We start from the raw sequence: 144,179 nt of genomic DNA on the forward strand, positions 1-144,179 counted from the left end.
GTACCTCCCATTGGATAAAGATACCAGCTAGATAAATGCACTGGTACAATTGTTGTGTTTAAAGTTATTTCAATGTAAACATATTTTACAACATAACATTGTCAATTTAGGTTTTTTACAGCTTTTTATTGGCAACTGAAGTTGTCAGGTAATTACTGTAAATTAAAAAGATTCCATAAAACTGCTGCAAACTCAATCACAAGTGATAGATAGATAGATAGATAGATAGATAGATAGATAGATAGATAGATAGATAGATAGATAGATAGATAGATAGATAGATAGATAGATAGATAGATAGATAGATAGATAGATAGATAGATAGAGTCACATGAAAACGCTTGGGAACCCCTCTTAGTTCTTTGGATTTCTGTTTATCATTGGCTGAGCTTTCAAAGTAGCAACTTCCTTTTAATATATGACATGCCTTATAGAAACAGTAGTATTTCAGCAGTGACATTAAGTTTAGTGGATTAACAGAAAATATGCAATATGCATCATAACAAAATTAGACAGGTGCAAAAAATTGGGCACCCCAACAGAGATATTATATCAATACTTTTGCAAATCTAACACCCTCTAGACACCTCCTATAGCCTTTGATGAGTGTCTGGATTCTGGATGGAGGTATTTTTGACCATTCTTCCATACAAAATCTCTCCAGCTCAGTTCAGTTTGATGGCTGCCGAGCACGGACAGCCTGCTTCAAATCATTCCATAGATTTTCGATGATATTCAAGGCAGGGGACTGTGATGGCCATTCCAGAAAATTGTACTTCTCCCTCCGCATGAATGCCTTTGTAGATTTTGAACTGTGTTTTGGGTCAATGTCTTGTTGGAATATCCAACCCATGCGTAAGTTCAACTTTGTGACTGATGCTTGAACATTATCCTGAAGAATTTGTTGATATTGGGTTGAATTCATCGGACCCTCGACTTTAACAAGGGCCCCAGTCCCTGAACTAGCCACACAGCCCAACAGCATGATGGAACCTCCGCCAAATTTGACAGTAGGTAGCAAGTGTTTTTCTTGGAATTTTTGTCTCATCAGTCCAAAGCACTTTGTTCCAAAATGAATCTGGTTTGTCTAAATGAGCATTTGCATACAACAAGTGAGTCTGTTTGTGGCGTGAGTGCAGAAAGGGCTTCTTTCTCATCATCCTGCCATACAGATGTTCTTTGTGCAAATTGCACTGAATTGTAGAACGATGTACAGATACACCATCTGCAGCAAGATGTTCTTGCAGGTCTTTGGAGGTGATCTGTGGGTTGTCTGTAACCATTTTCACAATCCTGCCCATATGCCGCTCCTGTATTTGTCTTGGCCTGCCAGACCTGCTGGGTTTAACAGCAACTGTGCCTGTGGCCTTCCATTTCCTGATTACATTCCTTACAGTTGAAACTGACAGTTTAAACCTCTAAGATAACTTTTTGTAACCTTCCCCTAAACCAGGAGACTGAACAATCTTTGTTTTCAGATCTTTTGAGAGTTGCTTTGAGGATCCCATGCTGTCACTCTTTAGAGGAGAGTCAAAGGGAAGCACAACTTGACCACCTTAAATACCTTTATATCTCATGATTGGACACACCTGTCTATGAAGTTCAAGGCTTGACGAGCTCATCCAACCAATTTGGTGTTACAAGAATCAGCATTGAGCAGTGACAGGCATTCAAATCAGCAAAATTACAAGGGGACCCACATTTTTGCACAGCCAGTTTTTCACATTTGATTTAATTTCATACAACTAAATACTGCCTCACTAAAAATCTATGTTCGGAAAACACCCCAGGACTCAGATGTTCCTAGGAAATGAAAGACATTCCACTGTTATCTTTTTTGTTGAAAGTAGAATCAATTATTATGCAGGCTGAAAGGAATTATATATATATAGACACACACCCCAAAATATGGTTTCAACACACCTGATCAATTGTGGTGGGCTGGCGCCCTGTCCGGGGTTTGTTTCCTGCCTTGTGCCCTGTGTTGGCTGGGATTGGGTCCAGCAGACCCCCGTGACCCTGTAGTTAGGATATAGCGGGTTGGATAATGGATGGATGGATGGATGGACACCTGATCAATGACTAAAAAGTAATTCAATATAAAAAGAAAGAAAACTTCTGATTTAGAAGTTGCAGTTCCAGTCAGGTGCCATACAGACCTATTGCTGTTTGTATAAAGGAGCCACCTTACTGTTTCTTGACACACCTCTGCTGAATAATTTGCTGGCTGAAATTCCTCAGTGTTGTGTGTGTCGGAGATCAGATGTGTAGCATTAGTTATACTGGAACTAATTTCTTTTAATTCTATGCTTTGCTACCACCACTGAGAGGTCCAGATTGTGTCCCATAACTGAGCCTGCCATTTAAATTACCTTGTTCATGCGGCGGGCCTCTCTTGAAGTGATGTTACCAACCCAGCACACCACAGTATAGTAAATCACACTGGCTATCACAAAATTGAAGAAAATGTGAAGGATGTCACTTCCCAATTTAAAGGAACTCAGTCTTCTAAGGTTCTAAGGAAAAAGAGCCTGTTCTGCTTTTTCTTAAATAGTAATTAATGTCTACCCCCAAGTACGTGTAGGAGTGGACCACCTCTACATCCACTTCTTGAATAGTGACTGGACATAGAGGCTTTGTGGTGCAGTGAAAGTCAATAACCAGTTGCTTGGTTTTGCAGATGTTAAGATGCAGACAATTCTCTTTGCACCAAGAAACAAAGTTGCTCTCCTCTGTCTCATCCCCGTTATCAATACACCCCATAAGTGCAGAATCATCTGAGAATTTCTGCAAGTGACGTGAACCGGTCTTATATTTATAGTCTGCTGTAAACACAGTGAAGAGAAAAAGAGACAGGGCTGTCCCTTGTGGTGCTCCAGAGACCCTATCAGAAGCACAATATTTTCTACAGCAAATTAACAATTTCATAGGATCTTACTGGCAACTTTTTGCAAATTCCTTACTGTGCATTCTAAAGTAAACTCTTTACACTACACAACATTTTTGATATAGTCTTCATCGGGTCTATGAAAAAGTCTATAAAACAGAAATGTTATGCCTTTTCGATTTTTTCATTTTGAGATTAACATTTATTTACATTTTTTCAACCTGCAAATGCACCAGTAATACAATGGTGAGTGGGAGAAGATGAAGAGTGGAAAACAACAGCTCTGTTCGCCAGTATTCCTGGAGAGCATAAACCTCAAAGTCAAATAAAGTCAGACATGATGATAGTTATGGAGACCCAAGCCAACTGGACATTCTAAAAGTAGAATTATACAAGTGTTCAGATAGCAGTGGCCCTGTGTACAACAGCAGGAGACTGACAAGAGAAAGTTTATAATTCTGCCATGCTTATATTTTAGTGCAAATGACTAAGAACAGAAATGCTTTAAGAATAACTAATCACCTCGTCTGTCCTGAGGTGGGTTGGCACCCTGCCCGGGATTAGTTCCTGCCTTGTGCCCTGTGTTGGCTGGGATTGGCTCCAGCAGACCCCCGTGACCCTGTGTTCGGATTCAGCGGGTTGGATAATGGATGGATGGATAATCACCTCCTCTGTGTTTGATAGACTGAAGCAGTGAGTCATTGGTCTGAAGTAAATAGCTGAGAGACCATAGTGTCATCTTTTACACAAGCAGGCAGATGATTTCACAGCTTTTATTTTTAAATATACAGTATATATTTACATAGAGTGCTTTTCTAGCCTACTCAGAGCACTTTACATAGACAGTGGAGAACTATTTCAACCACCATTAATGTGTAGAATCCACCTAGAAAATGTGATGGCAGGCATTTTTGCACCAGTACATTCATCGCACAGCCTTGTAGCTAAAAGCTCAAACCACCACTGTTTTATTAACCTTTGGACTGTTTAATGGAAAAGTATCATGAAATCATAATACACATACTTTTTTTTTTGTATGTGATAAGTTTAGGAAAGTAAAGATAAAAGTTTTTTGTTTTTTTTTGCTTGTGCGTTTTTCACCTCAGAGCCTCCGTATAAATTTAACTGGAAGCCAGACTGAGGACTTAAGAACAGAAGGTCAGTGGTTGTAGTTACTATTTGTAGTTACGATTCTGTCATGTTTAAGCAGGGTTCCTCTCCTTGCTTATATTTAAATTTATTTTTTATTTCTTTTATTGTTCATTTTTATTCATTAATTATGATCTCTTATTTGGTTTCTATGTGTGCAATTGTGTTCTATCATGTTTCTTGGGGGTTTTGTGAGTGGATCCCAAGGAGGCAAGGCCTCCATTACCTAACAGCAAAAGAACCATGAGCAGCCTGTAAAGGCAGGCTGGGAAAGTGAGTATTTTTGGTTCAATCAAATGTGCTTTGGTGGAATTGAGAGCTATCTTTGTTAATATCACCCTGCTATTACTTATCTTCACTTTTCCCTCTGTATTCAGATTTCAATTATTGGGACTTGGTCACTGTAGATTGTCTTTTAGGCAAATCCTTTTGTTACTTTTAAAATATGTGGTTATTTTATTCACAATTTCTAGTTAATGAATCCCTTTTTTATAAAGATTCACTTGGTAGCCTGTTTTTGCACAAGCCAGGGGTTGACAGCTGTCCACTCCCATGTAGGACATTTTAATTATTTTTGGGACCTTGCTAATAACATTTGAAGTAAAGCCCCAGTTGTCCCAGTGTAGGCTGAAGCCAACCTATAAAGCAGGAACTGAAGCTGGGCTGGCCTTGGACTGTTCCTCATCAAGACAACCTAGTAGGATAATGGCCTGATTTGTGACTTAATTCATGGTGCTTTACATCCATGCAATTTACTGCTGAATCACAACAGATTCTTGTAGAACTAGTTTGAATTTACAAAAAACTACAAACAGAAGATTTGAACGCCAAGAGATGTCAGACCAGGGAAAAGAAAACTCTCAGCGATACCAGCCATCCCAACAATGACCTCTTCTCTGTGCTGACGTCAGGTAAACGCTGGCGGCTACCTGAAGACCAATTCAGAGAGACTTCTGTCCACAGTCCATCTGCAACCTAAACGAGGAGAGTGCCTAGGGCTACATGAAGTTAATTCTCTTAAATTAAGTTATTCATTTATTTATTATTTATTTATTTATTACATATCTTTATAATATTAATATAACGCATACTATTTCGTTATTTAACATAATGATTTTTTAATGATGTTGTGTATTATTGTTTACAGTCCTTGTATATTCTTCTTTAATGCACAGCATTGAAGTTTAGCAACTAAGCATTTCACTTCATATTGTACTGTGTATGTTATTGTATGTGAGAAATAAAAATTGATTTGATTTTAGATGTGTGAATTGATTTCTCAAAATCCAACATATTTAGAAATATCTTAATTTTATGATATTTTTAAGACTGAAAAAGCAGGTTTCAGATATTCTGCATCTCACACAAAATTGTCACACAAGCATGACAGTGACATACATACATAGACACGGGCACATCTGAGTGCCACTCCATCCCAGTGACCAGATTGCCAAGGCAGTGTATAAATCAACATAAAGGTAATGTTTTTAAGTGAAACAGACATGAGAAAAAATGATAAAAAGTACATAAATGATCAGAGAAAAAGAAAAGAGAGCACAGCCCTACTGCTGCACTAGGTCTAAGGGCTCATTTATACTTCACGCTCAGAATGCGTACGCGCCCGTATCATGGCCGCCACACGTTCATTTGATGCGTCTTCTGAGCAGGTCCTCAGAAATTAACGTGACGCATACGCGAGTTGCAGTACCAGCAAAAAGTCGGGGGGCGCAGTGTGCTAAAAGTTGGAATGTGACGTCAGACTCTCTGTTTACTATCTACATGTGACAGAAAGCCGCTTTGTGGATCCTACGAGATTGGTGTGCGCGCTTCGATATTTGATAAATGGTTCGATGTGGTGAAGCAAAATGCCGACATACAGATGTATTCATGGTGCTTTTATATTCAAGCGTCATATATTCCCGATCGTAATGACACGATACGTTTTAAAATTCTCACATACCGTCTTCTGTGCCATCTTTTTTTCTAGGGCTTCCTTTGCTCCTGACAGCAGCGAATCGCCAGCAATAGATCGCCACACTGAGCACATTAAATGTATGATATTCCAACTCTCTGTACATTTAGAATCCTCAGATTTATACTTGATATCACTTTCATGATGAAAAGCATTAAAGTATGTATATTACATTTTACAGATAACTCAGTAATTTCGTTTAAATAATGAATACTGTTAATAATTACACACATGGGGTGACACAGTGGCGGAGCGTTAGCGCTGCTGTCTTGCAGGGAGTCACGTCGCTGATATTCCCTGCCTGGAGTTTACACGTTTTCCTGCTGGGTTTCCTCAGTGTGCTCTAGTTTCCTTGCAAAGATATGCAGATTTGGGGATTTGGTGCCGCTAAAATGATGCTAGTGTATGTGTGTGTTTGTATTCACCTTGCGATGAGCCGAGGCATCGTCCAGGGATTGCTTCTCACTTGTGCCCAATGCTAGCTGGAATGGACACATCCCTGGATTTAATCAATAAAATCCTTTTCAGAGATATTGCGGTAAGGTATCATCGGAATTTAATGGGTGTTCTAGGCAATTCACAACACAGAGAAGCCGAACATGTCGTCACCGTGATAATATCTCGCACTGCCACCTGGTGGATTCCTCCAGATTTACGTAAAGTACGCGCGCAAGTATAAACACTTCAACGCTTGCGTAGCAGCAGCATCCACTGCAGCATGCGTCGCGTCGCGTGAAGTATAACTCCGGCCTAACTGTGTAGGATTTGGTTCTGTAGAAGAAGAATGTTCTCCTCAGCACCATGTATTTTGTTTGTTTAGTAAATTAGAATTTTTATAACAACTAATTTATAACTTGCCAGTGAGAGACGCTTTGGCTTATGAACTAACAAAAATATGTTATTCCAGGGTTCAGGAGAAATAGTGTCGACATGAATAAAATCTAAGCTGTTTCTTGTTTTCTCCTCTCTCAGAGTGAATGTTTCAGGGACAAGGTCACAAGGCTGCAGAAAGTACATGTAGTTTATGCAAAGGCGTCTCTCCTGTGCTTAGCTTTGAGAACACAGATAATGCTTAGCTCAACAGACATATTGTTTAACTTTACTGTTTTGATAAGGATGTTCTTTCTGTCTTATTAATCATGAAATGCTGAATTATAAAAACCCCTCCTAATTTTTTCTAGGTGTTCAATTGAGCTTTGCGGCAATAAGTTATGCTCTTTTGAATCTCTACTTACTGTGACTCCGAATGAATAAAAAAGAGAATTGAGAAATATTATCTGCCTGCTTTCAGTGTGCCTTTTTCGTCCACAGTTCCTATCTATGATCTACTTGTTTACTGTCAAAAATCACCCAAATATGCCCCCACTGGCATTTCGCTCTCCCGTTTCTTCACTCTCCACTCTACCACCCTACCTCTTTACCACAGTGGACCACTGAATGATTTCTCCTAAGGCACTAACGCCCCAATCCTCTCAGCTATTTGCTAGTGTTGGCACGTAAATGGCTTCTTAATTCACTAGTGTAGGCTTCTTTTTAAAATATACAGAGGTCCTGCTAGAATTTCACTTATTTTGTACCAGCACAATGCATGTTAAGCTTCCAATAACTCCTCTGCATGTAATTTGTTATTATAGCAAAGTGTATTAATTAGTGGAAATGTACCTTGCAATAATAAATTGGGAAAAAACTACATGATTAAAGAAAATGTTGGTTGAATAACTTACTTTTATACAATTATTCACAAGGGGTCTCATTTACTAGACTTTGAATTGATTTAAGTATGAAAATATATATAATATACTGTATATACCCTAAGAAACAAAAAAAATCAGTTTTATAAAACCCGGTGTAAGTACATTTGAATTTAATTTAATGTTATAAATCAAAATCATTGAGTAAATGTGTGCACATGAACGTGCCTCGAACTCTGCCCAGACGCCATCCTGAAACAAACATTCATGGACTATGCTAATTAACCTCATGCATATGCAATTTTAATGTTGCAGCACTTCATTGGCTGGTAGAGTAGCCTCCCTCCTGATACATCAAGTACTATGCTGTGCTCCATAACTGAGTATGTAAGGACATGTGCAGCATTGTAGTGCCCCTCCTTTGCATTCTGGGGGACAGGGAAAGGCATAAGGTGCCAGCATTTGAGGGGGTACCACATATAAAGACATGACAGCTGTTACAATGAATAGTACAGGGCATATGAAAAACTGAGAGTTCCATCAGTTACTTTACCAACAACCCAGCCACCACATAAAATACCATCACGCCTGCCAAAGCTGTTTTGCAGCAAAATAAATGAATCACGAAGCTGACCCAGGCCACGACTTTTCTCATCTTTCCATCACAGATGATTTGCATGTTGATGGAATGTCACTGCTCACAATTAACAAAAGCTACTTCTTTCTCACTAGGTGCTCTTATTGGAATATGAATGCAATAAAGTGCTCTGAGTACATTAAGAAAACCAGACATTGCTGCAAATTGCCTTTTTTTGTAGGCAGAAATGTGTTATGCTTTATGTATGTACTCACACACCATATGAAAACTGGATGTAGTGCCTCGTTGCTCAGGTAATGACTTCCAGCACAGCGGGCATGATGGAGTGAAGCTTGGCTGAGATATTCTTGACCTGTCAGTCAGTTCCCTAAGAAGTGACAAAAGGTAACTGATATAAATTGACAAAAGAACTAAACAGTTCTTCAGTGTAAATACGCATTATTGGCCCTCTTAAAAGGGAACTAAAACACAGTCTGAGCATCATATTCGTCGTTTATCAGGTGTAATATGGTGTATTTGCCATATCAACATACTTTATGATAGTAGCTCTATGATATGAATTACTATACACACAAGTCATCATTTAGCTGGTTTGACTGCATTTCCCCATTTGATCATGGGTGTTGTCACTTGTTGCATACAGATAAGTCAGAGTTACCATAAATATACACAAGTCCTCCCATCAAGTTTCCTTTCATAAATTCTGAATTTTGTGTGGAAAGTTACATAGGCACATTTTGGGGCCCTTTTTTTTCAAACACAAATTTTATAAATCTGACCCCAGTCTCTTATTTAAATGTGTAATATACTTATAACAAAGTATAAAGGATATCATATTACACATAATTACATACGCTTCATATCGAGGCAGTCTGACTTAAAAAGGAGGTGTAAACAATCAACAAATACATTTTCCTTTTTTTGTAGATGAAATGAATATGTCTAAGTCAACAACATTTGTTTCTATAGCACATTTTCATACAAAGAATGTACCTGAAAGTGCTTTACATGACAGCAAAGAGAAAGTTTCAAGAAAAGAAAAAAAACAAATAAGATTAGATAAGAATAATAATGAATAAGTAGCAAAGGAAAAATGAATACATAAATAAACCATATGATCTTAAAAAGGATAAATATGTAATTAAGTACTACAACAGGTTACAGAATTGTAGTAGCTCCACATAAAGAATAATAATAATGTTAATTTTTCACTTTTATTTAGCACTTTCTCACTATTCAAAGTATTAATGTGCAGCAGCCACCTGGATGATGTGACAGCAGCCATTTTGTGCCAGTGCTCTCACCACACCGTAGCTGTTAGGTGGTGAAGGGGTTAGAGATGATTAGCTGATTACAGGCAGGGGGTGATTAGGGGGCCAGATTGATTAGGCTGTGGTGGGCCATTTAGACAGAACATTGGGATACACCTTACTCTTTACAAAGGATGCCCATGGATCTTTTTTGACCACAGAGTCAGGACCTTGGTTTGTCCATTTTCACAGCACAGTGTCTTCTTCAATGCACTAGTGCATTGGGATCCACATTCAGACCACATGGTAAGCTCCCCCTGCTCTTCCAGATTTTAATGGTTGGTATTTTATTATTAGGCAGCACAAGGCAGAATGATTGCAGTCTTCAACTTCTCCTGATAAGAAATAATAAATAGGAGAAAGGTGTGTTTTTGCAATCAGTTTGACTGAATAGGCTTTTTGTTCTTAGGTTGACTGATCATACTTTGAGCATGATGAATTATTAATGGATGGATAGGTTATTGATTTCTTTATTGACTGCCGGTGTGCTTGGCCTGATTTTTTGACTTATTATTTGATGAGATTTCTATGCATTTTATGTCCCAGGTAGCTGTGACAATTTTAACAAATTGTCAATGGAAACATATCCATCCATTACTGATCCTACGTAGTCCACTTCAGGGTTGTGGTTGGGTCAGAGCCTATCCCAGCAACATTGTTTGCAAGGCAGGCACCAACCACAGAGCACTCACTATACCATAGACTTCTACACACATCCACTTTAACACATACGGGGTTGATTTACATTTACACAACTCAGTGGGGTGTGGGAGAAACAGCACACTTACAAAAACAGAAAAACCCACCCAAATATGAAGAGAACATGCAAACTCCATACAGTCAGTGGATGGTCCCAGGAACTCTGAGGTAAGGGCCCTATGACTTACTGAAACTTTCAAGAAAAGAAGTGAATCCTGATCAAAGTCACAAAAACGTTTCCAGTAGTCTTAATATAGTTTGTGCAAAAAGTAAATTTAATAATTAGTATGTCACTGTGATAATGCTTTAATTGGTTTGCTGTATTTCCTTGTTTTACATACAGATTTAATGTAGTTGCATTTACAAAAATATCTAAATTTATTCAGCTCGTACTAGGAATGTGAGACACTAATATGAGTTTCAGAACAGGATTTTTAAAATGTACGCAACCAGAAACTAGAAAACAAAATTACAGCTCATGGCATAAAAATATTCTGGGCACTTTCCGAAGCAGCGGGACAAGGGGTGTATACAGAGTTATGTAACACTTATTGTATCATTAATTGAGCAAAATGTTGCAGATAATATTTGAATACACTGATCCCCCGCTGTATTGCGATTCAGCTATCGCGCCCCCACTATATCGTGGAAAAATCCAATAAGTCCATCCTACCTGTAGTGTACTTTGCCGCCAATTCACAACAAAGCATGCGGTTTTCAGCACTCACTATGGTAGACAAAGAGTTTCGCGTTACAGTACCCAGATGATTTCTTACAAGGCCCGTTATTGGCTGAAAGACGAGACTCATCCAATAAGAGCGGGATTTTCATTCTCTTAGGCTCTGATTGGCTGCTGCTAACGTGGTGTAATCTCACAAGAACAGCGAGTGTGAGTCCCAACGCATCTCAGTTCTCTGTGTATCGCGTACCTTGGTCTGATTTTTGTGAGCAAACTTTTTGTGAACTTTTCGTTTTGTTTTAAGCCCTACAATGGCTCCCGAGTGTCCTGCATCTTCTAAGAAGGGAAGGAAACCGTTATGCGGACGTCGCTCGCCATTACGGCTTGAATGAATCGACGGTACGCTACATTATTATTATTATTATTATTATTATTATTATTATTATTATTATTATTATGTTACTCATATCCATAGCCCGACATCCACATATCATATGTGTTTACAAAGTGTGTTTTAATAAGTTTACGTGTGTTTAACGCATGTGGGAGGGGTATTTTAAGGCTTAAACTATAAAAAAAATGTTTATTTATATGGTCTTTCTATATCGCGGATTTTCATCTATCGCTGATGGATCTGGAACATAACTTCTGCAATAGGCGGGGGATCACTGTACATTGAATAAGGACATCCTATCTATTGTATTTCTTCATAAGTTTAATCCTACAGGTTTCTGTGATGGAAATTTGCACCATTTTCATTGAATTACGTCACCTGAACACAACTGAAGAAACAACAAAACTCAGAGACTAAAAGGAAAATGTCCCGTATTGCTGTTGTACCAGAGACTTTTGTTCTGAGGATAGTGATAATGAAGTGCTTTTTGTTTGTACTGTGGCTTGTATTTTATTAGTTAAACAAGCATTACAAGCTAAGTGCTTATTTTTCATCGATTGCTTATGTATTTAGTTCTCAGATGTGTCTAGAACCAGGCTCAAGATTAAAGAACCCCCCCCATCTAAAATACATTTCTTTTTTAATCACTGAGCTACCTGTAATGGTGCATTATATCATGTAATTACCCAATAGAGCAGTGTACACCTTTGCTTTACTTTACCATTTTAATGGATTTAATTTTAGAGGACTGAGACTTTCAGAAACCATGTTATTTTTATGAAATTACACTAAATAGTTTAACAATCAAAGACACCCACATAACAGGCTTCCCGAACTCAGTTGGATCACTGATCCTGGTAACAATCCCTAGAGTTAGATCCATGTGAGTGACTGTGTAGTCCAACAAAGCAGTGAACAGCTACCAGGTGGGCTCTACCCAGCAAGAAAAAAGTCCAAATATGATGTGGTTTTGATTGGGTGACAAGTACAATATGTGCAACCTAGATATACTAGATCCTGAAAGAAGAATATTGTTCGTGATGTGGAAACTCACTTAACCTCAATTAACTTCAAAAAATTGCCAGCTAGATATTATTTTACTCACCTCTGTGCACAGTATTTGCTTTATGACTCAGACTTGTTGATTTGGCTGGACCCTTCTCAGTAGAAGAGCTGCCATCTTGAAAGATTATAGGCAGTTGTCAAGATGTTAAAAATCCTTTTAACTGATTGCAATACAGTTGGAGTTTTTAAAAAGTGAATTATAGGGTCAGTGCAATACAACATCTGATTTGTAGAGAAAACAGCAAGTATGACCTGTGTTTGCATTTATGGATTTTTCTCTTATTATAGAGTTATGTGAAAAAGCAGTTTAAACTTATTTAGAAGTTTAATAGCAGTTGAAATGAAAGAGTATTTGAACCAGTTGCTTTTTATCCTTGGAACCTTGAACTTCTGACCTGTTGGCAATAATCTGAAATATTAAATGGAGTGAGTAAAGAATACTTGCTTATTAAACAGGTCTGTCAGATTTGACTGTTGCAATCTCATTATTTTACTCCTCCATTTTATAATTAGATTCATTGTTTTTGTTGCTGACATTAAGGATTCCAAACCAGGCTAACAGAACATAAGTAAAGACAGGCTCAATACTAGATTTATAAAAGAGTGACAAAATGAAAGGACTTACATTAAAAAGACTCCGCTTGCTAAATAGTAGAGGTGTTGCTGTCTATTTTTATGGAGGGCTTCTGTATTTTCTCTAAAAGCCAGATTTGAGTCTGTGATTCTCCCCAGATATTCAGAACTGTCAACAGTCTTCCATGCTTAGTCTTTGATGATTGTTTCGTGTGGGTGAATGGTATTTCTTCTGAACTCTGTTATAAATTCCATAGTTTTTATAATGTTTAGGTGTAGAAAAGACTCATCATGCCAGTTAACAAAATCACCTACCACTGGTCCATGACTCTCATTTGGTAGGCTTACAATCACTGGGTTATCTGTAAGATGAACCTGTTTATTGTGACAATCATTAGTGTAGAGGAATTTCCAATGAACACATCTCTGAGGGGGCATGTCAGACAGACAACCACTGACTTTCACAGTTTGTGTCCTGTCTGCTAAAAGGGCAATCTGCCACCTTAAGGAACATTAAGGAAAGTGATCCAAATGCAATGGACAAAGGCAACATCCTAAAATAACACAGGCGTCATACAACAGACATCCAAAAATGATCTTTAAAATACAAAAAAAAAAAAAACAACAACAACATAAGCAAGTAGAGGAGTTCAGTGAACAATGGCTGTTTGAGAAGCACCCAAGTGCCATCTTTCTATTTCCCCTGCTCTTCCCATCTGCACACATCTGCTTAATTACAGTAGCTTTATAAGAAACATATGTCAGAGATCCTAAGGATGCATATTAATAATAAAAAAAAGCAAACAGAATATCAGTGCAATCCAGATTGATTCCAATGATATCATCTACTGTTAAATTCTGCTCCGTACTTCTAATTTTTTTATTTTTATACTGTATTGAGGATTTATTCTGTTCTATGTATTGTATTGTATTCTATTGTATTGACCCCCTTCTTTTGACACCCACTGCACGCCCAGCCTACCTGGAAAGGGGTCTCTCTTTGAACTGCCTTTCCCAAGGTTTCTCCCATTTTTCACTACTAGGTTTTTTTTGGGAGTTTTCCCTTGTCTTCTTAGAGAGTCAAGGCTGGGGGGCTGTCAAGAGACAGGGCCTGTTAAAGCCCATTACGGCACTTCTTGTGTGATTTTGGGCTATACAAAAATAAATTGTATTGAATTGTATTGTATTGTATTGTATTGTAATGAGTAAGTCATTTATCAACAACTAGCTAAAAACAATCGACTAAAGCTGTGCTAATATAATATGCACCTTGGCACTCTGGGTAAATTCGTGTCTGTCCTACAAAGGAACATCGACATACAGTAAATGTCACTATTCTACATTTTTTTCAATATGGTAGTAAGGTGTCAGTAATTTTAATAATGCCATACCATAAATGTTATAACAATTATAAACCTAAACAGCAGAAGTGTGTTGTGATGACATTGCTATTTGTTGTATTGTGAAGCTTCTTCTCACTTCTGCTCAGTCTTTAGTGAGTACCCACACTTTGTGGGTTGCTAATTTTCTAACCTGATTATTCCCTTCTTATATTTTTATTTTTTATGCAATTGAATTGTTTGAATACACCTTACAAATTTGAGAGATGGTGTACCTATTTCTGATTTTACCTGAGCATGAAGAGAGGAAAGTACATTTCTGACACAAACCATACAACCTCTTCATCTACTGTAAGTAACCAGGTGTTTTTTGATAACCACTTCAAGTGGTTGTCTAGTATACTAGCATACTTTTGGGTTAGATTTTATTTAGTAAGAGCTTTAAAGTTATATTCACAATCCCATAACATCTTATTCTTTATTGCAGTGCAGAGCACTCCTAGATTCCAATCTGATTTGTTTAATTTTCACTGCTCGTATTTCTTAAGGTGTTCATGTAATAAGCAAATGCAGTATTAAATGGATGAATAATTGATTTTTGTCTTAATTAGAGATAATGCAGAGTTTTGTTAAGCTGATTTGTCCTGATTGATAATTCAGGAAATGTGAATGGCTTTTTACCAAGAAAAATATTCACTCAAATAGTTCTGCTTGTTTTAGTATGTTACACATGCAATTCTGGACAATTTCACTGCCTCCTGACTCAAGGCAGATGGGTCTCATTGTCAATGTCAATTTGAGTTTTAGCCAGACTCTAGTATTATCTGCAATCTATTTATATAAAATTCTAAGATCTGTCCATCTGTCACACAATTACTAATGGGACTAGAACCTTGATATTGGTCTTAATGCAAAGTTTCTGATCTGTTTATGCTATGCTTTGAATATTCAAAAAATATGAGGTAGTCGCAACCTAATATCGACAAAGTGCCCTGTGGTCAAATGTCTACAGCAAAGTAGTAAAAAATCAAGCGAGAGCAGCAACAATAGCTGAGTGTCAAGCAAATCGTAGAAGGTGATTAAGCAACAAAGAACAAAAAAGAATGAGAAAAGAGGATGCTGAAGCATATAGACCACCAAGAAGTAACCCTGAATATACAGTGGTGTGAAAAACTATTTGCCCCCTTCCTGATTTCTTATTCTTTTGCATGTTTGTCACACAAAATGTTTCTGATCATCAAACACATTTAACCATTAGTCAAATATAACATAAGTAAACACAAAATGCAGTTTTTAAATGATGGTGTTTATTATTTAGGGAGAAAAAAAATCCAAACCTACATGGCCCTGTGTGAAAAAGTAATTGCCCCCTTGTTAAAAAATAACCTAACTGTGGTGTATCACACCCGAGTTCAATTTCCGTAGCCACCCCCAGGCCTGATTACTGCCACACCTGTTTCAATCAAGAAATCACTTAAATAGGAGCTGCCTGACACAGAGAAGTAGACCAAAAGCACCTCAAAAGCTAGACATCATGCCAAGATCCAAAGAAATTCAGGAACAAATGAGAACAGAAGTAATTGAGATCTATCAGTCTGGTAAAGGTTATAAAGCCATTTCTAAAGCTTTGGGACTCCAGCGAACCGCAGTGAGAGCCATTATCCACAAATGGCAAAAACATGGAACAGTGGTGAACCTTCCCAGGAGTGGCCGGCCGACCAAAATTACCCCAAGAGCGCAGAGACGACTCATCCGAGAGGTCACAAAAGACCCCAGGACAACGTCTAAAGAACTGCAGGCCTCACTTGCCTCAATTAAGGTCAGTGTTCACGGCTCCACCATAAGAAAGAGACTGGGCAAAAACGGCCTGCATGGCAGATTTCCAAGACGCAAACCACTGTTAAGCAAAAAGAACATTAGGGCTCTTCTCAATTTTGCTAAGAAACATCTCAATGATTGCCAAGACTTTTGGGAAAATACCTTGTGGACTGATGAGTCAAAAGTTGAACTTTTTGGAAGGCAAATGTCCCGTTACATCTGGCGTAAAAGGAACACAGCATTTCAGAAAAAGAACATCATACCAACAGTAAAATATGGTGGTGGTAGTGTGATGGTCTGGGGTTGTTTTGCTGCTTCAGGACCTGGAAGGCTTGCTGTGATAGATGGAACCATGAATTCTACTGTCTACCAAAAAATCCTGAAGGAGAATGTCCGGCCATCTGTTCGTCAACTCAAGCTGAAGCGATCTTGGGTGCTGCAACAGGACAATGACCCAAAACACACCAGCAAATCCACCTCTGAATGGCTGAAGAAAAACAAAATGAAGACTTTGGAGTGGCCTAGTCAAAGTCCTGACCTGAATCCAATTGAGATGCTATGGCATGACCTTAAAAAGGCGGTTCATGCTAGAAAACCCTCAAATAAAGCCGAATTACAACAATTTTGCAAAGATGAGTGGGCCAAAATTCCTCCAGAGCGCTGTAATAGACTCATTGCAAGTTATCGCAAACGCTTGATTGCAGTTATTGCTGCTAAGGGTGGCCCAACCAGTTATTAGGTTCAGGGGGCAATTACTTTTTCACACAGGGCCATGTAGGTTTGAATTTTTTTTTCTCCCTAAATAATAAAAACCACCATTTACAAACTGCATTTTGTGTTTACTTGTGTTATATTTGACTAATGGTTAAATGTGTTTGATGATCAGAAACATTTTGTGTGACAAACATGCAAAAGAATAAGAAATCAGGAAGGGGGCAAATAGTTTTTCACACCACTGTAATAGAAGTTCAAAACATTGACTGGTGGCCAGAAATGTTTATTGTAATAAAAGCACGGTCCACCCAAGTCTATCTTTTGAAAATCATCCAGGACATGGAACAATTTTCAAAATTCAAAATCAAGTGTATTCACTTTTTTAGTGAACATATAATTTAATTAAACATAAATAAAGCATGGCAGAGTAAGCTGTGGTCATGTACAGTATTTATGGCAAAGTGATTGAAAAACCGAATAAGAGTGGTGACGCCTGCTGAGCATCAAGCAGATTACAGAAGGTGATTAAGTAATGAAGAAAGAGAAAGAATAAGAAGACAAGAGACTGAAGCACATAGACAAACAAGTAATCCTGAATGTAGAGCAACTGAGCAGCAGACATACATGATGGCTCATGGGTATACAAGGCAAAGCTCACGATGCAGAATGTAAGAACACCACAGAAATGCATGGTGATGATCCAGAAGACTGTCACATAATTGAAACTTCTGATCATATGAAATCATTGCATTTACATCGTTACATTGATATTTCTTTAAAGACTATCTACTTTCCCAAGTCACATTAGTAATGTGATCAATTTAGAAGCTGTATTTATTAATGTTGAAAACAAAGAATGTGTTGATAAAATAGAAAATATATATATGAGCCATCAGAAATAAGATACATTATAACTTCTATAAGAACTGAAAGAAGCAACTATTTAGAAAGCATGAGAAGTATCGACAGCCTTATATTTAACTTTTAATTTGCATTTTGTATTAAACCAAATCAAATCAAAATTTATTTATAAAGCACAATCTAAAAAACACTGTATGTGTAAACCAATGTGCTGTACAATAAAATAAAAAAAATATCAATGGCAAATGGATAAACAAACAAAAATCAAAAATTTCATAAATACTAAAACAAATACATTAAAGGAATAATTAACAGATAAACAATTAACAGAAAAACAATGAATATGAAAAATTAATAAATTGATACCAGAGTTACTCATATGCAGTTAAAGGCTGTTTTCAAATGTTTTAAGTCTTGATTTAAACATTTGGGTTGATGATGCTGACCTCATTTCAATTGACAGAGCATTCCATAACTTTGTTGCTAGAACTACAAAGGTACGGTCACCCGTAGTCTTCATCTTAGACTTTGGCACAACCAACAATTGCTGTTGAGAGGAACGTAGGGCGCGGACTGGTGTATACGGGACCAGCAACTCGGCCAGATCGTATGGGGAAGCACCATTCAGTGATTAGGACCACAGGTCTGTGAGTTTCACTAGTAAACAAATCTCTTTATTATAAAAAAAAATCTTGCTACGATACAGACTTTTTTCCTGCGACGAGATGTGATCTTTTGAAGAGAGTCAGAGAGACACTTTCACGTCCCGCGAGATGGACAAGTCACGTCATACTTACAACCTTTGGAGGCAAGTCCCGTGATACACATCCAGAGCAGGTTAGAGATAATGGAAGAAGGAAAATTTGAAAGTCTCAAATAACAAGAGTAAAGATAGCATTAGCGCAAACAAATGGAAAATATTACTCAGTGAAATAACGGAACAGCAAAAAATGAGATCAAATAGTGTTTGAGGATGTCTGGGGGAGAAGAGAGAAAAGGCAGTGAGACAAAAGGACAGCTGCTATACAGACTTTTAAACGTTCAAAGTGCCGCACGATATGCAGATCACATGGCAGGGCAGCAGCAGCAAGCCAGCAGCTGATCGAACAAAGAGGAGGTAAAAAAATAAATAACTGTTACTTGTTTTCCATGGTATCACAGTTTAAGAGGGAGTTATGGAGGAGCGACTGTGTGTGTCCTTGGGGTGCGTTCAGCACCCGTCCTCACAATGGTGTGTAGCGCTGGTGGTGGGGGGGTGCTAGATAAGCGAGCGAAATGTAGATAACGTGGCATGGCACAGGACACAAAGAGGTGGTAAAAAAAACAACTGTTACTTGTTTTCCATTGTATCACAGTTTAAGAGGGAGTTATGGAGGACCAACTGTGTGTCCTTGGGGTGCGTTCAGCCCCCGCCTTCACAATGGTGTGTAGCACTGGGGGAGGTAAAAAAACAACTGTATTTGTTTCCCATTCTATCACTGTTTAAGAGGAGTTTCTGGGAGCGGCCACATCTCCTTGGGGTACGTTCAGCCCCCTTTTTCATAACGGCGCATAGTGTTGACGGAGGGGGGGTGTGGGGGAAATGGGCTTGGAGAGCGAAGCAAGCAGGGGGCAAAGCAAAAAATAAAAAAACACACTTTTTACAAAATCAAAGAGCAATTGGTCACATTTTTATATTTATGGTTATGCAGGTCTTACTGCATGCTGACTGCACTAACTCACAGTGTGCTTTACTATCACAGTAGTAGCAGTAAGCATAACTCTAGTGCAGTGGGAACAAGTGAATGTACAGAAGATTTGCTATTCAGCTGCAGTTGTTCCCTAAATTGAACCCTGAGTGACCTCTACAGGTTGCTATTCACTACACAGATAATAATCTTTTAGTATAACCTGGCAGTTTGTAAAGTCCTGAGGAGACTGGCCCAAGCACCATTCCCCTGCCCTGTAGTAGATATTTGCCCCAGAGTTATTGCATCAGCCAACTTCGGAAAAACGACCAAATCGTGGCATTGACTGTTAAGTTTTCTACAATTCATCATTACGAGAAACTTCTAGAACAAATTCTCATCTGCCGCAGAATTCATTATATCATATTTATTCCATTTCCAAAATGTCTTATCAGTGTGCATCCATAAGAAATTTGTATTATGTCCCTATAATATGGCATCATTGTCGTGTATTGTAACATCTGTGCATATATATTGTAATGGGTAAGCAATCAGTTTTACTGGATGCTATTTCATATTCATTTATTGTTTCTTGTTCAGATAATTGTTGTTTTAAATGGATTGTTATTTGTAGCCGGTAGTGCTTATGCTCAGGTTTGTAGCGCAGAATTCTGGGCCCAATAAATAAGCAGTCTCTGTGGGGTCCCTCCCTCTCAAAAACTAACTTTTCATTCCAAGCTTTGAGGCCAGGGTGTGCCCCAGGTAGTCTTACCTCCCTCCTCCCACTACAACATCCATGTTTAGGCTTAAATATTGCACTTGAATACATTCAAGCTTGTTAAATGACAGTGCCATGTGCATACATTTTTAAGTACCAGGTTGGGAGCATGCACTGATTTCAGCACGTTGCCGCACCCACCAAAATGTGAACCACCTGAATTGATATCCAAGTGCAGCCATTAAGTACCATTTAGCATTTTATTCATTATTACCCTTTACAGTATCAAAGTGTTCATTGGATTAAAGGCCAGAAGTCCACATGACCGTCATCATTAAGTTCTTCCATGTAAACCCTGAATACAATGAGGACTGAATGAGGTCACTGCTGTTAGGTAGAATGCTTAGAGGGGGCTGGGTGGTCTCGTGGCCTCAGAACCCCTGCAGATTTTATTTTTTTCTCCAGCCGTCTGAAGTTCATTTTTGTTTTTTCTGTCCTCCCTGGCCATCGGACCTTACTTTTATTCTATGTTAATTAGTGTTCCCTAATTCTATTTTCTTATTTATTTTGTCTTTTTTCATTTTCTTCATCATGTGAAGCACTTTTGAGCTACATCATTTGTATGAAAATGTGCTATTTAAATAACTTTTGTTGTTGTTGAAGTTTGTTCTCTATATTATTATCATACAGTATTTAGTTCAGTCGCGTTCTTGGTTATTATTTACATTTATTATAGAAATATTACTTATTTTTCTCTGTTCTAAGGAAACCACACACACAAACACACTCATATCATTTATATAATCGTCAACATCTAGCCTTGGAATAATTAACTTGTTGAAAGCTTGAGTCTCAAGGGTTTGTATTTTAATAAATAATTATTTGGACATCTCCTCTTTCTTATTGTTCTTGCTGGACAACCCATGGTGATTGCATTTGTTCTAAAAAAATTCATCTAAAGAATCAGTGAGGTCAAAGTTAAGTTTAATTATTCAACACCTCCGTAACAGTGAATGACCAGAAACAGTCAACGGTGAACTCTGTGCTTGTGGAATATCACCATGAATCACTTCATATTGTGCAACAGCATATTTCAAATTCAGAAGTTTTAACTGCCATGTTTCTGGTTAAAGGCGGATTAGGTGTGGCAAAGACATTTGACTTAGTAAAAAAATTCTCTTAGCTGAAGGCACAGCCTAGAACAATAGCTGAAATGTGTTTCTTTAGCACAGATGGACTAAAGGAGATAGTGTTGGAAAAGCAAAATGTCTTGGTGAAGGCTGTGCTGACTCTGTTTTCAGGGATGGGAGAGATTGGATTTTTAAGCTAGATCTCTCCTCTATTTAAATACAGTACTGACTGCAGCTCTAACATTAATTCCTGTGCCTCAAATACACATGACTCAGGCGCCGCCGCGAGAGGCAGCCTTTCCAGCAGCTCTGTGTACGACTTTATCTTTCTACCTTTTTCTTTATTTCACTGATCACTCCTACCACTTTCTTTGATGTGGACTCGATCCCTGGACACTTTTTACTACTTTTTGCTACTTGTGAACTTCCCCTTGGGATTAATAAAGTATCTATCTATCTATCTATCTATCTATCTATCTATCTATCTATCTATCTATCTATCTATCTATCTATCTATCTATCTATCTATCTATCTATCTATCTATCTATCTATCTATCTATCTATCTATCTATCTATCTATCTATCATTATACAAAGATATTGTCTGTCTGTCTACCTGCATTGTTATCACTCTTTAATTTAATATTTTCTTTATCAGTATGCTGCTGCTGGTGTATGTGAATTTCCCCTTGGGATTAATAAAATATCTAACTTGGTCCCTTAGGACACCCATTGGAATGCATACCTCTAAGTTCAATTTAACATAAATTCAAGACCGTGTCATACTGTCGAAAAATAAACTGAAAAATATATAATATACTGAAAAATAAAACAGGCACTTGCTGGTGTTTTGATTTTTAGGCCACTCGTTACTTTTGTGCTTTGTGTGAATATCTACAGAAAAGTCAAGCAGACAATGTCCTCCATTACTGTTACTGCTGTTTTACTACAACAATTGACGGATTGTGTTGATTTTCATATTATTTGGGCTTTAACAATGAGAAAATAAAGCAAAACATAGCTGACTTCATTTATAAGTTTATTTTTTTTTTTAATCTACAAAGTCACAAATCAGGCGGAGTGGTAGCTCTGAGGCTAGAGATCAATCAGAAGGTTGCTGGTTCAAACTGTGTAAATGTCAGAAGTGATATCATTCTGTTGGGCCCTTGAACCAGGCCCTTAACTTCCAATTGCTCCGTTCTGGTATGACGTTAACCTGCTAGCATATCCTCCAACTTGGAGTGAAAACTCGGGGACTGGTGGTGGGATTGGCACTCCAGCCATTGCAAGAAAAACCTCACACTGTTCCACTCCTTTTGACGTAGTGTGGTGCTGAGGTGCCACCCATCACGAGGTGGCTGCACTCTGGTCCTAATTTCGGATCCTGGGGTGGTTTGTTGTGTGGTGGGTGCGACAATGTACTGCATCAGTGTCTGCTCCTAACCACTCTCTTTCAGACTTACGAATTGAAGTAGCGCTATTTGATTTGGTTAATTTGTATTTATGTTTAATATTTGTCTATTTCTCCTTCCTTTTAGATATAGAATATCTGTCCAGTGCAGTTTGGTTCTGTTGATTACCCATCACCGAACATCTCAATTTTACTTAGCATAAACATGTTTATTTTCTTGCCTTTATTCGGTTCCTTTAAATTCTGTTACTTTATTACTTATTTTTTCACTATTTTTTTCTTAATGTTTCTTTCTGGTAACTCATGATGGTTTTTTGCCAAAAATATTTGTCCTTTTCATTACCATCTTTCCTGTAAATCCCATAAGTTCCTTACTCCCACCATATCACATTTTTATTTAGTGTTGCAGAACATTATTTGACTCTGAGCTATTAAGAGGTTTTTACAGTCTGTTTTTGCATCCTTTAGTTTCGAGTTGAACAAATATTTCCTCATATCAAAATAACTACTTCATTATTCCCTGCTTTATATATATATCTGTGACCGGAAATCTTAATGTTTACTCATTCAAACTTATTTTTTCCCATTTTGTTTTTTAAAATAATTTTTATGTTGCTAGCTGCTTTTCCTTTTAAAAATGAATGTGCTCATTCTAAGATAACACAACATTCTCAGATCATCTCAGTTCAGTACAGGGCTGTGAGGGGCCAGAGGCTTATCCAGTAGTACTGGGCACAAGGCAGGAAACCATTTTGGACAGAGTGGCGGTCCTATGCAGACCTGGTTGACACATTTAATCAAACCCACCCACATATCTTTCAGGAAGCTGGAAGAAAACCTGAATGCCCAAAGAAAAACCTCCCATAGACACAGGAAGAGCTTGCTCACTTCACAATGGCCCTGAACGGGCACACACTTCAGACTCGGAGTCTGTGAGGCACCACTGTGCCATCGTGTTGCTCTGTGCTTCTTCTATCTTGTTTTATTTTTTTCAGTTGATAAGAAAATTGCTATGCATTTTATGATAGGAACTGTTATTGCCTTGAGCGACAATCTTGTACCATTTATATTCAACTCATGTTTTTCTATGAATCTGATTTTATTTTTTCTTCCTCTCATGATGCTTTACCCATCTTGCTTTTTCTGCCATTTAATCTCCTCTTCATGTACTTGTTTTGCTAGTTAATAATGTGTAAAGTATATCTGAAAGAATTATGAAAAGACCTTTTAGAGAAAATGTGTACACTCACTTACACTAGTGTTTGGGATAGGTTGAGGTGTACGACCGGGGTCCTTGCCTAGCTGGGACGCCTCTATGCTGGAAGGACCGGGGGAGAAAGCCTATCCAGAGCATTACCTCCCCTGGAATGCTAGGTGGCAGCCCCCCTGGGTTGCAGTGGTGACTTGGACTCTCGCAGGGCTCTATGGGAGCTGGAGTTTGGTGAAGCCCTGTTGGGTTCCATGGGTGCCACCAGGGGGTGTTGCAGCTGCTGCTGTGCCCTTGATTGCAGTACTTCCGCAACACCCGTAAGTGATGCTGGAAGTAGACCAACGAGCAGCTGGAGCACTTCTGGGTTCCTTATGAAAAGAGCCAGCAGCCACTACTCCAGGATCCAGGGTCGGGTGGGAGAAGACGAAGCTTGCCAGGAGGAGTGGAGGCAAAGAGAGAGAAAGAAGAGAAGGAAAATAAAGAAGGGAAATGTGCTTTTGACTTGTGCTATAACTGTTCTGTACACGTGGGAACTGGGGGAAAGCGAAAAAGAATAAAAAATAAAAACATGTACCCTGAAGTCGGGTTTGGGTGGCAGAACACCCTCTGGTGGGCCACAAGCTCTAAATAGTAATTTGTGTCTAGTGTGTAAAATATTTAAAATTAAATGTATTTGATGCAGCAAACATTTTATGAGCCATCAGATGTGATTAATTTTTAACAGTTAGGTAAAATGTGAACAAGGATAAATAGAATTAAGTTTAGGGTTAGTCTACCCTTCTGTTTTTATTTTTCTTTTGTATGCTGATAATGTGTTCTGGAAGAGTTGTAAATGCATGGGGTGAACAAAATAACAGAACTTTCTTACAATATATTAAAATCAAGGACCGAGGAAGGAGTAAGGCTGCCTTTTACTTTACTTCATCTTGTAATGCTGTTATGCAAGTCCTGAACTGTGTACAGTTGGGCATCACAGAATGTAATCTGGACAACTGTAAATAGGTGAATAGCATAGAACAATTTCTTCTTCTTCTTCTTCTTTCGGCTGCTCCCATTACGGGTTGCCACAGCGGATCATCTTCTTCCATATCTTTCTGTCCTCCGCATCTTGCTCTGTTACCCCCATCACCTGCATGTCCTCTCTCACCACATCCATAAACCTTCACTTAGGCCTTTCTCTTTTCCTCTTCCCTGGCAGTTCTATCCTTAGCATCCTTCTCCCAATATACCCAGCATCTCTCCTCTGCACATGTCCAAACCAATGCAATCTCGCTTCTCTGACTTTATCTTCCAACCGTCCAACATGGGCTGACCCTCTAATGTACTCATTTCTAATCCTACTAGGGGGCTCCACCCCCTGCTCGCTTCGCTCGCCAACCCCTGGCGTTGGGGCATGACAAAGAGTGAGATGTATGAATTAGATATAGAATAGTGTGCAGGTTTGGATGATGCCTATATAAATAAAAAATAGAGTGTTTGGCATAGAGTAATGTTTTATTGGAATATTTCTTTGTATACAACATTAGTAGTAAAGATGGTGTCTTGTCTTTGAATGAGTCTTCCTTGGCATGGATCATTTTTAACTTTAACTTTAACGTCAGATGAACATCGAACACGTGAGAAGGCAACATAAAGTTGTCCATGTCCAAAAACGGGTTCAGAGAGGTAGATGCCAACCTTGTCCATGGTTTGTCCTTGTGATTTGTTGATGGTCATGGCAAATGCAGGTTTAATGGGGAACTGTCGGTGTTTCAATGTAAAAGGTAATTCTAGGTCAGAACTCGTAAGGTCAATTCTAGGAATGAGAACAGTATTGTTAGCATGTGAATCTGAAAGAACTGTTGCTTGAATAACATTGTGTGTCATGGTGTTGACGACTAACCGTGTGCCATTGCATAAACCCTGTTTAGTGTTAAGGTTTCTTAATAGCATGATTATTGTTCCGTTTTTAAGGGTAAGGTTGTGTTGTGGTCATCCGTCCGGGTTAATAGTGTTCAAATATTCTAAGGGGAAATTCAGATGTTCATTGTCGTCATCAGAGTCAACTTTGTCAGAGCTTAGAAAGAGCCGTGTCTCTCCAGGAAGTAATGAAATGACCTGGTTATTAATGTGATTAACATTAATATTTTTGGACATAATATAGTGCATTGTGTTAACCACATATGCGAAAGCAGTATGGGCCATTGCCTTTTGGTGGCCTGATATGTACTCCGGTAGATGCAAAAGCAAATGAACTATTGTAGGATCTAATGCAGTTCATAAAGTTTTTACTTTCAGGCACATCGTTAGTTAGAAGCTTCTGTAGATATTCAGGATATGAATGTAAAGGAGGCAGTCTAATCTGACCCTTTTGACAACAACGTGTAAATTCATTATTTGTATTGCCAGTTGTTTCTTCTGGGAGGTTAAATGAATGACAATGATTGCAAATGACATTCATTAATCCCAATGAATTTTCCTCAATAGTGGACTCATTATTGAAGGCGTTGTCAGCCAACTGGCGTAAGCGTTTAGCAGACGTCTGGCGTTGATGTCTGCGACGGGCAGGTTTTGCTTGTGGTGTTTGAGTGCCGCGTTGTTGCATGTCCATTATTTGTGACGCGCTGTTTTTGATTTTTAATTGATTCGCCTCCGCTTTCCGCAAAGTCCGTTTCACTCTACGTCGTGCATTGTTTGTATCGTGCCTTGTCCGTTTTTGTATGTCGGTCAGTTGAGCTTTCTCCTTTTGGAGTCTTGCTTGCTTGTTTTCTGGCCGGTCATATGCGCGTTGTACTCTTCTGCATTCATTTATTCTGTCTCTTCGCTCCCTTTTTTGTATGTCTGAGACGCGAGCTCTTTCTTTTGAAATCGTGCTTGTTTCGATGCAGCACTTTGAGACGCGCGCTGTATGTGTCTACGTTCAATGTGTCTGTCCATTTGGGCACGTCTCTGTAACGGGGTTACTTGAGTTTTGCGTTTTTTGATCCGAGACATTTTTTCTCACGGAGTTTCCGAAGCGCGTTGTATGCGCCGCCGTGTATTTTTTTGTTTCATTCGTGTTCGTGTGTTTTGTCCCGTTATCCGATCCGAATCGTTTTGTACCCGTGACCGTGTATTCATGACTTGTTTGTTCCTCAGCGTGCGAAATATGGATAAGTAATAAGGAGGATCGCACTCACTGTTAATATGGAGCCTTTTCTCCAGTTGAACGGTTAATAGTGCTTTATTTTAAGGAGATCCACCTATGCTGCCTAGTGTGAAGGTGTTGAGATGACGTATGTTTAATATGGACGTTTCCTTTAGATATGTGGCTTTGGGTGTCACTTCTTATTGATGGGGAGGGTGGGGTGGGTGAGGATTGTTGTTGCGCGAGCGTCTTCTTTCGTTTTGTGTTCCAGGGGCTTGTTGAATCCCCCTCTTTGTGTGTGTTCCGTCCGTTACTTGTTGGGTGTGTGGGGTGGTTTTGTGTTCTTTTTTTTTGTGTTCCAGGGGCTTGTTAAATCCCCCTCTTGGTGTGTGTCCCGTCCGGTGCCTGTAGGGGGGGGGGGGGGCCTTGCTGTTGTGCGCGAGCGTCTTCTTTTTTTTTTGTGTGCTAGTTTCGTGTGCAATGGGTTTCGTGCGGCGCCTGCCTTTGACTACTTTTTTCTTTGCCTTTTCCTTTTTTCTGTGCTTGCGGCGTCTCATTTCTTTGTCTTCTTTTTTCTTTGCTCACTCCTTTTTTCTGTGGTCTTGTCCGCCTCTCGCGGCCCCTCATCCGCCTCTCGCGGCCCCTCATTTCTTGCGCCTGCGCAGTACGTCTTTTTGCGGCTACGGCCCATGGCCGGATGTCCCTGCGTCCATCCGGTTTAGCATTCTCGGTTAGTAATATGGATCCATCCTCGTCACACCCAATGCAAATCTTAGCATCTTTAACTCTGCTACCTCCAGCTCTGTCTCCTGTTTTTTGGTTAGTGCCAACGTCTCCAACCCATATAGAATAGCTGGTCTCACTACCGTCCTGTAGACCTCCCCTTTCACTCTTGCTGATACCCGACTGTAACAAATTACTCCTGTCACTCTTCTCCACCCATTCCACCCTGCCTGCACTTTCTTTTTCACCTCTCTTCCACAATCCCCATTACTCTGTACTGTTGATCCCAAGTATTTAAACTCATCCACCTTCGCCAACTCTACTCCTTGCATCCTCACCATTCCACTGACCTCCCTATCATTCACACACATGTATTCTGTCTTATTCCTACTGACCTTTATTCCTCTCCTCTCTAGAGCATATCTCCACCTCTCCAGGGTCTCCTCAACCTGCTCCCTATTATCACTACAGATCACAATGTCATCAGCAAAAAGTCCACGGGGACTCCTGTCTAATCTAGTCTGTCAACCTGTCCATCACCATTGCAAACAAGAAAGGGCTCAAATGACAAACCTAGATATTTGCAAGGAAAGTCGTACACAATTGATAAGAGAAGTCTATTGTAACATGGACTGACAGAATACAGCACAGGACACTATTCATTTTTATAAACATCTTTATATGTACAAAAATTTTTAAAAAGTAGCCATGATGCACACACCATATTTCTCAGATATGAATACATTAATTTTTTGCTGGCTTTTTGCTATTATTATATACTTAAATTAGAAACATTTTATTTTATATTGTATATTATTTTAAGATTTAAAAAAGTAAATGTGCAGAAAAATGGACAAGTATCCAAGGCAAATACTGTATTTCATCCAGAGATCTACAACATGAAAACAGTGGTGCTAGCAACATTCAAAATAAATAAATATTCATTCTTTGTTTAAAAGGGTGCTCATTCAGACCATAAAGTTTGAGGGATGTTCAAAAAGTTTTCGCACTTTTGTATTTTTGTTGGAAATGGTGAAGGCAGGAGGAGTAGTAATTGGGCATTAAAAAGTTGGTATGACGCTTGGAAAATTGCATCGCAAACGAAGATAACTATGTAGAAAAGTGATGTCATTTGTTATTGAAGTTACTAATAAACAGAGTTTAAAAAAGTGCAGAAACTTTTTGAACGTCCCTCGTAAATTGTTCACATTATTACCTATTACTCTTCATGCATCATAAATTATACTTAGATTGTTTTGCGTAAATCAAAGACTGACAGATTAATAAATCTCCACCTGAACTAACTTTGCATTTTTTTTATTCTATGAAAAGATCACAAGCATCTCTCTTTTTTTCCTCCATATTATCAATGCTGCTCTGGGAATTTAAACCAAAATTGTGTTGCAAATTTTGATCACAAGTTATTTTACATGCCTACAATGTAAATTCATTTATATGTGACAACATTCCAACCCAGTAGGCCTGAAGATCTTTGTCTTTCCTGTCAGAGTTCATCTTTCCTGTGGGAATAGACTAATAGGTACCCACTTCTAGGAGGTCTGAGAGATTTACTGTAAGTAAATTATCATTTATTAAATCAGCAATTAAATCTGTCATACTTACAATCACTCTGCTCATTAATATAAAAAGCATTGATGCGTGTACTCTGAAGCACTATTCATTAAAGGCACAATGCAATTTAGGAAACAAGTTTCAAAAATGAAAGAATAACCTCAGCTTTCCTACACATATAATTTTTTAAAATACATTTCATTTTATTCTGCGGTGGGCTGGCACCCTGCCCAGGGTTTGTTTCCTGCCTTGCGCCCTGTGTTGGCTGGGATTGGCTCCAGCAGACCCCCGTGACCATGTAGTTAGAATATAGCGGGTTGGATAATGGATGGATGGATTTCATTTTATTAGTGAGTAAAGTAAGGGCAAAGTTAGGATTAGCCAATAATGTTTTGTTTTGCCAGTGATGGCACTGTCCCATAGCGGCTATCAAAGCTGCTTCACAGATCCAGTGTCCGAACTGTGTAGACATTTTCTGCGATCTGTATGGATTTTCCACACTGAACTCTTTCTTCAGGTTTCTTTCCCAAATTCCAAAGGATATGCAAGTAAAGTCAATGGTTGATTCCCAATTTGCCCCTGTATGAGTACAAGTGTTGGCCTATCGGTGAGTATTCCCTACAATGGACTGGCGCCCTGTCCTGGACTCTTTCCTGCATTACACCAGATGCATCTACAGTAGGATAGACTTAAGGCCATGCCACAACCCTAAATGAGATTTTGGCAGTACAGCATTCTAAGACCTTCTTATATAAAACTGCAGTATTTATGGTTCTAGTCTGTAAATGTTTACTGGCATATTGTAATAATTACATTTCTGACAATGAACCTACAAGTATACTGGCTGTTTTAGGTACCCACTCACCCATTCATCTAGGAATGACAATAATTCAACATTCATTCATTCATTGAAGAAAAAAAAAACAAATTGGTTGAACCTACACATCCATTAATGTTATATGCTCATTGTAGGAATTATCCAGTCTGAATGCCCCTGAATTTCAAAAACTACACTATATGTTCTCCATGACTCACACCAAGCTGTATCTTAACATCAGATTAGCTCTTTAACTGAGCAACCAGTTTACATGGGCACAGTACGATTACGCACTCGTTTCCTCTTGGATCAATCCATTCTATATATAACCTCCAGAAGTGTTAATATTGTTATATAAATATATCAATGACTGTTGGAAAGGAATCATTAATTTTAACTGATGTATTTATGCTATTAAATTAAATATTATACTATTTATAAAACTATACTTCACTCTAGATGGAGAACTAGTCCATTGTGTGTTTGTGGAGAGAATGGGTATATGATGATTTTGTAAGCTGTGACAAAAAAAATTGACTTTATTTATACAAATGTTTTATAGTTTCTCTTTTAGTCCACCTGAAACAGCTTGGAATATGAAGTTTCAGACATTATGTCCATAAATCCAAATCTACATATGTGCCTTTGTGTCCATTTATGGCTCAGGTAGAGTAGTTCAAATTTCTTTATGGCTCAAACCAAGTAACAGAATCTATCTGCCTCTGACATTTTTTACACACTCTCTATACTCAACTTGACGTTATTTTGCACTCATCTTGATGTTATTTTGGAGAAATTCTGTTGATAGGATTAGTGAGTGTTGTTGGGCTTAATGGTCTGTCTGTATTCGAGTTTTCCTAATGTTTTAATTTCCTGAATGGTCCTTCATGTTTATCCTCTCTTTGTGATTCAGATTCACTTTCAACCCTTCTTAAGATTCCAACTTGACATACTCTATATATGCTCAATGGGTACAAAGGGGGCTTTTAAAGAAAGCTGTTGCTTGAAACTCTTCTAAAATCACAGAAGCAAGCACTGAATGAGAGGGAAATCATTAGCGCTGATAGACATCTTTCACTTTTCGCCATTATCTTGTGTAGCGAAATGAAGGCAATGGTTCATAAAAATCATCTCACTGAAAGGAAACTGAGCCCACAGCACGTGTGGCAGTGGGTTAAGCAGAAGGCAGAGTGGAACTTGTATCCATGGCTAACAGCAACTTGATTTTTTGGGCATTACTTCCACCACATTGGTATTTTCTTTCATCATATCTTCTTTCTCCTTCAGTGCCCTGGGGGAAAAAATATCTACAGTCAGGATGGCAAAATTTACATTAGACACATGGGCTAAACACTGATAGCAAACAGAGAATCTGAGCATCTGTAAGCAATATGTTTCAGGGTTGAGGGTAAAAAATTTTAGATGGACATGATTATGGAGTATGACTTACCTAGCCAAGCTCGCCATTGACTCATTGACGTTGTACCCAGAGGCAGCACTGCACTCCATGAACTGAAAGCCGTACTCCTTTAAAACAGAAAGAGAGAAACTGGTCAGATGATCTGTTCAAAAGCTTGCAAAGGCTACAGTATATCAAGGTAAATAGCATTTTATTATTTATACATTCATTTTATAAATCTACATTTTCCAGTTCATGCCCACCAGAGCCTACCTCAGGAAGCAACCCTGTGTGGATCTCCGGTCAGTGCGGGATTTACGTATAAGCTACACAAGCTATAGCTTAGGGCCCCCGCCTTCTTGGGGGCCCCCAAAACAAATTGTCCGAGTGAGTAATTGTCATATATACTTAAATATACTACAGCATTATTTGTCCCAATCAGGCCCGGCCTTAGGCATAAGCGAAGTAGGCGACCACCTAGGGCCCCGGCGTCCGGGGGGCCCCGGATCGACTCCTTGGTCTCAAAATGACAGTCATCTGAACACTGGGCCTATATGTAAACTCTACATCCACGGACTGAACTAGAATCAAAATGGTGTGAAGCAACAATGCAATATACACCGTGCTCTCATAATACTTACTTATCATCCACCCCTTTTAAACCCACTTAATACAGTCCAGGTTCAGGAGCGCTTCAGCTGATCCAGCAACACAAATTGTCATGCACGATCATTCCAGTGTTTCCCATTACACACTCAGTCACACCAGGCTAAGAGTCACCAAACAAAGCAGCCAAGCCATTTTATTTTTTATAGTACCTTTCTTTAGTGAACACTATCCCAACAGTTATAGACACAAGTTTATTTACATATTGTAATGAGGATGAGATCGAAGTTTTTTCAGTTTATTAAATAAGACATGCAATATTTAACTTATGTGTTAGATTTTAGGATAACTTAGATAAGTTGTAGCTTTTAAGGGAAAACTAGCACTGCTTTTGTAAAAAGGACCCAGCAAGAAAGCAGTGACATCATGCTGCCAGTAGAAATGGAGCAGAAGTTGCAGAGTCAGACTTCTGACATGAGACAGAAAAGATGGGCTTACAAAGGTCTAGAAGTAAACGTTTTAGAAGGCATTGTGGGCCAAGTTTCAGACAACTTTAGAAAAGGGGTCCGTTACATCTGTTCCGCTTCTGAACCATCAGATAAAATAAAGTGACAGGATAACAATGAGTTTGAACAGAGTGTTGAATTCTGGGATGCAAATGAGGCATGAATTAGATAGATAGATAGATAGATAGATAGATAGATAGATAGATAGATAGATAGATAGATAGATAGATAGATAGATAGATAGATAGATAGATACTTTATTAATTCCAAGGGGAAATTCACATACTCCAGCAGCAGCATACTGATACAAAAAACAATATTAAATTAAAGAGTAATAAAAATGCTCATATGGGAAGGATATGTATAAATGTATAGGAAAAAGTGTTATTATTTATTGGTATGATTATGTTTAAGCTGTGCTAATCTAACCAGTGTGTCTATGCTTGTGTGACAATGTGAAATAGGAGATTTTGGGGATTTTATTGTTTAACTTGTATGTCATAACTTGCTTAAAATAATCAGGTCGACAGGTAGCAACAACCAAGGGTAAATTCTCAGGCGTCCACTTTTGACAGATATAACTTCTTAAAAACAGCCACAAGCCACATATCAAAGAAAGCCCCTCTATTGGTGTGAGGCTGACGCTACGCAGTGTTTAGGAGAGGCAGATGATTTTGAGAAGTGGGGTTTCACAGCAGCTAAGGTGGAAGGGCTTGTGGACTTTGGGAAATGAGAAATAGAGCTTTAATGGGAACTGAGTTAAAATCCAAAATATACAGTATGTGTGTAGTATGGATGTTAGGGCCAATGTTTAGGAGGGATTATGGTCTTTGGTTAATTAATGAAAATGGAAAATGACTGTTCTTTAACATGACTGTTCCTTATGTGACAGATGGCTTGGGTCTTGCCTGGTCGGGACTCCCTTCTGATGGAAGTACCGGGGCAGAGGATATGGCCATAATAATACTTCCCCTGGGATACGAGAGGGCAAACCCCCTGGGGGTACCTGGTCAGTTCTGGGGCCCCGGACTGTAGCACTTCCACCACACTAGGATCATCAGAGAGCACCTGGAGTGCTTCCAGGCACAGTATAAAGGAGGCCGCCTCGTCCCATTCAGAGAGCCGGAGTCGGGAGGTGGAGGACAGAGCTTGCAGGAGAGGAATGGAGGTTGCAGAAGAATAGACAAAGAGAAGAAAAGAAAGAAAGAGAAAGAAGGGACAGAGCAATAGTGTTGATGTCTACTGATTTGTGCTTTGTGCTGAAGGGGCAACAAAAAGAGAAATAAAAGCGTGTGCTTTAGGACTTGTGTGTCTGTCTGTATCGGGGCTATATTCCACACTTAACAAAACTGTTTTACTTGAATAGGGTGATGGAATAGTTGTGAATTGTATTTTGTAATGTCTAAATTAAAGTAACTTTTACAAAAAAAAAAATAGAAAGATTGAGCTGCCATGCAGCCCAAGGTTAAATGCCACCTAAAATGTGCCCCAATGAAGGAGAAGAAGGCCGTGCCATGGTGTTGCATGCATTTAAAGAACACTTTAGTTGGATTAAGAAGAACAGACTCTTTAAATTACACAGCCATCTCTTTCTTGATTATACTGAAGTAACGCCTCCTTTTATGAACAAGGATTTTAATGGTTCAGGTTGTATGTTTTCTTCTAGTTTTGACTTCTAGTATGAATTATTTCTCTGCAAATAAACATAAATAATGATTAAATTCGAATTTGAATATCAATTTGCTGAAACCTGCCTTGTTTATTGATACCGTCTGCGCCTGTGTGGTTGTATGAGTGATTTGTTATTTGTTTAGTTCTTTTAAAAGTAGAGACCACGGAAATTAAAGGTTTAAGGTAACCTGGCAGGAGAATCTCCTGGCCTCGTTGGAGTATGTCTTACATGTCACTTCAGGCGCAAGCTGTGTTTGTTCTGTTAGAATTATGCAGCCCTTTCCGGGGTAACAATGAGGTAGCCAGCTTCTGGCCTCTGCTGAAATATTGATGCTGACATAGCCAGCCTTTACCTTATTGTTAATATGATAAATTTGTAATCTGGGAAGTCCCAGCAGGAGATCAGCTCTTGGCCTTTGCTAAGGTAGTTTGAAAATGTAGCCCTTTCAAGGGTAGCAATTCAGTCATTGGTATTGACACTGAGGTATCCATCCTCAGCCTTTGCCATCTGTGATGAGAATGAGTGATAAGTGAATGTTAAACAGGTAAGTACCTCGGGGTGTACATGCAAATCAAGGCTAATGATTTAGGCATTCTCAGGATTAATTTGTCTACTGATCTAAAAAGAACCTTAAAGGTTAAAGCACCTTTCATGAACAGTTTGACACAATTAAAAACATATTATATCTGTTTACATCTACACTGGTCGGTTATTTGACGTCCACAGGTCATACAGAGGTGGATATTGAGCTACCATCGTTGTGCTTTACAGCCCAGCTTCTTATCCACTACGCCATAACAATGAGCCTAACCTTTACATATTTTGGCATGTATAATTGTTAAATCATTTTTTTTCTTAATTCAGACATGTGGCTTTGTCATGCCATATCTTTAAATCAACTGCAAACAAAGCACGCCTTACAAGACCCAAAGAAAAGGACTTATTGTAGAAAATGAACACTTAACAGTTGTGATAAGGATACCCTCTCAGTTCCTGTCTTAAGATGTTTGTTAACAGAAACTTAATATAAAAATACTTAGCACTGCCTAGTGAACATAAAGCTGCACCTGTCTAGTGAATGTTATATTCCACCATTGTAAAGGAATATGCTTAAATCATTTGTAAAACTGTGGCATTTTACGTACATGCAAAATTAAACTTTTACAGAACATTTAGTACTCCATATGCTTGTGTTTGAGCAGAAGTGCTGCACAACAGCGTTGGTATCTCAGGCCGAACTCTGGGTTTAGAAGCCTTGTGTATGGAGTTTATGTTCTCATTTTGTTTAAATTATTTTTTTCTGAGGACTGCAGTTCTGTCCCAAGGCTTGTTCTCAGGGCCGTTGGCATCATTAAATGTTGAGTGAGCATGCCAGTTTGGCTCTGGATATGTGCGTCTTTGTGATGTTTTTGTGTCTTATACAAGAGAGGCTTTGATTCATCTCTGGCTGTCCTTGACCCACACAGTGGTTTGAGTGGGTGGATGGATATTAACTATTAAGTGTGCTTTTAGAATTTTCCATTCATCCGTTTAGCACTTCCTGAATGTTGGAAATTTTGCTTGAAGGGACTGCAGGAGCATCACAGATATGCTTTATTAATGCATGCTTTGATTTTCTTATCAAACATAAAACATTGCTTGATTTTTACTTTTTTAATGTAAACTAAAGCTGACCTGAAAAAACTTCTAAATATTGAATAACATTTTTTAATCAACTATCTCATAGCTTAAAAACATTTAATGCACATTGTCTGAAGCTAAAACTATTACATATAGCGACCCATTTTTTCAAAACTGCTTTTTTTAAGGTCATTGTCAGAAGAAGCTAGAATAATGAACACAAAGCATTGTTGACAGTAGCTCTTGATGTAACACCACTAGTGCAGATGAAATCATTTAAAATCGACCAGACAACATGCTATTAGAATGTGAGAAAACACACACCCACATAAAAACTGAAAATGTGCAAATTTCATAGAAAAATTGTGAAAGGAGTCACAGCTTAAGTGCTACAAAGCATTTGTAAAGGCAGCTCCGCTACCCGCTCTAGCACTGAGCTGACCATCAAAAGTGACCAATGAGTCAAAATAGTGAACTTATTCTCATGAGTTACTTGACTAAATTAGCGGTATGATTGATCACACAGAGCTTTTCTAGAAAGGTCGTCAAAGCAAACATTGGTTTGTTCTAAATGAAATGATAAACTCTTCTGCTGTGTGATGTCATTTTTAGAATGATTCCTTCATCTGGCCTGTGATTGTCCAGCAGAAAAATAAAAATCTGATCTTTGCTCTTTAAGCACTTGTTCTTCATTTTGGCTTTCTCGTATACAAAGTATAGGGAAAGTAATCGTCCAAAAATTCGATGTCGAGATTTTGATGAATCTCGATGTTTTGGAATTATGTCTGTGTGTCTGTGTGTGTTTGTGTGTGTGTGTGTGTGTATGTAAACACGATTGAGTATGCTTTCATTTAGGTCAACCAAATTTTGTATACAAGTACAGGGTGAAGCAGAAAGGACAGACATCTTTGAAATGGCTAGAACTCACCTATAGGTGGAGTGAGATGTGCGGTAGGTGGCGTTAGGTTCGCGAAGTCTTAGCATTTTTTTATTTTCTTTTTAGTTGAAAACCATGGAGCCGTGGACGATAGAACACCGCGTTTTTGTGTACGACTGTTTTCTCAAGAACAACCAATCTATTACCGCAGTTCAGCGTGAGTTTCGTTGCCATTTCAATATCCACAGAAATAAAGCTGTTCCCGCTTGTAACACTATCCTACATTGGGTTAAAGCACTTCGTACACGAGGTACACTAATGAACAAAAGACCGCCAGGGGCTACATGAACGGCACGTACCCCTGAAAAATGTGGAAAGCGTACGACTAGCCCTGCTGTGCAGTCCAAGTCGATCTGCTTGGAAGCATTCTTCTGAACTTGGCCTCAGTAATCATTCAGAGCGCTATATCGAGATGATAAACAACTTCTTTTTGCCTGAATTATGACGAAAACATATTCCCATCCGGCGTGTGTGGTTTCAACAGCATGGGGCGACAGCCCACACAGTTAGAGCATCAATGGATGTTATTCGCCCTCTCTTCCCTGCTCACCTCATTTCCAGGTTTGGTGACATTCATTGGTCTCCTTGGTCCTCTGACTTATCCATGTGCGATTATTTCTTGTGGCGTCACCTCAAGGCACATGCATACGAGCATAAGCCCCGTACATTGGAGGAACTGAAGGAAGCCATTCGCGTGCAAGTCGCCCAAATCGACAGAGCGATGTTGAAAAGAGTGGAGGCCAACTTCCATGAACGCCTTCAGAAATGCATCAGTGGTAATGGACACCACATGGGAGATGTTTTTTTCCACACTTGATTTTGTCAAATGCTATTTCAAATCTTTCAATAAATTTCTTTGTTAGAAAAAATTAACAATTTTGTGATTTTGTTAAAAAAGTCCATCTTTTCTGCCTCACCCTGTATTAGGTACAAAATGTAAATTTCTATCAACTTTTTGGTTATTTCCGCTCACCGGAAGTGGTACTTTACCTTTTATTCATGCAGCTGCAGATGCTGATTTATTCAACTTTACTTTTATAGTAATTGTTCAATATATTATAAATTTGATTGATCTGTTGTTGATGGTTCTTTAATGTACATAATATAAAAATGTAATCATTGTCTTCTGGTTTACTTCTCAAATATCCATCTCCATATCTGAGTATACGAGGAAGTCTAGGGGAGACCACTCCCGATTTTTGTCTTCTGAGCATGCTTGAAATGTTTCAATTGAAAATTTAAAAGGCTTTCCCAGCCATTTTATTATTTACTGTTTTACTGGGGCTACCTCTGCTGGTCAAGCTTCTGATTTATCTGACTGCAGAGGAAAAAACTTTTGTTTTACCAAAAAGTTTAAGAAGCGATTTAAAAATATTTGTATCGAATGGTTTATTGCATTGTTTTCTATTCATGGCTAATCTAAAAATAATCTTTCCTGTTTTGTAAGCTGAGATGCTATGAGGCCATGTGCATGTGCATGTGCAAACATGAGGGGCTTGCTGTGTGACATCATGGAAGACAGAGATGCAAAAGGACACTTGAATTTTCTAAAAAGAAAGTAACATTGCACATGATCAACTCATTCTATATTCTTTTTATTGAATATTCTAACATTGACCAATATTGTTTTTTTAACTTCACATTTTGCTTGTCTACACGATTTCGTTTGTTGATCTCATATGCTTAGTGTCTTAACTGTTCTCTCAGTTTGCTCTTTAAATCTCTGACACTCTGTTTCTCCTCTCCATCTCAAAATATTTAAGTAAGATGGAGAAAGTCAATACATTATGTACATAACGCTTCAGAATTATTCTGCCACAGTAAGGAGGCCAATCTTTACACCCAAACACTCAAACTCTTGTTCTGATGGGTCTACCTCTGTAGGTCATGTTCTAGATTTACTCAACAGACCCCACACCTAACTCATGATAAGCTACTTCTGTAGGCTTCTCTTCTGACTTCCAAAAAGACACCACCATCCATTACCAGTAAAGTTCTACAAAGTACAATAGTTCAGTAACAAACAGTCACGCTCCTATCATGAAAGCTCCTGGGCCAGTTCTTTCTATTATGAATCCTGCCTTATCTGCACTCCACAGTAACAATATTAAAGTGCTTACCTTTGCAAGAGAACCGCCTTCTTGAACCTGAACTTCACGCTTTTCGCTGATGTCTGTTTTGTTCCCTAACAGCAACACTGGAAGGTCTCCATTTGTTCCCTCCTGAAATCATGTTTTAACCAGTCGTTCAATCAGCATTTTATAGAATATTGAGAACATGTCATCTATAGATATGTATGTCAAATATAAAGCCAATGCTAACCTCAATGCAGGAGAGCCAGTATCGAACAGCCACATAAGTGCAAGATGATGTGACATCGTACATAAGCACAATTCCATCTGCCTTCCTGAATATCTGCTTTGTGATGCTGTGGTATCTGAAAAAAAAAGTTGTAATTAGGCATGAGTGGCTCTGTCTGCCATAAAAGTTGTATCTAATAGTGTTCTAGGAAGACAATCTCAACATGGCATCTTATATCTTATATTACCTTGACCTCCTTAGCAACAAGGTCAGCTACGCACCTTTCCTGGCCAGCTGTATCCCAGAGCTGAAGGACAAATTGTTCACCTCCCACTGTTAATGACCGAAGACAGCTGTCTATACCTGCATCAGAATAATGGAGACACAGCAGAACATGCTAAGTGCAGTTTATTAAAAGCCACATCCACCAGTCCATTTCCGGTGGCTGCTCATAGTAAAGTGGAAATCATTTACTAATAGTCTTGTAGGGTCAGATACGATTCTCAAACGAGAATACACATCTGGGGAGAACCCGTTAAAAAGTATGTAGTGAATACTGGCAAAATCCTACATTGCAAAGGCTACACTCACTTTTTTCTAAAACACCCTCCCCGATTTTCTCTAGTCTGTGCATTTTAAACCCCTAATGGGGTTTTGGGGAGACAGCAAAAGATACTGAACTAAAGACTTGATGCTGAGAGAAAATAAAAAACTAATATTACTGTTATCCATTCAGGAGCTCAGTAGCACAAGGTGACTGAATCTTAATAATTAATTTGCATGTTGTAATCAGCACTGCAACAGAAGAGACAGACAGACAGACATACATACACATAGACAACCACAAGTATTGGGCCCCACCACATTTGAGAAGCGCCTCTGTTTAGTATGGTATATTTCTGTCATTTTAACTATTGCAGCACTATATGACATAACAGTAGTACTAAGATGTTGTACCATGTTAGCCATTATGGATGTAATGAGAGGTCAAGCAAAATGACGTCTTTTATTGGCTAATGAAAAAGATTACAATATGCAAGCTTTCGAGTCAACTCAGGCCCCTTCTTCAGGCAAGATGTAATTATAACAGCAAATAGAGTTTGGATAAGCATTGCTGTCTATTGATGCATAGAGTTCTAAAATGATTTGCATTTCTATTTAAACAAGTTAGTTAGAAGCCAAGCAAAATGACACCTTTTATTGGCTAACTAAAAAGATTACAATATGCAAGCTTTCGAGGCAACTCAGGCCCCTTCTTCAGGCAAGATGTAATCATAATTAAAAAGATTACAATACGCAAGCTTTCGAAGCAACTCAGGCCCCGTCTTCAGGCAAGATGTAATCTTGCCTGAAGATGTAAAATGTAAAGATGATTACATCTTGCCTGAAGAAGGGGCCTGAGTTGCCTCGAAAGCTTGCATATTGTAATCTTTTTAGTTAGCCAATAAAAGGTGTCATTTTGCTTGGCTTTTCTCTACATTCATAATGGCTAACACGGTACAACACCCTAGTACAGGGGTAGGCAACGTCAGTCCTGGAGAGCCGCAGTGGTTGCAGGTTTTTGTTCCAACCCAGTTTCTTAATGAGCAGCTAGATGGAGAACTTCTGGCTGCTTTGTCTTTTACATCTTATTACTAAATAAGGAGCCATTAACACACTGAATGCAGCTGTTTAAGATTGAAATAAGCAATTAAGTGCGGGGAGACTTAACAAGTGAGACCACTAAAATGAAGCATCAAACTATCACTTAAGCAATAAGTGTTTCAGCAGCAATAATTGATTGCTCATTAAGAAACTGGGTTGGAACAAAAACTTGCAACCACTGCGGCTCTCCAGGACTGACGTTGCCTACCCCTGCCCTAGTACTACAAACAAGTTAGTTAGTTATTTGTTTAGACATGCGGTCAGATGGTGGATGTTGTGTAGTCTTGTCTGTACTTTCCTGGTGTCATTTCACAGATTTTGAGCACTGAAATCTGCCTCTCCTGTGGTACTTCGTTATCAGTTCTCTTAACTGCGGTCCTATTGATGGAGCGTGGCACACCCTTTACTTCAAATACATATTTTGCTGTTCATATTTTCATGAGCGTGGCTACCAATTCTTTCACCCTTACATCAGCCTCTACACTATTGTCGTAACGCTGAACAACAGCACCTGTGACAGCATATCATTCATGTTTACCATTCATTCATTGATGCAGTTCGAATGCCAACATAAAATCTGACACTGCAGGAAGGTTTATTTTTAAAACATGCAATGTGCTCTCTGCACACATGACACACATTTATACTGTATGGCTAATTCATTTTTTAGGAGACCTTTCAACAGTAGACAGTTCCTCATAATAAGATGCTTGCTCTCTGATGGACCAACAAGAGCACCTCTAATCTTTGCAGTTCAAAATCACCGCCCCTACTTTGAGTGCTGCCTTCACAAGGCTCTGGATTGGTTTAGAAATGTGACAATCAGTGAGCCATCTAATTGTTCCCACTCACTTTTAAGAAAATTTCACCCATGGTTGTTTCCAGGCATACATATTACACATCTGGCTTCAGCGAGACTAATTTACTGTAAGATCAGTTTTGACCTTTTTGAGAGAACAAGAGTTTGTAAGTAGAATACTTTTTCAGTATCTCAACGTCCAATACAGTTTGTTCTTGTGTGATGCTTACGTCACAGTACTCCATCCATCCATCCATTTTCCAACCCGCTGAATCCAAACAAAGGGTCACGGGGGTCTGCTGGAGCCAATCCCAGCCAACACAGGGCAGGAACCAATCCCGGGCAGGGTGCCAACCCACCGCAGGACACACACAAACACCAAGCACACACTAGGGCCAATTTAGAATCGCCAATCCACCTAACCTGCATGTCTTTGGACTGTGGGAGGAAACCGGAGCGCCCGGAGGAAACCCATGCAGACAAGGGGAGAACGTGCAAACTCCACGCAGGGAGGACCTGGGAAGCGAACCCAGGTCCCCAGGTCTCCCAACTGCGAGGCAGCAGTGCTACCCACTGCGCCACCGTGCCGCCCCTCAGAGTACTCCATGTATTTCCAAAAAAATTACTTAATTAATTAATTGCAAAATACCAGGCAACGTGCAGAATGTTTCACAGTTTTTTGTGTTACAGAATGGAACCATGATGTATTAAAGTGAGATTTTGTGCCACTTATCAACACAAAGTACCTTTTAATGTCAAAGTGGGAAAATAAATCAAAAGTATTTCTACGTAATTTAAAAATGAAAAATAGAAAATAGTTCATGACATAAGAATTTACCCCCTCCAGAGGAGCATTTTGGCAGCAATTCCAGCTGCAAGTCTTTCTAGGTAAGTCTTTATCAGCTCAGCACATCCTGAATAATAGACTTTTCTCTTAATAAAGGTGCTGAAGCCCCATCAAGTCGGTTGGGGACCATTTATGAACAGTAATCATTAAGTCATTCCATAGACTTCCATTGGACTGACATCTGGGCTTTGATTTGGACTCTCCAGGACATTAATGTTTTTGCTGCTCCAGTTGGGCATTTGCCCTGTCTTGTGGGTCATTGTCCTTCTGGTAGATAAATTCTCTTGACAGCTAAAGTTTTTTTTCCCCAGATTATGTTTTGTGATTAACTCCATCCATTTTTTGATTCTCTCATTATGAGTATTTCAGTCCTTGCCACAAAGAAGAATCCATAAATGATGATGTTTCTCTGTAAGGATGGTATTCTCAGTGTGATAATGCTGTGTTAGGTTTGTGTCAATCATACTGCTGTATTGAGAACCAAAAGATCAATGCTGGGTCGAGCAGACCATAGAATCTTCTCCCGTCCCTTTGGGCAAACTCCAGCCAAGATGGGATGAGTGTTTCAATTAAAGTTTCTTTGCTGACATCTTCAGATACAAGCTAGAATTATGAAGTGGACACGCTTTCATTGTTCTATGCACATTTTGGAGGGGTGTCATTGCTTTGGAGTTGCTGTTGCTGTTATCCCTTACTAAGGCTCTTCTTACCCTAACACTCTGTTTGAGAGCTGCTCCATATGTTCTCATCTTTTCTATGAATGACTTCACTGTGTTTCAAAGTGTACACAATGTGTTGGCATTTTTCGTATATCTTATCCTGATTGGTACCTGGTTTTGAAACTGTTTTGAATATCCCCTGGTCTTCCATGAAAACGCACTAACTGACTAAGCTACTTCACAAAGGTGGAGATATTCTGAAAACATATATATTCAAATGCATATATGTGGACTCCAGTTGAGGTTTTATGTGTCTTGACGAAGAGAGCTGGTTACTTCAGATGTAATTTCGGTGTGTCAAAGCAAGGGAATGAATCTTTATGTCATCGACTACTTTCTGTTTTTTTATTTCTATTAACTAAAGTCCTATTCGGACAGGATTAGTTTTACCACTTGGATAAAGTAATTATTATTGGAAGACTTTTCTAAAGTTAGTCCCATCTGAATCGCTCATGTCAGTAACTTTTAACAGACTGTGTGTTTGTGTCTCAGTAAAAATGATGACTTTACCTTATACAGAAAAATCCGTAAAAAAACAACTTCAAGTTAAACTAGTATCATGCGAATCGACGTCATTAAAATTCCACTCCTTCAACAATTCAAATGAGACTAACATTAGAGAGGTCCTGTGGTCGTAATGCCTTTACCCAATTGGACAAAAAAGAACTGTCTGTTTACTCTTTGTTTTGCAGACTGAATCATGGGAGGTGGGGGTGTAGTGAGGATAGAGGGGTGTTATATCCACTCTATGTTCCAAAGAAGCTCTGATATACCAAATTTAGCTATAACAGTGGGTGGGTGCAGTCTCTCCCCCTTGGAGGACCAAACTGATATATAGTCAGTCAGTCATTTTCCAACCCGCTATATCCTAACACAGGGTCACGGGGGTCTGCTGGAGCCAATCCCAGCCAGCACAGGGCGTAAGGCAGGAACAAATCTCTGGCAGGGCGCTAGCCCATCGCAGGACACACACACACAAACACACGCACACACACACACACACACACACCCACCAAGCACACACACGCACGCACACCCACACACCCACACACCAAGCACACACTAGGGATAATTTAAGATCGCCAAAGCACCTAACCTGCATGTCTTTGGACTGTGGGAGGAAACCGGAGCGCCCGGAGGAAACCCACACAGACATGGGGAGAACATGCAAACTCCACGCAGGGAGGACCCGGGAAGCGGGTGTAATATGATATCCTTTATATTTTGTTACCCTATATTAATAAACATTTAAATAAGAGGCTGGGGTCAGATTTATAAAATTTGTGTTTGAAAAAAAGGGTCCCAAAATGTGCCTATGTAACTTTCCACACAAAATTCAGAATTTATGACAGGAAACTTGATGGGAGGACTTGTGTATATTTATGGTAACTCTGACTCATCAGTATGCAACAAGTGACAACACCCATGATCAAATGGGGAAATGCAGTCAAACCAGCTAAATGATGACTTGTGTGTATAGTAATTCATATCATAGAGCCACTATCATAAAGTATGTTGATATGACAAATACACCATATTACACCTGAAAAACGATGAATATGATGCTCAGACTGTGTTTTAGTTCCCTTTTAATAGGGCCAATAATGTGTATTTACTGTACACTGAAGAACATTTTTAGTTCTTTTGTCAATTTATATCAGTTACCTATTGTCACTTCTTAGGGAACTGACTGACAGGTCAAGAATATCTCAGCCAAGCTTCACTCCATCATGCCCGCTGTGCTGGAAGTCATTAACTGAGCAACGAGGCACTACATCTAGTTTTCATATGGTGTGTGAGTACATACATAAAACATAACACATTTCTGCTTACAAAAAAAGGCAATTTGCAGCAATGTCTGGTTTTCTTAATGTACTCAGAGCACTTTATTGCATTCATATTCCAATAAGAGCACCTTGTGAGAAAGAAGTAGCTTTTGTTAATTGTGAGCAGTGACATTCCATCAACATGCAAGTCATCTGTGATGGCAAGATGAGAAAAGTCGTGGCCTGGTTCAACTTCGTGATTCATTTATTTTGCTGCAAAACAGCTTTGGCAGGCATGATGGTATTTTATGTGGTGGCCGGGTTGTTGGTAAAGTAACTGATGGAACTCTCAGTTTTTCATATGCCCTGTACTATTCATTGTAACAGCTGTCATGTCTTTATATGAGGTACCCCTCAAATGCTGGCACCTTATGCACAATCCAACTGATATATATCCTCTTTAATAAAATCCCTGTGTGTGTCCAGGTGTCCGTGTGTGTGTCTTCTGGTGAAGTGCGCATGCATGGGGCACGGTGTGATGCACGATATTACTGTCAGAGAAAATTACAGGCATTTTATGGAAATGCAAACCAGTATTACTGTGAGAGGAAATTAAAGGTACACAATACAGTGACTCATATTACAGCCAAATACAAGCCAGTATTACTGTCAGACGAGATTAAAGGCATATTACCGACGTGCACGCCTGTATTACCGCCAGAGAAAATTAAAGGTATATTACGGACATACAAGCCAGCGGACATACAAGACAGTATTACTGTCACAGAAAATTAAAGACACACAATACACAGCGGCAGCCCACGAAGAACGGTCAGCTCAGCAAGTAAACATCAACAAAAGAAAGGCTGAAAGAAAGAAAAATACAACCATCAAAAAGAATGAGGTCAAAGTTCCTTGCCATTTAATATAGACTGTTCCTACTAATTTTTATGCACTACTGTTCTAGCGCCCGTTATTGTAACGGGCTAAATGACTAGTTTTTATATAAATAAATAAAGGTTTAATGTTGTCCGAACTGACAGTACACATACATTAAATATGGGGACTGGAGAAATGCCAGTACAGAATACTGGTGTGTACCAGCGCACTTCAAGCACTGACTTTACCCCAACTCTAACCATGATGTATTTTGCCACCTGAGTGGTACAATGCATTATGGTTCCATGCCATTATATGAGATGAAGATATGATGCGAAAAAGTGAGGGAGAAAGCATTTAACTGTTCATATGTCACACATATTTCTGTGTATAGAAATGTTAGAGTAATAAATTTAAAGTTTAATTTTTTTTTGTTAATATGCTCCTAATAGCAATTACATAATTTAAACTAAAGATACACAGCAAATCCGTTTCATTCTGTTGTCAGCACAGACTCTGCTGTAGAATGCTCAGACATGGCTGGCCAGCTAGGTGGTCAATGTCTGCAGGATTGTGACCTTGTCTGGCTTGGACTTTCTCTGATATACAGTAACTGACCGTGGACCCCCCCCCAGAGGTTTATTTTCTCCAAAGATGCTGGTGACTACAGTTTTTTTCTTTCCACTTCTCTGTTGTCAACTGAGTCCGTAGTCCATAGATCCACAATTACTTAATGGATAGATATTGTTGGGTTCCATTTATGTTAATCAGTTTCAAACTGCTTTGTTTTCCTATTTTTAAAAAAAATCTTAATCTAATTTGTGTAGTAGTAGGTTTGAAGTGTGCCACTGTGATCTGTGAGGTTTACTTCAAACACATTAGTCAAATATATTATTGTAAAGGTCAAAGCACACAAATACGGTGACAGAGAGAACCTGACAGAGAAATGAGATGGCAGCCCCTATCTGCCATTTCCAGCTTTCTCTGTGAACGAATTCCATGGGGGGGATGTTGGTTAATTAAAGCAGGTCTGTCCCATTACTTTCAGGTACAGACCATGAGTGATCAGAACAAGTGTAAAAAGGTCTGGTTTGAGAAGAGCACAGCCCATTTGGCAGTTGAGCATATCTGGCAAGACTTAAAACTTGAGTATATAAAATGAGGAGAAACCACAGAGAAGCCAGAAGTCATCTCCATGCCATGAACACCCTGCTTGTATAGCTGTCAGCATTCCCCATTGAAGAAACTAAATGACGACTGTACATTCCATTGGCTTCTCTACAGCCTGGGATAAATAATTATGCATTGTATTCTGGGGGTGGTAGCTACATTTTGAAGCAAGTTAAATACATTTTTCTATTTTGGTACCATAATGCTCTGAATTATTTCCGCCATGGTTACTAAAGGGATGTGTATGAATCAGCTCTGTTCTGCATCAATAAAGAACACAATCCTAGGGAGTAAACTCCCCCTGCTGGATACAATTAGTAACTTTTACCTGAGAACTTGCCACAGAGCTCTGCACCTGCCCTCAGTGAAGAGCGCTGTAAGAAACAACCTGCCTTAAATCTTTATGAGTTAAAGAAAGAGAGATTCAATAACACTTACCAACTGTGGCACAGAGGTCCAAGCGGAACACGCCGTTACAGAATTTCTTAATAAAGGAGGTCTTGCCAACGCTGCTCTCCCCAATGAACACCACATTGTAAAGCTTATCTAAGGTAAAGTGAGGAAAGACAGTTATTATGACTCAGTATGTTTGTAAACTGTCATTGCAGAGCATAGCCTATCTCTTCAAAATCAACTAATTTACTTGAAACACACCCTTCCCAGTGGACTCTACTTGTCCAGCAAATGGTTGCTGGATGCATGATTATATTTGGAGATCTACCTACTTTAAGCCATGAAGAATAAATACTTAGCTGCTTACTAAATAAAGTCCTAAATAAATAAATCCAACCTTTTGAATCCCAGGTGCCCAACTGGACACTCTTGATTGAGTGTTTTGGACTGAGACCTGTCCTTAATAAATACACCCTGATAAACACTAACTGAGTACTAACTAATTAAGACTTTGATGCTTCACTGATCCTACCACTGCCCACATTTCTGTGACCCTGACTTCTTTCCATTTGTGGCCTTTGGTCACCTTGCTTCTGAGACAATCCACTGTTTGCCATGAGTTCTTCTACGTCATCCCTGTTAAGTTTCACTGGCTGACTCATGTCTTCTTCCTCCCTCGGTGCTTTCTGTCCTGTAGAGAGCTGTCTCTCTTCATCTTCTAGGCTTCTCTTCATCTTTTTGGTGCTCCTTTCACTTTCAGGATATTTCACTCTTCTTGGGACCTCAGCATTTGGAGAACTTGCAATAGCTGTCTTCTCATTCTGGCATACCTCTTTAAACTCTTTAGGGTCTGTGATACGCTCTGAGCTGTTTTCTTCTGTGGCCCTATCTGGCTGCCCACCCTTCTCATCTGTCAATAATACAATTTCATCTGTTCTTCTTGTGTGAAGCAACACTGCTTCCACAACCTCTTTCCTTAAATTGAAAGTGGCACCCTGCTCTTCCTCACTTCTCTGTTGTTTCTTGAGGTCAGCTCTCCTGTCCCACTCTGCGGTTGCACATGGAAGCTCATGGATATTCTTCTGTTCACTCTTGTTATATTCTACCTTGCTGGAAGCTGATGGCTGGTCTACTGTTCTACTCTTCTGTAATTTTCCCTCAACATCTTGTTTCTCTTGTTCTAGCCTTTCCTCCTGAGTTTTTGTATTTTTATATGTTAGTATTTTGCATTTGTATATTTCTTCTCCATCTCTCTCTCCCTGTACTGTCTCCTCCTGGTTGTTACATTTCTCTTTTTGTTTCTGAGGGTTTTCAGCTTCCAGTAACTCCTCCCAACTCCTATTCTTGATGTCTTCCCACCATTTGAAATCCTCATTTTGGGTTTTGGTCTCTTCCCACTCAAGTGTCTGGTCTCTCTCTCCCACACTATCCTTCATTGTTCCAGGGTTATGCTCCCCATCATTTTTCAAATCTTCATTAAGTGGAATCCTACTATTTTCTAATGCATCATCCACCTTCATCAAGCCTTCTTTGCTTGTATCATTTATGTCCCCATACTTTAAATTACTATTTTCCAACAGGTTTTCTATGTGTGGTACCATTTTTTCCCCAGTATTATTTTCTGGCCCTGTATGCTTTAATATTTCATCTATGGTATCTTCCTTTGACCCACTGTAATATTCATCTCGATTTTTGTTTTGCACTTCTCCAAACTCCACAGTTTCTTTTTGATTTTTTCCCATCTTTTTTTCACATGCCTCCATTAATTCATGAGTGATTTCCATTTTCCACCCAAATCCCTGAACATCTCCTTCTACCATTTCATTGCTTCCCGTGTGATGCTCTCTAGTGGCTACCATTGTTTCCTGACAGTCTTCTGGTATCCCAAATCTTTTGATTGCTGTGGGTTCATTATTCTCTTTATGTACTATTTCATCTTGTGGTAATAACCGATCTTGTAGTTTTTGTGTTTTATGAAATATTCCTTCCTCTTTCCTTACTTCATTAAATATTTCTCCATCATGTACTTCATGTAGCACTCCATTTTCATCCTCCAGTACACTTGATTTTCCAGTTGTCACTCCTTCATTTCCTTGAAGTTTTACTTTTACCTGCATGTTTTCTTTATCGTCTTCTGGCTCTTTTGCATTAAAACCTATTTTTTTGCCTTCATCATCATGAACCACTTTTTCATGCACTGACTCCTCTCTGCCTCTCTCGTGTTTCTCGCTTTTATGATCGTCTTTAAGTGAAGCTTCAAACCCTGTACTTCTACATAGTTTGGTTAGTTCAGATTCCTCTTGCATTTGCTTTCTTCTTGTGTACATTATGGTTTCTTTTTGTTTTTCTTTTCCTGTTTCTTCACTTTTTCCAACTTCCTTCACTTCAGCTATTACTGGTGCCATGTCTAGTTTGATCGGTAATAATTCTTCCACCTCCTCTTCTTTTTCAAATTTTACTTTACTGCCAGCTCCTGCTTGTAGAGAAGGTTCATACTTCAGTTCTTGTTCATGTTTACTGCCTTCTTCTTTCTGATCTGATAATATTTCAATCACATACAGATCTTCTCCTAGCTTTGCTTTATTACCTTCTCCTCCTTGGAAAGAAGATTCACCATTGTTTGGTTCATTTTCTTCTCCGGTTTTTCCTTCCTGTTCAGCTTCACTCTTTACTAGTTCAATGTTCACACAGATTTGTAGTCGTTCTTCCATATTTATGCCTTTATCTGTATTTTGATCAGTACCTATTCCATTTTGGAGAAAAGGTCCGCTTTCCATATCTCTTTCATTGCTTTTTCTTTCTTCTTTGTGTTCCACCTCATCCTCTTTGACTTCACTTCCTGTCAGCACTGTTTTTGCTATGGCTGTTGATGTTTCATCTACATGTATTTCTGTTCCCAGCACAATTTCTTCACAATCGCCTTCTTGTAAATGAGATTCATAATTCATTTCTACATCTTCTTTTCTTCTCCCTTCTTCTTGTTCCTCCTGATTCACCTTATTCATTTCCAGTTCTATGTCCACATTCACAGTTTCTCCCTCTAATGTTTGCTCTTTGCTTTTCCCTCCATGCGGTTGTTCATTATGTTTCCCTTCACTCCATTCATCCACCCCTTTCTTTTCTTCATTTTCACATATTTCCTCTGCTATGTTCAGGTTAGCTGGTAATGTTTTTTCTACAGACTTTTCTTTTAGTAGGCTTGTTTGCAGAGAAGATCCATGTCTTAGCTCTCTATCATCAGTTTCTCCTTCTTGTCTCTGTTTGATCTCCTTTCCATACAAATCACACATTTCCAGTGTCATTTCCCACTTGGCTGGTAATGTTTCAACCACATGTATGTCTTTGACTTTTGCTTTATTGCTGTCTCCTTCTTGCAGCGGACATTTGCCTTTCTTTGGTTCTTTTACCTTTTTTCTCCCTTCTGTCTGCTCCATCTCTGCATGTTTCACTTCACTCATTCCAAAGTCAGTGTCCAATTTAACATGTAATGGTTTTTCCCCATGTATCCCTTCATCAATATTTAGATAATTGCTTGTTTCTCCTTGGGTAGAAAATCCAAAGTTCATGTCTTCTTCCTCCTTTTCTGTTCCTTCTCTATATTCTCCCCTTTCTTCTTCTTCTTTACATATTATAAGTGTCTTTTTGCGTTTGGCTGGTAATGCTTCATCCACATTTATCTCTTTCCCACGTTTTGTCCCGTTAGTCTCTTCTCCTTGTATGGAGGTGTCATAGTGTAGTTTATGATCATGTGTTCCTTTTGCTTCACTATGTTCTGCCTTCTCTTTTCTTGCTTTTCCCAAACTCACTTTCTCTGAATCTAATGTCATTTCCAAATCTCCTTTATGAACTTGCTTATCATTATTTGAACTTGAATCTTGATCCAGGTTTTCATTATTACTTATTCCTATTTCACTTGCTTCTCTTCCTTGTAGCTTCTCCACCTTCACTTTTTTCACTTCATTCATTTCATGTTTAATGTCTACTTTGATGTGTAACATTTGTTCTACTTGTATGCCTTCATCAATACTTAGATCATTTCTATTTTGTCCTTGGAGAGAAAACACAGCATTCATATCTCGTTCATCTTTTCCTCCTTCTTCTCTATGTTCCAACCTTTCTTCTCTCCCTTTATCTGTGGTGAACTTGGTTGGTTCAGTTGGTAACATTTCATCCACATTTATCTCTGTACATAGATTGATTCCATCACTCTCTCCTCCTTGCTTAGAAAACCCATAGCCCAGATTCTGATCATGCTTTCCTTTTGTTTCTCTCTGTTCTGCCTCTTCTTTTTTCTCTTCATTCATACTATGTCCAGTATCCAGTTTAACTTGTAACATTTTTTCAATGAGATCTCCTTTTTCTAGTTTTGGTTTGTTACCTCCTGCTCTAAGTAGAGAAGAGTCACTGTTTATTGTGTGATCATCTTCTCCTCTTCCTTCTCTTTGATCCTCCTTTTCCTTCACCTCATCTCTAAATTCACATATTCTCTGTGTCATTCCAAGTTTGTCAGGTAATGTGTCATCCACTTGTATTAGGATCGGGCTATATTTTAATGTCAAAACATCTAACTCCTTTTTCTCATGTCTAGGTTCATCACTTTCTACCAAACCAACTATCTTTGCCTGGAATATTTCTTGTATCTCCTCTTCTTCTTGGGGTAACATTTTATTGAAGTTTTCCTTGTTTTGCCCTCTGCCTTCAGTTTCTTCATAGTTAGCCATGCTGTTAACATCTGAATAGCCTTCCTCTTTTTCCTGAAGCTCCAAGTCAAAATTCCCAATCTGACTTAACTGTACTTCACCTTCTACTATGCCTGAATTATTACCTTGATTACTGTAAATGCTACTACTACTTTTTCCCAGTTTCTCACTTATTACACCAACTTCCTGCTCCTTAGAATCCCATATTTGTTCCTTTATATCATTTATAGGTTCACTAACTATTGTATCTTTGTTTCTGGCTCCATCTGGTACACATATAGTTTCTGGCAGCATTTGTGTCTCTTCTGGCATATCCCCCAATTGCATCCTTCCCAAACACACTGTATTTGAATCTGTAGTGTTTTCCAAATCATCTGTATGCCCTTCCTTCTCTGTGTTTGAACTTGGATCTTGATCCTGGTCTTCATTGTAAATTTTCTCGTCAGATATTATTCCTTTTTCACTTTTCAAGATGCATACTGGTAGGATATTAACCTCAGTTTTATCACTTTTCAAGAAGTGTAGTGGTAGGATATTAACTTCAGTTTTATTTTCCTCTTCCTGGAACTCACCCTTGTTCATTACTCCATTGTAACCTTTCTCAATATTTGAAACAACCCTTTCCAATTGATTGACTTCATCCTGATGGCCTTTCACTTGGGTGATGCTGTAATCCACAACACTCCCTCCTTTCTCCTCGTCAGTATATGTGGGTGTGTCAGTCAGTGCACATGCCAGTTCTGCTAAATCACCCTTGTGTTTAGTTAGTTTAATTTCAGTGCTTTGATCCAGCAATATTACAGCATCGCCTGGCTGCTTTGAAAATCCATTTTCCATTTGTATGGATTCATTTTTCTCATTCTCAGGCCTATTTGCTTCTGCTTCCTTGTAGTCATCTTCTCTCCAGAAAGTCTCTTCACCTTGCTCATCTGTTGTTATTTTCACTGTAATGTGTTCATCTAATGTATCTTCTGTCATTCCAGGTATTTCCATGCATACAACAACTTTCTCTGCTTCTTCCTGTTGAATTTCCAATTCTTCAGTGGCTATATCATCTCTTCCCATTGTCACTTGGAAGATTTCTTTATTTTCGTCATGACCACTTAGCACTTTTATTTCTTGTTTTGAGTAAACCTTAAATCCTTGCGTATCATCCCACTCTGTTTGATCCCAAAGATGAGATGATGGGTCTGTCCCACCTTTTTCAGGTGTGTCATAGGTCAGGATGTGTGTGTTGTATTTAACCAATTTATCTGACTCTAATTCAACCCATTTCAAATCTATGTCAGATTCCATTCTGCTTTCTTCTCTAGTCACTTCATTATCTTCAAAGTTAGTTTTATCTGTTTCATTTGACATCAGCATCTCAGAATTTACATTGTTCAATTTATCCTCACATTCTGTAGAGTTATGATCCTCATTATAGGAGATATTTGTTTGTCCAATTCTAAACGTGCTCCCTTCCCATTCCCGTTCTTGTTTCAGAAGTCCATTAATGTTCTCACTGCTATATTCACAAAAGCCATCTTGTTCATTAGTCTCCTCATGTTCTTTCTGATTTTCACTTTTCTTGATTGTTTGAATTTCCTTTCCCCATTCATCTTTGAGTCCACGTGTGGCTACCTCATTAATTTCTTCACTTTCTTCTTCTCTGGTGTCTGTCTCACTGTTAATCTTCTCAGTGCTATATCCACAAATGCCATCTTGTTCATTAGACTCCTCATGTTCTTTATGATTGTAAATTTTCTTGATTATTGGAATTTCCTCCTTACATTCCACATTTAATCCATGTGTTTCTTCTTCATTTATCTCTTTTTCTTCTTTGGTGTTTATCTCAACGTGCTTATGTGTACCTTCTTCCAATTTCTCTAACAGCCTACTCTCCTGTATCATATTACTCTCTACCATGCCTTCCATAATCCATTTTTCCACTTCCTGATCTGTTTTGTTTATGGTGTCTATCTCTTTATCCATATATGCTTCCTGTTTCTCATTTTTACATTGGCTTCTCTTTATTCCATTGCTATCTTCTCCATTATTGATGTCCTCATTAGTCTCCTTAATTTTTTTATAATCCTTATTATCTGCAATATTTGTGATTACTTTACCGAGTTTTCTTTCTTGCTGTTCCTCATCAAGTCCCAATGCTGCCTCACTACTATTCACCCCATCCTTGATTTCTTCATCAGGCTTGGTTTCTGTTGGGTACACAGTACTGTGGTGGATTGCCTCTTCATCTAGAATTGGCTTTCCTTCCCATTCATCCTGTAGGTCCATTATCTTCTTACACATATCACCCTCTTGTAAAAGTCCATCATTCCTGTCCTCACCATTTTCCACAGCGTTTCCCTGACCATCTCTAAATGTGTCTTCTTCCCGTTCCTCTTGGAGCTCTGTCTTTTTATCATCTTTATCTCTTCCAAATCTAACATCATGCATTTTGGCTTCGTTTTTACATTCATCATAGTCTTGGATATCTTTAACTCCATATACATCATTAGATATCTCTTCCATTTCTTTTAGAAACCCACTGCCATCTTCCCCATGTATAGTTCTCTTATTTTGCTCATTGCCTTCTTTTAGATTCTCTATGGTAATGTTTGTCTCTACATCCTTAAATGGGTCACCTTTCCATTCCTTGTCTCCTTTCTGTAAACTGTCCTCATTAGTTTCAACACCATCTTTCTGTTCTCTGTCACTCAGTATCTTCATCTCACAATCTTCATTCTGTGCAAAATGTGCTGTAGGTATATTCAGTTCTAATTGTCTGTTATGGCCTTGCTCTCCAGAATTATTGGTAAGATTATAAAAAGCTTCTTGTTTACTTAAATTGTTCTTTGCGTTCCACTCCTCCCATACCTGTATGGTGCTACTTTGCAGTCCCATCAGTCCCACTTGGTCAGCCTGTTGTGTGTTGTCCATGACACTGACATCTACAGTAGGAATGCTGTTATTAAGTTTGCAGAGTTTCTTATCAAACTGTTCTTCATTGCCACCAGCACGATTTCCATGTTCCACTACTTCTTGGCCTAAAAGCCGTACGTTTTTTCCGTTGTCATTTTCTTCACTCTCCATGCCCTCCCCCCTTTCATTTTGATGTATCACCCGGTCTATTTCAAGTCCTTCATCTTTGCTGTGCAGCTTTCTTTCATCTGCCTTTAAATTCTCAGTTTCACCAACCTGGATTTCCCCTTTCTGTTCAACAGGATACATTCCCTCAACCCAGTATCTTACATTTTCTTCTTCGTGAGACTGCTCACCTCCTTGTGTACAGCTAACTCCTGCTTCGTCTTTGTCAACTGTTGTTTGTGCAACTACGGTCTCCGTAACATCTTCATTCTTTCTGAATTTGTCCTCTGTCTCAAGAAGGAAAGTCACTCTTTTTTCTTGGCCCTGCCCTTGTGCTGGCTGGTCTTCATCTCTTTCCTCAACTATGTTCTCTTTTGTTTCTGTCTCCAAGAATTCATCATTTCTTTTGACTACTGTACCTTCATTTCTGAGATCCACATTTATCTGAATTACATCTCTAAGTTTAGTTTCTTCATAGCTCATTGTTGTGCTAATATATGCTGGCTTCAGCACATTCTTATGCTCTTCTTCTCTAGTAGTACTTATCTGCTCTTGCCTTTCCTCCTTTGTTGCTTGCAGCTCTTCTTTAAGATTGTACTTCAGTTGTTTACCCTCCTCTAGGTGTATTTTTATCTTCTTTTCCATAACTTCACTAGATAGCACTTCTTGGTTGTCTTCAATTGATTCTTTCCTCAAGAGCTGATCTTCATTCACTACTGAATGCAGCATGTTACTTGTTTCTTCACTTCCCTCTTCACTCTGCACCTTTTGTTCAAATGGCTCTTCATTTCCTTGCATCGTATGCTCCTCCTTCAAATGGTCTGATTTAGTTTTAGAACTTGAATCCAACAGCTGTCCTCGATCATTTGGTTCATCTATTTCATTTGGTGACACTTCATTCTCTTTTGGCAACTCCTCAACATTCCCCTTGAATCCATCTTGCTGAGTCTGGTTAACAGGACCCCTTACTAATAATCCTTCTTGTTCTGAACTAATTAACCCCTGGCCTATGTTCACTTGTTTACTGTCTGTGTATACCAGATCATCTGCTGTCTCTGTCTTGTCTTCATTCTGTGATGCCTCTTCCTGGTCTGTATTGATCCCTTGCACTTCTCCTTCCTCTCTGTATATCTTTTCCTCCATTACTGTCTCAACCTCACTCATAGGTATTCTCCCACTTATTCCACCCTGTTCATTTCTCTTGGACCACACATCCTCCACCAGGTACTCTTGCTTTAGCACTTTGCCTTCACTATCCACACACCTGTCCTGTTTTTCTTGCATACTCCCCTTAGAACACCCAGCTGTCTCTTTTACTATGGCTGTGGTCTGGCCTTCTTCTTGTTCATTATGTGCTCTATCCTGCTTGCTGCACTGTTTGTTGGAATTCTCTCCCTCCACTATTACTTCATCTACTTTCTGTGCCCAATGTGCACCCTCCTCTTGTTCTGTTAACTCTGCCTCCATTTCACTCGTTTGATGTTTGTCCTCCCTCCCATTAGTTTCCTCTCGATCTTGTTCCAATTCCTCTTCCCTAATGTCACTGTTGTCTTCCGGTTTCTCCTCAACATCCCATCTCTGCTCTTTTCTATCATTATTAATTTCTTTCCTTGAGGGTTCCTGTTCCCATCCTTGTTTCTTTTCTTCTGCCTCTAAAAGCTCTACAACTCCCTCTTGTTCTTTCTGCCACCTGTTTCGATCATCCTCTGTCTTTCTGCCTACTCCCTTCTGACCATCCTCTGTAGGATCTCCTTCCCTATCTTGTCCTCCCTTAGCCACTGTGTCCCAGGTTTGCTGCCTTGCTCTTTCTTCCTCTTGCAGTGCTTCCCCTTCCTCAGCTTGTAGGTTCTCCACTGTTTGACCTTCATCCTCTTCCTTACTCTTCTTTCTTGTTTCTTTTTCCTTTTCTTCTCTTTGCACTGCTGAGCTGGCACTGTCTGCTATCAGGTCTGGGAGGGAGTCATCTCCTGATGAATTCAAAAGCTGTGCTTGTGAGAGCCTTGTATCTTGTGTCGCTCTGCCCTGTGAAGATCCGCTGCACCAAGGAAATTAAGAGAGACAGCCTTCATGTTAGTAGAATCTTTCACATAAAGTATTTGGGCCAGTGACAGTGAGGATTAATGGTGCAATACCCTGTTGGAGTGTCTTCATTCGTGTGCTGGTTAAGTGCTGACCCTTCATCTCTGGACACCACTGGCACTCTTCTGGATTCTTTCTCTTCCAGCAGCTCTGAAGATTTTGAGTTATCTCTCCGACATTCCTAAAATAGCAAATGCTGCTAAAGCTTCAAGAATTATGAACTGAACATGTTCTACACAGCAAGTATCAAATGTATGAATTAGTCAGCATTAGAACATAAGAACGTTAGAACAATCTAGACAAGAACAGGCCATTCAACCCATTGAAGCTCACCTGTCCTATCCACATAATTCTTCTAAAAAAACAACGTCGAGTTTTGAAAGTCCCTAAAGTCCTACTGTCTACCACACTACTTGATAGCTTATTCCAAGTGTCTATGGTTCTCTTTGTAAAGAAAAATGCCCTAATGTTTGTGTGAAATTTACCTTCAACAAGTTTACAACTATGTCCCCATGTTCTTTATGATCTCATTTTAAAATAACAGTCTCGATCCACTGTGCTAATTCCTTTCATAATTTTCAATACTTCAATCATCTCACCTCTTAATCTTCTTTTGCTTAAACAAAGGCTCAGTTCTTTTAAACTCTACTCCTAATTAATCCCCTTTAGTCCTGTAATAAGCCTAGTCGCTCTTCTCTGGACATTTTCTAGTGCTGTTATGTCCTTTTTGTAACCTGGAGACCAAAACTGCACCCAGGACTCCAGATGAGGCCTCACCAGTGTGTTACAAAGTTTGAGCAGAAACCCCTTGGACTTGAAATCCACACATCAAGTCGCTATATAACCATACATTCTGTTAGCCTTCTTAATGGCTTCTGAACACTGTTAGGACGTTGATAGCATAGAGTCCACTATGACTCTTAAATCCTTTTCATAAGGTGCACTTTTGATTTTCAGACATCCCATTGTGCATTCAAACCTTATATTTTTACTTCCTATGTGTAATACTTCACATCTATTTACAATAAAGATCATCTGCCACAAATCTGCCTCAGTCTGTATGCTATCCAAGTCCTTCTGTAATGATTTAACAGATTCCAAATTATCTGCCAATCCACCTATCTTGGCATCTGCAAACTTTCTATCCAAATCATTTATATATATTAAAAATCACAGTGGCCCCAGCTCTGAGCCCTGTGGAACACCACTCTTAACATCAGCCAATTCTGATGAGGTTCCCTACACCACCACTGTCTACCTCCTGTGTCTGAGTCAATTCTGCACCCATCTACAAACATCACTCTGAACTCCTACTTCTTTTAGTTTGATGCCCAACCTCTCATGTGACACCTTTTGAAATGCTTTCTGAACGTCCAGATGAATAATATTATATGCTCCACTTTGATCATATTCCTTTGTTGCTTCCTCATAGAATTCCAGCATGTTAGTAAAGCATGACAGATATATTCTAATTATTTTGAATTGGCACTCATTGGTCTTCTTGCTTATTTCAAAAGCCTATAATATTAATGCTCAATTTCTGCGACTCTGAGGCTAAGGATCTGCGCTGGTATCCCGAAGGTTGCCGGTTCGAATCCCCGTCACTGCCAAAAGGCCACTGCTCTGCTGGGCCCTTGAGCAAGGCCCTTAACCTGTAATTGCTCCAGGGGCGCTGTACAATGGCTGACCCTGTGCTCTGACCCCAAGGGGTATGCGAAAACTACCAAATTCCTAATACAAGAAATTGTATAAGGCGAAATAAAGAACAAAAAAAAAACAAAACTCAAAGATCAATAAATATGAGACATCCAAGAACTGCAATTAGGCAGTTTTATTTTCAAACTCTTTAAAAGTGTTGAGGAAGAAATTTTTCTGGCTAAATATCAAAAGAAGATCTCAAGAGAAGACTGACTGACCTTCGGCTCCTGGGCCACTGCAGAGCCTCCTAGCAATGGTTGCATTGGCCTGTAAAGGAGAGAAATTTGATTTAATACAAAGGTTTGAAATTAAGACATTTCTCTACACAATCATAGTGTGAAATCTTTCAGGAATAATTTGTGAGATGGCTATCTTTATATTTAAACATAAAATGTCACTCACTTTCAGAGTAGCCTGTGAAGAGGATAACAGCAGGACTGGGCTAATGAGATCACTCTAATTCTGCTTACACATAAATCAAGGATCTGTTAGTTCCTCGATCGAGAAAAATAGCTTTTTTTTCTGCAATAATTTGATATTTTTCTCACATATTAATGAAAAACATTTTGCTCATGTTTTTTCTTCTTTTTAATTCATGAATCTATTTGGAGGAGAAGGTATGTGGAGGTGATCAGAAATGATGTTGACAGCTACACCGTTTCCAGAAGAACTGGTCTAACCACATTTTAAAAAAGTGAGAATTGATATTATAGAACTAGTCTAACCACATAAAAAGTGACAGTGAATATTATAAGTCTATATATTCCCATCCATACATTTCCTGGAACTGATTTTTTATATGACATTGTCATATACAGCTTTGAAATATTGGTCAAATGGTAGATGCCATCCATTGATGGAAATTCATTCATTGCAGAGCACACCAGCACACACATGGCTGGAAGTGTTAATGGAGTTGACAGGTATCAGCACTAACTACTGGGTCACACGTGAAATACCCTAATTTCAATATGTTGTTCTTTTTTATTGTTATGCTGCCTTTTTGGCTTCTTCAAATGTATCAGTAATGATTAGGGCATTTCTGTTTGACATTTTAATGCAGAAAAAAGTTTAAAAAATACCCAAGTACTGCTTCTTATATAACAAAGTATTCTTCAATCCACTGTGACCACCAGGGGGTGCACAGCTCCCCAAACATCCAACACAATAGACACAAGTACATGTCCAGCACAAAAACAAAAATTTATTTATTTGTGGGAAATTCTTCCCAATAGTTTCCCTGTGCAGAGCCACAGCACTAAAGCACAATAAACACTACAGTCAAAGCATTCAGCCCTTTGTCTTCCTCTTCTTCCAGTCACTGCCTTCACGCCTCCACTTCTTCTCACGCAAGCTTGGTCCTCTTCCTCCCGACTCAGACTCCCCAAATGGAATGAGGCGGCTGTTTTAATTCAGTATTTCCGGTGCCATATAAATGTGACCCGGGAGCACTTCAAGATAAGGTGGGAGCCCTATATTAAAGGGCTCATCGATTCCTGCAGCACTCTCTAGAGACACCCCTCGAACTCAACAGGGCTGAGCTGACAAAAAACAATTCCCATACAGCCCTGTGGGAATGCGAGGGTTCATTGTAACCCAGGGCGGCTTCCAATGGCCCTTCAAAAGCCATCTCCCCCTGTCCTTAAGGAGTCGTGCCGAATGGGTAAAGATGCCATTTGACCCTCACACCTCTTTATCCAGTTCAGAGTCGTGTGGGGGCTGAAGCTTAAAATGGCAACATCAGGCACAAGGCATGAACCCACCAATAAAATTAATCCTAGTTGTCTCAATGAGCCTAACTATACACAGATCAGTAGGCTTGACCCCCTTGTCCATCATCCCAAACTACTAAACCTCAAACATAATACTCCTTGAGTTTCTTCCTTTCTTTCTTGCACACTCTTTACTTCTGCCACAATATATCTCTGTTCCAATTTGCCTTCTGATTTTTAGCTTAATGGGGTACTAACAGTCAGCAGCTGTTAAATCAGATTAAGCCCAGCAACATTACGCAGCAATAAACTGAAGTCAGCTGAGGACCTGAATCTACTGAACAGCCAGGTTTCCCCATCAATGGATTTTTTCTTCCCTGATGGGATGGGCTTGTTTCAGGATGACAACGGCAAGATTCATCAGGCTCAGATTGTGAAAGAGCAGTTCAGAGAGTTTAAAGAATCCACAAATGAATTGGTCACCAGAATCCAGACCTTAACCTATTGAAGGAGTCAAAGCTGCATTTTAGAGCATGTTAAATATATCCTCTCCTTTATTAAAGAGGATACGAGAAATATTATATGTATATTGTACTTCAAAGTAGGCACCTTGGGACCTCACGCAGTTCTCCCGGGATCTCTTCCATTGTTCAAAACACTCGGCAAAAAATTGTCGGAATCGCCATCAGCTGCCTTGTCATATTTTCCTGAATTTCATCTACAGTCTGAAATCTCTTCCCTTTCAGAGATGATTTTAGTTTTGGGAAAAGCCAGAAGTCACAGGGCACCATCTGGGGCTGTAGGGGGGCTGAGTCATCTGGGTGATTTGGTTTGTCTCTAAAAGCCTTCTGAGTCATCCGAATAGTTTCCGTGGATGAATGTTCAAGCTTAATGTACAATGTGATGCAGATTTGTTGCTCTACTCACTCGGTTATTTTCGACGGCCACACAGTACACATGCTCACTCAATGGCATCTAGCGCCCCCACTGACTAGTCTAGTGAAGTCACCATTGATCACGCATGTATATTCCAGTCCACTCCCCTTGGCTGCCAGGTTACATTGATGCTGCGCAAACTTTTCTTGTTATATTAACAACTAGACATTAAGCCCATTACAATAACGGGCGCTAGAACAGTAGTGCATTCTCTTTGAGAATTTTCTTTACGCTCATTTTCCTGTTCCTCTATAGATCTATTTGCTCTTCTGAATCATTCTCTTTTAGTGTTTTTCTGACGCTCATTATCTTTTTCTTCTTTTTTGGGTGGTATGTTGTTAGTAGATAGTCACAGTAATATAGGCTTGTATGTCTGTAATATTTTCTGTTACAGTAATACTTGCTTGTATGTGGCTGTAATATGCATCACTGTATTGTATGCCTTTAATTTTCTCTCGCAGTAATACTGGTTTGTATTTCCGTAAAATGCCTGTAATTTTCTCTGACAGTAATCCTGGCTTTGATGTCTGTAATATGCATTAAATTTTCTGTCACAACAGTGGGCAATCAGCAGATTCTCCCCAGAAACTGATGTAATGTGTGCCGTGTAGTTGATAATCGTGCTTGTGGCGTCTCTCCAGCAAGTACTGTGCAGTTCCCCAGAAAGTATTTTAATCTGTGCTGGCGTGCAGCTGATTATTGTATGTGTAGCATCTCCCTAACAACGGTCAAAATAAATCTAGTTTTAAAAGTCATTCTACTGTAATATCATGAAAATTCGTATATTTAGGAAAACCCCTTCAACGACTGACACTTTACACTTTACCGGTCCAAGCTTCTTAATCGCAAATCTGACATCCTCAGAGTGAACACTTGCACAACCACAAACACTAATCCCACCTCTTTGGAGAAGCTGGTCTCCACGTCTCAGTACCCGATTGGATTTTTCGTGCCTTTTGTTTTAAGTCTTACCTCATATACCGAAATCCGATTGGATCGGCCACACAATATATTATAGGTCCCGCCCTCTCTGTCTTGTGTGATGCGTCAGGCTTCCTTTGAAGCATCTGCTTTGAAACATTGCACCGTGCCCCGCTCATGCGCACTTCACCAGAAGACACATACACACGGACACTGGACACACACAGGGGTTTTATTAAAGTGGATGGCTGGACTTTTTCTAGACAGACCTTGTCTATAGGTTCAAAGTATGAACTGTAATTAGAAAAAGAACACATCCCCAAGGAGCAGGTGCCCCCTATTGGATAAGAGGAGTTAAAACAAAAATGGGCACTTGTATTGCTCAGTATGGTACAGGCAAAATATTTGCCAACATGTTTGTGTCTTGTATGTAAGTAAGACCAGATCTCTCTTTGACCAATGACACACTCATCACTGAGGATAAAAGTCTTACAGTTTAAAAAAGTTCAGGTTGTTCCCCCACCCAAAGCACTGCTGAGATAAGAACAGAAATATTGAGGAAGAACTTGTGAGGAACAATATAAAAAGTGTCAAGCTATTGAATATTTTCTGCAGTTGCTACATTACATAAACTTCCCCATACATAAAGCTGGGATTTTTCGCTGTAAAATATTGCACAATAAATGCAAAGTCACAGTTTCTGTAGATAATAATAGTAATATAGATAACGATCAATAGGTTTCTACAATTTCACAATCCTAACAACCGTGTAAAATTCAATTTGGATTGAGCAATTCATTTTTGAGTTATCGTGTCGACAGACTGGCATCCTGGCACACAGAAAAGCACCTAGACATCGCCCTGCTCAGGGAAATCTGGAAGTTGAAATTTTGGTCTTGTACATTATATGGAGTGCATTGTGACAGAATTTGGATGTCCCTGACCATGACAGTAGTTCTGGGTCAAACTGAAAATATTTTGATCACCTCTTGTATGTGTGTGATTGTGTGTGTGTGTTTGTGTGCATATGTATACTGTACACACATGTGGTGGTGGAGTGATATTTTGTAATAAGTTGATAAATATTTTGCATGACTTTATTTGTAAGTCAGACAAAGCAAATGTAATATTATTGTTTCAGGAGCAATGTTTGATTTCATTGATGAGAACAACAATGCTTTCTTTTTACCGAACCAACTCCCGTCAGTCTTTTAGGACTGACTTAGGATGAGGAATTTATGATGAGGGCCATGGAGCATCAGACCAGCTTGGCAAGGGACTTAGAGCCTATGAGACACCAACCCGTCCCCAAACCCCCACCCCCCTCTCGCAGGAAGGCCATAAAACTACCTACAGTAGCTGGCAAGCTTTAGCTAAACAAATGGTTTCCATTACTTGAGGGAAGGTGAGAAAAAGCCATGTGTGCACCCATCGTTCTGAAGTTTGGCTGATTGGGACTGGATTTGAATCAGAGGCCATTCTGTGCCATGATGCCTTACTGGCCTAAACATTTGGACAGGAATGTATAACGTTGGTCACTTTACCCCTCACTGTCTCTCTCCCTCTCTCTCTCTCATAATGGCCATGAAGAGAACACAGTGAGGACCACAACTCAGCTGCCATATTAAGGTGGGCATGCGGCCTGTTCTGAAGAAAGCTGACTAGAAATGAAGACTTAACTTGAGACATTTAAAGTAACTACAAGTCTGTCTGCCACCTGAAACTACACATCAGCATTTATCAGGTTGTATGGTTGCCAATATTCATGTGTACTTCCATCCATCCATCCATCCATTCTCTTCCGCTTATCCGAGGTCGGGTCGCGGGGGCAGCAGCTTGAGCAGAGATGCCCAGACTTCCCTCTCCCCGGCCACTTCTTCTAGCTCTTCCGGGAGAATCCCGAGGCGTTCCCAGGCCAGCTGGGAGACATAGTCCCTCCAGCGTGTCCTGGGTCTTCTCCGGGGCCTCCTCCCAGTTGGACATGCCCGGAACACTTCACCAGGGAGGCGTCCAGGAGGCATCCTGATCAGATGCCCGAGCCACCTCATCTGACTCCTCTCGATGCGGAGGAGCAGCGGCTCTACTCTGAGCCCCTCCTGGATGACTGAGCTTCTCACCCTATCTTTAAGGGAAAGCCCAGACACCCTGCGGAGGAAACTCATTTCAGCCGCTTGTATTCGCGATCTCGTTCTTTCGGTCACTACCCATAGCTCATGACCATAGGTGATGGTAGGAACATAGATCGACCAGTAAATTGAGAGCTTTGCCTTACGGCTCAGCTCCTTTTTCACCACAACAGACCGATGCAGAGCCCGCATCACTGCGGAAGCCGCACTGATCCGCCTGTCGATCTCACGCTCCATTCTTCCCTCATTCGTGAACAAGACCCCGAGATACTTGAACTCCTCCACTTGAGGCAGGATCTCGCTACCAACCCTGAGAGGGCACTCCACCCTTCTCCGGCTGAGGACCATGGTCTGGGCCAAGGAGGTCGGGTGCAGTGTGAGTTGGGTGGTGGCCGAAGGCGGGGACCTTGGCGGTCCGATCCTCGGCTACAGAAGCTGGCATGTGTACTTTGCTTTGTTGTAATTATTTTATGAATATTATCAATAATGGATTACAAAAATGTGCAACTTAACTCCTGCTTGTCTTTTATTCTATGTAATTGCTTGAGGTTATAGATGTAGAAGGGAAGGTATGGAGAAGTTATGAAGTACAATACCTTATTAACAGTGGTAAGTCTATGGGATTTGAGGCATTCTGATAATGTCTACACAATAAAGAATACAAAAAGGGAAAGTAGAGACAAACAGGACTCTACCAAGGCAAAACAACACACATCAGTTGAAAACTCCAAGTTTTGATCTTACCAAAATATTCTTTTATTAACTACATATACACTAAACGTTAAAATTATACAAAGTTATTGTCTGTCTGTATACCTGCATTGTTATCGGCATTGTTATCACTCTTTAATTTAATATTGTTATCTGTATGCTGCTGCTGGAGTATGTGAATTTCCCCTTTGGATTAATAAAGTATCTATCTATCTATCTATCTATCTATCTATCTATCTATCTATCTATCTATCTATCTATCTATCTATCTATCTATCTATCTATCTATCTATCTATCTATCTATCTATCTATTTTAAAATGCATGCACGTGATGTGTGGCGCAGTGGGTAGCACAGTTGGGAGACCTGGGTTCACTTCCTGGGCCCTCCCTGCATGAAGTTTGCATGTTCTCCCCTTGTCTGTAAAAAGTATTCACCCCTTGGAAGTTTTCAGATTTTTCTCGCTATATAACGTTGAATCCCAGTGGATTTAAGTTGGCTTTTTTGAGACTGGTCAGCAGGTAAAAGACTCTTTAATGTCAAAGTGACCACATATCTCTATAAAGTGGTCTACATTTATTACAAATACAAGATTACAAAGTAACTAATCATGTAGGTATACACCCTCTTTAATTGGACACCTGTAAATCATCTTTGGTGCATCCAGTTTGTTAAAGAAGTCATATAATTACTCTATGGATGTTACCTGTCTGGGGTTTTATTTGATTGGAATATAAATGCCGTTGTACGTTGAAGGGCCAGCTTGTGCTGAGTCAATATATGGCCTAACCTGCACAATGAAGAACACTCCAAGCAACTCTGTGAAAAACACAAGTCAGTGAATGGAGACAAATAAATATTCAAGTCACTGAAAATCCCTTGGAGGCCAGTAAAGAGTGTAGCACAGCTGTAAATCTGCTTAGATCAAACCGTCTACAAAAACCGAGCAACCATGCAAGGAGAGTGAGGGAGGCCACCAAGAGACGTTTGATAACTGAGTTAACAGCTTCAGTGCCTCAGATTGTGCAGACAACTGTTGTCCAAGTTTCATAACCAGTCTCAGATTTACTGGAGTGTGGCAAAGAGAAAGCCACTATGGAAAAACACACACACCATCTCGGCTACTGTTTGCCAGAAGATATGTAAGAGTGGAAGATGGTTCTATGGTCTGATGAGTACAAAACTGAGGTTTTGGACAACAATGACATATTTGAACACTGCACACTATCAAAAGCACACCATCCTCACTATGAAGAATGGTGCTAGCAACATTTGGCTGTTCGGATACTTTTGTTCAGCACACCCTGGAAAGCTTATGAGTGTAAAATAAATACAGCAAAATACAAATAATTCTTGGAGGAATAATTCTGATGCAGTGTGCAAGAAACCTGACCCTTGTCAGAAGATTTGTTTCCTAGCAGAGCAACAACCACAAGCCAAAGCTGTACAGGAATGGCTACAAATCAACAATGTGAATGTCCTGGGGTGGAAGAGTCATAGTCTAGATTTCAATCCACGATCCCAATTCAACCTGACCAAGCTTTAGCAGTTTTGCAAAGAAGAAGGCAGACAAAGGTAATGTGCAGATGTGCAAAGCTGATAGAGGGACAGAGGTGTGTGGACACAGAAAGGTGCATCTACAAAATATTGATTTGATGGGGGTGCATACCTATGCAGTCTGTTATTGTATATTTTATATTTGTAATTAATTTAGACCATCATGCAGAGATCTGTTTTCACTTTGACTTTAAAGTCTGTTTCTTTTGATCAGCGTCAAAAAGAGCCAAAGTGAATCTACTTTGATTCAGTGGTAGCTCATAGTATGAGATGATATCTGTCAAAGTATCCCCGATTATATAACGTGAATATGGGCAGACAGTTGTTTGGCTCTCTCCCGCTACAAGTGGTATTACTTTTATTTGGCTCTCTTGTGTTGCGTATGCTGTCACAGCAAAAATATTCCATCAACTTGGTTTTTTGAAACACTAGCTTTTCACCACATTGCAATTTGAAATAGGAAGATGTTAAAAGATGAAAGTGGATATTTCTTACTGATGCTCTTCTGGAGCTTCCCCTGCCTGCTGCCGTGTCATTGAGCTGCACATGTCCTGCACGCGATCCTTGGTTTGCTGTAATTGACCTCGGATGCCTTCCAGCTGCCTCTCTAGCTCCTGGTTTGTCCGGCGCAGCTCCTCGTTCTCTGAGCTGGTCTTGTTCTTTGAGTTGAGAAGTACCTGGACACTTTCCTCCAGCTGTGTAAAAGAAGAAGACCACCCAGGTTACTAGTATAAGCCATCGACGGCATGGTAGCGGTGTGTGGGACATGCCAGGATGTCTTTAGGTTTTCTCCTTTTAGAGTCAGCCCAAGCAATCTGCTTGTACTAAGCATCAAGTGGAACTCAGATGATCAGCCCGTCAATAAAGCTTCATTCATTTGCTTTGGTTAAGCTAGAAGTGGTGATCACCTCATTTTGAACTTGGGCGAGATGATGGACTTCACAGTTTTTCTGATCCAGTGCTTTCCTCAGATGCTTGGCTTGAGCCTCCGATGTTTTAAATCTCTGATAACAAAAATCAAAGAAGATCTTTGAGTTAGAGTTTGTACTCCTTGAAATATTTGCTGAAAGCAGCCAGCTAAAGTACAAAGGCCCAGAAGCCCTTGGAAACTTGCCTCACTGCGAAGCCTCTCTCTTTCTTGAATGATCTGGTGCTCCATCTCTTCATAGAGGTGCTGCACCTCCTGGTTGTGGTCTACAATCCTCCTGCAAGAGAGAAGAATGAGGCTCTAGATGGCTCTTGTATATCAGATGTTAAAGGTATGGATGATCCTAGTATATCAGGAATAAGAATGAGCCAGCTGGCCAACTATGAAGAAGCCAGTCTGTCACTTACTTCTTCAGTGTCAGCTCCAGGCTCTCCTTCTCCTCTTGAGCCTGACGGATCTGGAGTGTCACCTTAGCCACAAACTCCTCCAGGTTCCCCAGGAGATGAGGCTCCCTGTACCGCAGCTCCATCCACAGCTTCCAAATCTCCGTTTGGCTGTGGATCAAGTGACAAACAGAGTGTAGTGAATCTACTGACGCAATCTCAACGTGTTATGTCCTTCTAGATAAAAATTGACGAGGACCTTAAAAGAATTAATGCTCGGTTAATTTAGCTTGTTTCATTTATGGTCATTGAATCTTCCACAAAAATCAATAAGGTGAATATCATTGAATAAATCTTTACTCTTGCAAGAGATTGTCAGCTCCCAAACTTTCCATCAGAGTCAAGAAATGCTTTTTCTCTTCACTGTCCACCTCCTCCAGGAAATCCGGTGAAGGCGACTGGTAAAGGGAAGGCTCCTTTTTCTTTTGCATGTCTTTGAGTTGTGGTTGTTTGCCCAAGAACTGTTCTGAATGGAAAGGATGAAGAATTTAAAATGAAGTCAGTGACATTAATTTAGCCAGGGGTCCTCTGTTTGCTAGTGGCATTGAGGACCTACAGAAATGAGGATGCATTTACGTTCTGATGACTCCACTCACTTAGTCCTTTGAGAAAGTCCTCAGTAGTCACAAAGCCATGTCTTTCATGATCAAGATGATCAAAGACCACCTGGAGATCCTTGAAGTCAAGCTGGAGGCTTCCTGCCAGCCTCTGAAAAAAACAGTGATGCGTTTAGAACGTGCTGCAAGATCACAGGCCGCGGTTTCAGTTGTGACTTCATTGATTTATTTTTTCTTTAGCTTCCAAGATCCTTTATTGGCATGACACGACACACATCATACAGTAAAAATATCATTTGGCTTATTTAAGCAATGTAACAAAGCACCGCCTAGTGGACACTGCAGTCCCAGAACAAATTTACCAAAAAAAGAGATTACAAGTATAAAAGTATTGAAATTGCTTAGCAGAGCAAGCAGCATGAAAGGTAGAAATACAAAGAAATGTTTCTGACCCTTCAGGCCCTGGCTAAGTGGTACATTTACTTACTGGCTTGCCACCTGAAAATGCTCCAACCTTGTCTTCATCTCTAGTCCTCTCCACCTTCACCTTCTCACAATAGATTATATTAGTAGACATTTAATGCATAGAGTTTCAGTTTTCTGGTCAGCGACCACCCTTACAGAATCTAAGGGGCAGTGGCAGTGGTGCCTGACGTTATACAACAAGATCGCTGATTTAGGTCCTGCTGCTGACTCACTAGGCTCCTTTACACCTGCATGCATTTTGTATCTTAAATATATTTGAATATAATTTAACCAGATTACAATTACACTTGGCATCAAAATACCAATCTGACTATCTCTGAATACAATCTGCATGATCCGGTCACATGTGCATTTACACCTGGTTTTTCAGTGCAGTCAAGTGGTATCCACATGTGATCAGATTACTGAAAAGGCAAGTTAATGCTATGTAGGTGTGCTCTGACTCCACATCAAAAAGTACATGTAAACATGCATCTGATCTTATGCATCACTTTGAGAAAGAGTGACTGTTGAATTTATAATAATAACAGTAACTGAGCCTGGACTGTTTTGCACCTACTGCAGGCAACTTGACATCAATTGCCACAGATATTGAAACTAAAGTTTCTTGTCATGATAGATAGATAGATAGATAGATAGATAGATAGATAGATAGATAGATAGATAGATAGATAGATAGATAGATAGATAGATAGATAGATAGATAGATAGATAGATAGATATTAATATGTTAGAACAGGGGTTGGCAACCTTTGAGCAGTGTCGTGCCAAACCTATGTTACAATGTTATTCCGCGTGCTGATCTAATTCTACCAATTTTGTTATATATAGTATCAAAACTGGTCCAGTTACAATGGGCATAATTTTGAAGCCCATTATAAACGGATCTTATATTATTGGTCATTCAATATTGTAAAATACATAGGATAGTGTGCGAAAAGAATGTTTTGTCAAATTTTAATTTTCAGCACATTTATTAAAAATTGTATTACAAATTATAAATTACATTTTTTCTATACAAAATACAGAGTTTGAATAAGAAAAAATTATCAAGAATTCTAATATGATTAATCATTCTTTATTATTAATCAGAGCTATTAATCCATTAATGCGAAGCAATTGTATAACTACATTCGGTAGTTTTATTTTTGGTTCCAGTTATTTGACTAAAATAAGCAGTTTGTTTCTTAAAGCCAGAAATGGCCCTTTTTATAGCTTCACTTTTCTCATCAGAGTTTTTAAATGTGGATTGATATTTAGTCTGATGATGTCTTTGTACACTTGACGTACAACACACAACATTTTCACAGCATAATGCAGACATCTATCTATCTATCTATCTATCTATCTATCTATCTATCTATCTATCTATCTATCTATCTATCTATCTATCTATCGTGACTTTGGTATCTATCTATCTATCTATCTATCTATCTATCTATCTATCTATCTATCTATCTATCGTGACTTTGTTATCTATCTATCTATCTATCTATCTATCTATCTATCTATCTATCTATCTATCTATCTATCTATCTATCTATCTATCTATCGTGACTTTGTTATCTATCTATCTATTTATCTATCTATCTATCTATCTATCGTGACTTTGTTATCTATCTATCTATCTATCTATCTATCTATCTATCTATCTATCTATTTTAAAGTGCATACACGTGATGTGTGGCGCAGTGGGTAGTGCTGCTGCCTCGCAGTTAGGAGACCCGGGTTCACTTCCCGGGTCCTCCCTGCGTGGAGTTTGCATGTTCTCCCCGTGTCTGCATGGGTTTCCTCCGGGCGCTCCAGTTTCCTCCCACAGTCCAAAGACATGCAGGTTAGGTGCATTGGTGATTCTAAATTGTCCCTAGTGTGTGCTTGGTATGTGGGTGTGTGTGTGCGCCCTGCGGTTAGGCTGGCACTCTGCCCAGGGTTTGTTTCCTGCCTTGCACCCTGTGTTGGCTGGGGTTGGCTCCAGCAGACCCCTGTGACCCTGTAGTTAGGATATAGCGGGTTGGATAATAGATGGATAGATACACATGATGTGCCTCAAACAGGGCAAAACACGTGTCATGTACTCTTTGTATTATTTGGTAGATACTATATACAGTATATAGTGTATATATATATATATATATATATATATATATATATATATATATATATATATATATATATATATATATATATATATATATATATATAGTATATATACTGTATATATAATACGCACACACTCATATATAGGCTAATGATATCAGATGGCAGAGATATGGGGAGATAATTAACTGGAATGGAAGCCAAAGAATTAAGATAAATTGAAACCAAATTAATTTTAATGTTAAAATTAAGTTTAATTTTAATAGATTCAAGATGAGCTATCAGATTTATTCATAATTTATAAGGCTTCTTAACAGATTTTAGTAACTGAAGCACTTAATGCCATGTTTGTTTTCTTTTTATTTCTCATTGCATCTTTTCACTTTTTCCACTTGAAATAAATAATTGTCTATTAAACATCTTTCTTACACCTGATTCTTAATCAGAGCGATTTTAAACTGAAGGAGATTTTTAAATTTAAGAACATGAACTTTTATACTTTTACTTGAGTAAATATGATTAACGCATACTTTACTTTTTACCTGAGAGTTTTTATAGATGAAGACTTGCATTTGTACTTACTGTAATTAATGCATTTCTGTACTTCTGCCACCCCCCAATGGGTAAATCTTTTAATTGTAAGCTGAGCAGTGCCTTGACACTCACCTCTGTGTCTATCTGTCTCTTTCTTTCTCTCTCTCTATGATTGCTGATCGCAGCAGTCATAATGATTCTCTCCCTGCCTATCACTGTATATCATTCATTTACTCTTGTTTTTATTACTTTAAAGAAATAAAAGCAGAAGTCTGAAAGTGACAATTGGGTGCATGCTTTAAAAGGACACTGTAAATTGCAAATTTTAGTTATTTATTTTTAAAATATTCCGTATTAGTGTACTGCGGTGGGCTGGCACCATGTCTGTGGTTTGTTTCCAGCCTTGCACCCTGTGTTGTCTGGGATTGGCTCCAGTAGACCCCCGTGACCCTGTAGTTAGGATATAGCGGGTTGGATAATGGATGGATGGATGTATTAGTAAAACATAATTGAACATTTGAGGAAAATGCTGCATCTGTTGAATTTATGAATATCGAGAAGCCTCATTACCTTTTATTGTCATTATCTGAATGTCTAAATTGCTTGAGTCAACTTGAGATTATTAATTTCAATTTTAGATGTACAATCTAGACTGTTTTCTTCTTAAAGTATAACAAATTGATGCATCTTAAAGGGTTTGAACAAAGCAGGGGTCCCCAAGCAGAATCATGCATAGGGCCCCCAAAAAGCTAGAAATGGTCCTGATGGTACATACGTGCTCAGAATTCAATGTCAAATGAAAGTATTATGTTTATTGATCATTAAACATCAAATTTTATCAAACATTGATAAAGGATAGCAAAGTGATCTGTGATTGTATGTTTACCAGAAAGTGATCACAAAACCAAGTCATACCACCATAATGGCAGAAAGAAACAGAAGAACAGCAACATCTGCTGAGTGATGAAGAACAAGAAAAAATAAAAAGACAAGACAATGAACGACATTGACAAGTAAGTAATAATCCTGACTATACAGCAGGCTCATAGGCATGCAAGACAAAGTCCAGGATGCAGACAGAAGAGCACAGAGGCAATTGAGAAGATTGTCAAATGGTCGAAACGTCCCACCATATGAAAAGATTGCTATTAGATCTCTCCATCAATGTTTCTGTGAACACCCCTACTTAGCAACGTGACGTCAGCTTTGTGATCAACATCATGCTGCATTTTTTAACTCAAAAATAAAGTTTTGCTTCCTCTAGATGAGCTTCCAGAAATAATACATTACATTATGACCTCCAGAGGAACTGAAAGAAGAGACTACTAAGTGTAAGTTCTTACTTTTGTAAACAATGGCTGAAGAGATTACTGTTGTTTATATCTAGCCTTTTGTAGCTTTATTTTATTATTTTTTTGCACTGTAGGTCCACATGTTTCACTTGTAAATCTTTAAAATAATAGTTCAGGTTTAAGATATGCTTTTAAATGAGTTGTACCAGATTAGGACAGTAGATGTCACTGTTACTGTTCTTATTTAAGTTTCCAGCCTGCCTCAACAGTTCATGCTAGTCATGTGAGAAAACTTGAGGCTTTACAACCACAGTGCTCTACTTTTGTTTATTTACAGAAATGTTAAGTTTCGTTTTGCACATGATGATATTTTAACACTGCAGAGGAAGCCTTGTATTTATAAACACGATTACCTGCAGGTCCCCATGAGTGATGATGCCCGGGCCATCGGTAGTTTCCTCAGTTAGTGTCCCCAGCCAGCCTTCTGGATTGATTGCTCGGGGCTGTCGCCGGCTAGATCCCACTTTCCTCCTCTTTTGAGAAGTTGAAAAACCCCTTACATTGATGTCCACAGTAGCCTTTGGGTCCACATGTGTGCTGGCTTCTTCATCCTTTGGCCTCCCCTCAGACATCACTAATGGGGTCTCCATAAACTTCCCTTGAAATATGAAGAAACCAGGAAGTGTCAGAAGATTCTACAACCCACTAATAGTTTAGATCTGTGTGTGTTGAGGGGACAAACTTTATTCATTGCAAGGTAGGCCCAAGTTTAGAATGCTGGCCGTACATTGCAACTTGAAGATGAATTTGTTTGCCAGTTTATCAAGTCTGTGGTTTGGCTTGTGAAAGTCGACAGGGCTTGCAACACCACACAGCCCCCCCCCACCCCCCCCCACCCAAAGCACCTCTTGTCCCATCCTTCCCTGTAAGAGTTACTTACTGAGTCCCTCTGAAAAGTCCTCATTTGTGATGAATCCATTTCCCTCACGGTCCAAGCTCTGGAAAACCTGTTCCAGCTCCTCCGAAGTTAGTGGGAGGTCTGCTGCCAGCTTCTGTGAGAAAGGACCAAAAGAAGAACTTAAAGGAACAAAACGGTAATGGTGGCATCCATCTGGCTAGGGTCTAAAGGTGCTTGATCAAACATGAATTCTAACGTTTCATGCATTTGATTACAAAAATACAAACTCTTCACTGTCGAAATTGTAAAGTCTGGCAATACAGTATCTACCAAATTTGATTTTTCCTATTTCCTGTTGTTTGACACCAAAAAGCAACTGGTAAAAGTAATAAACAATTTCAAGTTAAGGTTCTGTTTCATTTGTTCATGTGCAGAACACAGCAAAGTTGTTAGTTGTATATCTGACCAAAAAGCATGACGGCACCACTCTCTGCCTCTGTGACCATCAAGTCATGCCACATGCAAAAGTTCGCTGATGACACTGCTATCGTGGGCTGCATCAGGAGTGGGCAGGAGGAGGAGTATAGGGACCTAATCAAGGACTTTGTTAAATGGTGCGACTCAAACCACCTACACCTGAACACCAGCAAAACCAAGGAGCTGGTGGTGGATTTTACGAGGCCCAGACCCCTCATGGACCCCGTGATCATCAGAGGTGACTGTGTGCAGATGGTGCAGACCTATAAATTACCTGGGAGTGCAGCTGGATGATAAATTAGACTGGACTGCCAATACTGATGCTCTGTGCAAGAAAGGACAGAGCCGACTATACTTCCTTAGAAGGCTGGCGTCCTTCAACATCTGCAATAAGATGCTGCAGATGTTCTATCAGACGGTTGTGTTGAGCGCCCTCTTCTACGCGGTGGTGTGCTGGGGAGGCAGCATTAAGAAGAAAGACGCCTCACGCCTGGACAAACTGGTGAGGAAGGCAGGCTCTATTGTTGGCATTGAGCTAGACAGTTTGACATCTGTGGCAGAGCGATGGGCGCTCAGCAGGCTCCTATCAATTATGGAGAATCCACTGCATCCACTAAACAGTGTCATCTGCAGACAGAGGAGCAGCTTCAGCGACAGACTGCTGTCACTGTCCTGCTCCACTGACAGACTGAGGAGATCGTTCCTCCCCCAAACTATGCGACTCTTCAATTCCACCCGGGGGGGTAAACGTTAACATTATATAAAGTTATTGTCTGTTTTTATCTGCATTATTATCAATCTTTAATTTAATATTGTTTTTTGTATCAGTAAGGTGCTGCTGGAGTATGTGAATTTCCCCTTGGGATTAATAAAGTATCTATCTATCTATCTATCTATCTATCTATCTATCTATCTATCTATCTATCTATCTATCTATCTATCTATCTATCTATCTATCTATCTATCTATCTATCTATCTATCTATCTATCTATCTATCTATCTATCTAATAAAGAGAAGCACAATATAGATATTTTACTGGAATAAAATGGTAAACTGTGGTTTGTCGTGAAGTTTTGCTTTTGCTATCCATCCATCCATTTTAAGAAATGCCCCTTTGAGTCTTAGGGTTGTGAGGTGTCAAACTGTTTTCTGAAAAGATAAGACACAAATCAGGAACAAACAGGCTGCCAACCATTTGAGGGACGCACTCACATTCCTACCCATACACTCACAAGGGGGCTATTTAGGGTCACCAAGTAATCAAAAACAACATCTTTGGGATGTGGGGAAAGAGCAGACTGCTTGAACATAACCCACGTGGAAACGACACAAAGGCCATGCAGACAGTCTAGATTAGAAAAGATTATCTTTATTGATCCTATACGGAAATTCAGATAAATAGAGCAGCAGAAATGTAAAAAAGAAAAAACAAGGGTACAGACTCACAGGCCAAATAATGCAAGAAGTCAATCAATCAATAAACCAATCAATCAATCAATATTGTGCAGATATGTCAAACTGATCTTAACGAGTATATCAGGAGGAAGCATTGACCTGCCTGACAGCACTGGGCAGAAAAGACCCCCAGAGGCACTTCATAGCACACTGTGGTGGGATGAGCCCGTGGTTAAAAGTGCTCCAAGAGAGCACCACCTGGAGGGGATGGAGGGGACTTTTCATGATGGAATCCAATTTTGCCACCATCCTCTTTTCCACAACAGCTTCTAGCATGTCCAGGGTTCACCCGATAAGTTTGTTCAGGCAGTGTGATTCTTTTCAGCTCAAGTTGCTTCCCCAGGAGACCACAGTGTAGAACACCACACTGGTTATTATGAACTGGTAGAACATTTCCAGCATCTTGCTGCACACTTCAAAAGACCTGAGTCTCCTTAGGAGGTCCAGTCTGCTCTGGCCCTTCTTGTACAGCGCCACTGCTTTGTCAGACCAGTCCAGTTTATTGTCTATGCAGGGATGAAGTAGAAGTGCTAAATACTCTGCCTCACAACTATGTCTATTTCGAAACATTTCTTTCTAATGAGGTTGCCCACTTCCTCTAAGTTTCATGCCATGTTCCATCACACAAGCAGCTCTCCGAAACGTTGAGGGTGCGATGGCCAGCCAGTTATAAAAACCAAATGGCTTCTTTTGTGATTCTTCTAATTTACCTACAGCTGTCCAAGCAGACAATATACACAGCATGTAAATAGCCGAGACTTCTATTTCACCCTTGGCCCAGGCTAAGAGAACATTTAGTTGCATACCCAGAGAGTCTCACCTGCATGTCGGCACGTGTAATGAAGCCCTTCGCTTCCGTGTCACAATCATGGAATATCTCCTGGATGGTATTCAGGGCTGCTGCATTCTCCTTGACATTTGCTGATCCTTGACTGTTCGCCTCAGCCGGAATGTCCTTCTCAGGTTTGGCATGGGGTTCTTGCTCCTCCTCTGCAAGCTCAGGATTATGAACATTCTGTCGGAGTTTACGAGTGGAGCCTAGCTTCCTGCCAGGGTTCGTTCTCCTACCCGACATGCTGTGATCCTTCTCAGCACTTCAGATTGGGAAGGCCTGTGAAAATAAGATGACACCGAATCTCACAAACTGAGTTTGTAGGTTTATGGGGTTGTTATTGTCAAATACACAGAGTACAGTGAAAGTCTAACTTGTGTGTGTTAATCAACTTGGAACACGACAACACTCTTTGGTGTCATGAATTAGAATAGAATTAACTTAACCTCACACATTCTGTTTTTCTAACCTGAAATATCCAATAACACAGTTTACAACACTGTCTACCATTAGGATACATAATAGGCTTCAGCCAAATGCAGATGACACTAAGTTGTATTATGGCTGAAACTCATAAAGTGTCATGTTATTTTCGAACCCTGTTGATCCAGACCAGTGTCGCAGTTTGGGGGCTAGAGCCTTTCCCAGCTAGTATAGGCCACAAGGCAGGAACAAACCCTGAACAGGGGGCCTGTTTATCACACACCTACTCACCAAACACACACTCTGGTCATTTTAGCGTTGCCAATTCACCTAACCTGCGTGTCTTTGGACAGTGGGATGAAACCCACCCAGACATGGGGAGAACATGCAAACTCCACATGGGGTTGCAAACCCTGGTCTCCTTACTGTGCTACCTAGTGGAAAAAGAAAATACGACACTGACAAATAGTGGTCAAATGTTCTCATTATAATACTAACACTTTATCATTTCATTTATTAACTCACTCTTCTTAATTTATTTGTATGTATTTTTGCACACGATCTACTTGTCTGCTTTTCCAGTGTGCTATCTTATATGTAAACGTCCATGCGTGGAAGTGTGTGTGTGTCTATCTGTCCAGCCCGGAAGTGAGAGATGGAGTCAGGGTAAGGGCTCCACCACTGAGGAAATAGAAAACTAAACGTCTACACGTGGAAGTGTGTGTGTCTGTCTGTCCGACCCGGAAGTGAAAGGCTACAGCATGAAGTTCAGAGAGCTGGCAAGACGGCCCCAACTTAATGAGTCGGAAGAAGAAAGCAACTCTGTTGCCAAAGTAAAACTGCCAAGAAAACAGAGAAACTCTTATGCAAGCAAGACGAGCACATCGGCAAAAACGGTATCCCTTTTACTTTTCCTCCCTCCGCTAAATCACAACAGAGGAGAGCACGTCGGCAAAATTAAACCTAGGAGAGAGACGCCCTGAGTAGCTCCTTTCAATTACCTGACATCTCTAGATTTCAATTTTTTTTCTGACGATTTCAATAGTTTCTAGGACCCTGGGTTTTTTACAGAATGGGCTTACGCAGCTAGTATGTTATAAACTGTAAATTAAAGAGGACTTAACATTTTAGAGTATTCCCCTAAATATTAGTATCTTAGTTATATGGGGCATGAACAAAAATCAATTAGCATTTAATGGCAGCCAATTCTTGAAAGAGGCTGCTAACCAGATCTGACAAAAGCAAAGCTTTTTGAAGTCTGAGATTCGGTTTATTAATTCTAAAGCAGTTTTGTATAAAGTACCCAACTGCCATACATGAGTAAAAGTACAGATACCTTTATGGAAAGTGACTTGAGTAAATGTAAAATTTGCCCAGGAGTGTGATGCAGTGGTTAAGGCCTTGGACTTGAAGGCCCTGAGGTTGTTGGTTCAAGTCCTACCATTAACACTGTGTGACCCTGAGCAAGTCACTTGACCTGTCTGTGCTCCAGTTGGAAAGCTAAAAGAAATGGAGCTGATTATATCATAAACTTTGTAAGTCACCTTGGATAAGGGTGTCTGGCAAATAAGTAAATGTAAAACTACTCAAATGGAAGTTTTAAAGTATCTGGTATTAATTGTATTTAAATATCAAACATACAAGAAAATGCAGGAAATCTCTGTTTTACACTGTATATAGCCAACAAATTTCATACAAAATTAAAATACTCCCTTCTGTTTAATTTTGAGTTATATTACAATCACTTAAACATGAACCAATTAAATGCAACTTGAAGCAGTGACATTTGGTACAAGAGGACATCTCAATGATTGCATCCTAATTTGAGTGGAGAGGACACTAAGCCACAGGCGTGCAGGTTTCACCCACTTTAAGGTCCATTCCTGAAAACCTCTTTGTAATGAGTGAGGATGGCATCTGAACGCAGTGGAAACAGATGTGGAAAACCCCATCCTATGGCCTGTTCTTGGAATGACTGCCTAAGACCCTGTTCACACGGGCGTTCAAATCTTGGTTAAATGAGTAATCTGGGCTTTTAAGTTGCGTTTTGTAGTAGCACTTAATTGACTTCATTATGACGGTACATTCGTGTTCGTTTGCCTCTGGTAAACATCAATCTGTAGCCCTGATTGCAGTTTATCTGTGGGGTGGCAGTTATCAGGCAGGCCAGAGTGTTTTTAGCCTGTGGGGTTCGAGGTTCATCCTTCATTGAGATTCTGGAAATATGGATCAGTTGACTTTATTAGCCCTGAACATTGACCTCCTTGTGTTAAAAATCCTCCTGATGCGGTGATGTGGGCAGAGAAAACATCACCGCCGCTGCTGAGTTCACCCTCTGACTGCACAGTGTGTGAAGAAAGGAAGCTTTTGTTTAATCTGTTAAGTAATGCGACGATTTCTGCGTAAGTTCTTCAAACTCTGTGGGATGTCAGTTTTGAGTTTTGATTGCCTGCTGCAGCTTTAACAACACCCTAATACCTAATAGTCAACCAATGTGCGAGTCAGTGTTTGTCCTGAACAGAGGCTAATTGGCACCTTGAAGTAAGCAAATATACAAACGGCACTCGCGTATGCACTCAGCCACCGGCATTAATCATCCATAGTAGCTAGAGTTACATCATTAGCACAAACTTACAGACTGTTTCAGATTCTCCATTATTATCATTATTATTTTGTTGATAATGTGTGTAAATGTGTGTGTGTGTGTGTGTGTGTGTGGTGCTGCATTCTAATGCCATCATCTCTTCCCCCTGCAGAATGGAAGATTAACAGCCAGTCCATCGTTGACTTCACTTTTGTTCATCCGTCTGGACCTGCCTCTTTCTGCCACGTAGCGACTGAAACTGGGAACCGGATATCTCGTGTCCATCCATTTCTGTCCTGAACTCACGTCTGAGAAGACGTTCTTGCAAATATTGCGTTTTTTGTTTTTTAAAACCTTTAATGATATGGGGTCACCAACTCTTTATCTTTTTCTCCTTTTTGCACTTTCTATCTATCTATCTATCTATCTATCTATCTATCTATCTATCTATCTATCTATCTATCTATCTATCTATCTATCTATCTATCTATCTATCTATCTATTGTGGTGTACAGCCCGGACACAGACAGGTAGACATTGTTGACTTCAACCAACACACGTTTATTTACAATATTTACACAACAGTGAAGTACACAACCCAGTGCCGCAGCACCAATCACCCACAAGTCCAAGCCCTTACACAATGCCTCTCTTCTAGTCTGCCTCCACTCCTCTCCTCTCCTCTGAGCTCTGTCTTCTTCCACCCGACTCCAGCCATCGAATGGAGGGAGGCAGCCCCATTTATACACACCTGGATGTGCTCCAAGTGCCTCCCGATTAGCTTCCGCCGGCACTCCCCAGTGTAGCGGAAGTACCAGCTGCGCACCTGGAAGCACTCTGGATATCCCTGGTTGTCTTCCCCCCAGCACTTCCGGGTGTGGCGGAAATGCTGAGGACCAAGGCTCTCCAGACATCAGGGCGCCCCCTGGCGGTGACCACGGGTCCCTATAGGGTTGAGCTTCCAAGCTCAGTTCCTGTGGTCCCCAAAGGCGTAATCCCTCCTCCAGTCCTTTTGGGCATCTCGGCTGGGTACCACCCCCAGCCGCTTGCAACACTATCTATCTATCTATTATATAGTGCCTTTGTTATCTATCTATCTATCTATCTATCTATCTATCTATCTATCTATCTATCTATCTATCTATCTATCTATCTATCTATCTATCTATCTATCTATCTATTATATAGTGCCTTTGTTATCTATCTATCTATCTATCTATCTATCTATCTATCTATCTATCTATCTATCTATCTATCTATCTATCTATCTATCTATCTATCAGCACAAAATGTGAGGTGGCAATGGTACCCAGTGTCTAGCTGTGCTGCCTTTAACAGAAATATCTAACCATCCATTTCCTGACCCTAACTTATCCAATAAAGATCACAGGAAAGTAAAGTCTTTCCTGCTAGGATCAGGCACAAGTCATAAACACACCCTGAACTGGGCACTAGGGCACTAGTCCATTACAAGGCACATTCGAATCACACATCCAGAAAAACTGGAAACTTTTAGGATTGCCATTGACCTAACCAGCACATGTTTGAGATGTGGGAGAACCTAAAAGAACCCAAAGCCAGGAACTGATGATAAATCCTTAGAATTGTAAGGTTGCGGTTCTAAATTCGGTACCACCCTGCCACCCCATCAGAAACATCTATACATCCGTTTTCAGTCCTGATTAATCCAATTCTATGTCATAGTCTGTGCTGGCAGCATCATTTGCAGGAAATATCCATAATGGAAAAGGACAGCAGTGGTCAGAAATATTAAATGTAAAATGAGCCCAAATGGAATGAAGAGCAATGTGTAGAACTATCCATCCATCCATCCATTTTCCAACCCGCTGAATCTGAACACAGGGTCACGGGGGTCTGCTGGAGCCAATCCCAGCCAACACAGGGCACAAGGCAGGAACCAATCCCGGGCAGGGTGCCAACCCACCGCAGGACACACACAAACACACCCACACACCAAGCACACACTAGGGCCAATTTAGAATCGCCAATCCACCTAACCAGCATGTCTTTGGACTGTGGGAGGAAACCGGAGCGCTAGTCATCAAGTAATGACCAAAAGTGATCAAGCTCCTTGGGTAAACGAGTATTGAAAACAGGAATATCTACATAAATGATCTACACTTAATGCAGCAGGTCATTTCCCATGATTCATGAGGTTATTTATAAATATGTAGGTCATTTCTTTGTGGAATGTAACCCTGGCTGCTTGGCTACGTAACATGACCTCAGTGACTGGTTGTAGCTGTTCAGAGAGAGCTCATCTTGCTGACATTTCCTGTTGAATGAACCCAAAAATGTAACAAAAATATTTATTTTAAACTTGCCTGCCTCTACTCCAAACTCAGAAGCTATTCATATAAATGGTTATTAAGAAACTGTGCTCTGCCAGGACAATTGTTTCCACTTTGGAGGAAAATTGCAGTGGCATTAGCTTAATGAAATATTGTATGACGCTATTTATTTTTGCTCAAAAAATACAAATCGTTATTTCTCCCTGGTTGTTCACTGGGCACATATTTAATAATAAGATGGCTAAACACTGAAAACTTATTCTGATACTATAAAATTCACAATAATTTAGATATGAAGAACATTATGAGTTAAGTATTTCTCTGTCTTTTGACTGATTGTGTTATTTGTCCTGTGAGTCCATATCTTTGTCTTTTATGCTATGCATCTAAATATTCCCTTGAGATTAACAAAATTAATCTAATCTATAATGTGATTTATATTCTAAGCATACAAATTGCATTATAGGTGGGTATGCAGTTGGGAAAAAAACTCATGCCAGCATTATTTCAGAAAGCAGCTTTTCATGACTAGTGATGAGTTAATTTGCTTCATTGAAATTAGCGAAATGTTCACAAACTTTGCCAAACTCCACAGAATGCATTGAAGTCAATTAGGAAAGAGGAATTGAACTACTTTTGAGTGGATTGAAATGGTGCAATGGTCTTTTAAGTTTCTATAGGCTCTAGGGAAAAACCTGTCAACCATTCTAGATTGACTAGGGGGCTCCGCCCCATGCTCGCTTCGCTCGCCAACCCCTGGTGTTGTGAAATTACAAAGAGCGTGATGTATGAATGAGATATAGCATTGTGTGAAGGTGTAGATGACACATATAGGAAGCAAATAAAGTTGTCCATGTCCAAAAACGGGCACAGAGAGGTAGATGCTAACTTTGTGTATTGTTTGTCCTTGTTGATGGTCATGGCCAAGGTAGGTTTAATGGAGAACTGTCGCCGTTTAAGTGTAAAAGGTAATTCCAGGTCAGAACTTGTAAGGTTAATTCTAGGAATTAGAACAGTATTGTTAGCATATGATATGTAAATAAGATACAGAATATTACGCTCACAGAGTTTCGATATAGGGGCACACATTAAAATAAAGCAGCAGCATGGGATTAGCTCATTCCATTGTTTGAAGCCACAGCTCCGGGCATAGCCTTCAAGAATAAAGAAATGCCTTGTAAATAGTAATATATCTTTGGTTTTTATTTTTCACAGCTTGTCTTGTGTTTTCTGAGGGGTTGAGGGCTACAATTAGACTTGTTTTGAGATATTGCTGAGCTCCTGGCTAATTTGCATGCATAATTAGCCATGTGGTTCTATGTTGCCAGCCACAGTGATCAGTTTTATATTTCCATTGGCAGTGCTAGTAATACTGCAAGGATTTTGTTATTTTTTTGTTTTTTTTTTAAAGCATGCGGAATGTGGGATTGAAATGACCAGAAGTGGAGAAAACAGTGGCAGTTAGAGATGGGAAAAATATCAAACAGCACACAGAGATGGCCAAGTCAGCAAAGATCTTAAGGTGGGTATCCATGAAAGTTTTGTGCATGGCTGCTACAGCTCTGCGAAATCACATTGGCCTCACAAAGCGTGCTTGGAAAAAAATGTTCTCCTAAGCCAGCTGCACTGCAAATTTCCAGGAACATATTCCACGTACATGGTCAAATGAAATAATATCTGTCAAAGTGCCATTGCAGCCTCGCCTGAACTTTGACATTTTCTGATGAAGCTGAATGTCTACTACTTTGAAGGCATGTGCTGATTTTCCATCGCCTCTTGTGCACTCCTGGTGACTGCTGGGAACTGAAGTCCTCTTGGTAGAAATGCCACAAGGATCAAGCAACACTGTAGTCTTTTATTCATTTCAAACTCCTGTTAAAAACACATCTTTTCAATGAGTATTATTCATTTTCTTGTATGTAATTCTATTGTCTTTTTAATGTGTTTATTGGATTTTAAAGTGTCCTCGAGTGTATGAAAGGCACTACACAAATAAAACTTTATCATTATTATGATTATTAGTGTCTGCATGGGGTTCTGATTTATTAATTTCCTAAAAAGAACTCTCAGCCTTTTTTCTTGCACCCTCCTGATTTAAATTAACTCTTTGAGGGCTGAATATTTTTTCCAAAAAACACACTTTTCTGAGAAGCACACAAAGCAATGGTTTCACACAGAAATTAACATAAAACCTCTGTTGCTGCGTGCTTTGGGCACACTGGCTCCCAGGCTGTCTTCACGTGGCGGGGAATGGGGGCAGCAGTGGTGGACGTAGTGCATTCTTATGTCGTTTGTACCCCTTGTCACTGTAACTGGCGGTCCTCCCAGGCGAACGTTGCCACAGGCACATCAGCTACACAAACCTGCTCAGCACCACGATCAGCTAAAGTCGGTACCTCACATTCATTTTCAATCACTTGAATCAAAATCGGAGTCCAATTCAGCAATAATGTGCAAAACATCGTCCACGGAGTATTTTGCTTTACACATTTGCTTCGATCTCTCACCAGATGTCGATCCCATTTTTGCCGTTGGTCGCCCCTTTCTACTTGCGTCAGCGCAGGGAATCTCAGTCAAACCAATGAATTTAACATTCCTTCTAGCAAAGAGAGTCCAACTATGCCATAACGGTAGGTTTTGCCACCATTTACAGTTGATTACTGAAAATGTTGTGCTTTTCTGTTTGTCGTGACGTCACCCACATGTTTGTTAGAGCTGGTGATAGTGAGTCCCTGTGTAGAGAATGGCATGCAGAACATTGCAGAGTGACTGGTAACTGGCACCACCCGAGACTCTGGCTTTATAGAATGGCTATGTGTATGTGTGTGTGTGTATCTTTGTGTGTATTAATGTTCAATGACAAGAGAAGGCAAACCCAATAAACTTTCCTCATAGGTCTCACAAATGGTGTGATAACACAAGCAATGAAGCCAGTAATAATAAAAATTGGAAAGCATGGAAGTAGACAGATTTAAATGTTTGAGAAGTATGCTGTCATGAGAAGGAAGAAGTGAAAAAGAAATAAAAGCACATATAGCAATAGGAAAAGTATCCTTCGATGCAAAGCGACATTTGTAACAACTAGAATAGATAGAACACATAAGAAAGAATAATAAAACAGTAATCTGGAGTGGTGCATTGTATTAAGGAGAGATGGTTAGGAAAGGAGATATAATTAAACTGGAAGTATTTGAAATGTAGCTATGGAGAAGGATGGGAAAGACGATGGTGTTGCATACATGCACATGAGAGACGGTTTACAGGCTCAAATATACAGTAAGTGTTTCTCAGCCAAGCCAGGAGTTGGCGCTGTCCTCTGATACTTTCTCCTTTTTACCCTTTGCAGACCATCAGAAGAACCCAACTCCTAATGATGTAATTTCCACCTCCAAAAACATTGCAGCCTGCAGCCACTTCTGGTTCTGGTCCCTCAGAATCCCTCCACTTCCTATCTTTTGAATATAAATCCACCGTTTTAAACTATTATGTCAGTTTTATTTTGAACTCAGTCTGTGAAGACACCTTGTTATTTTACATACTTTTTTCCAAGTATACTGGGACAACTCCCCAAACCTGTTTGATTGTTTTTTGGCTTTTCATACAATGGATAAATTATCTACTGAAAAAGTGATTTGGAAATATGTTGGAAATAGGAGGCACAAAAACTGGATGGGACATGGACTGAGAGGAGAGCAATTGCTGAAAATAGTGCTCAAGTGTAAACTAGAGTGAAAGAAATCAAGAGGAACGCCAAGGCAGGACGTCTTAATCATACCAAGAAATGAAAGGAAATGCAGAAGGCAGAATACAATTGAGGAACTGGTGTTGGAAAGACCTGTCCTACAACACATAACTAAAGAAGAAGAGCAACAGCAGTAATCGGCTAGTAATTAAAAAAGTAGCTGAAACAAAAGTTTGCTGCCCAGGATCTGAGTTTGACACAGCTACATTAAAATGAGCAATGTGGCCCCACCATCCCCATGTCTCGGCCAAGAATTCCCTCCAGCTCTGGCCACCCCTTCCTTGCATATGCACAAAAGGCAACCTCATGTGCTTCCATACTGACATGATAAGAATACTCCCCTGGAGTTCTCCTGCTGGACTTTTCATTGCTCTCTGTTACCTTTAATGTACTATTGACTCTGACATCTTCTTGCCACCTGGCCATCCCTTTCCCAGAAAGGTGCACAGTCAAATCAAGAATTTTTGATTTTTTGGAGATGCTGGATTCATGTTTAAGCAGCATTTTACCTCATCAATTGACTTCCTTTCTTATAAATGAATGATGTCATTTCATTTTATGGATTCCATGCCATAACCTATACATACAGTGTCTTCTGGTGTCAAGTGGTGGCCTAACACCCTATGAAGTGACCTCAATTAGTAGATTAAACTGCTTCTGCCTCCCAGTTGATCTTTCCCCTGTTTAAAGATAACATCTTCTCAAAATGGCCTCAACAGTTAGAGATTATCACTTCCTGAGCTCTGCTTCAAGCCCACCACACTATGTCAAGACGGATGATATTTAAAGCAGTGCTTCATAGAGTTTATGGTATTTTAAAAAGTGCTGCATCTCATTAGCAATCAACGTGATGTCTGATAATAAACATCAAAGGCATTTCTAAAGCAACTGACATCTGCTCTTACCCAAGGTTGACCTCTGCCATGTCGAAACTAGTAAAACACTATCATCTAAGCTTCTGTAATTTCACTTTTTATTGGCAAAAATCAATGCTTTTGCAAAGCAATATCTGTGCCACAATTTTAAAATAAAGACTGGTGGAACAGCATGGCGTATTGACAGTCAATTAGTTAGTCAGTTTTTAAATATCTGGGTCACTCTTTTCCTCCTCTGCTTGAGGCAGACTTTCGGCATAACTCAAAACAGTTGAGGAATCCCCCACCTGGTTCCCAAATCCTGAGGGCATCCATCTCTTCCTTAAATTTCAGCCTCTCCAGCAGCATAGGATTTCAATTTAAAACATTTTTTGGAACACTCCTTTTTTTCGTTTTTGTCTTTGTTATGGCACATAACAATATTTTAATTTCCAAAGTAAGGCCATTTCCTGCATAGTCGTCTCCCTGGGGTCACTTCTCCACATTTTACCCTCAACACAGGCATAGTTACAATATTATGCAAAAGCCTGAGGCCACTTATGAAAATTATTTTTAAAGCTGCTTCTATGGGCAGTAGGGTTTTTTATTTGCTTATGAAAATACTACTTCACATAAGAATAAAACATACAAACATTACACTGGTCTACAAAAAAATATTTTTTATTTGCTACTGGGAACTTCGGAGCAGCTCTCTATTAAGTTTTTTACACTGATTTCATATATGAAATTGGAATTAAGCTAGCGCGTCAGATTTTTGAGATACACATAATTGCCGTTTTGACACTTTTGAATATCAATATAATACATATATCAACACAATATCTAGAGTTTGAACTCTGTTCCACCAAAATTGTTGGAATGTGTTTATTCTGAAAACAAACCAGAAGACAATAAAACATGTTTATGTCAATTTACCTCAATATAAAAGCGAGGTCAGTGTGCTCAAAATTGTCTGAGGTTCTTGCTTTTGCAGTTGTACTGCACATCCGTCTCAGTTTGCATGAACCAACAGTGGTCACCCATCATGCTCGGAGTTAATTTTCCCCGATATCAGTTTCGCATCACCTTAATATCTTGATGAAATCTTTCCCCATACTCATCTCTGACATCGCTTAGATTTGGTAGAAAAAAGTCGAGATGAGAATGTAAAAATGCGTCTTCATTGACATTCTGGCTCCCGTAAGCTAATATCCTTTCAGCAGGTTCTCCACAAGCTCAGTATAATTCTCTGCTCTGTGACTGTCAAGAAAATTCTGGGCAACCCGCACGAATGAGGGCGCTGATTCAGTGGGCTTCAGTTTCCTTTTGAACTCATCGTCAAGCATCAGTTCACAGATTTCAGGGCCAACAAAAACACCTTCCTTAATTTTGGCTTCACTTTTTTTGAGACGAAACTTATTTCTTAAATGCTCAAACTCATCGCCTTTACTGTCCAATCACTATAGTTTTTTCCAAGACCTGGAACATCATAACTAAAAAATGTGACATGCTGGACGAAAACAGTTTTCAAATTTGGAGTCAGCAAGTGAAATTTGTTAAAGAATAGGTGAAAGAATCCCAGTAACAAAATGCTTGTTGACCATTGTAATTAGTCTTACAGAATACAAAGCTGGGCACTGCTGTATCGTCGTCCTGTAGTAATTTCATCTAAGCCAATGCTTTTCAATCTTTTTGATTTGTGGACCAACAGAAGACTGAGAAAATCTTTGCAAGCAGGAAATGTGAAAAACATAATGCACTTATTTACTCTTTATCAAAATTAATTCAACAGTTTTTGTTAAAATATATTTTTCAGATCAAAACACAAAGCTATAATTGCTTACATTTTGCTTCTATATTCCGAATGAAAAGAAACTTTGCTGTTGCACTGAAAATTGGGTCAGAAATTAGAAACTTCAGATTTTTACTATTTCCTTCAAAGAATAAAAATGGGGTTTGGATTCTAAACTTTTTTTAGAACATTTTGAGTTAGATGGAAGATTTAAGTTTCTTTGTTAGGTTACATGTGCGTGTGGTATAGTGGGTCCACAGCTCAGAAGAAAAGGCCAGTTTTAAAGACTCGCGGCTTAAAGAGGGGCGTGGTAGTGTGGCCAGAGCAGTTACAGTATATATAGAAGGAGTGTGAGTGCGGAGGGGGAAGAAAAAAAGGATTGGAGTGAACGGAGGTTAGGAGGAGAAGGAGGAAGACGAGCCAGGCTGGAGAAGTAAAGAGCCGGTGTGAGATAGAGAGAGCGAGTGATCGAGAGCAGACTCACATGTCTTTTGCAAACAACTGGAAGGAGAGCCCACTGGAAAAGGTGTTTGGCCAACACTCGGTGGGGCTGAAGGAAGTGGTCGCTTCAGCTGAGCGATCAAGGAGCTGGAGTGACCCAGAAGGTGGTTGGCTCACTGCATAAGGCCACGGTAGGCAATGGGAGTCAGAAAGGCTTAGGAGAGTGAACCCCATTGTGAGCGCCCTGGCCGTTGAGGAACCTAAGTCTCGGTCTGACAGAGCCAGGGACCGAAAGGCAACCAGACGTGAAGAAGGACAGCTACAGGTTTACAAGTTTAACATTTTCCTATGAATAGCGAAATTACGCCACATATGGCAACATTCGTGCCCCCTTTTTTGTTAGGGGGGCACGCCCCACAGTTTGAGAACCGCTGACTTATTACATGCGTCTACAGTTCTCTGAGTAAGGAAAAACTTCCTAATGTTTGTGTGAAATTTACCCTTAACAAGTTTCCACCTGTGTCACCGTGTTCTTGATGAACTCATTTAACAATCCAACAGTCTCGATCCACTGGACTAATTCCCTTCATAATTTTAAACACTTCAGTCATTTCACATTTTAATCTTCTTTTGCTTAAATCCTTATAAATCATCCCCTGTAGCCTAATTGCTCTCCTCTGGACCTTTTCTAGTGCTGCTATGTCCTTTTTGTAGCCTGGAGACCAAAACTGCACACAGTACGTCAGATGAGGCCTCACCAGTGTGTTATAAAGCTTAAGCAGAACCTGCTGTGACTTGTACTCCACACATCAAGGCGCTATATAACCTGACATTCTGCGAGCCTTCTTAATGGCTTCTGAACACTGCCTGCCAGTTAAGTCCTCTATGACTCCTAAATCCTTCTCAAGAGGTTTATTCTCGATTTTCAGACTTCCCATTCTGTATTCAAAAATAACATTTTTACTTCTTACATGTAATACTTTACATTTAATTATTTAAGCTAATTATATTTCTATCGAAACCATTTGTTTATTTTTAAAAAGCAGCCGCCCTACTGGTAACCCCCGCTGGACACCACTCTTAACATCAGCCAATTCTGATGAGGTTCCTTGCACCATCACCCTCTGCCTTCGGTGTCTGAGCCAATTCTTCACCCATCTACAAACGTCATCCTGAACTCCCACTTCTTTTAGTTTGATGCCCACCCTCTCATGTGGCACCTTAAAAATGCTTTCTGAAAGTCAAGATAAATATTATCATAAGCTCCACTTTGATCGTATCCTTTTGTTGCCTTCTCATAGAATTCCAGCTTGTTAGTAAAACACAACCTCTCTCTTCTGAACCCATGGTGACTGTTCAGTAAAACTCTTGCTCTTGCCATTTATTGCTCAATCTTATCTTTAATAATTCCTTCCAATAATTTTCCATTAATGCACATTAAGCCTACTGGCCTGTAGATGCCGTCCAAAATTGTTTTTCATCATAGGAGGTTGGTTGGGAGCTGGGGCTCGATGGCGAGCACCTGGTGGCCGGGCCTGCACCCATGGGGCTCGGCCGGGCACAGCCCGAAGAGGCAACGTGGGACCCCCTTCCCATGGGCTCACCACCTATGGGAGGGGCCAAGGAGGTCGGATGCAGTGTGAGTTGGGTGGTGGCCGAAGGCGGGGACCTTGGCGGTCCGATCCTCGGCTACAGAAGCTGGCTCTTGGGACGTGGAATGTCACCTCTCTGAAGGGGAAGGAGCCTGAGCTAGTGCGCGAAGTTGAGAGGTTCCGGCTAGATATAGTCAGACTCACCTCGACGCACAGCTTGGACTCTGGAACCAATCTCCTTGAGAGGGGCTGGACTCTCTACCACTCTGGAGTTGCCCCCGGTGAGAGGCGCCGAGCGGGTGTGGGTATACTTATTGCCCCCCGACTTGGAGCCTGTACATTGGGGTTTACCCCCGGTGGACGAGAGGGTAGCCTCCCTTCGCCTTCGGGTGGGGGGACGGGTCCTAACTGTTGTTTGTGCGTATGCACCGAACAGCAGTTCGGAGTACCCACCCTTTTTGGAGTCCCTGGAGGGGGTGCTAGAGGGCATACCTTCTGGGGACTCCCTCGTTCTGCTGGGAGACTTCAATGCTCACGTGGGCAATGACAGTGAGACTTGGAAGGGCGTGATTGGGAGGAATGGCCCCCCCGATCTGAACCCGAGCGGTGTTTTGTTATTGGACTTCTGTGCTCGTCACGGATTGTCCATAACGAACACCATGTTCAAGCATAGGGGTGTTCATATGTGCACTTGGCACCAGGACACCCTAGGCCTCAGTTCGATGATCGACTTTGTCGTCGTGTCGTCGGACTTGCGGCCACATGTCTTGGACACTCGGGTGAAGAGAGGGGTGGAGCTGTCAACTGATCACCACCTGGTGGTGAGTTGGCTTCGATGGTGGGGGAGGATGCCGGTCAGGCGTGGTAGGCCCAAACGTGTTGTGAGGGTCTGCTGGGAACGTCTGGCAGAGCCCCCTGTCAGAAGTAGCTTCAACTCCCACCTCCGGCAGAACTTCGACCACTTCCCGAGGGAGGTGGGGGACATTGAGTCCGAATGGGCCATGTTCCGTGCCTCTATTGTTGAGGCAGCTGACCTGAGCTGTGGCCGTAAGGTGGTCGGTGCCTGTCATGGCGGCAATCCCCGAACCCGTTGGTGGACACCGGCGGTGAAGGATGCCGTCAAGCTGAAGAAGGAGTCCTACAGGACCCTTTTGTCCTGTGGGACCCTGGAGGCAGCTGATAGGTACCGGCAGGCCAAGCGGAATGCGGCTTTGGTGGTTGCTGAGGCAAAAACTTGGGCATGGGAGGAGTTTGGGGAGGCCATGGAGAACGACTTTCGGACGTCTTCAAGGAGATTCTGGTCCACCATCCGGCGTCTCAGGAAGGGGAAGCAGTGCAGTATCAACACTGTATATGGTGGGGATGGTGCGCTGCTGCCCTCGACTCGGGATGTTGTGGGTCGGTGGGGGGAGTACTTCGAAGACCTCCTCAATCCCATTAACATGCCTTCCAATGAGGAAGCAGAGCCTGGGGACTCAGAGGTGGGCTCTCCCATCTCTGGGACTGAGGTCACCGAGGTGGTCAAAAAACTCCTTGGTGGCAGGGCCCCGGGGGTGGATGAGATACGCCCGGAGTTCCTCAAGGCTCTGGATGTTGTAGGACTGTCTTGGTTGACACGCCTCTGCAACATCGCATGGACATCAGGGACAGTGCCTCTGGATTGGCAGACCGGGGTGGTGGTCCCCCTCTTTAAGAAGGGGGATCGAAGGGTGTGTTCCAACTACAGAGGGATCACACTCCTCAGCCTCCCTGGAAAAGTCTATTCAGGGGTCCTGAAGAGGAGGGTCCGTCGGATAGTCGAGCCTCGGATTCAGGAGGAACAGTGTGGTTTTCGTCCTGGTTGCGGAACAGTGGACCAGCTCTATACCCTTAGCAGGGTCCTGGAGGGTGCATGGGAGTTTGCCCAACCAGTCTACATGTGTTTTGTGGACTTGGAAAAGGCATTTGACCGTGTCCCTCGGGGAATCCTGTGGGGGGTACTCCGAGAGTATGGGGTACCGGCCCCCCTGATAAGGGCTGTTTGGTCCCTGTACGATCGGTGCCAGAGCTTGGTCCGCATTGCCGGCAGTAAGTCGAACCCATTTCCAGTGAGAATTGGACTCCGCCAGGGCTGCCCATTGTCACCAATTCTGTTCATAACTTTTATGGACAGAATTTCTAGGCGCAGCCAGGGCGTTGAGGGGGTCCGGTTTGGTGGGCTCAGGATTGGGTCACTGCTTTTTGCAGATGATTTTGTCCTGTTTGCTTCATCAGGCCGTGATCTTCAGCTCTCTCTGGATCAGTTCGCAGCCGAGTGTGAAGCGGCTGGGATGAGAATCAGCACCTCCAAATCCGAGACCATGGTCCTCAGCCGGAAAAGGGTGGAGTGCCCTCTCAGGGTTGGTAGCGAGATCCTGCCCCAAGTGGAGGAGTTCAAGTATCTCGGGGTCTTGTTCACGAGTGAGGGAAGAGTGGAGCGTGAGATCGATAGGCGGATCGGTGCGGTGCGGTCGATCTATGTTCCTACCCTCACCTATGGTCATGAGCTATGGGTAGTGACCGAAAGAACGAGATCGCGAATACAAGTGGCTGAAATGAGTTTCCTCCGCAGGGTGTCTGGGCTCTCCCTTAAAGATAGGGTGAGAAGCTCAGTCATCCGGGAGGGGCTCAGAGTAGAGCCACTGCTCCTCCGCATCGAGAGGAGTCAGATGAGGTAGCTCAGGCATCTGATCAGGATGCCTCCTGGACGCCTCCCTGGTGAGGTGTTCCGGGCACGTCTAACTGGGAGGAGGCCCTGGGGAAGACCCAGGACACGCTGGAGGAACTATGTCTCTCGACTGGCCTGGGAACGCCTTGGGATTCTCCCGGAAGAGCTAGAAGAATTGGCCGGGAAGAGGGAAGTCTGGGCATCTCTGCTCAAGCTGCTGCCCCCGCGACCCGACCTCGGATAAGCGGGAGACAATGGATGGATGGATGGATGGCCTGTAGATGCTTTGGTTTGTCTGATTGCCTTTTTAATGTAACAGGATATTTGCCATTTTCCAGTCCTTCGGAATTTCCCCAGTTGCGCAGTGACTTCCTAATAATATGCCTAAAGGGTTTACATGTGTACTCGCTAACCTTCTCAAGAACTTGAGGGTAAATGAGCCAATACTGGTTGGGAAACACAAACCTAAGCCTCTTGCAGGATTTACCATAACTCTTCCTTTGTCTTTAGATGATTTTTTTTGTTCCTTTCCCTGTCCAGGCTTCATGCTTCAGCTAGGCTTTTGTTTATTTTACTTTTCTGTGTTTTCTTTGCTTGATTTAGATGATAACTTTTCATGTGTCTGTTTTATCTATGATAATTTTGTATCCATCACTTCTGTTTAATATTGACTATCTATGTATTACATGTTCTCATGTTACTTGTGTTTTGTAGGTTCAACCTGAAGAGGTGGAGCCGCTCTGACATCAGCGCTGAAGGACCTCCTCAGTCTGTATATGTTAGGCTGGGAGTGGACTATCGAACAGTTCAATGACTGACATCTGAGGTGAATGCATCACTGTGACATTTGTTTCTTTTGGGTACTGGACTTTTTGCTTCTATTTTGTGATTTTGTATTAAGCCTTGTACACCCTTGGGGGCCTTTTAGACAAATCTTTGCCTATTTTTGGATTCTTTTTTGTCATTTGTGTTATTCTAACAATTAAATATCAGCATTTTTAAAAGTTTCATTTTGGACTTGTCTCCGTATCTGAGGTTTTCACAGGTCCTCCCCATTGTTTTTTTTTTTTTGACAAACATTTTTAATTCCCAAGCAGAATTTTCTTGGAACATTTATGAAATTTTGAACTTTTGCATCAATATTTCCTTTTATGACCTTGTGTAGGCCAAAGCCTGCCCAGTTGAGTTTGGGGTTTGGCTGCCTAGTGTGAGGACTGTTGTAGGCAGGTAATGGAAGGCCCTGGCCTTGGCTTGTTGGTCTTCTGGGAGGCCTAATACCCCTTTGCTATTATCATAACACCAAGTGAACCCACAAAACTTTGGTTTTGCTACGGCTGTGGTTCTGAGGGGGCCTGTCTAATGCTGTGAGTGTTCTACCTACAGACTTATTACAAGTAGGAGCTAATTGTTATGAAGTATGTTTAGGGTATTATTTTGCAAAAAAAAAAAAAATGCCAATAAGCAGTTTACTCAAAAGTTCAGATTAATGAATCAACATCTGAATACTATATTTTATTATTAGTTTCTATTTCATGGAGTTTAACCAAATCGTTTATACTGCTGGTTGAGATGTACCCCCAGAATAGAACTGAGCTGTTCCACAGAAGGTTGTAGACAGGAATCACCATACTTTTACAACTCTTTTTTTCTGACCTACTGGCATTTTTGTGAACCGAAAACTTCAAACTTGGGTGGATTGTCCTGTATGGCTTTTTGTCGCTGGCTGTAACTCCATGCTTTATGGTCTTTTGTGTAATTAAATCTCTTGTGTTTGTTTCCTTTCCTTAAGAATGGTTTCTTAGCTCTAACATGTGTTGGGTACTTTAGGGCCAAATGGCTCTCTGAGATTCTGACAAGCATTTAGCTGGATTTCCAACTTCCCTTTATGGAAATGACCTGTGAATCAGAGGCACATAACTTTCTTGGTTGTGCACTCAGTGTTCTACCTTCAGCTTCCCCAGTCTCTTTAAACTTCTTAATGACAGCTTGGACAAATATAGTCTGTTGTGCTATTGCTTGCTGACTACAAATCTGTGTTTTTAAGTCAAAGTGTCTTGGCATAGCAATTTTCACACGTCACTTCGAGTTTTGGGAACTGCACCTGTGTTTATCTAGCCATCCCACAACATGTCAATAGGCTCTCAGAAAACTTAAACTTAAACTTGTGCATTTTTGGTCTCTGGGCTACAAAAAAGTACTAACAAATATCCAGAGAAAAGGGATTTGGCTGATTCCAAGCTTTAAGAGGTATGAGCTTTGAGGACACCTTTTCAGTTTAACCAAAGAAATGTTAAGAGGTGACATGATTGAAGTGTTTAAAATTATGAAAGGAATTAATACAGTGGAAATCCAGGGCGTTATTTTTAAATGAGTTAAACATAGATGGACACTTGTTAAGAGAAAGTTTTGAACAAATATCAGAAAGTTTTTCTTCACACAGAAAAATATATATACTGTGACAGATAGGGGGCGCTATCACTCCCTTGAACCCTCAGATCAAACGCCAGACACCATATAAAAGTCCAAAATATCATTTATTAGGACAATAAATGTGCACAAGCACCTCCGCCTCCACTATACTTAATAATAATAATCCCAAATACACAATAATAACCAATGCAACAATCCTCCACACCTCCCAGCAGCTCAGTCACCCTTCCTCCCAACTCGGCTCACTGCTGGGATCTCCCATAATCCTTTTATAGTCCTTGACCCGGAAGTGTTTCTGTCCCTCAGTCCATGTGACCTTATAACACTTCTGGGTCATGTGAAAACTTCTTTTCTTCATCCCAGAAGTACGTCATTTCTTCTGTCCCTGTGACTAGGACATACTTCCGGGTTATAGTGCAAACAGAAGTCCCTGAGCCTCCCTGCAACGTCCCCTGGCGGCCCCCATGGTATCCAGCAGGGCTGTGCATTAAAACTCCAATGTCCATGAGGCCCTGCTGTAATTCGGGGCACCTCCATGTTGTAGGTAGGGCTCCATCTAGTGGCCTGGGGGTATTGACCGAGACAAACTGCCGGCCATATATCACAATACATACAGTGCATTTATATGTACATATTGTCACACATGTGCCTCTGTGGATCTTGTCATGCACTTTCTCAGGTTATGTAAAGACCCGCTGGACCAGGAGGTGGTGCTGTTGCTAATGCTATGTTCTTCTTTTATCTCCACAGCACAGAGAAACTGCCCAGTTAGGGCATCTGACTCCGCCCCTTCTGTTCCTATGTGAATAAAGTCACCTGATCACTGGAGGAGGCATCTTTGATTGAAGGATGCTAACACTAGACTGCCTGTTACTCTTTTGTTAGAAAGCTCAAAGGCAGAGCTAGTTTTCCCATCACAATGGTTCTTATTTTGTTTATTTTACTCTGCGATTAAACGGAATGACCCGGTTGGTGCCCCAAATCATTACACTCTACTGTCAACTGCATTATCACTGGTCACTGTGATTTCAAAAATAAGCATATAAGACTCCTTTGATAATTTTCTTCTGTTTAGTCAAATTGATGCTTTATTTATAGGTCTCTCTTACCGGATTGTATGCAGCACACTGTTTTCTGCTTGGCTGCGTGACTGAGCCCTGCATAGGACCCCAGTACTTGTGCTTCTTGCCTGTCATCCAGTGCTGCTAAAATAATCATAACACAGGTATTTTTACTTCAATAAAGTTAGTATTGAGTTAGTTTACTCGTTACTTTAAAATGTTTTCAGACTACATAGCACATATTACTTTTAATGTTTTACCCTACTACTGCCGAGATTGTGCTGCTGAGTTCAGTATTGTACGTTCAACTCACCAACATAAATGAAGTGATTTTGGAAATATTGAGACATTATTTCCACCAGGAGAAGGACTAATGCATTCTCCTGAACATTTCACGCTGGAAATGTATTTTGTGAACACTTCTAACCGTGGCTGCTGAAAGTGTGCATGAAGTAAATACATGTTCAGGCTAACAAAGCGCAACAGGTATGTGCAGATTACAAAATCCTTAACAGTAACCTAGTCAAGGGTTTAAATGGCCGCATACTGTAATTGGCTCATTTTTGAAGGAATGCCTCTTTTAAGCCAGGTTTCGCAGAGGCCAATGACCTGATTTCTGTAACTGGAATAAGGGCTTACATGGCAGTTTACAGTAGAAATGTGATTTCTGTGACACATCGGGTTATTAAAGCACATGTAAACTCACTGATAGAATACGTTGTCAAGTAGTGTGGTAGACAGTAGGGCTTAAGGGAACTTCAAAACTTCAAAAAAATTAGTTGAATAGGATAAGCTTTTTGGATTGAATGACCTTTTCTCATCAAAATGTTTCTGATGTGGTAAGGTTCTAATGGTTTCAAGTGTGTCCTCCACCTATTTCGTCTAGGCCACTGGTCAGTCCAGGACCTTAGCAGGAGAAGGTATGGCACCCAGTATTGTTACATTAATGTGTTTGAATGACAAGCATCTCCATCCAAATGGGCTGAAGTGTAATGGAAAGCAAGTTCCACTGTGGAGGCAACAGTGTGTTTGTAGAAGAAATGCTTAGTTATTTCTTGGAGGGATTTAATTAATTTTATATAACAGCTTATACTTAGGTATTTCTTGGAGGAATTTAATTAATTTTATATAACAGTTTAACAACAATTTACAGTACACGTGATAGGCTTAAAACGCTGTGATAGACTGGTGGCCTGTTCAAGACTGGTTCCTGCTTTGTGCCCAATGCTGCTGACCCCTAATTGAAATTAACAGACTTAAGTACATGCTGTATGAATGATTCAGGTATTTAAGACTTGTGTCAAAGGAGGACAGACAACAAAGGTATACGGGTGATGAGAATATGAATGTGCTGGTGAAGGCAACAAATTTGCCAAGGCACTGTAGTTGTTTCTTATGGATCTGTCCATGTATCTTTAATATAGTGTTTAGTTTTTTCTGGATAAGCACCAGTAGCAAATCATGAAGAGATGTATGAAATGATAAATCCAACTGCAGATTAACTGCATGCATACAACATTATAAGGTCCGGGTTCTTGGAAAACAATGCTAAATAAGCAAGTAGGATGTTGGATGGATGGATGGAAACAGCACCACAGATTGGCAGTATTTGACATTGGAATAAAATACAAATATGAATGTTTTAAAAACAAAGTGAGCTGTGTTCACAAGGAAAGGCCTCTTAACAAATCCGCAAGCATATGCCGTACTTTAGCCCTACCAGAAAAGATGGTTACAACCTGTCAAGCAGGTTTGGTTAAAGTGCTTCTCCCACCATTATTATCAGGCATCTGTATTTTTATTGCAATCATGAGTTAGAACAGTACAAGGGGGCCCCGCCCCCTGCTCGCTTCGCTCGCCTACCCCCGGCATTGGGTATCCCAAAATACATTAGTCGAGCTCGTTCGTTTTGGAGCCGTGACCGCTTTGCCCGCGGCATTTCAGACGCGCGTTGTAGGCGCCTGCGTTCATTGATTTTATCCAGGCGGGCTCGTGTTTGTATATCCGTCAGTCGAGCTCGTTCGTTTTGAACCCATGCCTGCTTTGCTTCCACAGTCTCAGACGCGCGTAGTAGGCACCTGTGTACATTGATCTTATCCATGTAAAGCATTTGGTGTAAAGCATTGGTGTAAAGCATTCAGCGGTTTGTATAATCCCAAGCAACACATTATTCCTAACTTCACTCTGCAGTAGTGCCACTCACAATATGGCGGTGACGCCTGTGCCTTCACTCCGCAGTAGTGCCACTCACAATATGGCGGTGACGCTTGCGCCTTCTGTACTATGTCGGGTTTCACTATGCTGTGTAGGCGCCTTTACCTTTTGTACTTTCCCGCGCCTTCTGTACTATCTTTGTGGACCTGTGGGGCCTCCGTAGCCTCTTCCGTTTGAATCTGGGCTGCAGCGCAGAATCCTCTTTTTTGTGTGGCCGTGTCGGTAGTCGTTAGCTATGGGCACGTTGTTGCTTCATTTCTCATTCACGTCAGTTGAGCTCTTTCGTTTTTGGGCCATGACTCCTTCGTGCGCGGTGGATACGACTTCGCTTGCGGTGTGTGAGACGTGCACTGTACGCGCCTGCGCAGTACGTCTCATGGTCCCATTGCTGTGTACCTGCGTCCATGCCATCCGGTTTACCATTCTCGGTTAGTAATATGGATAGTAAATAAAGGAAATGGTGTGTTCAGTGGGCTTGATATGATAATATGCAAATTGGGATAGGTCTAAACTGTGTTAATGTGTGCCTTCATCAGCGTATCACACAAATGCTTTATTATGGTGGGTGCAAATTCAGTTGTGGGTGATATTCTCTGAGTGTGGGCCATCTAACTTGAGTACTGAATTAAGAGTGGCTTCCTTAAAGTGAATAAGAACAACAGAAAGTAGAAGTGGGAAGTTAAAGATGTCTGAGTAACCTGGTTGATGCAGGTTCTAGAGTCATTATGGCCTCTGGTTCTCCACAACCAAGCCAAAAATTGAGATGAAGAGAGTTTAAAAAATGAATAGGTTCCTATCCAGAATAGCAGCTTTGCATTTGTGTTCTCAGTGGCTTCACATAATGAGTAGATCAGGTACACAAATTGTGTTTTCAATTAAATAAAATGATGTTAAGAATTTTACTATTATCTTGGTGATGAAGAGTAAAGGACACTTAAAGTGTTTGCTCTCACACGTTGGTAAAACATGCAAATAAAAGAACTTCCTGTACTGTATATGTGATGATATTAATGCTGTGTGACCAAGAACACAGAATCACGGGAGATCTGGTAAAGTCACACAATCATTGTTGGGCCAGCATGCTTAAATTATGTTTGTCCAGAAAAGAGGAGTTGGTAAATGTAAGTTGGCCCTTTAGCTTTAGTGTTTGTAATGTTCCTCATCCATGTTGGCATTCTATGTCTGTTGGAGATTTGTTACTCTGATGCTGCTGCTGGAGTATGTGAATTTCCCCTTGGGATTAGTAAAGTATCTATCTATCTATCTACTAGGGGGCTCCGCCCCCTGCTCGCTTCGCTCGCCAACCCCTGGTGTTGGGAATGACAAAGAGCGTGATGTATGAATGAGATATAGAATAGTGTGACGGTGTAGATGATGCAAATAGAAAGCAAACAATAAAGTGTGTGGCACAGTGTAAAGGTTTTTTTGAAAATTTCTTTGTACACGCCGTTTAAATGTAAAAGGTAATTCCAGCTCAGAACTTGTAAGGTCATTTAAGATGGTTATTGTTGTGATCAGAGTCAAGTTTGTCAGAGCTTAGAAAGAGTTGTGTCTTTCCAGGAAGTAATGGAATGACTTGGGTATTTATGTTTTCCACATTAATATTTTTTGGACATAATATAGTGCGTTGTGTTAAAAGGGGCATTTGGTCTAATGAGATTGCTGTTCCAAATCTCTCTGTAACTAAGTTGTCGCAGATAAAGGCTTGAGGAATTGTAATAATATGTGCCTGAAGTCCAGCTGTATTGGTGAGTGTACCATCTCTCAGTTGTAATAAGCAATTGTTATGATCTGGTTCTGGACATCGTATCTTTTTTACTAACTGTATCTTTTGAAAGCAATGCCAATTGTCTGCGTATTTTAAGGTGCACTGAACAATAGCTGAGTGCATGGCATCTGGAAGAATAGCTAATCACTGTCTAAAATCTCCTCCTCATAAAAGTACCTTTCCTTCAAATCGAATATTATTATTCATAAACGTTTGTAGAAGTTTATGAATGGTGTTGAGTAAGTGACTTCATGCCATTGAACATTCATCAATAAACAACATTTTTTCAAGACGGATGTCACGTGCAGTGCCACCGTTAATGTTCATAGTGGATACCGATTTGTAGGATCTAATGTAGTTGATAAAGATTTCACTTTCAGGTACATCGTCAGTTATAAGCCTCTGTAGATATTCAGTATATGAATGTAAAGAAGGCAGTCTAATTTGACCCTTTTGACAACAACGTGTAAATGTATAACTTGTATTTCCAGTTGTTTCTTCAGGGAAGTGAACTGAATGACAATGATTGCAAATGACATTCATTAATCCGAATGAATTTTACTGGTGTGTGTTTTTCTTGTGCCGTTTGAGAGGCGCGTTGTTGCATGTGTAGTATTTGGGACGTGTTGTTTTGGAGCTGTAATCGATTTGCCTGTGCTGTGTGAGAAGCCCGTTGTAGCCTTCGCTGCCATTAACGTATGTCTGAGACGGGAGGTGTTTCGTTTTGAATCCGTGCCTGTTGCGATGCAGCACTTTGATTGATAGTTTGCGTAATGTGGATCTAGGATGTAGATTTGTGCATATTTGCGTTGTTGATTTGTTTCAGGGTGCACTGTTCCAATGCGATGCAGTATTTGTGCACATATGCGAAAGTAGTATGGGCCATTGCCTTTTGGTGGCCTGATATTTACTCCGGTATATGCAAAAGCAAATGAACCATTGTAGGATCTAATGCAGTTCATAAAGTTTTTACTTTTAGGTACATCGTTAGTTAGAAGCTTTAGTTGAGCTTTGCGTTTTTGGAGTCGAGACATTTTTTCTTTTAGAAATATGGATAAGTAATAAGGAGTATTGCACTCACTGTTAATATGGAGCCTTTTCTGCGGTTGAACGGTTAATAGTGCCTTATTGTAATGAGATCCACCTATGCTGCATAGCCGTCTATTTTGTTGTTTCTTTCGTTTTCGTGTGTTTGTTCCTGTTATCCTTTCCTTTTCGTTTTGTACCCGTGACCGTGTATTCATGACTTGTTTCTTTCTCAGCATGCGAAATATGGATAAGTAATAAGAAGGATCGCAGTCACTGTTAATATGTTTCTTTTTCTGCAGTTGAACGGTTAATAGTGCTTTATTGTAAGGAGATCCACCAATGCTGACACCTATGCTGTCTAGTGTGAAGGTGTTGATGTTCACTTTAGAATATGTGGCTTTGGGTGTCACTTCTTATGGATGTGTGTGTGTGTTGGGGGGGTTAAGGATTGTTGTCGCGCGAGCGTCTTCTTTCTTTTTGTGTTCCTGTGTCTTGTTGAATCCCCCTCTTTGTGTGTGTCCCGTCCCTTGCTTGTAGGGTCTGTGGGGTGGTTTTGTGTTCTTTTTTTTTGTGTTCCATGGGCTTGTTGAATCCCCCTCTTGGTGTGTGTCCCGTCCGGTGCCTGTAGGGGGGGGGGGTGCCTTGCTGTTGTGCGCAAGCCTCTTTTTTTTTTTTTTTTTTTTTTTTTTTGGGTCTAGTTTCGTGTGCAATGTGTTTCGTGCTTTGCTTGCGTTTGAATACTTTTTCATGTGCCGTTTCCTTTTTTCGGTGCTCTTTGCGCCTCATTTCTCAATTTTTCCTGTGCTCACTCCTTTTTTCTGTGGTCTTGTCCGCCTCTCGCGGCCCCTCATCCGCCTCTCTCGCCCTCTTCTATCCGCCTTTCTCGGCTCCTCAGCCGACCCTCGCGGACTCTTTTTGCGCCTGCGCAGTACGTCTTTTTGCAGCTACGGCCCATTGCCGGATGTGCCTGCGTCCATCATCCGGTTTAGCATTCTCGGTTAGTAATATGGATCTATCTATCTATCTATCTATCTATCTATCTATCTATCTATCTATCTATCTATCTATCTATCTATCTATCTATCTATCTATCTATCTATCTATCTATCTATCTATCTATCTATCTATCTATCTATCTAATCTAATTTTTTCCATTACTGTCTTTTAGTTGCTTCTATTATCTTCTAAAAGCCATAACTTAGTCTCTGGGTGGCACGCTGGTTTAAGCTGATGCCTCACAACACTAGAACCCCAGGCTTAGTGCCCATCCCAGTCATATTCTGCCAAGGGTTTGTACATGATGTCTGTGTCTACATGGGTCCTCTCCTTTCCTCCAGTTTGCTCCCACATCTCAAAGATGCCCATGTTAGGATCTTGGTTGACTTTAAAATGGCCTGTTGTGATTGATTGTGCATGAGTGTATCCAGAGTGTATCCACTAGTGGTCCATCCTAATACCCAATGGTTTTGGGTTCAGGGTCAGTTCAAAAACACCCCCCTTTTGCAACTTGGACAAAAACTTCCTTTTTGTATGAAAAATAACTGACGTTTTAGAAATTGAGAAGTCAAGGAAACCACTTTGTAATATGGTTCCCACACTGATGCACAACAATATATTCATGAGAAAATGTACTCATCTGCCTTTTGTCTCTTGCCCAACCACCCCATATGGTCCACACAAGCCAGACATGTCTTAACAAAGCAAAAGCCAGCAGTTCCTCATGTCTGACTAATGGATTCCCCCCTCTCTTAGTCCATCTAGATGGCTGAGGTGAGTGGTGAATATGGAATGGTAGACCAGACTGCAGATCCATATCTAAATTCTAAAGTTTAAATCTTTAACACTCAGTCTAATATCCAATAGTATTTGACATTCATACACATTTCTTGCAGGAGCCATCTGGACATACATCATGATTGACCACAGCCCAGTGTACCTGTACATTACACATCAGCTTTCACAAGCACCATGTAAGGACTAAGGTTACCATCGTGTTTCACCCGAGTCAGATTCTTCACAGCCACTGTACTGTAGTCTGTTGAAACATCACAAAGTAAAAATTGCAGTGGGTCCTGCTGGAAGGTAAAGGAGGAGGAGTGGTGGGCTACTTCACTATGCAAGAACGAGAGTTTAGGCCCATTTTCTGGGCTGATCAGAGTGAGTGATATATCATCAGAGCCAGTTATGAAGATGATAAAGGCAATCAGACCGATGAACACCATTAGAATAATGCTATAAATATGCAAAGACAGACATTATTGAATTATGCCCTCAGGATGCTAGTAGTGATATTAATAGAATTTATCAGGGACGATTTGTCAGTCGTAGAAACACGCGGAGTGATTTTTCTGTCAACATATTCATGGACCTTTGTGAGGAAGGTTATGACAGTAGGTCTGTCAACAGTGTATGCAGTAAGGCTTTCTGCCACCGTATGCTGTAATACTGTGCATGGATGTTATGACAGTAGAGCCACTTGACTTGGCCAGTCAAAAAGGACCAGAGATCCTTACACAAACATCAGAAAAGGCCAGAACACTGTCTACACAGTTGTTGCAGTCTTCATGGATCACTGAGAATCAATCAGGATGTGGGCTAATGTCATGAAACAGCAGGACTCTATTCATTAACAAACATCTAAACATCTGACAATCTCTGTCCACTATCAGTGACTGTGACTGCACTGGTATTAGCTTTGAGCAGGAAGAGGTGTTCACTCCTTCATTCCTGTTGAGTAAAATTATGAATAGACTCACACATGGAGAACAACAGTCATGATGTGAGCTACCTTTGCATTTGCTAACCAGTCACTAGGGTCAGTTTGGCCATTAAATGATACATTGAGGAGACCTCTCTATCCAGTGTACCACGTTTGATTGCTGACCTGAATTGTGCCATTTCTGTTTACAGCTGGTCTCTGCCAAATTGAACATCAATGACACCAGCCACCATCATAGCGTAGTCCTATCCCTACACCTTTTTTCAATACTGCACATGTGAGATACTTTAAGATTTCACCTACTGTTGACTCCCTTGTACCAACCCCTCTTTTGATGTTCAGCTGTACAGCAGATGGCTGGATGTGGCATAGCATGTGCCAGTGTGACTCCAAATTATGCCTCATAGCCTTTAAATCACCAAACATGAGGGGTTTCACTTGGATGTGTTGCTCCACTATAGATAAATCAATGATTCCTTTGCTCTGGCAATGGAACTTTTTGTTGCTCACCTGTCACCTGCCCTATTACTTTGTCCTCTATTTTTGGGTGCCATTTTGAAAAATTAAAATGTATATTTTACATATACACGATGAATTTGTGTGCATCATAGTAAAGTCCTGGGTTCAAATTTTAGCTAAGGCCCTGACTGTGTGGAATTTGTATATTTTGTTTTTTTTTCCCACACACTCTGGCTGTCAACCCAAATCTCAAAGGCATCTGCGGTAGTGGGTATGTGTACCCTGTGATGGACTGGCATCCCTGTCTAGGGTTGGATGCTTTTGTCTGTTGCTGTTAGGGTAGCCTCCTGCTCCTGTGATATCTAAGCAAGTTAATCAATTTTAATTAATGATAGATGGATCCATCTTGCTTGTCCATTACGACAGCTTCTATGGCCGTGGGGCCTTAGTGGAGAGTTAGCTGCTACTAAAACAAAATCAAAGGCTCTTTAGAGCCATGAAACCCAATGCAGATGCAACTTTCTGTGAGACCCTGGAGCAATTTGGACTCCACTAAAGACACTGTCCTTTCTAAATCACAAGTCCTTAATAGGCACAGGTTAAAATACATAAAGGTCACCTTCAAGATAAGATAAATATGGATGTGTCATTGTAACTTCTTATGCCTATTGCCTACTTACTGAAAAGATTTTTTTGGGCATGGAGTGATCGTTTTCGTAACCACCTTGTTGTACACATTGCACATCCAGAAGGTCCCCATTCCATGCTCATCTCTAGTGATGACCAAAACAGTTTGTGTGAGGCTGAATTCATAGCAGTGTTTTGCTTGGCAAAAATATGTTAACCTCCAAATTAAAACCTTTGCTAAACAAAATCTGCCCAGTTTTCTTTACCTCCCACCTACTTCTATTCTGGAACAAATATTGATCAGTCTTGAGGACTCATGTATTTCTATAATATATAAAAGCATTTTTAAAGTCCTTCCCTTTCAAAGATCCCAGAGTACAGTGGGAAAAGGATCTCTTACTCAGCATTTCAGAAAAGGAGTGGAAGGTTGCAATGCAGAGAATTCACTCGAGCTCCATATGCGCAAAACATTCAATTATTCAATTTAAAATCTTTTATCGAGCACATCTGTCTCATTTAAAATTGTCCAAAATGTTTCCAGAGCAAGATCCAACCTGTGAACGTTGCAATCGAGCTCCAGCCTCACTGGGCCTCATGTTTTAGGTGTGCACCAAATTAACATCATTCTATAGCAAAAACTTTAAAATCCTATCAGACAGCTTTGGTGTCTCAATCCCTCCTAATCCACTAACAGCTGTGTTTGGTGGGCTCACAGAGGGGCTTAAACTGGAGAAGGACGAACAAACTGTAAAAGCCTTCACCTCACTATTGTCACGGAGACTTATCTTGCTCAGATGGAGGAATCCTAACTCACCTTTTTTAAGTCGGTAGGCAACTGATGTTATATACAATTTGAAATTGGAAAAAATCAAATTCTCACAAAGAGGATCTGTTTAAAACTTTTTAATAACTGGCAGGATCTAATCAATAACATTTTAGAATATGCATTTAAATTGGGAAAAGGATTTTCTCCCCCTTTTTTTCTCTACTCTTAAAGTTTTACTCTGGCTGTTGGCGTAGCTCTCTTTCTCATGGGTGGGGGATGATTTGAACTTAGTTTTATCAAGTTTGCCTTGCTCGTATGGAATGTTACTTGCTTTTAATAACTTTTTTAAATAAATTCAATAAAAAAAGCATTTAGTTCCAGAAGCGCTTTCATGTATTAATTTCACATGTGTCTATCTATCTATCTATCTATCTATCTATCTATCTATCTATCTATCTATCTATCTATCTATCTATCTATCTATCTATCTATCTATCTATCTATCTATCTATCTATCTATCTATCTATCTATCTATCTATCGTGGACTCTAGGGGTCGCTGTTGACCCATGAAACCCAGCAGACAGACGTCCAGGACACACGTTTGAAAGCACCAAGAAGAATTTTTAATACTTTCTTCAATAAAGTGCACAAAGCACCATACACTCCACAATTCTCCAATAACAATAATTAATAATCATACAATAACAATCCTCCACTCCCAGCAGCTTTGTCACCCAACCTCCCAACTCCGGCTCAGCTTACTGGGTCTCCAACAGTCCTTTATATATTCCATGACCCGGAAATGTTTCTCCTCTTCTTACGGGTCAAACGCCACATCATCCTCCTCAAGCATCCTGGAAGCACTGTGGGCTTCCGTCCTCGTGACTCCAAAGTACTTCCGGGTTGTAAGAAAAGTAGGAGTCCCCAGGTCCTTTATTAGCTCCTCCTGGCAGCACCCATGGCACCCAACAGGGCTGAGAAAATGGACTCCACATCCCATGATTCCCTGCGGGAATCCGAGGTACATTTACCATCCAGGGGAGCTGCCATCTATCTATCTATCTATCTATCTATCTATCTATCTATCTATCTATCTATCTATCTATCTATCTATCTATCTATCTATCTATCTATCTATCTATCTATCTATCTATCTATCTATCTATCTATCTATCTATCTATCTATCTATCTATCTATACTGTGACCACCAGGCAGCAACACCTGACACAACAGACACTAGGCACAAGTGCAGCAGCACACACATTTATTTATAAGGGGGAAATACTTTCCCATCATTCCCCCTACAGCACAATACAAAAGTGCAAAGCACACAATATACAGCACTTTCTCTGCCTTCTCTTTGTCTCAGTCTTTCCACCTCCTCTCCTCCTCCAGCAAGCTTCTTCATCTTCCTTCTGACTCTGGCTACGAATGAAGGTGGGTGGCACCTTTTATGCTGCACCTGGGAGTACTCCAGGTGGCTCATTAGTTAGGTCTGGAATTACTCCCAGGTAAGGTGAAAGCCCAACATAGCAGGGTTCTGCCATCTCTACAGCTTCCCCTAGCGGCCCCCATGGAACTCAACAGGCCTACATCAAACTCCAACTCGCAGGATGCCCTTCAGGAATCTTTGGTGCCACGGGCACCCAGGGGGCTGCCCTCTAGCATCCCGGGGAAGGCAATGCCTTGTGTATGCCCTGGCCATCCAACACATTATACTGTATATGCATTTATATATAAAATGCTAAGGTCTGTCCATGTGTCACACAATTACTCACAAACTACTTCGGCTAGAATCTTGGTCTCACCTGAGACCTCATGAACCAATATTTACTGGGAAAAAAATTGATGTTGCAACAACCTTGGCTAACTGACTCACGCTTGTGTGTTTCTTACAGAAAAGTGTTAAGCAAACAACGTGACATGGCAGAAGGATAAAGAAGACTAGGGACATCAGCTGAGCATCAAACAAATTGCAGAGGCCAATGATGTGAAGAAGAGCAGTTTCATCTGCTGAGTGTCAAGTTAGGAATACAAAATGTAAGAATGACATAGATAAGGAATGACAAAGCCTGAGAAATGCATGCAGTCTATGGTCTGCGAACTTCACTAGATTAAATAAAGTTCTCTAGTGAATGAAAAAAAAAATCACAGAATGCGTGTGTATCCTCAATTAGGATAAGGCGGTTGCTAGGTAACAGTGGGAGGGGCTGGGTTTGCCAGCAATGATTTTCCATGCAGTGTGATTTTACTGTGGAGAGAATGCAGTAATGTGTACATGATGGTGGGTTTTGTTGTGTCCTTGTCTGGATAATATGCAGCATTTTACATTTTTACAAATCATGAAGCACTCCTATGCAGTGATATGAACAAGAGGCACAAATAGAATTGATTTTACTGGTGTGGTACATATTAAATACATTATACATCTGCAAGAAAGAACACAGATAAATATGAAGTGTAAATGAGGTTTCAGGAAGCTATATTCCTAATTTACCAACCAAAAAACTCTTTATAAACCTTAAAAAAACTGTTTATTAAGTTTATTTTTTTACAGTTTTAAAATGGCTTGCAAAATGAATTTCAGTGTTTTGGAAAACTGCATACAAATCACAGTTTGCTGGTTTTGCCCATCAATACTCATCAGATTGTCAAAGCTGCTCAATCTAATTCAGGGTAGCAGAGGACTGAAGCTGATTCTGACAGCACTGGGCACAAGGCAGGAAATAGTCCTGGACAGAGCTTCATGGTGTAGCCACATTACTGTGATTGCTGCATCTTGTCTGCAGGTCTGAAGCCCTACTAGAACTCAAAAATCGGAAAAGGGTATGTCATAAGTGTATAATTTTAATATGTTACTGTGCTCTGTGCAAATATAATATTTTATTAATCTGCCTTTTTCTACTCACATGCATAGTTGACACAGAGCCGGATTTAGCATGGGGGTTCACCATATAAGAACTGCTAGGCAAGCATTATAAGACAAGACAGTTAGGGACAACTGCGAAATGAGCAGTCAGACTGAGGACCATTGTATACTATTTTTGTTTGTCAATGTCAGCATGAAACTGTATTGTGTCTTATTTGGAATGGTATGATTCACCTAAGTGGGGGCCTGCACATGAAGAAAGAGTATAAAGCCTTGGAACATTGCCCGGCACACCTTTGAAGCTGATGGACAGATGGAAGATAACGTCATCCAATCCTGAAAATCCTTCCAACTGCACAGCGAACATGGCAGATTATTCCACTCCCGAACTGGGTTTTGCCATTGGCTTCCTTCATCTGTTATGCAGCATAAGCCGTCATTAACCCCTTCACCGCCCTCTGCCGGATATATCCGGCACCGCTGTTTTAATGCTAGCGCCATACTGCCGGAATTATCCGGCACATTTGCCTGTGGTTATATGAATGCCTGGCAAGTAGTATAACTGACGGTTTGGCGTGGGTATTATTACTACGTTGTATTTCGACAACTCTGTGGTTGTTTTGGCCGGTCATGTGACGTGATTCGCATGTAACAGCTGTGAATATGGCGAAACGTAAACTGACTTCAAGTGAGGCTTTGCAGGCGATTTTGGACAGTTCTGATCATGATTGTAGCAGTTCTGAAGAAGATTTTAGTGACAGTGATGAGCAGCAACGTGCGCTGCATGATATTGTGAATGAAGACGCATCGGATGACGGCGCTGAGTGGGTGTATCCCCAGCATCTCAGCTGGGCTGCTGCCCGAGGTGAACTACCTTTTCTGCATTCGTTTGAGGGAACGTGTGGCTTTATTGTTGATGTAAACAATTACACTGCTGAGCAGTTTTATGAGCTGTTTGTGTCACCTGATTTGATTAGACATTTTGTTCATCAGACAAATCTGTATGCAGCACAGTTTATTGAGAAAAATCCCAATTTACCTCCACATTCCCGTGTTCGTGCTTGGTTTGACACTGATGAAAACGAAATGAAAAAATTCATTGGGATTTTGATGTTGATGGGAATAATCAGAAAACCAGATATTGAGATGTACTGGTCTACAGATCCTATGTATGCAACACATATTTTTGCAGCTGTCATGACACGTAACTGATTCTCTTTGCTGCTGAAATTCTTTCATTTGAATGACAACAGAAACGAGCCAGATAAGAAAGATTCAAACCGCGACCGCTTGTTCAAGCTACGTCCTTTGATTGATCATTTATTTGAAGCATTTCAGTTGCCCTACATGCCAGGACCGTCAGTTGCAGTTGATGAAAGTTTATTGTCGTGGAAGGGCCGCTTACAGTTTCGACAGTATCTACCATTGAAAAGGGCACGGTTTGGTATCAAGATGTTTTGCTTAGCTGAGAATTCAGGTTACATTTATAGATTTCGTGTATACACTGGCAACTTGCACAACATTTAGTGGTCAATACTGCTTGAATAAATGTAAAAAATGTAAAAAAAATGTAAAAAAGTAAAAAAACAAAAATTGTTCAGATTTCGCCTGGCTTGGGGAATATTTAGGGAGTTGGCGGTTAAAGGGTTAAACAAAGCTGTTATTTCACCTATGTGATTTCTTATCACTAAGGGAGGGGTATCATCTTTTTATATTATATCTGAATAGATTTGGGTTATGTAACAATTAAAAAAGAACTCATTCCAACAAGGGAGCTAATGCCCCTTGCTGGATACAGGGTAGGTATTACAAAGTCAGTTCTCATTATCTGAGGAGTTATGTCCTTAAAAGCCCAGCTGAAATGGAAACTGTAGATGCTGAGTTTGGGGTTAGGTTCCTGTGGACCCTGTTCACAATACAATTTTGCCATCCATCACCATAAACACATAATTGTCATGGACAAAAAATCAGCTAGGGCGGCACGGTGGTGCAGTGGGTAGCACTGCTGCCTCGCTGTAAGGGGGCCTGGGTTCACTTCCCGGGTCCTCCCTGTGTGGAGTTTGCATGTTCTCCCCGTGTCTGTGTGGGTTTCCTCCGGGTGCTCCGGTTTCCTCCCATAGTCCAAAGACATGCAGGTTAGGTGGATTGGTGATTCTAAAATTGTCCCTAGTGTGTGCTTGGTGTGTGTGTGTGTGTCCTGCGGTGGGTTGGCGCCATGCCCAGGATTGGTTCCTGCCTTGCGCCCTGTGTTGGCTAGGATTGGCTCCAGTAGACCCCCGTGACCCAGCGGGTTGGAAAATGGATGGATGGATGTAAAAAAATCAGCTAAGCTCATCATAGAAAAGGTGGGCTGAGACAAGACCAGCAGGAGGATATGGGGTTGGGTGGACATTTTGGTCCTCCACTCTTGCACCTTTGAGGTGTGCTAAAAACTCTTTTATAGGTTCACCTTTATGGAAACCTTGTTACAACTTTTATTTCCTCTAGATACTCAAGTTTGATCATCTTTTTGCAATTTGTCAGAGGCAATGAGCAACCATAGCAGGGCCAAAGCGAGGACCTCACTAAACCATTCAATTGCTGCAGTGACTTACAGAATGTACAATGGGAAGGGACCTAATCAGAGGGAGCTTAAGACTCGCACTAACTGGTTATCTCTTGTTTGTGGGGAACACTTACAAGCCTTGGTCCTCATTCCAAATAGGGTTCAACGGTGTAACCATTCCTCTTAGCACCGTGTAGATACTCTTTAAACTATTCAGTGTAGTGCGTATGCAGACCCAGTAGTCTAAGGGCATCACAGACCTGTTATTGCTCAATATTGCTCACAAGCCTCGGGAGGCCTTACAGAATTTTTTTTATTCCACATGGCCTTAAATAGACACAATTAGACCATGGGTGTCACAAAACAGGCTACACTTTTATAAAAGTGGATAAGCAAATCTGCTGGAACTGAATCTGCAAATAGTGAGGATTTACGGTATTTGTTTCATGTAGGATTCTACTAGAGAGTGATAACCATAGAGAACATGGCTGTATCACTGTTTGTGCACTGTCCCTTTATAAGTTTATAGGTGTGTAGAGTCACTTCTGTCATGTGTTCAGTAAAAAGAATTCAGTATAATTCTTATCTTTATGCACTAATGAACATGTCGCTCTGATTAGTAAGTACAAGGGGGCTCCGCCCCCTGCTCGCTTCGCTCGCCTACCCTCGGTGTTTTGAACCCGTGCCCGTGTGAGGATGACGCACGTTTAATACGGAGAGCTTGCCCGTGTCACTCTGGGGCTCTCCACTGTTAATTAATTATATCCAGGCAGGCGCGTGTTTGTATCTCGGTAAGTGGAGCTGTGTCGTGTTGAACCCGTGCCTGCTTTGCTTATGCAGTTTGTAGGAGTTCACGTTCATTAGATCTACGCAGTAGTGCCACTCACAATATGGCGGCCAAGCCTGCGCATTCCGTATTATGTCGGTTCTTACCATGCTGTGTAGGAGCATTTGCCTTTTGTACTTTACTGGGCTTTGTGACGCCCGATGTAGGCGCCTGAACCTTCCGGGTCCGTATCCACTGTGTGGTGTGGACGTTTAACTGTCGTTGGTTCTGCCTTTATATTCTGTATGTCGGTGTGCATGTGTTTAGTGCCTAGGTTTTTTTGTAGCTGTTGCATTCCAGGTTTCATCATCTGTAACCCGCTCTCCATGTGTTCGTACCCGTTCTTTAATCCCTTTATGAAGTTTTACTTTGCTTTCTATTCTGTGTTTTATTTCTGACTTTGCTTTATCATGCTCTCGGCACGTCAGACCGTTTGTAGTGTCTCTCGTTTTACTGTGGGGAGGTGGGCTTTGTTTTGTAACCTGCTCTCTATGTGTTTGTTTCTGTTCTTTAACCTCTTTATGACGTTTTACTTTGTTTTCTACTTTGACGGTTCGTAGTCTGTCCCGTTTTACTCGGGGTGGGGGGGGGGGGGGGTGTGTGGTTTGTTTCTTTAATCCCTTTATGAAGTTTTACTTTGTTTCCTACTTTGCGTTTTATTTCTGACCTCGCTTTATCCTGCTTGCGGCATGTTCTTTATCCTCTTTATTAGGTTTTACTTTGTTTCCTACTCTGACAGTTCGTAGTTTCTCCCGTTTTGCTCTGTTGCGGTGGGTGGGGGGGGGGGGGCTTTGTGTGGCGCCTGCGCACGTGCGTAGTCTTTCCCATTTCACTATGGGGGGGGCTTTGTGTGGCGCTTGCACACTATATCTTTTGCGTCGGTAGGGGCGCGTTGCATCATTTCTTATAGGGGCGCATGGCCTGATTTCTTATTTCTGTTAGTGGAGGGGAGCTTTGTGTGGCGGGCGTGGGTCTGAATCCTCTTGTTTGTGTGCCATGGGTTTGCGCTTGCGTCTGACTCCTTTTTTCTTTAGCGTCCTCATTTCTTATTTTCTGTTGGTTGGATCCGTTGGTTGGAGGGGGGGCATGCGCAGTACGTCTTTTGTCGTCCATGGGCAGGCAGGTCCCTGCGTCCATATCCGTTTAGTAATATGGAGCGTCCTCATTTCTTATTTTCTGTTGGTTGGATCCGTTGGTTGGAGGGGGGGGCATGGCGCTGGCGCCTGCGCAGTACGTCTTTTGCGTCCACGGGCAGGCAGGTCCCTGCGTCCATATCCATTTTACCATTCTCTTTTAGTAATATGGATAACTATCTTACCTCCAAACTTCTGGTTTGCAGACAGAATCTAAATCACCTTTTGCTCTTACATTTTAAATTAGATCTGGGAATCTACTACAGTATGTACCTAATGGATACCAGGACACCGTGTAGTATGGCAGTTCTAGATATTTTAGGCTGACCTCTGACTTTTGAAGTAACTGAAGGAGAGACTCTAAATGTAATAAACAAGTCAGAGGTTTGGAGGAGCATAAAGCGAAGGGGTTGTCAAACTTTTGAGATGAGAAGAAGTGACAGTTTTGGGTTCACCAGGACAAGTGGACAGCAAATTCTATTGGTTTTAGTCAGATTCGTGTACAACAAAAAATGCATATATTCCAAAAACATGAAAAGTGGTTGGAACCTGCATTTGTGACTTCAAAACACAGGACCAGAAATTTGGGGAAGTGTCACACTGAAGACGTAGTTAGAAGTGGGTATACAGCACTTCCAGTGTTGTGAAAATTAGAATCTGCGGTCACAATTGTAATGATGCCCACACAGGGAGGCAGACGTGATACTGACGGGCACAAAATGTCCCTGATGGGTGCAACTGGTGTACAGTCTACACCAGGGGTAGGCAACGTCGGTCCTGGAGTGCCACAGTATGTGCAGGTTTTTGTTCCAACCCAGTTCCTTAACGAGAACTCAATTATTGCTGATGAAGCACATATTGCTTAAGTGACATTTTGATGCTTCATTTTAGTGGTCTCGCTTGTTAAGGTTCTCCAACCTTAATTGATTATTTCAATCTTAAACTGCTGCATTCAGTGTTTTAATTGCTCCTTATTAGCAATAAGATGTAAAACAGGGGTAGGCAATGTCGGTCCTGGTGAGCCACAGTGGCTACAGGTTTTCATTCAACCCAATTGCTTAATTAGAAACCAATCATTGCCAATCTCAGACCTTATTTAATTTTATGGCTTGTTAGTCTGTGCAATGTAAGGCTTTTATATCGTAGATTTTTTTCCTTTCCAAGGATATCATCCAAATGATATGAAGCCTAAAACAGATCATTTTCAGTCTGTCACATTTTTCTATTAAGTGTTTTATTAAATCAAACCGTGCATGATGAACACACACAGATGTAATTGGAAAAAAAGCTAGCTGGAGAACTGCTGGCTGCTTTGTCTTTTACATCTTATTGCTAATAAGGAGCAATTAAAACACTGAATGCAGCAGTTTAAGATTGAAATAAGCAATTAAGATTGGAGAACCTTAACAAGCGAGACCACTAAAATGAAGCATTAAAATGTCACTTAAGCAATATGTGCTTCATCAGCAATAATTGAGTTCTCGTTAAGGAACTGGGTTGGAACAAAAACCTGCACATACTGCGGCACTCCAGGACCGACGTTGCCTACCCCTGGTCTACACTACACACGCTATGACAACTTGTAGCATTTCTGTTGTAAGCAGTTGTTTGGTTGGCTGAGTGTTCAAAGACTCTGGTGTGAATCTAAATACATGACACTCTTCCCTCTCTGCAGAAGACTGGTTTGCAGAAGATTCTCACGGCAGATGGTTAAGAGATGTTCTTGGATGTACAGACGATGTGAATGGATACCTCATCCTTATTAGTGTTTTAAACATGAAAAGAAGGAAGTTGAAAATGTCATAAAACATTTATCTGTGCTGTCCTTTTCAGAGGTGTGCAGTGCCAAATGTCAATGTAAGTACCCATCTGAAAGCAACGGAATTCAGTTGCTCCCGTGCAACCCCAAGAGACTGATATACAAGTTCTTCTGAAGACCAAGAGAGTTTGCATCTAAGTGACTGAGTATGGTACAGGTTGGAGGTCCTAAATCAGCCCAACCCTTGACGTTTGTGCCTCGTGGCTTCTGTCTTATTTCATTTGCATTGCTGCTGCACTGTCAAGCTCCCCCCACCCAGATCCCAAGGAAGACCCGTGACAGATGAGCTTCACGTACCTGAAGGGATTCTGCTCAAGCGCTCCAAAAGATCTCGACTGTAGCATACAGCAGCTGCCTTGATGTCGCAACAAAGCACTGAGAAGAGTTTCCTGTGCAGTTTGACACTTGGCGGAGACTGTCAAATAAGAGCAGCGTACCTCTTCCGTTTGTGATGAAATCTGCCGTTAGACGGCAAGTTCTGCTGCTGAGTCATGACGTGGGCAGGCGCTTCCTCTAACTAGGTGGAATAATTCTCTGTGCCCATCAGCATACCCATCCAAAGCTAAAACCAGAAGCCTGGAGCTTCCAGTAGACAACAAGCCAGCTGCCCACTTTGGGTCATGTTGTCATAAGTTGATGCTTCTACTCTATAGTATATATGGCTAGTTTACTGGTGCTGCCCTGGGATGAGCCACGAGGCATAGGGATGTAACATAGATGACTGGGAAGAAAGTAGACTTGGACTGAGATATTTATTAGGTAAGTGAAAGGAGTCTGGACAGTTACTGGGATGTTCCCTAGGTAACACAGAAGAAAGTGGCTTATTATGCAATGTCCCTACAGAATATAACTGGGAAGAGAGTGGTCTGATTCTGGGATGTTTATCAGGTAAGTAGAAGGATACAGGACTAGCATGGGCATGTGTGTTAAGCAACTGAGAAGAAAGTGGACAAGTATTAAGATATTTATTAGTACTAGGGTGTTGTACCGTGATTACATCTTGCCTGAAGAAGGGGCCTGAGTTGCCTCGAAAGCTTGCATATTGTAATCTTTCTAGTTAGCCAATAAAAGGTGTCATTTTGCTTGGCTTTTCTCGATATTTATTAGGTAAGTAGACCAGTACCAGGATGTTTTCCAAGTTAATGAAAGGAGATTAAACAATTTTGGTGATGGCCCTTTCAGTAACTGAGAGGAGAGTAGACCTGTACTGAGATAATTAGGTAAGTGGAAGGTACGTGGACCAGCACTGGGATGTCAGTTAAGTGAAAGAGACTGACCAGTATGGGGATGTGTCTTAGAAAACTTTTATGAGAATGGATCAGTACTGAGATGTTTCCTAGGAAAGCCAGTGGACCATTCAGTGGCTTGGATCTGGAATGCTTCCTATATGAGTATGGAGATGTGTCTTAGGTGACAGGGAAGAGACTGGAGTGGTGCTGAGATGTTTATTAGGTTAGAAGGAAGGAGACCGTCCCACTATGGGTGTATGTCTTAGGTAATTGGACTGGTACTGACATGTTTATCAAGTTAGTGGAAAGAGACTAAACTATTATGGAGATGGCCTCTAAGATTACTGAAAAGAGAGTATATCTGTGCTGAGATGTTTATTAGATATGTGAAAGACTCTGGATCAGAATGAGAATGTGTGATAGGTAACTGGGAGGAGAATGGATCGATAATTAGATGTTTCCTGGAAAACACAGAAGAAAGTGGACAAGTACTGGAATGTTCCTTGGGTAGGAATTGAGATGTGTCTTAGGTACCTGGAATGAGACTGGACTGGTTCTGAGATGTTTATTAGGTTAAAGGGAAGGAGACTGGACCGACCATTATTAGGATATGCCGTAGTTAATTGGGAGGAGAGTGGACTGGTACTGAAATGTTTACCAAGTTAGTGGAAGGAGACTAAATCATTATGGAAATGGTCTCTTTGGTAAATGGAAACAGAGTGGACTGGTGCTGATAATTCATTGGGTAAACAGAAGGAATTTATACCAGTGCTGGCATTTTTCCAAGGTAATATGGAAGACAGTGGACCCTACAGTGGACTGGTTTTGGAAAGAAATGTAGTGGACTATTGTGGTGTATGTTCTTGCAGTAACTCGGAAGACAAGGGGCCAATATCAAAATGTTTCCTAAATAAGTGAATATAGAGTGGACTAGTATGGGAAGGCGTCTTTTGTGACAGGAAGGAGGGTAAACATGAACAGGAAGGTTTGCAAGGTAACATGGAACAGAATGGACAATACAGTGGATCAGTAGTGGAATGTTTCTAGGAAGAGTTGGCCGGTAACAAGATGTCTCTAAGATGAGGATGAGAGTTTGCCTTTTATTACTAATGGTGGGTCCGCAATGCATCTGCTATATAAAACACAGTTGAGGTTGTCAGTGGTGAGTTTCAGGCCTGACACCCTGCACCCTGAGGCTCTGTGACAAAAAGAGAACTTGCAGTTACAGTGCAGCTGTGAAATATAAAAACCTCACTCGACGTGGTGAAAGTGAGCAACTTCCGGTGGACACCAGCAACACAGGCAGCTTCAGCACATCCTCAGGAAGGGAGGTAGTATAGTTTTATAGACACCTCATGCTACAAAGGGTCACAAGGCTACCTGAACTAACTATTAGGGACCAATGAAGCTGTAGAGATATCTAAAAAAAAAATATCTGTGATGACCACCCTCAAGAAAGTACAGTATAAGCAGGGTTACCATGAATCTCACAAAAGGAGGAAGGTTAGATTGGGTGCTGTCAGATAGGAGCTACTTGCTGTCACAGACCAGAGTATATTTTCAAGTAACAGGACCACTCTTAACATCAGCCAATTCTGGTAGGTCTTGTCATACCATAATCCTCTGCTTCCTGTGCTTTTCAGTTCAAGCAAAAGAAGATTAAGAGGAGACATGATTGAAGTGTTTAAAATTATAAAGGGAATTTGTCCAGTGGATCGAGACAAGAAAAGAGAGGAACAGATGGAAACCTGTTAAGGATGAATTTCCAACAAACATTAAGAAGTTTTTCTTCACACAGAGAACGACAGACACGTGGAATAAAACACAGAGTAGTGTGGTGGACAGGAGGACTTTAGGGACCTTCAAAATTCAACTGTTATTTTAGAAGCATTAGGTGGAGAGGACTGGCAAGCTTTGTTGGCCTGAATGCAATGTTCTTGTCTAGATTATTGTAATGGTCTAAAAACTAGTCCACACAAACTGGCTCTTCTCTGTTGTCACCATGGGGTTTAGTATTCCATTTGAGTTTGTGGAAGTTCTCAGGTTATTCTATGACAGAAAATGATGGCACATATGTTTACAAATGTATTAAAAATCTAAAACTGAAATCACTAATTCATAGAAGTATTCAAACCCTTTGCGTGCGCATGAGAGGCAGCTAAAAGGCTCAAAAGATGGTAGTTCCTCGCCAGACCAGGGGATGGCAGAGTGCACTAATCTTTGCTCTTTTCCATTAGCAGACCAATCATGGGAAATTCTGCTTGGGTCCAATGATGTCACTTCTGGCTTCGGCATCATCTCGTCATTTCCGGTCCTGGCTCCGAGGGCGTCGCTTCTGGTTCCATTCCCGATGACCTCATTTCCCATCTACTTTATATATAAGGGCTTTAATGACCTCTTGGGCACGGCCATCAGCAGTGTGTCTGTATGCGGAGAGAGTGTCGGCCTTGTCAAGAGGTTTACTTACTTTGCCAGTGACGTTCGTGTCTCTGGTGACTCTTCCTATGAAGTCAATAGACGGATTGGGAGAGCATGGGGGGTCATGAGGTCAGTGGAAAGGGGTGTGTGGCGCTCCCATAATCTATGCAAAAGGATGAAGGTCCAAGTCCTTAGAGTCCTGGTGCTTCCTGTCTTGCTATATGGTTGCGAGACATGGCTGGTATCCAGTGACCTGAGTGACCTTTGGTACTGCGTCTCTTCGGAAAATCCTTGGGTACCGTTGGTTTGACTTTGCGTCGAATGATCAGTTGCTCACGGAGTCTGGAATGAGGCACATTACTTGCATTGTGAGGGACCATCATTTACAGCACTACTGCCATGTGGAGCAGTTCCCTGAGGGTGATCCAGCTCGTAAGATCCTTATTGTGGGGACCCAAGTGGCTGGACCAGGCCAAGGGGTCACCCACGTAACACCTGGCGGCGGTAGATAGAGGGTCATTTCTGGAGGGTGGGACTGGACTGCATGTCTGCCTGGGAGGTTGCCAACCGGGATCCCAAGTTGTTTCGTTGTGTAGTGGGTGCGGCAATGTACTGTACCAGTGCATGCTCCCCAAATTGACTTGACTTACATATAAGCGCCATTTTTTCCTGTTCTTGTTGTTCTTTGTTATGGACTGATCTATATCAATTTGAACCACATCTTTGCTACAATTTTGGCAGCCAATTGCAAGTATACGGGCGGCTGCCCCCAAACCTCTTTCCATTTTGTGTGGATCATTTACACTGGACTTGGGTATTAAAGTAAATCGCTGTCCTCATCCACAGGGTCCCCTCCTGGGGGGATGTCAGTTGTTTTGTACATTCCCTGTGCTAATGATTGACAACATTAAATTATAACATCTGCCGGTGACTCTGATTATAAGTAATGAGAAAAAGAAATGGATCATGGTCTACTGTAGTGCTAGATGTTTTTTTTAGCTGATGTGGCCCTTTCTACAACATAACCTCACCAAAACTAAAGACCTAATAACACATGTTAGGAGAAACACGGTTCACCCACAAGAAATGATCATCAAACTCCAGACAGTAGAGTTTATCAAAAGTTATAAATATCTTGGAACAATCATACACTTGAAACTGACTTTTAATTAAAACTAGGGGGCGTTGCCCCCTGCTCACTTCACTTGCCAGTCTCCCCGGTCTGAGCTACGCGCCAGCCACTTCGCGTCTCTGCCGCTCGCATAAATATCCATCCATCCAGTATCCAACCTGCTATATCCTAACTACAGGGTCATGGGGGTCTGCTGGAGCCAATCCCAGCCAACACAGGGCACAAGGCAGGAAACAAACCCTGGGCAGGTTGCCAGCCCACCGCAGGGCACACACACTGGACAATTTAGAATCGCCAATGCACCTAACCTGCATGTCTTTGGACTGTGGGAGGAAACCGGAGCACCCAGAGGAAACCCACACAGACACTGGGAGAACATGCAAACTCCACGCAGGGAGGACCCGGGAAGCGAACCTGGGTCTCCTTACTGCAAGGCAGCAGCGCTTCGCATAAATATGGATTTCACTTTCACCAAACAACAAATCTTTTAATTTTCGCAGATACGTCTCTTCATTAGGAAGAAACACCACTTTTCCCTAAAGGCAACACGAATTAGATGATCTACAAGTCTCCGATTTAAAGTTTAAATCCAAATAATATATTCAATCTCTTTCCGCTGCTTTGTTATTTCACTGATTAATAATTTCTGTTTATTTGCGTTAATGCGATCTTTACTATCATTTTTTGAAGCCTTTTGAATTTTAGTACTTTCATAATCCCTAACCTGCTCTGCATGTGTATCACGCCGTTTTTGGTCTGGGTAACCAATGTTATCTTCTTCATTGGGGTTGTTCCACAAAAGATCACCAGAAATTATTTTAAAAAGTAACCACTACATCTCAGATTTGGATTAGAATTGCTGTACCAGATTATTTTACATGTCAAAATCACTGCTGTGAATAAACATTTCTATAACTTATAGTTTTCAAGTTATAGGGGGATGAAAATTGAGGAAATGTTATATAAACTACATAGAATGATGGAAAAAAATAAAGAAGACACTGCAGTCAATTCAATCTTTTATTTTAGATACCAATAAGAAATAAAAAAAAAAAAAAATTACAGAATACTGCGGTGGGTTGGCACCCTGCCCGGGATTGTTTCCTGCCTTGTGCCCTGTGTTGGCTGGGATTGGCTCCAGCAGACCCCCGTGACCCTGTGTTCGGATTCAGCGGGTTGGATAATGGATGGATGGAATTACAGAATAATATTATCTTTTATTTTAAATACCAAGACCGCAAGCAATAAAATATACATTTTTTCATTTACAGCTAAGATAAATAATTTTAATAAAAACAATAATTTCTGTCAAAAATGTTAAGTGTTTTTAATTAATTTTATAATAAATATATTTAGAATGAAACATCCTAAATTTGAATATTTTTTCATTTATGGCTCGCCTACACGATACTTTAATAACCTTTTTATTTTTAACTATTATTTTGTATTGAATTACACTATATTATTATTTTTTGGTAACCCCTTCTCCTACAGTAGACACCAAAGATTTTTAAGAGTGAATTCAGTAAGTGGGTTCTAGAACTTTCTCAATCCATTTCAGGGTTGTTGGAGGTCAGACTCTACCCCACCGGGACTGGGAAAAAGACTGAAAACAAGCGTGAGCAGAACTCCAGTCCATTACACATAGTGGCAATCTGCAAGCACCATTTAAAATAACATAGATGGAATGTAAAAGGCACTATATAATAGATATCAGTTATGACAAAGTAAATAACAGAAGTGAAAGGGAAACTATTGGAATGACTGACCATTATGGATACCAGGTGAATGTGACACTCTTGATGGTAAGTTAAACGGTAAGCAAATTTTCAAAGTCCCAAGCTAGGACACTTGTTTAGCACATACACTACCGGTCAAAAGTTTTCCCCATTGTTCTTCAAATGTATTCAGATGAAATGCAATGAATGGCCTAAAATGATATAAAGTTAAGCAGTAAACTGCCAGAGGTTTAAAATTTAAGATTTAGGCTAGCAAAAATTGGAAAAAAAGGAAATTTCAGCGTATTACAAATGGGCCTTCTTCAGGGAACAACTAATAGCTTACAAACTACAGACGTTCTGCAGCAATTAAAGCAAATTAAGTCTTGCAAGTTGAAGCAAACAATTTGCACAGGTATCCCAATTTCTGTTGATTACTTAAAACCCTCCATCGGTCTTAAAACAGAATGGGTTACTACACCCTCTGAAATACTACCTGGACCCAAGAAGTCATTTCTCCATTAGAGTCTAAACTCAAGTGGAGCTGCTTTTTCATTTCCATCAGCTATCCTGTGAAGTGTCCACCCCTCTCCCTGTTGGTGAGCTTTGACATGTGACTTTCCTTGGCAGCAGTTTGTCCATGTTTGACATGTTGGCCTTCTTTTTTTAAGAGTGTAACCCTTGCGATATGAAGTAATTCTGCAGTTTATGTAACAATACATCGATTCTTCAGACCTCTATTAGTCGCTTCCAGATGCTTTGAAGACTCATGTCAAAAGTGCCAATTGCTTGACCTCGTTTATAGCCAACGCCTATAGAAATGACTCACCTTTGCAGCTGCATTTGTAGATGTGATTTAATGTTACTGTACTTTACAGTTAAATCCCCGTTTCTGTTACTATGTCCACACCCTGTAAATGCATACATACATTCTCAGACCCACTTAATCCAGTTCAGGGCTGCAGGATGCATTGTGCTTATTCCTGCAGCACTGGGTGCAAGGTGGAGGAAGAAAAAAAACACCACACCCACCTTAATGGTGCTGATCCATTGCAGTCACACAGACTTACACATCAACACTCACAGGGGGAACAACACTTCTTTAGAGAAGTCACAAGGAAACACACAAAAAAAAAAAATTAAATTCCATACAGAAAACTGTCAGGACTTGGAGTTTACTCCTGACCTTCTGGGTTCAAACAAACACTTTGAACATTAATCAACTTCTTCTTCTTTCGGCTGCTCCCGTCAGGGGTTGCCACAGCGGATGATCTTCCAAAACTTTCTGTCCTCTGCATCTTGCTCTGTTAAAATTATCAACTAAATAATTAAATTTTAAAATATTATCAAAACTATATATAGTAACAATAAAACATTAATAATTAAAAAATTGAGACAGAGAGGGAAGTTAATTCTCAGTTTTATTTTAATAATTAAGTAAATTTTCTGTTACACAATAAATAGGCTTCAATAGTTTTATACACAGTTACATATATACACAACTGACAGTCCACATGGGGTCAGCAGCCAACCATCTGTGAATCACAAAGCAGTCCCATAAGACGAGCTACAATTAGAAGCAGACAGCCATTTACAAAAAACAAATTCTCCTTGAGCAATTAGATGTTTAGTAAACAAAAGGAATAAAACCTGCTGCACCAATTTCAAGGTGTTCTGTTCTTTTTGTATTTGAGAAACGTGGCAGAACTCCGAATGCTTGTAATGATTAATTGACTTGTACTTCCTTTTACTGAGTAGTGTGGAAACAGCCACACTGAAGTGCATTCAACTACTGTGAATGAGCAAGAACAGCTGAATGTGGTGCGCTCTGATCATTTTTAAACGCCTTCAAATAATGCTTCTTTTTAAATTTTTACCTTTTGCACATCACCAAATTATTACTGAAGATGCTCTTTTCAGTAAGCAGCCCAAATGGCAACACCTCTGTAATAAAAAAAGATCAAGAAAAAGAAAAAACCTCCAGGAAAGACACCCAAAGAGCTTTCTGGAACTCTCCCAACCCAGAATAGGTGGTAGATCGAGACAGCCGTCAAGTCTTGTTTTATCGATATTCTCTCTTAAATAGTTTAGTGCAGTGCCCAGACTCAGTCTTGGGGGTTTGGGCATTTGTGCCTACTAGTTGCCATTATTCCCAGTTTCTTAGCTAGAGGCCAGTCAACCAAACTTGCCTGATTAAGGTGGTCTGATCCCACTTTCATGAAAATAATAAAAAAGGGTTCTTCAATATAGTCTTTTAATGTATCCAATGAAGCCTAATCAAGATCTTCATTTTCTTTAAAAGCTTATACACATTGTGCTTGTATATTTTATGTTACATGTATATTTATGCATGTACAACCATAGTCATTTTTGGGAAAGTCAAGATGACAGACGGAAGGAGATGAACTTTTTCACTTTAAGCAAAAGGAGATTAAAAAGGTGCCATGACGAAACTGTTTCATATTATGAAGGGAATGAGTACAGTGGATGAAGACTGTTACTTTAAAATGTGTGATCTCCTACTGTTAAGGTCCATGTAACTAAACTGGAATTCTTTCATTTGTTCTTTCACTTTAAGTTGTATTATATTATGAAAATAAATTATATCCCCATGTGGAAGGGGTGTGGTGTCTTGTTTGATATTTTGGAATTCATGGACAAATAACAGAAACAAGGACACAGACAGATGGTAGGAAGTTTTTCTGCAGAGAGAATCAGACACATGGAAATAGTGCAAATACTGCGGTGAACAGTACCTTAACCATAACGCATTTTGAAGTTTTTTTTGGATTGGAAAACTTGTTGGGCTGAATTGCCAGTTCTCACTACAACTATTTCATTGTTCTAACAGTTTAAACCTACATACAACAACAACGCGTATTATAAATTATTATATACACACAATGCATGTATACATATTTCTTTTTTACAATTGTATATACCAATGCACATACACAGCTGTGAATACTGTGAAAATGCCAGCCCTGAATTGGCAGTGTGATTAACAAAAAAAAAAAAAAATACTTTCTTAAACAACTACTTTGTGGTTTACAGTCCAATATCTTAGCCAAAAGGTGACACTACCCAAAATGCAAAATTTAAAATACATGTTTGTAGGTAGTCACCATCTCAAAATGCTATATGACAACTAGCATGCCCTTAATGGCCTCAGGGAATTCAAGTCACTTGGTCAGGGGTCTTGTAATGAGCCGATGGTAACAGGAGTAACTTTCTAAAGGTCACACTAGGAACTATGGTGGGAACTGAATTGGGAATTTGGTGGTTTAAAGCAAAATACATCAACAATACTGGGTCCACAAAACATCTTAAATCAGTTAGCTTACTTTCTAAGATTCTGAACTCTTTAAATGGACACCAAGGTGGTTCTGTCTAATAGTTCAAGAGGTTTGAATTCAGGTCTAAACTCAAGCATTGTATGTGAAGTATGCATGTCCTCTCCTCTTGCCCAAGTTGCCTTTTTATGGAAAATGGGATTTACTTTGAAAATCCCAAAGAGTGACTGGCAACACTAAAATAGCCCTTTATGAGCGAGTGTGCCCTCCAAGCTGACTAGCATCTTGTGTCAGTTTTTGCCCTTGCCAAAGTGCTGTCGTGACAGGCTGTGGTCCACTTCAACACTGTACTGGAGTAATTAGATTCAAATTATCATCAATTAAGGAAACTTTTCTCCCTTTTCTTAAACACCTAGTTAGCACTGCAGATTTTAAATTTTTTTCTCCAGCCATCTGGAGTTTTTTTTTGTTTTTTCTGTCCTCCCTGGCCATCGGACCTTACTTTTATTCTATGTTAATTAGTGTTCCCTTATTTTCTTACTTTGTCTTTTTTCCCCCTCTTTCTTCATCATGTAAAGCACTTTGAACTACATTATTTGTATGAAAATGTGCTATATAAATAAATGTTGTTGAAGCGTGTTCATTCACCTGTGCGAGTAGGCAAGTGTCAATCATAAAGTAACTATTGTTATAATTTTTTAGGACAAGTTGTGCCTGCATCAACACTTGTTTCATTTGCAAATTTCAAAGAAAGCCTAAAAATATATATATATATATATATATATATATATATATATATATAAACCATTTGGAATTTCCTATACAAGACTGAAAACAGGAACAAAATAACTAATGCAAAAACCCATTCACATAGTGAAAATTGGCTTCTAGTTAAGAAATCGAGTGGAATGAAACTTGCTGGACACAATGGGGCATCCCAGGATAGAGTCTGAAAAAATATATATGACTGCTTAGGGCTAGAATTTCCTTGTACTCTGGCTGCCCCTATGAATTTTTTTAAAATATAAACTCGATGGAGATTCCATATTGTTACATGCAGCTCAAGGCATCCATGGTCTATACATCTCCTAGTGAGACTTCCGGGAATGGCATCAAGACCCCATTTAATGTGATGCATTCTCTTACAAGGCAAACTTGGGATACTAGCCAAGGTAAATATTTCAGGAAATAGCTTCAGCCGTTTACCTAAAAAGCACAAAACAATGTTAAATAATATTGCTGAGCTCCATATACAGACTACACTGGCATCCAATGAGAAATATAAAGTGAAAAGAAATCTTGCCATACCAGGTGCATCAGGAATTTGCTACACTTGAACTGAAAGAACTACACCACCCTCCGCAACAATTCAACATCTGACAGTAAGGAATAGGTAAAGGGAGAAAACAACAATGTCCAATCAGGCCTCTTATTGAGATGGGTGTGCCTCCAACCATGGTACTGGTAGTAGTTCCTTATAAGTCAGTCCACTTCTCAGAAGAGGCCCAGGTCAAAAAGCCTGGATTGACAAAAATTAGCTTTTGCCCCTACTTTTGCCAAGTAAAGGAATAGTCTCTCAGTAGTCAGCACTCACAGCTAAGCCTTCTCCGTCCTTTGCACAAACATCTTCTTTGACTGGTAGAAATCTGCCCAAGAGACACAAAAGTAAGGTTAGTTATAAACCATGCTAGTGTCCTTCATGGCAGCCACTAAAATATCATTCAATACCAACTCGGTTCCAAAGGGGAATAAAAAGGATGATTAAAAACCAATCAAAACCAGACCCAAAAGTATTTATGAAGTTTTTTTATATATAAGTGCGAGAAGAGATGCGGAGCTTCTACCCACCTGTAATGTTGGTCTGTTTCCTTTTGAGGACTCCAGAAGAGCACTTCTTGGGGGTGGATTCCTGATTCTGACAGCTAAAGGGCTTGCCAGTTTGCTCCAGTGCAACTGGCTCATTCTCCTTCCCCAGCCTTATTCCCTGTATGCTGGCAGTCACAAAACAGGAGCGGTACAGTGCAGGTACTTTGCCACTAGGAACACGTTCCCACTGGTAGTTGCTACCCTCCAGTGGGGTCTCATTCACAAAGTCAAAACCCCACTTGAGGGCAGAATCCTGAGTCACCTTCTGCAGAATTTCTTGGTACTCGGCATGCAGCTGATCCCGGTCAACAGGGCCAAACAGGTTACGGCACACCTTTCTGTTTGAAGATGACAGCAAGATACCCTTCTTCAGGTCCATGATGTCAATCTGTATAAAAAAAAGAACAATGCAAAATTGGTCAGAGAAAACAAAGAATAAAAGAAGCCTTTTATAGATGCCAACACTGAACAGGTCTTTGGCTGGCACTTCATTAAGTGCCTGTAGCCTACCATAGAACATCAAGTCAATGGCAGAAGACTTGTCAATGACAGTCTTTCACAAGTTCCTTAAACCTCTACCCATTTTCCAGTTAAATGAACCAGCCTCTTACTCACCACTCTGACAGGCATTTCTACGACTATGAAAATCCAAGCTCTGCCTGCTCTTAGGAACATCCAGAGTCTAAATCCGTGTAGCTCCCTCCCTTGAGGGAGGTGCCTACACCTGCTCCTCCACCAATAGCAGCTGCCCTGGGAGTGACATGCAGATCAGGAGAACCACTGCCCAGCATGAATCATGCCTTTGCATGTCTGGGCATATTCTGCTCAGACATGTACAGAGACATGTCCACCAAGCACAGGGCAGACTGAGAGTGCCTCATGTTGCTTAGTTGCAGAGGGCATTACCAATACTGACGGGGCTCCTTTTAAAAACACACTTTGCTTAGTCCTGCTACTGTTATAGAAGTAGAATTTTGCTTTACCTGCACACCCCTGAAAACAAAAAAACTGGCCAGTTTGATCTAGTCGCCTTACTAGCCCTACCAGCCAGAATGAAATTTAATGTCAAAACATTTCAGACATCAACAAGCCATCATTCACTTTGTCAGTCGCCCACACTTTCATCACATAGAGCTCCCTTTTTTCATTCTTCTAAGCCCTACCAGGTATGTTCCACCAACCTAATACAGTACTAAAGAGAGGCACCTAAGGCAAATTTAACATGCCCGCAATATTCTGGGCATGTCTCCCTTGCTGATACAGTAAGAGCTGAAATGCAACACTAGATAGAGAGGTTCAGAGTCAACATTTCATAATAAAGGAAAAATCATTTTACTGGGTGTGGACATGCCAAGATGTTGTGGACTTGTAGTGAAGCAGGAAAAATGAACACTGTTAGATATGACAAGGGCATAAAGAGGCCTCCACTGGGCTAGACCACAAACAAAATGAGGAACAATCACATGACCCTTGCCATCAACTTAGAACTCAACAGGCCTAGGTTTTTTTGGGTGCTCTGCCCGAGTGGAGACAACCTTAACTTCCATGGTAACACATCTTGCTAATGTCATAAGTGTCAAAAACAGGCAAAAAGTAAAAGGTTATTAACCAGAATACCAGCTGATCAAAATGATGGCTGTTAAGTCGGTTTATTTCTTTAACTTGTTAAAATTGCTGCGGTTTTAACACTTTCAACACTATCCATTTTTTTAACCTGCTTTTTATAGTATATGGGAACTGTCCCAATAGGGACTTAACTGTCGACATTCTCTCTGACTACATGTCTTTGACCTGCTGGATCATATCAGAGTCTGCACTGAAAATCTACATGACCACAAGGAAAACATGAAAATGGAACACAAAGGGCATCCCAGCTGGAAATTTAACCTGCTACACTTCTCTGCCATTCAACTGTTCTTCATGTAGCAAATCATTTAAGACAAAAGATGATTTCCAACAGGCAATGTTTCTCATTTTTGTTTCTGTAAGTATGCCCTGTGATGGATTGTTGGTTCCTCCTTTATTGCCAATTTTTCCTGGAAAGACTTCACCTATTGCCAACTCTGAAACTTTAATGACACAGGTTTATAAATGCATGCATTCATTTATTTTCTGAACCTCCATATAAAACAAGGACTTAAAAGATTACCCAATCAACACTGGAAGCAAGGAAAGACCCAGCCAAATGTAACATATAGCGCAACTCACCCACCCTCACTCACACTGGGGCCTAACCAGCACACCTTTGGAATGAAGGGTAACCCCTGCAGACACAGAGAGAACATGAATGCTCTCTGAAGGAAGTATCCAAGCTGTTATTTGAACTTGGGACTCTCGATCAATGAGGTAACAATGTCAACTATTTGCCAAAAAGTTTGAACAGCACATTAAAAACATAAAATAGAGTACACTACACCGAAGAGGACTTCTTCTAAAGCAGGCAATCCCATTGCCTGCAGACATGCTTATAACAAAAATGAAAAGGTTTGTGTGTGTGTGAAGTGTGCAGCACCAGGACAGGCGTGTGTCGCGATGATATCATGGTGAGTCATTCAGTAATCCTGTAAGGTTACTGCTGGAAAGACTCTGTGGCAGCCCCACTGCTTTTTGTTTCCTTGTTTGAGGCAGGCCAGCTGGGTGGATGGATGGATGGATGGATGGATAGATAGGGCAAGTACAATAAGAAAAAACCCAGCCTAAATTAAGATGCATCTACTACAAATTGAGGAGCCGTTTATGTAAAACATTCTGACACAATCTGTGGTACACCTTGTCATAAACTTACAATCTAAACTTAAAGCTGGTTACATTTGTACAGTGTCTCATGATTCAATCCATCCATCCATTTTCCAACCCGCTGAATCCGAACACAGGGTCACGGGGTCTGCTGGAGCCAATCCCAGACAACACAGGTCACAAGGCAGGAAACAAACCCCGGGCAGGGCGCCAGCCCACCGCAGGGTGCGCACACACACCCACCAAGCACACACTAGGGACAATTTAGGATCGCCAATGCACCTAACCTGCATGTCTTTGGACTGTGTGAGGAAACAAGAGCACTCGGAAGAAACCCACGCAGACACGGGTAGAACATGCAAACTCCATGCAGGGAGGACCCACGTCCTCTTACTGCAAGGCAGCAGTGCTACCACTGCGATAACCACAAAAAAAAAAAAAAAAAGATCCCCCCCCACAAATAAAGCAATTTGTTCTTGGAGTTCTAACCATTCACTATTGGACTTTACTCTTTAAGACACTTAAATACAAATCATCATATAGGACTCTACTTTTTTCTATTACTTGTATATATCTATTTTATGTAAGTGCAAATGGATTTACTTTTTTTTTTTTTTTTTGATTACTGATTTCTTTTCTTGTACCTTTTTGATTGACAAATTGTAAAACACTAGGAGCTACACCATATGTATAAAAGTGTGCTATGGAAATAAATGCTGTTGTTGCCGATTAATCCATCCATTTTCTAAATCTGCTTTAGCCAGAATTGGGTTCTGTGGTTATGGAGTCCATTCAAACAGCAATGTGAATAGGGTGAAAGGCAATCCCAGTTTCTGTAGCAGAACAACCGCAATCACTCACAGTGTGACAAAACAGACATGCCTGTCAAATTATTAGCACATATGTGGGGAGATATCCCCCCCCCCCTTTTTTTTTTACTAATTATTCCAGTCAAACCAGCTATTCTGCGCTATCATCTGCAAACCACAAAATTTGAGATTCACATGTATGTTATCTGTTCCCTTAGACATGTCACCATGACTAAGCTCAATCCACGTCAATATATAGGGGGTTCAAAAATAAAACCCTGCCCAAAACTAAACAAATGTATATTACTTAAGGAGATGTTTTCTGTAAATCAATCATTCTAACACCCACTCTTTGGTAATCCACATGTACATCTTGTCAACCAAACCTAAAATACAAAACTTAAGGATGGTTTCATTTTTACAGAGTTTCATGATTAGTCCACCCATTTTTCTAAAGCTGGTTTAGCCAGAAACAGTTTATGTGGTGTAGTAGCCCATTCGGACCGCAATACACATAGGGTGGGCAGCATTGCCAGATTCTGAAGCAGAACCACCACACACACATACACGCACACACTGTACTGTGCGTGTGTGTGGGTAACAAAATAAACATGGCAGTCAACTTACCAGACAATATGTACTGTACCAAGTAAAAAAGTTATTAATTATTCCAGTTAAAACTAACCACTCTGTAGTATCATATGCAAACCAAAAGGTTAAAGATTCCCGTACAAGTTATATCTGGTCACCATAAGTGAGATCTATCCACAATAATACGCGGGGGGCGCATAAAGAAGATTATTTACAGAATAAACCCACGTAAAGCATTCCGAGATAGTGCTCTTTTGAGACGAGTAATATGTGTCCAACATGATGATTTTAGGCAGTTTAATCGGCAAACATGCCAGCACAAATATGTATCGAGTTTGTCGCGCTGTCGTGCACTGCTGAAAGTTATTAAACATTGTTTCTTTTAGTTTCTTGCTTCAAACGACAGCTCTACGAATGAAATAAACAAACATCTGCACTATATACTCAGAATGCCAGTCATTCTGAATAAAGAAATAACGTACGTGAGCAAATTCACTGTTAACGGTACAATTTAACACAATAATAACAAATAAAAAAATACGTACGTTTCCAGAGTAGGCATCAATGGTGCAATTGCAACACAAATTAGTTGCAAAACTCCCTCGAGCGTAAAACTTTGTTCTGAACGAACGCTGCATCTACCCACACCTCATCTTCGACCAACGCGAGGTCTAAACACAAACACACGCCTGCCTGATAGTCAATGCACTCGCGAGGCAATCGAAAAATCGGCGGGAGAACGTTCGGTTCCCTGATTGGTGCTTCACTCGGTGATACTCAGCGAATACACCGCCTCCGTGGAGTAGTGCACGTGAATTTCTAACACGTGTACTGAGGGGTTCCACGTTAAGTCGAAAGGGGCGAGCCGCAGCTGGAAGACCATGTCTAAGGCTGTCAGCATGACTCCCCTTTCTCCATCATGTCACCCCAATGGAAAATATATACGTTTGTTTTGTTTTTATTCCCGCGCGCCATTCGCGAGATGTGCCCCTGAATTTACTAAATATACCATACTTTAGGGTGATCGTCGAGTACAACCTGTCAAGCTTGGCAGAGCCCCATAAACTGGAAGTCAAGAAATACGCGCAAATTCTCCTACCAACACCTTTAATAACAAGCATCTTTTACCCAACCTCACAGAAGTACAGTATACCAGCATCTCGGTGCAAAAAATCTTTTTTTTTCTTTCATCCAGCGAGACGTCTAAAGAGACTTTCCACAGGACACAACTAGGTCACATGACCGAATGAATCTCAATCGGGCAACTCGGGCTATACAATATCGCTTCTCCTGTCCAGCGCCACTGCCCTCTGAAAGCAGCACACGGTTTCTTCAGGATTACACATCTCTTTCACAAGACCCCATTCATAATAATCAATATCATGCTAAAAACAACTCGGCTGACGGGCTTATTTGAAGTTCCGTTTTCTCCAGGATTGTTTCACTTCGTTTTCACCATTCATTTACAAAACACCCATTCATAGCACAGATATCAGAACTTGAAATATACTTTTACTGGGTCCAGGAGCTAAACGTTTTAAGTGCCACATAGCTCGAGTAACTCCGAAGCACTTCTGTTACCGCTCCACCTGGAACGCTACGCTCCCAGGATCATAAACAGAAGTAACGATGATCCTATTTCCACGACCTTCCGATCACTCATCTACGTTCGTAAAGACCTTCTTAACTTTTCTTACGTCTTTCCCACGGCATATGCCTCCAGCACAAATATTACTTACCAAAGAGACACAATCAATTCTCGTCCTATTCCCTCCTCCTTCGGAAAAGCTCTGCGAGCTACGTCGAGACGACTCCACGATTACACCACAAACCCCCTCCTCTGCTCACCACCCTTTCTCCTCTTGTTGTAAGTTTCCAGTCATTTTCCGTCATCTGAACTCACGTGGAAGGTGTGGCTATCTCAGAGAGGGCGGGGCCATAGACGGATAAACAACTCGGCACACGTGAAGGAGTGACCCACGTGCTGTGCTCCGGAAAGGCGGAGTCCATCTCTGTGCAAAACAACTAGCAACTCTTGAAGTCGTCAATGGAAGGGTCTTGTTTCAGTCGTCTTGAGGCCCCACAGGCCTCTGTGTGAGTCATGTGTCTAGAAGTGGAAAAATGTGAGAGCGATCTACAAAAGCGAGAGAGATCTACTTGTCAATCGTTATTCTGCTGCATAGTAAAATTACAAGTTTGTTAATTACTAAATTCACCATGAGATGCAATAAACAGGCAGGCACACTGATTAATTTATTCATTGTCCAGATTCACTTTATACTGAGCAGAGTTGCGGGTGTATACACTGTGGCCAATTTAGTGTCATCAATCTACCTAACCTCCATGTCCTTAGACCAAGGGAGGAAACCAGAGCACCCAAAGAAACCCTTTGTGGACATGAGGAGAACATAAAAATCCCACGCAGGAAGAACCTGGAACAAGAACACCACCCACTAATTCATGTGTGTTGTGCCTGAAAACTACTTGTGAGAGAGGAAAGCTGGAGGCAGCATTCACAGGTAATAGCTCAGCTTGTTACAAATGGGTATATTTTGGGCTGTGGTCTTCTTCAAATAAATCCACCCAGCCAGAAATAAGAGAGAGTGGTCAGTTTAAAAACTAGCTCTTAGTTAAATTTAAATTTGCTTAAAAGAGTTCTTTCTGCTATAAGACTATATTTAGCACTACTTAAGTACCATGAATCAATGGACGTTTAAGTGAAGCGCCCAGTGTGCTAGAGTCAGCACTAAAAATAACGCAAAAAAAAAAAGATACACGCTTGACCAACTAAATAAATATTACTTTGCAACAACAGCTTTATTATATGTTGTAACAGTGTATCCAAACATCAACTATATTTGCTACTTTTCAAAAGTTTGGGCACTCCCAGAAATTTCCATGTTTTTGAAAGTAATTGATACTTTTATAAAGATACTATTAAATGGATTTAAAAATACAGGCCAGACATTACTAGTGTTGCTCATGGATATTAGTGCTTACAATGATTCTTAAAAGGATGCTGACCATAATACACTTTTTCAGTCACTTTCCTTCCAAAGGCTGTGTTCTTTTACCCATTTTAATTTTTTGTTTTTATTTGCCAGTTTTAGATATGGCCTTTCCTTTGAAATTCTCTGCCATTAAGGCCAGCAGCCTGAAATCGTCTTTTCAGTATTGCAGATAATGTTGGTATGTGATGTGTATTTAATAAAGGAGCCATCTGAGGATCTGTAAGACATTTGTTTCTCTACACACTCGGATGTCCTTATCCTTTAATGCAATGTGCTTTGTGCCTTCCCCCTTTATATCAGTTCTTTTTAGTTAGAATTTCCCTGTTCTCTCAAGACAGTAATAGATATATTTGTATGAAATTTTCAGTTTCTTGACAATCTGTCATATGGAATAACCTTCCTTCTGTAAAAAATTAAAAAAAACTGACAACTTGAAACTCAGAACCAAAAACTTTAGGAATATCACTACCTGGCAACCAAAGTGAACAAAATAACAGGTTTTAACCAATGCTAATGCAATGAAATGTTTCTCTAATAACCAATTAACATTTAAAATGACTAATTAAGCATAATCTAAGGGAGTTCACCATTAGGATACTCAACACTTTAAAAATCAGTTATTTCAAGTAGTAATAGCTTTTAGCAACATTCAGTAATGTCTTGGCTGTATTTTAAAACAAGTTTAATGGTATCTTGATTGAAAAAAAGATACCATCAAGCACAGAACACAAGACAGGAACAATCCCTGGACAGGGTGACAGTCAATGTTAGGTTAATTGGCAAATCAAATTGGCCTGCATGAAAGAGTACATGTTTACCTTTTGATGGGCTAGTACCTGATACATGTGCCTTTCTGCCTTAAATGTTAAATTCTGCATTATTATTTTCGGTACTGTTGAAAGTAATTATTCTTCTGTGTATTGATCTTGAGTGTGTATTTCTGCAATAACTATTGACTGGCTGTCAAATGTGTCTTTGTTTATCTATTTGATCTCTGTAACAATGTCTTCTGTTTTGTACTTTCCTAATGCAAACAAATTTCCCTCTGGAATAAGCCAGAGGGCCTGAGTTGCCTCGAAAGCTTGCATATTGTAATCTTTTTAGTTAGCCAATTAAAGGTGTCATTTTTCTTGGCATTTCTCTACATTCATAATGGCTAACATGGTACAACACAGTACCTCTGGGATAATAAAGTTTACCTAAACCTACTCCTAATTCTCCCAGTATAGGCCCTATGCCTAAGTGACAGCACATTGGAAGAAAGAGATTCTGAAAATGAATGAACTGCTGGATACTATACTATTTGATTTCAAATCCACACAATCTGGAACCAAGTAATTACAGTATATATTTAATTATGCTTGAGTAAGATCTAAGTCAGTTAAAGCCTTTTGTAACCGCAGTTCAAGGTCAGTGGTTGCCAGTCTCTGTCCCATTAGAACTAAGTGCAAAGCAGGGACCAGTCATGCACAAGGAGCACAGGACACAATCATGTACACTCACTCATACAGGGTCAATTTAGGACTTCCTACCAACCCAACATGTGTATATTTTAGATACAAGAACCTATAGAAAAACCATGCACAAACAGGAAGAATGTGCAAGCTGCACAGAATAGGCCTGCTTATAACACCAGATATCTCCAGTTGTGTGTGCGGCAGCAACTCTAATCACTGCACTTAGCCTTAAGTATTTGTACTTAAATATAATTTGATACTATATCATAATGTAAATATTATTTCAATGATAAAGTTGGGCGGCACGGTGGCGCAGTAGGTAGCGCTGCTGCCTCGCAGTTGGGAGACCTGGGGACCCGGGTTCGCTTCCCGGGTCCTCCCTGCGTGGAGTTTGCATGTTCTTCCCGTGTCTGCGTGGCTTTTCTCCGGGCACTCCGGTTTCCTCCCACAGTCCAAAGACATGCAGGTTAGGTGGATTGGTGATTCTAAATTGGCCCTAGTGTGTGCTTGGTGTGCGGGTGTGTTTGTGTGTGTCCTGCGGTGGGTTGGCACCCTGCCCGGGATTGGTTCCTGCCCTGTGTTGGCTGGGATTGGCTCCAGCAGACCCCCGTGACCCTGTGTTCGGATTCAGCGGGTTGGAAAATGGATGGATGGATGATAAAGTTATGGGCGGCACGGTGCCGGAGTGGTAGCGGTGCTGCCTCGCAGTAAGGAGACCTGGGTTCACTTCCTGGGTCCTCCCTGTGTGGAGTTTGCATGTTCTCCCCGTGTCTGTGTGGATTTCCTCCGGGTGCTCCGGTTTCCTCCCACAGTCCAAAGACATGCAGGTTAGGTGCATTGGTGATTCTAAATTGGCCCTAGTGTGTGCTGGTGTGTGTTTGTGCTCTGCGGTGGGCTGGCGCCCTGCCTGGGACTTGTTCCTACCTTACACCCTGTGTTGGCTGGGATTGGCTCCAGCAGACCCCTGTGTTCGGAAAAAGCGGGTTGGATAATGGATGGATTAAGTTATTATACCATCCATCTAATTTGTACACTTAATTATTCAATTACAGTAAAAACAAAAAAAAAAGCAATAAGATTACTATAGTTTTCATATTCCACAAAAGACACAGTGAACCACTTACCTTATAAATGCACCAACAGCTGCACAAATGAATGTAACATTCATTACATGACCGATGAGATGGTAACATAAACAGCAAACATAGAAAGATAGAGTGGTGTGCAAAAGTATTCTGTCCTCTTGAAAGTCATCATAGCTTTCTTCATGACAAAAGACTTATACACATATTTATCCATTCAGTAATTTTAATGTGAACTCATGTAACAATATATTTGCATAGTCAAAATAAACCATTTTCTGTAGACATTCAAGGAAAACTCAAAGGTTAATGTTTGCATAAATATTTAAGCCCTATGCATTAATACTTTGTCAAGAACCCTTTTGCCTTAATTCTTCTGAGGTAAGTATGGATGAGTTTTGCATATTGTTCAGGAGTGATTCTTCCCCATTCTTCTTGGCAGAATTTACAGAGATACTCTAAGTTGGTGGGATTGCAATTCTGGACAGCAGTTTTCAAACATTGTCACCAATTCTCAATATGGTTAAGATCACGGCTTTGACTTGCCCATTCCAAAACATTCACCTGTCTGTTTTTTAAACATTCCATGCTTTGTAGTAAATGTCATACGTGCTTTTATGTGGACCTTCTTAAGGAACGGCTTCTTTCTTGTTACCTTCCCATAGAGGATTGTTTTATGCAGAGCTCTTGAATTTGTGGACCCATGTACTTTCACTCCAGTTTCACTGCAGACTCCTGAGAGTGATGGTTGGATTTTTAGTTGCCTCTCTCACCAATCAACATCTTGCTCTGATGTCTAGTTTTGAGGGACGGCCTGTTCTAGGAAGAGTCTCGGTGCTGTGATGAACCTTCCACTTTCTGATGATGGATCCAACAGTGCTAAACGGGACATTCATATTTTTCAATATCTTTTTGTAGCCATATCCTGCCATGTGCATTTCAATGACTTTGTTTCTCACATCAGCAGAATGCTCCTTTGTCTTCATTTTTGCAGCAGTCGTCCACCCAAGACTATAGCCCTTACAAAGAGTGCATTTTATATCCAGCGATATATAAAGGACTCACAAATAGTACCTAATTATGGTCAAATGCCTTTGTGTCATTTGTGATTAATTTGTCATTTGTGTAAACCAAAGTACAGAGGTTTAAATACTTAACCATCCATCCATTATCCAACCCGCTATATTCTAACTACAGGGTCACGGGGGTCTGCTGGAGCCAATCCCAGCCAACACAGGGCGCAAGGCAGGGAACAAACCCCAGGCAGGTCGCCATCCCACCACAGGACACGCGCACACACCAAGCACACACTAGGGACAATTTTAGAATCGCCAATGCACCTAACCTGCATGTCTTTGGACTGTGGGAGGAAACTGGAGTACCCAGAGGAAACCCACGCAGACACGGGGAGAACATGCAAACACCATGCAGGGAGGACCTAAAAAGCGAACCCAGGCACCTAACTGCGAGGCAGCAGCGCTACCACTGAGCCACCGTGCCACCATTAAATACTTATGCAAACACTAACTTTGGGGTTTTCTTTCTTCAGTTAAACATCTACAGAAAATTGATTATTTTGACTTTGGAAATGTATTTAAGAGTTCACATTAATAATGCAGAATGGATAAATAAGTATACAAATCTTTTGTCATGCATAAAATTATGATGACTTTCAATGGAATACTTCTGCACAACACTGCAGATAGATAGATAGATAGATTTTTTACTACAAAAATTAAAGTATGTGTATAACCAATACAAGAGCTACATTACCAAAATAAGACAAAGTGTAGCACCAATACAGTATTCTGCTAGTAGCAAGACACAAGAAGCAATTCATTAACGCCATCCACAGTAGCTTGCACATGCTAGCATTTTAAAAATAACAGTACAGAACAAAACTGAAGGGACTGTTGGGTCTAGTTGCCGCTATATACAACTAACTAGATTTGTTAATGTTATGCTATCATATAAACCACCCACATTAACTAAATAATCTCTCCATGTCTGTAAAATAAATGTGTTACTTATGCGACGGCTTTCTTAGCTCTGCACAGTGCAGCTTTCAGCTTGTGACTTTCGCGCACTTGAAACCAGAGCCGCTCGCGTCTAATAATACGCATGCGTGTGCAGAAAGCGCGCCTTCTCGGCGCTGACCCGCCTGCTACTTCTTATTAGCGCCGCCCCATTCCAGGACCACGTGGTGCTGTGTTTACGTGAAGCGGGGCCCCTCGAGCTGCTGGTGGCAGGGGACCAGGCCATCATCGCTCTGGCATGCGGACTGAGAAGAGTGGGCAGTGGCCCAAGTTCCCACCGAAATAACAACGGAGTCTTGTTTAGGGAGGGAGGTACGATACACACAGCTCTAGCTGTTTTGTTAGTCAACACAAATCGCTTTGTTGTTCTTTTGCTCTTGTGTGTTATTTCCATCCGACTGTTACACTCATTACATTTAGCATTTGGGCATCGGCACGTCCGAGATTGCCTTATTCACCATTCTGTAAGCTGCGCATCACTGATGAGACGCTTTTTAGAAGTCACCGCTCTCATTCAGTGGAAGCATTTTACTTTTATATATGACAAAAGGCGTACGTTGTAATGCAATTATTACAGAACAATGCATCGCATTGATGGAAAAAAAAATAAACAAACAAGTAAATATAAGGAAAGAATGAATCAACAGTTAACTGGAAGCTGTGGAGGACAGAAAAAAAAGACCGTGAATTCCCGGACTGCCCCCTACCCCCATTCAAATCTAGGCTGGGAAAATTCCAAGAAAAAAACAGAGGCACAAAAAGCAGTGTCCACCTGGCAGGAAGAATCACATTTTCTTGATCATAACTTTTATTTGTAAAATACTGTATAATCATGCTCAGCTTTAAAGTTTCTTCCTCAGCATTGGTAAAAATTTCACTTTTTATCATTTTAATTGACATTGAGTTAAGTGCATGAGCGCTTTATATAGTGCCTTTAATCAGCCCCAGATCCAGATCAAAATAGTGAGGGGGATGGGGGAGAGCTCTGAAATGGCTATGCTCTAATGGTTTCATAAAGTCTTACAGAAATCCAACATTTAACAGTATAGCTGACAGCAGTGCTTCCCAGTTAAATGATGCCGCCTGAGGCAAGATACTTTATTGCTGCCCATTCACCCCAACCCATAGATATATCTTTACTAGGATGAAACACTTAATTCACATGCAGCATGTATGTAAAATTAGTAATAATAAACTGTTCCAGTTTCACAAAATATTGCATTCCATGAACACTGGACAAATAAAAGTTAATTGCAGAGTGAACACACACACACACACGTGCAAGCTTCTCTAAATGCCTTCGTTGTTTCAAACTCCACCCTTGAACTTAAGAGACTTTTAACAGACATTGTAGCTAACACCTTAAACAGGTTCCAGAAATTTATAGGCAATTAATAATAACAATAGTAATAATAATAATAATATTCAAACTGGCACAGCATACAATACACAGACTTGGCAAAGTAAAACTAAACAATCAACATGGTAACAGGCCTAAAACAGTAGACAATGGATGCTTGCCATATCTCAAAACATTTTTATTATTTCGTACTGTTTAAAAAAAATGTCACATGACAATACTGCCTTAGGCGATTGCCTAGTTGCCTTACTCCACGCGCTGGTCAAGCCTGACAGCATGGGTGGGGGAGCTTAGCCCAGTTAAATGACCTCCTGGAGCTGAGCCTGCCTTTCATCGACTAATACAGTATGATACACTTTTCTCACACCTACAGATCCTGGGTTCTTCAAAGCCCAGCTTTATCTTTGTCTGTGTAGAGTTTGCACATTCTCTTCTTTTTTGCCAGCTACATCCACGTTACGGTACATGGATGGGTGTGTGATTGAGTATTACATATGATGGGAAAGGAATGGCCTTGTGTGGTCTAATGACTATTTATGATGAATGACTATTTATAATTAAAGGCAAAGGATTCTTGCTTAATAAAGGGAGGCACAAACAAAAAGAGTAATCACCAGTAAAAGTAGTAAAGGGAGAAAATTAACAAACCTAAACTTCTTTGGGGGGGCGGCACGGTGGCGCAGTGGTAGCGCTGCTGCCTCGCAGTTAGGAGACCCGGGTTCACTTCCCGGGTCCTCCCTGCGTGGAGTTTGCATGTTCTCCCCGTGTCTGTGTGGGTTTCCTCTGGTCGCTCTGGTTTCCTCCCACAGTCCAAAGACATGCAGGTTAGGTGGATTGGTGATTCTAAATTGGCCCCAGTGTGTGCTTGGTGTGTGGGTGTGTTTGTGTGTGTCCTGTGGTGGGTTGGCACCCTGCCCAGGATTGGTTCCCTGCCTTGTGCCCTGTGTTGGCTGGGATTGGCTCCAGCAGACCCCCGTGACCCTGTGTTCGGATTCAGCGGGTTGGAAAATGGATGGATGGATGGAAACTTCTTTGGGTTCTTCTATATACAGCCGAGGTTGAATCCCTGTCTGATAACTTTGGTGGTATGCCCAATCATCCACGTCATTTCAGTTGCTACTTTGCTTTTCCTTTTGTAAATATATCATACTTTTAACACCAATAAAAGCTGCTTTTTAAATTAAACTTTCGTAACTAGTAAAATGAGGTGATACTTCATGTATATAAATAAAAATGCAACAATGTCTGACAGATGTTATCTTTGGAAGTTATAGGGAATGGATAAATCTACAATTTAAATCTGGATATTGTTAGTGTGGAGCGGCACAGTAGCGCTGCTGCCTCGCAGTTAGGAGACCCGGGTTCGCTTCCCAGGTCCTCATTGTGTGGAGTTTGTATGTTCTCCCCGTGTCTGTGTGGGTTTCCTTCGGTTACTTTGGTTTCCTCCCACAGTCCAAAGACATGCAGGTTAGGTGCATTGGCGATTCTAAATTGTCCCTAGTGCGTGCTTGGTGTGTGTGTGTGTGTGTGTGTGCACAGCCTGCGGTGGGCTGGCACCCTGCCTGGGGTTTGTTTCCTGCTTTGCGCCCTGTGTTGGCTGGGATTGGCTCTAGCAGACCCCCGTGACCCTGTAGTTAGGATATAGCGGGTTGGATAATGGATGGATGGATATTGTTAGTGTGTAGACATATTTAGAAAAATTTAGTATTAAATTTCCCTATTTATTGATTAACAGGATTAATGAGTATTGTTATGCTGAATGACCTGTTTAAGTCAATTTTTTTCTAATAAATACACATATCTGAGGAAGAACAAAGTGTTGAGGTAAGGAAGACAGAAATTTTGAGGTAAGATTATTATACTCACTGATCATGGCACAGGAGAGTGGCAACGTGTTGCTTGCTCAGTAAGAATTTCATTGTACTCTGTACATTAGACAATATTGACCCACTAAAGATACAGTGTAAAAAATCCATCAGAACACACTTAAGCGAATGTCACATTGCATATCTTCTAGTCATGGAGTATTGTAAGGTTTTCAGAATGCAGTTCCCACTCTCCTTGCTGGACCATCTTAATTTACACGACAAAAATCGCAGGCCATTTCACATTCAGCAACTGAATGTTAACCTTTCAGTACAGTTGTGGTCATCCCTTTTTGTGACAACCAATATCGTGCTGCCTGATAGAGACAGTGCTCTCAAAGAGTTAACAAGTTCAGATGCACTCTCTGTTCTTTTTTTCTTTTTTTTTTCATTTCAGTTGTGGTACATAAAACACAAGAGATCAGACAGGTGAGATTCTCTTCTGTTTTTGATTTCCAAAACACCTGCATTTATTTCTTATTCCTTGTCACTTGAATTGTACTTCCAGGTGAGGTTTCATAGGTTGTGAGTTCTCATGCACATAAAGCCCAGCCCAATAATAAAGACAAAATCAAACCTGTTTAATTGTATCAGAGCGAGTTGTGGACTAGTTGTAGTGAGTCATTGGACATGTCACATTATATAGCTGGCCTCACAGGAGCGTGTTGCTAAATGCCTCCGACTCGCTATGATTATACAAACGAAGGCAAAACTTGAAAATTACTGGAAAAATTTATCTAATGTGTCATGGAAGACTGTTGTCTTGTAGGGTGACGGAGTATCCGTCAGAATGCTGAAACCATCTCCGATTAAGGCATAATATCCATACACTCAGTAATATAGATAGGAAATTATACTCATCCTTTAGCCATTCTTTACATCTTGGGATGAAAACACACACACACTTAGTGAGAATAGGAACACTATCCGCAAACCTGGAATTCAAACTCAAGTGAGGCAGCAGCTTAACTACTACATCATCATGCCTCCCTTTTCATTTTCAACGTCTCCGATGGCTTCATGACCATTTTATGGGTTAATTCTGATTGGTAATTTGCCCTGTTCAAAGGGAGTAACGGAGTAGACATTTTATAGCCAAATACCCGCTTGATGCCAACCTAATTTAGTTGACTTTATCAACGTGCCAAAGGAATGGTGACCTTATTCTAACTTTAGGTTACTGTGGCACTCTGTTCCTATTAATAATCATTTTTGTTACTGTACTGTACTATCATGAACTTCTCAATAAGTAGAACAGTAACACCACTTGGCCACCCTTCAATTCCACCTACTTGGGTTGCTCTTTGGATAAGAACCTTTAATCCTTATAGAAGTTTCTCTTCAACCCTTTATAGAATTTAAGGCAAAATGTACGGTGGTCGAGAAGGGTAAAACAAATTTATATTTCACTGTTAAAATGGCTGAAAAGGAAGAATTCTGTCTAGTCAATCCTCACAGGTGGCGCAGTGGTAGTGCTGCTGCTTTGCAGTAAGGAGACTGTGGAAGATTGTGGGTTCGCTTCCCGGTTCCTCCCTGTGTGGAGAGCGCTTTGAGTACTGAGAAAAGCGCTATATAAATGTAATGAATTATTATTATTATTATTAAGTGTCAGCAGGGCTATTGTCTAGATTGTGACTGATGGTTATGGAAGGCATTCTTCTTAAAACATCCACCCATTTTCCAAACCCACTATATCCTCATTAGGGTCGGGAGAAGCTAGAGTCCATCCCAGCAAGCATAGGGTGCAAGGCAGGAATGATCCCTTTACAGGGTGCCAGTCCATTTCAGGGTGGTTGCATAGACACACACACACACACACACACACACACACACACACACACACACACCCTAACACACACTAGAGCCAATTAAGTATTGCCATTTCACCTAACCTGTATGTTTTTCTTCCTTGTTCATTATTTATTCTGTCACTTATTTTCATGGATATAAAACAAAGGGAGTCTATCCCAGTAACAAAGGGCATAAAACTAAATGTACTGTAAGTCAATC

General features: G+C 40.5%; 3 protein-coding genes across 5 annotated transcripts; all 3 read right to left on the reverse strand.

Moving 5' to 3' along the window:
* Positions 1–28,373: 28,373 nt before the first annotated feature.
* On the reverse strand, positions 28,374–67,871 carry LOC127525818 (trichohyalin-like). 2 transcript variants are annotated; one of them, XM_051924392.1, is made up of 12 exons: positions 67,780–67,871; positions 67,367–67,566; positions 59,127–59,175; positions 57,264–57,391; positions 52,603–57,166; positions 47,949–52,557; positions 47,408–47,515; positions 39,427–39,508; positions 39,167–39,281; positions 38,965–39,066; positions 31,555–31,631; positions 28,374–31,395 (listed from the first exon to the last, which is right to left on the reverse strand). In XM_051924392.1, the coding sequence occupies exons 2-12, from the start codon at positions 67,417–67,419 to the stop codon at positions 31,314–31,316; spliced, it is 9,969 nt and encodes a 3,322-aa protein (XP_051780352.1). In that variant the 5' UTR covers positions 67,420–67,566; positions 67,780–67,871; the 3' UTR covers positions 28,374–31,313. The 2 variants fall into 2 exon arrangements, with proteins under 2 accessions (XP_051780352.1, XP_028652394.2); XM_028796561.2 differs by having other exon boundaries at positions 47,949–57,166.
* Positions 67,741–115,995, reverse strand: LOC114647884 (EF-hand calcium-binding domain-containing protein 4B-like). The gene is made up of 9 exons (XM_051924332.1): positions 115,864–115,995; positions 76,861–77,151; positions 74,149–74,260; positions 73,622–73,866; positions 68,839–68,950; positions 68,543–68,708; positions 68,207–68,353; positions 67,986–68,076; positions 67,741–67,875 (listed from the first exon to the last, which is right to left on the reverse strand). The coding sequence occupies exons 2-9, from the start codon at positions 77,113–77,115 to the stop codon at positions 67,741–67,743; spliced, it is 1,263 nt and encodes a 420-aa protein (XP_051780292.1). The 5' UTR covers positions 77,116–77,151; positions 115,864–115,995.
* Positions 115,996–123,471: 7,476 nt separating this feature from the next.
* Positions 123,472–133,237, reverse strand: cdkn1a (cyclin-dependent kinase inhibitor 1A). 2 transcript variants are annotated; one of them, XM_028796563.2, is made up of 3 exons: positions 133,098–133,237; positions 127,205–127,610; positions 123,472–127,002 (listed from the first exon to the last, which is right to left on the reverse strand). In XM_028796563.2, exons 2-3 carry the CDS (start codon positions 127,599–127,601, stop codon positions 126,953–126,955), a joined length of 447 nt encoding a protein of 148 aa, XP_028652396.1. In that variant the 5' UTR covers positions 127,602–127,610; positions 133,098–133,237; the 3' UTR covers positions 123,472–126,952. The 2 variants fall into 2 exon arrangements, with proteins under 2 accessions (XP_028652396.1, XP_051780483.1); XM_051924523.1 differs by lacking the exon at positions 133,098–133,237 and adding an exon at positions 127,838–128,023.
* Between the last annotated feature and the right edge of the window lie 10,942 nt (positions 133,238–144,179).

Source organism: Erpetoichthys calabaricus, chromosome 3, assembly GCF_900747795.2.
Source record: "Erpetoichthys calabaricus chromosome 3, fErpCal1.3, whole genome shotgun sequence".
Taxonomy (NCBI): Eukaryota; Metazoa; Chordata; class Cladistia; order Polypteriformes; family Polypteridae; genus Erpetoichthys; species Erpetoichthys calabaricus.

Bases quoted from the DNA above. Each gene is read 5' to 3' on its own strand.
- LOC127525818 (XM_028796561.2), bottom strand. From the start codon at position 67,419: ATGTGCAGCTCAATGACACGGCAGCAGGCAGGGGAAGCTCCAGAAGAG. The intron at 57,392-59,126 runs GTCAGTCAGTCT...TTGCTATTTTAG, and splicing joins CAGTGGCCCAGGAGCCGAAG to GAATGTCGGAGAGATAACTC. The intron at 31,396-31,554 runs GTAAGTCATACT...TTTTTCCCCCAG, and splicing joins TCAATGGCGAGCTTGGCTAG to GGCACTGAAGGAGAAAGAAG.
- LOC114647884 (XM_051924332.1), bottom strand. From the start codon at position 77,115: ATGTCGGGTAGGAGAACGAACCCTGGCAGGAAGCTAGGCTCCACTCGT. The intron at 68,951-73,621 runs GTAATCGTGTTT...TGTTTTTTTCAG, and splicing joins TCACTCATGGGGACCTGCAG to AGGCTGGCAGGAAGCCTCCA. The intron at 68,077-68,206 runs GTAAGTGACAGA...TCTCTCTTGCAG, and splicing joins CTGGAGCTGACACTGAAGAA to GAGGATTGTAGACCACAACC.
- cdkn1a (XM_051924523.1), bottom strand. From the start codon at position 127,897: ATGTTCCTAAGAGCAGGCAGAGCTTGGATTTTCATAGTCGTAGAAATG. The intron at 127,611-127,837 runs GTGAGTAAGAGG...TTTTTTATACAG, and splicing joins TAGAAATGCCTGTCAGAGTG to ATTGACATCATGGACCTGAA. The intron at 127,003-127,204 runs GTGGGTAGAAGC...TCTCTTGGGCAG, and splicing joins GAAACAGACCAACATTACAG to ATTTCTACCAGTCAAAGAAG.